Below are 144179 nucleotides of genomic sequence, written 5' to 3'. Positions count from 1 at the left end.
TAAGCCATTGTTTGTGGTCATTTGTTGCAGCAGCAATAGGACACTAATGCAGGTCCATGTCATATCTTCTTGATCTTTACTACACCCTGTAGTGAAACAATCTAGTCTGACTGATGACCACTTAAGTATACACATTTTCAGGCATCATGCTGGTTCTTATCACTGAAGTTTGTGGTCTTCACTGTTTGCCTCTGACACAAAGTTTCTGCACTTTTGTCTCTGTGTCCTGGTCTACTGACCATCCAAAGACTTCTACTTTGTCTTAGTCAAGAATGACATATCTATGCTACATGCAGACTGTGGAGATCTAGGAGTGATGCTTCATACTCACCTACCTAAACACTTCTCTTGGCTGTGCTGGACCATCATCCCACAGACTTGGGCTGTTCCAGCCTACATGGTAGTTTCTCCCCAGAGTTTCCAGTAGAAAGCTAAGCAGACAGTCTTTTGGCTCTAGGTTCCCCATCAATCTGTCCGACATGCTTAGGAAGGTCAAGCATGCAATTCTGTCTGCTTCCCATATCACTGTCTCCTTTCATATTCTTATAATATTCTAAGCTTGAAGAAATGTGCTTCCCTCACCAATCTTTCCTTTTGTCATGATCTGGATTCCCTCCATCTCTAGTTTATAGATAGCAAAATCTATGATATACTGGGCAAGCTTAAATGTCATTGTATTATAGCAGTTAAAACCATTTATATTCTTTTTTTAACATAGCCAGATTTTCAAAATTATTGTTTTGATATGGGCTGAAGGATTTTTACTCCAGATGCCAAAACCACAATTTGACTCCCTCTTTCCCATTGCATACACATTGCACAATTCTGAGCCTTCATGAGGCAAATGCATGCCTCTAGAATATTATTGATGAGGATGGCCAAATACAAGAAAATTAAAAGGGAACAGCCGTTGGACATCATTCCCATTACACCAAAATATGTCAGGGTTTTTGGTATGTGTATGTGATAATTATTTCAAAAGAAAATAGAGATTATATAAATGCAAGAAATAGTGTTGAGGGATGTTACTTAAAATGCTTTCATATACTCAAAATATGTATTAGTTATTATGCTTGTTATTAATTTTTCATTAAATTAAACCACATGCTTCAGTTTTAAATTGGGAAATTCAAGAAAGCTTATTAAATTTGGGTTCTAAATATGGTATTTATTATACCAAACCAGTGATAGACACATTCTTTAGGATTCTTGATTAAATTGGTTTTATGGAGTAATGGGATTAGTACAGACCATAAGAAATCATTTAATACATTTCCTTGAATCCCTGAAATACCATTAATAAACATGCTCAATAAGGTTGCCCTCAGTCCTATAGACATCACCATCATGCCCTCAATGTTAGGAAGGTATTTCTAAGTAAACGAAAGCTTGCTCTCTTCTATCACTTGTATTTCTCCTATTATATAGCTATTGATAATTGAAGATCATTTTATCTCTGCTTCTTCTCCTCTCTAGTTTCTTCTTCTGCAGAAGAAATTTTTTTTTTCTTGAAAGGTGAGTCAAATACATCTAATTTTGCAGAAAGACTATATGATAACAATCATGATCATTCAATCTCAATAATATTAAATGGTCCTTTCACGGACAGTCATTACTAGGTTACCTAAGGTACCAGAAGCAAAATATAGCAGAATTATTGGCCAATTTCAGAATGGTCCTGACTTCTGCTCTACATAGTCTCCATGAATGATACTACAAAAACCTATGACTTTGTTATTAATTTCCATGTCCCCATTTCTAGATGTTTTCTTTCTCTCCACCTCCAGACCCATATTTAAGTGCCTGTGAGATATCTCCACCTATCTTACTTCAAGTTTGATATGTCCCAATCAGCACTAATATTTTCACTCATTTTACCTCTCAAACTTGCTCCTTTCACTCTTGTTTTTGATATCTTAGTTAATGGTTGCTATCCCACTAGCCATTCAAAGTAGAAACCTTAGTGATCTATATGGTGGCATCCCTGGATCTGTGCTAAGGCTCCAGAGACAGGAGAAAGTCCAAGATCAGAAAAATTAACTCATAGCAGCCTGCCCGGTGAATGCAGACACCTGAGTAAAATCCTGGTAAACCAAGCATCCCCCTCTACGCCACCCCCCAGGGACCATGTAGATCTGAGAGCTAAATAACTGCTGTTCTTGAAAACCACTAAGATTTGAGTGTTTGCAATACAGCAGTAGATAACAATACAACTGTTTTGCTCTTCTCTCTTCTTTACTCTCCATATCCAATAGGTTACCAGATCCTCCTTGTTTAACCTCTGCTGGTTATTTGAATCTGTACTCTTTTCTCTACTCCTATTGCCATGGCCTTAATTCAAAATATCGTGTAACAATTATTGATACGTCTACTTGTGGTATTTCCACCTCTGCTAAATCTGCTACAGTAATCTAAGTGGCAACATAATGTGGTGGTTAGTTACATTTTCAAATTCTGGATTTATATGAGCTCTGCTACTTAGTAGCTCAGTAAATTGAGGCAAGTCAGGTTACTCCTCTTGCCTCAGTCCCCAGTTTTTTAATCTGTGAAATTGGTATAAAGATAGTACCTGCCTCATAGAGTAGTCATTAATATTTTCTGAGTTAGAACGATTCTGCCAATAATAATAGGCACTCAGTGAACATTATTATTAAACATTCATTGATCATGTTGTTGAGAATAAGTGTATTTCATGGAATACAGTTTGAATAAATTGTTCCCCCAAAGGATTCCATAACCAAATAAGTTTACAAACCATTGCTAAAATACCACTTCTTGAGGAAAGTTGTAATGCTGAACTGTCTACTTCTGGTTGGTGTTTGAAAAACAGGAAACTGAATTCAAATGCTGCTCCTGGAAAGAATTGATCCTGCTGGAATGAAAAACCAAGCATGACAGGAATAGAAAAAAAGCAGGGAGAAAGCAGAAAGAAAACAGGAAGGAGCAATCCCTTATTTCTTCTCTCCCCTTGCATTTTTCCTCTAGCATTTTTCCTCTAGCACATCCTAACAGGGAGCCAGCTTAGGGAGGAGGAAGATATTTTATAGAGCCTCTATGCTTGTATCTCAAAGCAGAGTATAGAATGGCTGGTTTAGAGTTGAAAGACAACAGATAAATAATTTACATATAGTCTAAAGAATGTATCTCAATTATGATCACCTTTAATCATAAGTATGAAATTGAGAAAATATATAAACATTACTTAAAAGTGCTAAAAGATAAATATTGAGATATTGACATAGAAGCCACAAAAAGTTTTGAAAAAATTTCCTTATCCAGTGATGAATACTGAATATATTCAGTTTCAGAAATTGAATATTCCTGTTAAAGCACTTAAAACTATTTCTAGTAAATCAGTAATCAGAATTTCAGAAAATTAATTATGCAACAAAATATGTTTTAGGAAATTGATTTTTGTGAGTTGACCTAGTTAGTGTTCAATAAATATTCACCATCATCATCATTTTTATTACTATCATCACCATAATTATCTATAGAAGAAGTCCCAGTACATTGAGATACTATAGATACATATAATGTTGATTTTGCCAATCTTCCATATACATTCCTTTTTTCATGCTTTTGGCTCTACTAGAAGGGACTGCTTAACTTTTTTAGCAAACAGTGACTAATCCAAAAATTCTGTTTATGTCACTTTGTTTATAAAGATTTCCCTGAAACACTTTGAAAAAGTTAGTATTTCTTCTTCTGAATTCCCACTCTGTACATGCTTTTATGATTTCACTTACAGCATGGTGCTAGAGCTTTGTGGTTTTGTGTTTCTTTCTTCCTTTTTAAATTGCTGGGTTCTTAATTAAAAACAACAATGTCTTATTTTTCCTTTTGTTTCCAGGCAGAAGCATAATAACTTGGGCATAGTAGAAACTCAATAAATGTTAGTCAAAAAAAGGCTAGGGGCTTCCCTGGTGGTACAGTGGTTAAGAATCCGCCTGCCAATGCAGGGGACATGGGTTCAAGCCCTGGTCCAGGAGGATCCCACATGCCACAGAGCAACTAAGTCAGTGCGCCACAATTACTGAGCCTGCACTCTAGAGCCCGTGAGCCACAACTTCTGAAGCCTGCGTGCCACAACTACTGAAGCCTGTGTGCCTAGAGCCTGTGCTCCACAACAAGAAAAGCCATTGCAATGAGAAGCCCACGCACCGCAATGAAGAGTGGTCCCCTCTCGCTGCAATTAGAGAAAGCCCGTGTGGAGCAATGAAGACCCAACGCAGCCAATAAATAAATAAATAAATAAATAAATAATCTATTTTTTAAAAAAAGGCTAGAGCATTCTTTAAAAGTTATGCAATGGGGAGGAGGAAGGGTAAGCTGGGACGAAGTGAGAGAGTGGCATAGACTTATATATACTGCCAAATGTAAAATAGATAGCTAGTGGGAAGCAGCCGCATAGCACAGGGAGATAGTTTGGTGCTTTGTGACCACCTAGAGGGGTGGGATAGGGAGGGTGAGAGGGAGACGCAAGAGGGAGGAGATATGGGGATATATGTATATGTATAGCTGATTCACTTTGTCATAAAGCAGAAACTAACACACCATTGTAAAGCAATTATACTCCAGTAAAGATGTTAAAAAAAATAAGAAAAAAAAATTATGCAAATAGTTGTCATGCTATAGTGTGCATTTTCAATCTAACACAGGAGTCCACAAGTTATGGCCCTCACGTGAGCTGAATCCAAGTGCCCCAGGCTTTTGTAAATAAAATTTCATTAAAACATAGCCATATTCATTTATGTATTGTCCATGGTGACTTTCAAGCTAAAATGGCTGAATTTAGAAGCAACAGAAGTTTTTATGGCCCACAAAGCCCAAACTATTTATTAATCTGCCTATTGCTGCGTAGGGAAGAAAAACTTGCCACCCCCAAATGTCTCTTTGGCATGGGGATTAACTTAGCCTGATTCTTTTTAAGAAACAGAAGACTCCAGAAGCCTTTCTTTTTGCCTCCCCCTTAGCTGCCTAAAGAATGTAGAGAGAGGGCCTATTGCAGGAAGGGAGCTATCACCATAGATTAATATGAGCCTGGTGTGGTAGACAGGGAGGAACCTAGCAAAATCTGTTTGTTAAAATTACTCTCTGTGTCTCTTGTCTCTGCCTGTCCAGCAGACATTTGTTATCAAACATTTGCTTTTCCATCTTCATGGGAATTGCCTTCCTCCCCTTTGAAGTCCCAAACCACTGCTCATAACAGCCTCTTATATCTTTAGCTGAAAATGGTATTTAAGGTGAGGGTTTCCACCATTTTGGTGAGGTACTTAGTTTTCCTGGGTCTCTCTCATGTATACATGTTATCAAACTTTTGTTTGATTTTTTTCCTGTTAATCTGTCTTAAGTCAGTTTATTTCTTAGATCAGCCAGAAGAACCTAGAAGGGTAGAGGAAAATTTCTTCTTCCCTGACAGCAGGAAAAGTTTGCCTCCACGGATCTTTAATTACAAAGGCTTTATTAATATTAGATTCCACTCCACCCCCCCACCTCACCAGACTGAAACTTTCTGGGAAATAGTAATTATGGGAAATCAAGATTGACTCTTTGAAAGCTGATCATCATTAGATGAATATTAGATGTGAATTCCCACAATTTCACAGACTTTCTCCTTCATTAATTTGCACTACTTCTGCTTATGTTTTCTTTTCACAAATCTCTCTACCCATAATGAAGTGCTTTTATTTTTATTTAATATGCAATTAATATGACCCAATTCTCTAGATCATAGGTTGTTATTATTATTATTCAAATCAAAACTAATTTAGCCCTCCTTTGTCCTTTTCTCCTCCAGTGGGTCAGCACTTCTGTAATAATCTCAGATCTCCAGGATATTTGCCGACATCATTATATCATCACTCGGCCTCATGAATGGAGCTAGAAGATGCTACAACCACTGCCAGAAGTCGGTAGGATCAGCCACCACCCTGGTATGTTCCCCAAGTGATGTAAGCAGCAGTTATCTGGCCAATCCACAGTGATGCTGTACTCACTACTGTCATCATAATTGCCACTGGAGTGTGAAGCCAGTGAAAATAACCTGAGAATTAGCCCTATGTGTACGGTAAGTCATACCTTGCCTTTACCTCCATAATTGTGTCCATCTTCCTAATGGTGAGGATTCCTCATTTGAGCTCTATGACACAGTACTCTTATCTGAAACACTTGTTTGGTCCAAAGTGTCGGCCTTGGTGCCAAGGACTCATTACAGAGAAAACACTAGAGAACCTGCATTTGTCATCAAATGAACATGGTCCAGTTCTGTTTCATGCATTGCTTCAATGATGATGTCATTGCCACCATACTGGGCAGGCCTTATGTTTTAACTATGGGCAGTGAAGGAAGAGAGGGCCTGTCCTTCAGCTCATTCCAGCCAAGGCAGGCCTGGATTCAGAAGCTCATGGCTCTTATTTACAGTCACACACGGTGTCTTCCCTCAGCAAACTCAAAACACTATGATGGCCATGTCAGAAAAGGTGTGCAGATATAGCCATCCTCTTGCCCATTTAGCCATCCATCTGCCCTCATAAAAATTTGGTCTTTGATGGTTGCAAATCTGTGCTCTATACTTCCTCCATGGACTTGTCTTTTGGGTTTTTTTGGTTTCAGTTTGTTCCAGATAACTTTTTCAGGACCAGTCTGAATCCATAAGAAATATTCTAATAACCCTAACTCCCCAAAGCAAGGAATTTTCTTTTCCTTTCTTTTTTTTAAAGATTTCTCTTTATCCCTTTTGCATGTTTGCTTACTATCTTTTCAACAGCTTTAGAGTCTTGCATATCATTTGGTAAAAGATGGATCTCCCACTGTTAAGCGAAAACACTGTTTTATTATAATCTTTTTCTGGAACAAGGATACTACTTTTATATGTTGGAACCAATGGAGTGACTTCTCCTCAGACAAGAGAAACTGCTCTGAACTAACTTGTTCTCTGATCTCTTGGCACGGGAGGAAATAGAAATTTAAAATGGCAACTCTCAGGCATATATACACTACTATGTATAAAATAGATAACTAATGAGAGCCTACTGTATAGCACAGGGAACTCTACTCAATGACCTGTGGTGACCTAAATGGGAGGAAATCTAAAAAAGAGTGGATATATGTATACATAAAACTGATTCACTTTGCTGTACAGCAGAAACTAGCACAACATTGTAAAGCAGCTATACTCCAGTAAATAAATAAATAGATAAATAAATAAAATGGTAACTCTCTGTAACAACAATCACAAAAATACAGATCATCCTCAACTTACATGGGGTTATGTCCCTATAAACCCATTGTAAGTTGAAAATATCCAAAGTCAAAAATGCATTTAATACACCTAACCTACTGAACATTGTAGCTTAGCTTAGCTTACCTTAAACATGCTCAGAATACTTGCATTAGCCTACAATTAGGCAAATCATCTAACACAAAGCCTGTTTTATAATAAAGTGTTGAATAGCTCATGTAATTTATTGAATACTGTACTGAAAGTGAAAAACAGAATGGTTGTATGGCTAAAGAATAGTTGTAAGTGTATTGGTTGTTTACCCTCATGATCACATAGCTGACTGGGAGTTGTGGCTTGCTGACCAGCATCAGGAGAGAATATTGTATTGCATATTGCTAGCCCAGGAAAAGATCAAAATTCAAGCTGTGGTTTCTACTGAATGCATATTTTTTTCACACCATCTTAAAGTTGAAAAATCATAAGTCAAATCATCAGAAGTTGGGGACCATCTATGTATATGCTCTGCCATTTCAGAAACACTGCTATATAAAGAAACTGAAACAAAATTCAGCAAAATATATGTGCCAAAGATTATATGAAATATCCCTCTCTAAACAAACATATTTAGAATTAATTCACTGTATTTGGACAAATGTTTAGTAATTGGTTTTGAGCAACCAGTTGTTCTAATCCAATTCTATGGGCTTTGGCTTCTTTTAGTCACCCAATCTTTGGGATTCGTTTTTGGTTTCTTCCTTTACTCCTATCTGGGATTTGTTGGATTATTTTTACAATTATTTCTACAAGTTCTGGGCTTAGCTTGATATTATAAATACGTGATTTTTAATCTAATTTTTATATTAAAAAGGTACTTGAAAAGTGTCTTAATGAATTTAGAATTTTGAACTGCCTACTTGTCCGCATCATTAATTGGTTTGTTATAGGCTCAAAGAGAATTCCTTGGGAATTGGGAAAAGAAAATCTAAATGACAGTGTGCCTGCTCTGTCTGGTACAATCTGCTGGCAGGAATTGTTTGGAGGAGTAAAGAGCTGTTGCTGCCTAGAAACAGATTAAAACTGCACTATAAAAAGAATTCAGGTTTTGTGTTTTCCAACACATTTTTCTCCCTATACTATGTCTTAAAAATGAAGCACTTTCTATTATCCAAGGAAGTCACCTTTCTTTTTTTTTAATTTTTATTGGAGTAGAGTTGATTTACAATTTTGTGTTAGTTTCAGGTGTACAGCAGAGTGAATCAGTTATACATATACATATATCCACTCTTTTTTAGATTCTTATTTTTAAATTTTTAAATGTTTTTTTATTGAATGACAGCTGATTTTATTACATTGATAGGCCTCTAAAATAATTCCATTAAACAGCGATGCAAAATTGTGGGAACATTAGGATAACATACACTAAAGGAAAATTTAATCTTCGTACTGATAATCTGAACATTAAAATAACATTAACAGAATAATTATTTTGGTATCAATACATATTCACAAATTTTATCAGTTATTTAGCATACTTGATTTTAATATTAGGTCACTGATATTTTTCTGTACAGTGTATTTTTAATATGTTCTTACTTTTTGTAATATTTTCAAAAAAATTAACTGTAATACTACAAAGCTGCATTTTATAGTTAATAAATTTGAAGTTGTTGATGTTCTTAATTGACTGTTCTCTATAACCTTCGATTCTTTTCCCATATAGTCCATTACAGAGTATTGAGTAGAGTTCCCTGTGCTATACAGTAGGTCTTTATTAGTTATCTATTTTATATATAGTAGTATGCATATGTCACCTTTTAAAAATCCATGTAGAAATGCTTTATGATGCATTAGCCTCTTCTCCAGGATCTTGGGCTTTTGCTAGTAGTCTGAGCCATGTGTGTTAGGATTAGTTTTTCTTTGTCCTTTCATTTTTTGATATTCTTTTTATTTAGTCTTAAAGGCATGAGAGATAGGTCATCAATCTATATAATTTGACAAATCACATAATTTTGGATTTCAGTTTTTCTTATCATTTGAATAAAGGAATTTTGTGGCCAATAATTACTTATACCATTGATTGCCCAATAAAGTCCAGTGTACGTCTAAAATTATATGATTCTATGAGAATTAAAAGATATTGGAACTTCTTACTCATCACTCAAGAAACTAAAGTGTTAGGCTACCTAAAACATATGTAGCAGAAATGACAACTCCTAGAGAATTTAACCTTACCACTGCTTTGGAAGAAATTCATAACAGCACAGGTAAAATGCAGATAATCACTGGGCAAGAAAGCAGATCTGAACAGATGCTGTATAAATATCATCAAGCTCCAAGGGAATGAAACAGGGAAAACTTGTGAAGCAAACAAACCTGTAAGGTCTAAAACTTGGAAAAAAATACATTAAATAGTAAAGTTAAGGAAAACTAGTAGACAATATGTACCTGGCACAGGAAGCATCACATAAATATTAGGAGATAACAACAAGTGTGTTGATGAAATACTAGCCCAGGAACATGGTAGACCCATACTCCCTATTAATCACTAATTGTCACCCGACCTCTACTCTGCATCTTATTTTAGCTTTCACATAATAGAAAGGAATGAACTATGCCATGAACTGTGCTTGATGCTTTCATATATAACTTAATTCAATTTTCAGACCAACCATAGAATAAGGCTGAAATTATTTCCATTTTATAGAAAAGAAAATCTGAGGCTCACTAAAAGCTTAAGAAACACAGGGGTGTTATACAACTAACAAGAAACAGGTTAAGAATTTGAATCCAAGTGTGTCTGATGTCTAAATTTATTTTTCCTCAATAATTTTAACACTAATGAAGATATTTAACTGTGTTCAGGTTAAATTGCATTTTCCAAATTAGTGAAATATAATTTTCAATTCTGAGATCCACATTTTTTTTTCACATTTTAACACAAATCATGATCTGTCTTGACAATTAATGGCATGTCATAGTTTAATTAGAAATAACTTTAAATTTCTTAGTGGTACATATGGCAATTTTTTAAAAATTCATAATGCAATTTCAGATGTATTGAGGTACCATAATTTCTTCCTTAGGATTGGTTCAAATGAAATAAACAGCAGCATTATTTTCTTAAATGTGGCAAACTGAAAAGTTAAGGCACATGCTTCTGTGTTCACAGAAAAATAAGGAGTACAGAATCTATGCCCCTGTTCTCCATTGTCTGATATTTATCAGCAACAGCAAATAAACGGGGAGCCTAAACCAAGGAAAACAAGGGCTTCTTAGGTCAAATTATTTAGGTTTAAGTTTCATACTAAATTATGACTCCTCATCAAAATCTTTTGATTTTAAGTAAGGCGAAAATATTAATGAAGTCTTTTAAGCTTTGCCCTGTGAAATTTGAAAATGACTCAAATGACTACTTACATTAAACAAAAATTGAAAGAATATACATAAAATTATAATTTTCTTTAATAAATGTTACTTTTCTACTCACATAAAAATATTGCATTTAAATTCAGGATAATATGGGTTATGGTTAACCTTACAAGTCAACTGAATTGTCTGTCCTACCTAACCCTGCTGGGTCCACTCTAGCACTCAGTAAATATCATGCTGACTCAAAAAAGAAATTTCAAAGACTCAGGTTTTCCCCTAGGTAGGTAGATGGATAGAAGTATACTATATAGAGAGCTTTGTCCTAAACACCACTAACTTTACACTAATGATGAAAAAATAATGAAACCAACACTGTAATGCATTGAGTACTTTCTGTGTGCATTGCACTGTACTAAGATGTTACCCTTGCTAAATCCTCTCAAAAATCCTGAGCAGTCATTGTTATCTCCATTTTACAAAAGAGAGAACTCCGCTTAGAGACTTTAAGATAAATTGCAAAGATTCCTTCAACCCTAATCCACTCAACAATGATTTATTGAGTACACATGAAGAGCCAGGCACTGTGATGAGCACTTCATATCCAATGGTGAAGCAATTGGATGTAAGTCCTCTCCTCATGGAGCATACATGGCATGTGTCTTATAGACAGGAGTATAGCCATGTATATCTCACAGCATTTTCTGTGCCTAAAGAATAACCACTATTTGGGCATGCTGTTCTTACATTGGAAGCAAAGAGAGTGACCAGCAGAATCATGTGATACTATTGCTGGCTCTAACTGGAACCAGCATATGGCCCTTTCTCACATGTCTAAACTCAAAGGCAACAGGGCAAAGTGGCATACTTCAGCCACAGTGAGCCAGAGCAAGGTTGGGGAAGGAAGAAAGAACTGTGAAGAAATAATACAATCTATCACAGGCAATTTAATCACTAAAGGCATTTCACTAATATCTCTTTGATATTGCTTAGAAGCCAATAAAATGTTGTCAATTCAGTTTTCTCCAAAATTACACAATTTACTAAGCCAAGAAATGATACCTTATATTTTATTTTCCATATCAAATTTTACTTGTTTTTAATGGCCCTGTGCCCCCAAAGTGGAATCAATTCAGTAAAATCCATAAATTGCCAAATATATATAATACAGCATTGCAGCATCTGAAAGGTCAATACTACAAATCTGTTTCTTTCATGCCTTATTCTACCACAGATAACTTGTATTTTCAAACAAAATGTCCTTTCCCTCCCTTGTTCCCAATGCGTATGTGAATTTCTAATATTTACGTACAGACACTTGTGGAAGATAAGGTGTTTTAGATTATCAGAGGCTGGAAAGCTAAAATTTTCTGTTTCTCAGGTTCCCTTGTGCCCCAGTTTTGGCCAGTTAAATGTAAGTGATGTCTGCTGGAAGGAGCTTCCATGAAAGATTTTAAAAAAGGAAAACTCAGCTGATATAGCCTCTTTGGCCCATATTCCTGCCTGTGATACGGTGTAATGCCTAAAGCTAAAGGATGATCAAGCAGGATGACAGAAGGGCCTTGTTTGTGATGACATCAGAAAACCATCACACCAATCAATAACTGCTATCTCAAGATTTTATTTTGGATATCTCCTTCCATTCTTTAGTTAAACCTGGAGAGGGAAAACATTATCAGTGCCCAGATAGAGTCAGGTTTCTTCAGAAGTTCCAAGTGAGGAATCTTTCTACTGCATCTTATGTTGCTACTTCAGCACCTCCAGGAACCCTGCCCCACTTTTCTGTAATTCTAAGTGAATATAAGGACTTACAAGAAATCCAAAGTTATAGCTGCACAACAGAGAAATTTGGAATTACAACTAAACCCTCAACCATACATGAACTCTGCAACAGATTCCAAACACCTTAACCCTGTTTTGGGTTTGCCTAGGCAAAAGAAAACCTTTGCTGCTATATTAATTATGACTCTGGTTGCTAATATGTTATTTCCCATTCTCCCCCATCTTGGTGCATGTGGCCAGACTATACTCCCTGGCTTGTGGTTGGCTGGGTCATATTACCAGTTCTGGACAAAGAATTGGGAATGGAAATGATGTGTATCACTTTCTGGCTTGGGTTGAAGGCATTTAATTACTACTGTGAGACCCTCTAAAGCTCTCTCTCTTCCCTCTGGCATGACAACTGGCTATATTATTTACTTGAGCTCCCAAAGAGCTAGAGTTTTCCCTGCCAATCTCTGAGTGTCATATAATATAAGAGAGAAATAAATCTTTTTTTAAAAAAAGTCATTACGATTGGGAGTTGTTTGTTACTAGACTATGATGTAGTCTATTTGGAATGAGTCAAGCCCAATCAAGAGAACTTCAGCACAATAGAATATAGATTAACCCATGGATGCCACAGAGGCTTAAATGGTCAGACCATAGGAAGGGCAGTAATGCATCTAGGCCTCAGGAAGAGTCAGAACCAGGAATTGAATGCTGCAGAACTCTCTCTCTTTTTCCCTTGATTCTACTTTTCTTGGTCTACTTAGTGTTATTTTCTCTCATTGCAAACTTGCCCTCCTCACATGGAGAGAAATATGACCTTTGGCAGGCTCTGAGTTTTACAATTCACAGCTTCAGGGAACAGGGGAAAAATGACTGACATTCTCTGGTCTGAAATTTAAAAATCTTAGGAAATGTATCCAATTTAATTAGCTATGTTCAGGGAAATGGGGTCATAGAGGAACATGACACTGAACTGTGTGAGTGAAGTAGAGGAGAAAATATTCCCAGGAAAAGAGAGGAGTGTCATATGAGTAGCTCATAAATACTAAAGTGTAGAATATATATATGTATATGTATATACATATATACACATATATAGTCGAATAAATTTGTTCAGTAAGAATTTGTAGTATACTTCCATTAGACTATATAAAGTTGTCAGATTTTTTAATGTGGAATATGATATATAAAATAAAGAATGAACAATAGAAATTAAAGATAAATGAATTGTACTAGAGTTTTGTACTAGTAGGTAAGATTGAAAATTTGTATACGACTTGTAAAATACATGAAACACATTAGTTATATATTTACTAATATATGCTTAACTCTATGCTAGAATCTATTATTTATTAATATATATTTAGTTCAGTCTGTGCTAGAGCTTGTCATACTGCACTGTAAATGATTGTTTCTACTTGCTTGTTTCCTTGAGGCTATGTGGTTGTTAAATGTGACAGTTTTTCCTATTTCTTACTATATTTTGATGTATAAATTAAGAACTTGGAAAAAAGTCTTACTATAGGAATATTTTAATCTTCCCTATCAGTCAGGAAATACCCAGTTTCAAAGGTGAAACTATGTTCATATTGTAGATAGGTTTTTTGTCTGAGTTTAAGATTCTTAATGAATCTAAGGTGGCTGCCAAGACCAACATTTTGTCTTTTCCTGAAACTTAGCTGTTAGTGCATACAAAACCACATAAAAACTCTTTTAAATTTAGGCAGAATTATAGGAGCAAAATCAAGTTTTAATTAGTGCTGCTAATGGAAAGCAGGAAGAAACACAGATAATCTTTAAAAATTATAATAACTTGGCTTGGGAATTCATGCATCAACCACACATATTGAATTTTTTAAGATTAAATCTGGTTGCAAGTGACAGAAAAACCCAAATAACAGTGACTTAAGTAAGTTAATTTTTCTCTCATAACACAGTCTGGAGGTAGATGGTCCAAAGACAGATGGTATGTCCCTCCGTGGTATCAGGCCTCCAGGCTCTTTTTTAGTCTATTTTGCCTAGCCTCCATTCCTAAGTTCATTGTATCATCCAAGGTGGCCATACTTAGTCAAGCCATTCATTTGCATTTTACCAAGCAGGAAGAAGGAAAAGAGAAGGATATGGGTGCACTTTCTCCTTTTAAGAACACTGTCTGGAAGTTGCACACACAGTTTTCATTTATGATGTCATTGGTGAGCACTTAGTTTAGCCAAACTCCATGGAAAAGAGTCTAGGAAATGTGTAATTTGTCCCAGATGGTCATTCACCCAACTAAAAATCAAGGGCTCTATCACATAGAAGAGAAAATGAAAAAGGATTTTGAGGCGACTAGCAATCTCTGCACACCTGGTATACCCAAACTGACATGTGGACTTCTGCCTGTCCTCACAATATGCTCACATTTACTCTACCCATATTTCAAGTTTACTCTGGCCTGACCCCATAATGAACTCACACCTAGTATACCTATGGTTACAACTTGACTCCTGCTTGTATCTGTGATGGACTTTGACTCTACACCAGTGATACTACGTCACATTCCTTCAAAGTTGGGGCTGAGGGCAAATGTTCTTTCAGGGGCATTCCCATTTTGGTAAAAACCAAGTTTACTCTGCTCTGGTAAACAGGGTCACTGTGGACAGTTGTACAGGTTGTGCCTGAAGCTTGGAGACAATGAGGGGCTAAAATCCCAGTTGAAGAAGTACATTTGTGTATTTCAAATGCTCAGAAAAGTCAATCTGATTATAATTTTTATTTAAATTCTCCACCCAAATGGAATGTCTTTTCCTAATTTGTACAATTGGACTAAATGTACTGGTTGTAGTTTTAGTTAGGTTAGTTTAGTTTAGTTAGTTATATACATATTATAAACCAGAATGACTTCCCAAAGTCTGGATTTGGGAACATTAATTCCTCAAGAAATATTAAGAGATGGTCAGTTGAGAAAATGTGTTTCTTAGTATATAGGTCAAACAAGGTTAAGACTTTTCTTTGCTACCAGCAAGACTTTATTAAGAACCTTTATTATTGCTAATCCTTGTTTGGAAATCCCCACAAAGGGGACTCTTGTATGCAATGATTGACAAGACAATTATTTTCCTGCAACATATCTTACAGGAGATGTAGTAACATATGGATCTAGTGCAGTGTGAAACTTGTCTAAAGAGAAAATATGCTCCTCACCCCCACTCCCAAATTCACTTAATTCAGATTCTTCAGAATTCTTCTTCTTTAGCATGTGACCCAGACCACTCATCATTAAGCATTTTGGAAACATTGATTTATAGAAACTTTTTTTCACTAGGAGTACACCAAAATCACCTGGGAAACTTCAAATACACATTTACTTGGTCCTTCCCAAATTTATGGATCAGAGGGAAGTGTGTTTCCTCTACAGCCATTTCTTACATTAACTCTCAGTTAAGAACCGTTGTTTTACACTTAACTTTCTTATCCTTCATAAGTTGCTACTCAGTTATACACCAAGGTATGTCCACATAGACGTTTTCTTTCTTGGGCCCATTCCTTACCATTTATCAGGTTCTCCTTGGTATTAACTATTTTTTTCACAGCAAATGAGAAGAGCACTCCAAGCCATGCTTTATTTCAGGGCAGGATTGATAATAGGAAAAGAAAAGGCCTTGGCTATGGTGTATAACCAGCTAGCAGATAAAATATTTGAGAGTAATGAAAAGCTGATTGCTTAAGTATGAGACATTTTTATAGCTCATATGCTTTTAAATGCATACAGTTGGCATGAACAGGGTGGCCAGTTTTTAAAAAGAGCAACTGATTCAAGTAGATTCCCTGGTGTAAAATGCTGTTTGTGTGATCTGTTTTCCAGATGTTTCCATGGCAAATGTTTTCTTAATGTGAAACCTAACCATTAAAAGCACCTGGGTAGTGTGCAGCTCATCCAGACACAAATCATCATCATTTCTTTTCTTTTTTTTAAATTCAGAGACTTATAGGGAGGAAACTTTAGTTATTTTGAACACAAGGAAGGATGAGCATATTTCATATTCATCTGGAAATATAGTGACAAAAATGTTTATTTAAACATCAATCTTAATATATAAAGAGTTTCATTCATGTCTGCAAACAACACAAGGGTATATACTTTCTACAAGGTCTGCAGAACTGCTTGGCAGCTATTTTTGAAGCATTTATTTATTTATTTATTTTAAATTTTATTTATTTATTTATTTTTGGCTGTGTTGGGTCTTCGTTTCTGTGCGAGGGCTTTCTCTAGTTGCGGCGAGCAGGGGCCACTCTTCATCGCGGTGTGCGGGCCTCTCACTATCGTGGCCTCTCTTGTTGCGGAGCACAGGCTCCAGACGCGCAAGCTCAGTAGTTGTGGCTCACGGGCCCAGTTGCTCCGCAGCATGTGGGATCTTCCGAGACAAGGGCTCGAACCCGTGTCTCCTGCATTGGCAGGCGGATTCTCAACCACTGCACCACCAGGGGAGCCCTGAAGCATTTATTTTTAATGTTAATTTTTTCTGTATGCATTCTGACTGAACACAGGGGTTAAGACAATGTAGTGTGACAGTCAACCACTGAGGTTTCTGAGAAGGGCAATCTGGGTTTGAATCCTTCTCTACCACTTACCAGCTATATAAATCTAGGCATTTTATTTCACCTTTATTATAATATAATAATAATTCCTTTATTGTCCTTATGTAAAATAAGGATTATAATAGTACTTACCTTGGAAGATTGTTATGAAGATTCACTGTGTTTACACATATAAATACTTGTGAGGGAGGAAAAATAATTTTCCCTCTACTTTTCTAGGTTCTTAGCTAAGACATCCATGTAACAAAAGACAGACTAACAGGAGAAAAACAAACAAAAGTTTAATAGCATGTATGCCTCCTGTATACATGAGAGATACCCAGGAAAACTGAATGACTTCTCCAAATGGCCCAAGCTGCCATTTTAAATAACATCTCTAGAAAGACAAAGGAAGGTGTTGATTGGGGAGAGACCAGTTATGGAAGGTTACCAGGAAAAGCACTGTAAGCAAGAGTAAGGTTGTGCAGATTTATGTCATTGCCTTCTCCATGAATAAGAGTTTCTAGAGATTTAGTATCATTCTTCTCTTGGTACAAAGAGGGAAGCACCTTTAAAAACGGAGATTTCCCTTATAAATGCAAATGTCTCTTACAAAAGTGTAATTTGTACTTAGTTTTCAGGAGCTTTTTCTATGTTTGATGTTCTTAAAAATAATCAGACTAAAAGAATTCCTGTGCCAAAGAGGCATATTTGGAGGTGACAAATTTCTGCTTCCCTTCACACTTAAGACATTTTTTTGGCCCATAGTAAATGTTCAGTTATGATTAGGGTCAATAAAGTAGATGTCAAAATTGAATATTTTCTTTAAGATTAAAAGGAAGAAATCTCCAGTGTCCTTGAGCTTCACATTTTACTTTGCTAGAGGATAAAAAATACGGTTCACAAAGGTTTCCTTGGACAAAAGTAGTAGCTAGGAAATGGAATGATAAGTCATAAACTTCCATTTTTCTTAAATGTGCTACTTGATTCATTAATGGAAATACTTGTCTCCTTAATTTAGTGTAATATATTAGAGGAAAAATAGCTAATATTTGTTAGTTTAATCGCAAATGTCATCAGAGAGATTGGACACTAGGAATTTCATTGGGCCAAAAAGTGACAGAAATACGAAGAAGAAACACATGGGGAAGATTTGTGGGTAGAGAAATAAAGAGAAAAGGGAAGATGAGTAAAAGAAGTAGGAGAAAAGTTTGCAGAGCTGTTGGCAGAGAAAGAATTATGCTGCCAATTGGGTAATACTCTGAGCCAGCTGTACACAATGCCATAGATATTTTTTTTTAAATATAATAGGAACTTTCTCTCAATTATCAGCTAGTCATTAACATGATATTTCCTTTAAGGAAAAGGTACCATATTTCAAATGCTTTGTTCATTTGCAACTCCAGATGGGCAAATCTTTCTAAAAGACATTTAAATAAGCATTGATAGCTGGTGAAAGCTCTGTGGGTATCTCAAATTTGGAGCTAAAAGTTATTTTTCTTAAAAGAAGACAAGTCTCTCTGTTAGTTGTCATTCCGTCAAATTAAAGGAAAGAGGTTGGAAAGACAAGGTACACATTTAATTTCTCCCACTCACCTTTGCTTTTTCTTCAAATAAACCTTTAGTTCATGGTAGCTATGGATTTCTTTACTGGTTTTTATTTTCACCATGAAATGGACATTCATACTTTCTCTTAAGGCATTTTCTTCAAAAGAGAAATATTCTTTCTGTTCAATGTGTAAAAGAAAAAAAATGCATGTAAAGATTTTTACAAATGATTATTAATGCTTTGAAGTTTAAATATTCAAATCAACCCTTGATGAAGTTTAAATTGCAGGCAGCCTCCTAATAATACTGTGAAAGTGAAAAAGCTAATTTATATTAATATTTAATTGCTATTAAAATCAAGGTTCCCTATAAAGCATACTCCTATCTTAATTTAAATATATTCAAGAAATATTTAAAATAGCAGATCTCACTATAGTATCTTGAAGAGACAAAATCTTAAATATTATTAAAAAAAAATTCAACTGAGTAATTTAAAGATCAAATTGACTTTATTCAATAATTCATGAATCAGGTTACATTCCTAAGAGGGGCTGGAGCTACATTTAAGTTAGGTGCTAAGTCTTGGTTTGGTGATGTGGGCCTAGCACACGTGACTCCATTTTGGGCCTGTTATTTCTTTTTAACAGTTTCCCTTCTTGATCAGACTCTTAGCTTAACTGACATCTGTGATCAAAATTTAAGGCATTAGCGCCACTCTCAGCTACCACTCTGTAGTTCTTGCAGCTTTTACTGATCCTCTGTGAGACATTCACAGGTCATGATGTTTTTTTGCTGAATCTCTGTAATATTCACAGGTCATGACATCAAGTTCACAATCGTTTTAGCAGGTCATTTTCTTTGTTCCTTCTTTGACATTTCAGTCTTAGGGAGATGATTTGCTTGGTGGTTAGCAGCTGTGAACCTGCATTTAAAGCTTTTGAGAGAATACAACGTACCAGGGAGACTACTATGATTATTATAAGTAGGATAATTCCAGATGCTTGGAGTGTACTTCAGAGCCATGGTCCCCAAGACCCAAATCAGTCAAAATCAAATAAGTCAAAGAAAGATCCTGTTGAAAGAGTCACCTTCTTAAGTAAAGTGGCTTGTTCAGCGATCTTATGCAACTGAGTTTCAACTTCCTTAGAAGTGTTAATCCAGGTACAGCAGGTAGCAGTGGCCACAGCACAGCCACCTCTTTGCTCAGATAGAAGATAATCAAGGGCTCTCCTATTATTAAGAACAACTTTGGCCAGAAAGTCTAAGGAATTTTGCTGGACAGCTTTTGCTTTAGCAGCAGGTTCTGAAATATCTTCAAGGGTTAAGGAGAGAATATTGCTGGTAGATTTATTTGCACTTATTCCTAGACAGGGAAGTAGGGTCCTGTCAAAGGAAGCAAATTCTGAATCATGAACCCATCCCCGTAGGTCCTTTTTTAACTCATTGATGTAAATTCAGGGGAATCTACTAATAAGGGGTCTTTGTTTATGAATAATCAGGAGCACAGTTAGATTACCTGAGAGGTATTACCTAGTTATGCACCATCCATTTAGGCATTCATAGGCCCACAGAGAATGAGAACCACTCCAGACAAAAGTAAATCCTGTTGGGGCACAAACCACTCCTGCTAAGGTGGCACTGTTAATAGATTCTAGCATTATGGACAGATCCATTTGTCTGAAAGTTTATCCCCCTTAGCAATGACCTGGGAGATATAGATGATGGCATAGTCTTTCCAGGCCAATGCCAGAGTAAAGAAAAAAAAAAGAGAAGAAGAGAGAGTCTCTTATTTTAAGTATGAAGTCTTGATATAGTGTCTTGGGGGGAAGTAGTCTATATCTCTGTCAGCTACTTCTCCTCCTCATCAATTTGATTCAGAGGTCTCCAACATCAGCACAGGATCAGATGTCAGGTGGAGGCTTTTTCAGCTGTGAGATGTGTATCCAAGGTTCAAGTCCCTGAAGTTTGCCTGCTGCCTAGGTAGTGAGGGAGACCTGATATAGTCTCTTCTAAGGGGATACAGGGGCAGTCTTTGTTCTTAGTGATTACAAATCAAAGAGTGGGAGAAAATTGGAAATGTTAATTTAGAAAGTTATAGCCAGATATTTAAGGAAACTAGAAAGACTCAGGATCTAGTCCAGTGTACATGCGTATAACAAAACCTCAAAAACAATTAGCAAGATTAGAATCTAAAATAGACAAAGGTACAAACATAATTTTTCTCTCCACAGTTACTCCCATTTCTTTTTTCCAAGGGTAATCACAGTAAAACTAATTTGTTTACATTAGACGTGGCTTGTTTACGTAAATGCAGCAAGAATAGTGATTGACCATATAAACTCTTTTTAAGACTGCTTTTGTAGAACCTTGTGAACAAGGTACCAGGTCATTTTTTTCCAAGGGGTTTTATTGGCTCCATAAAGGTAGCTGTAGTTCCTTAAAACTGTCTGGTCATTTCTGAGTCTATGCACATCTGTCTCTCAAATAGGACAATTCAGTGAAAGTCACAATATTTCCAATTGTGTCCTATTACCGACAGAATAGATTCTCATTGAACTTATGCAAATAGCTAACTCTGTTGCCATAAAAAGAATACTAAAGTGTTTCTGAATTCTGGAGGGATCAGGCAGGGAGAAAAAATAAAAGTTTCATCTTTGTTTACAAAGGTATGCTTTACCAAATTACTGTATGTCACAGATAGCTTAAGAGAAAAGGTTTCCTTAAATCTGGAAAAATAAAACATTAAGGAGCCAGCAGTGTTTCAGACAAAACATCATAAAAAATATGATCATCCTCGTCAGTTCATTCAGTCCCATGTAATTAATACTTGTTTTGTTTGAATCCAGTTTTTCCATTTGTTCTGGAAATTCTTACCCAGTTCAGTTTTATGATCTTAAAGTTATCAGAAACCTGTACTTTCCAAAAGTCCTTTCCTTGAATCTTCTTGAAGATAAAGTACTTTTGCAGGAAGACTTTTGCAAAGTATCAGAGTAAAACAATAACTACCTGTAAAAAGACTTAAAAAATGTTCATTATTAGAGATCTGTTGAGAGTTCATTACAATGGAATTGACAAGGGAATTTTGTTATTTTTGTGACACATAGCCCTTTAAGATAATAACTGGGATTATGACTGATAACATTATATCAGGACAAATCAGACTTTAAGAATTTCATATAATTTCTGGAAAACATATACAAATACAACTTAAAAAGACTTAATGTTACTTTTTACTTGACAATGCTTCACATGTAAGTTAACATATCAAATAAGCCTAATTAGTTTAACATCACCCTTTTTATAAAGGCAGAGAACAAATCTTTTGAGATGTTCCATGGGTCCTCTGGAAAATCCCAGAGTTAGCTTGAGGTCAAAAAGACTTCACCTAGAATTAGATTTTGGGAGGTTTGTCAAAATACCAAAAGGTTTTAAAACACTTGGTCAAATAGGATCACAGGTCACTGGAACAATACTTAGTTATCCACTTAACCATGATAACAATTAAAGACTTCACAGGCAAATACAGAAAGTTAAGTAGTTGTAAAGTTTCTTATTAATAGTAGACTAATGATCTAAGAAAACTTGTTCTTTAATGGATGTATATAATACAATCAAGGATTTTTTTCACATAAGTACACTATGGTATTAAATGTTAATTTTATAACCCTTATAGTAAATGCATTTGATTTTAGACAACTTGATTACACAAGGTCAAATTCTCTCTCTCTCTCTCTTTCTCTCTCCCCAACTTTCTATTGAATTTGTGCTTTCTTCTATTTCCCATTCTGAAATAACCAGTTTCACTTCAGGACAAAATTATTTTCTTTTCCCTCAACAAAAAATATATCTCCATGTTTCAGAACTTCTCTTACCGAACACACATATCCTACTTTCCTTGCATACAGAGATATTTCTCTTATTATTTCTAGTAGTTATTTTTAATTTAATTTTTTTTTTTTTGGCTGCACTGTGTGACATGTGGGATCTTAGTTCCCTGACCAGGGATCTAACCCATGCCCCCTGCATTGGAAGCTCGGAATCTTAACCATTGGACTTCCACGGAAGTCCCTCTTGTAGTTTTAATAACATATATTAGACTTTTTAACCCTTAAAACCTTAATTTTTTAGTGAAAATAAAGAAGTAAACAATTGTGAAGTGTCTACACTATCATTCTGTGGCTTCATAAATTTATAAGTACCTTTTATAATTTCCAGAAACATATGCTTTCTCATAGTAAGTTTTTTAGTGTGGCACAAAACATGTTTAATAATAGATCCAAGTATATTTTAGTTTCTCTGTAAAAGGAAGCCCAAAGTGAATAAACCCTGTTCCATAATTAATGTTTCAGTATTTCCTCTTATTTAGAAATTATCTATATATTTAATGACTATCCATCATTTAATTTAACTTAGCAAAATTTAAAAGTTTCAGGTTACTTGTAAGGTAAGTACAGTTGCTCTCAATTCCTCAAAGAATTGGATTGAAGCCTAAATTACATCATAGATTGATTCATCCATAAATCCTTTTACAAGGACCTTAGAAGTCTTTTTTCTTTCCCTCTGGTTCCATAGTTTTATTTTAACTTAGGAGAGAAAGTCTAAAGAATTTCCTATTATGCTCTAAATATCAGCTTCCAACTTCTGGCCAATTTCTGACCACAAAACTACTTAACAATCTTTTTAAATATCTTGTCAGTTTTCAGCCAGGACAAATGGTTAATATTTCTGCAGTATTGAATAACTCCTTGCACTTAGGAGGCATCCTCAAAGAAGATGCAAAAGATATTTTTTCTCTCTTTATCAGATACTACAGACAGAGATCTGGGAGAGCTGACTCTGGTAAGAATTCTCACCCTTAGCCGGCTTTTGTCAGTTTTCTCAGGATCCCATCTGCAGGTTCCCAGTGAGATTTAAAATAGAGAGTGTAACTCCAGTATCTACCAGAATTTGGTAAGGTTTTTCATTAGTTTTAATTTCATTTTTCCTTATCTGTTTAAGGGAATAACATAGCAATTTACCAGAAAATCCCTTGAAGTCTCATCAACTCTGGGAGGGGTTCATATGGGGGACCTACTTCGAAATTAGATATGGGGACATTCGAGTTGATGTTGAAGACTGTGCATAGGGCCTTTGAGGAAAATCTCTTTTCCAGTGTTCCCATTGCTTATAACTGAGACATTGATTTCTTGGCCAGTGTTACGATGATGAACCCTTAAGAGGGTATCATGAGGGAGGCCTAGGTGTTGTTTTAGATATCTTTGATGTCTTTAATTTTTTATTACCCTTTTTCAATCAAACTTTTGATAAAGCTATTTTGGAATCTTGAAGCCTTTTGGAGGCTTCTACATACCAATCAAAATAGGTATCCCCTCTGTTTAGTTTAGGAATCCTTACTTTCGAGTACACTCTTAAATCAACAACCCTGTCTAATTGGAACATTCCCCATAATGACCATTGCAATTCAAGATTGTATTTAGTAAGATTTTTCCATGTTTGTAGATATCTACAGCTTCCAGGACCTCGGTTCTTAAACATCATCAAAGGAGGTGTGCTGGAAGGTGGTGTACTTAACTCTTCAGATTTTACAGATCCGATCTTTATTACTTATTTATTTTTTTAGCTAAGCCTCTGGGCCTCTCAGAGCCAAACTAATACTTAAAAGGAATGTGCTGAAAGCTTGGAGACTGTGTGGTGTTTTGCAGCATAACTTGTTGCCCAGAAATTTACTTGAGGTTGGCGGGTGATGTAGTGTCAATCTGACCTGTCCCATGACCAACCTACCTTAACATGAGATGCTTTGGGTTAGGTGGGGAATGCTCTCACAGCTTGTAAATGCTCAATCTGCCAACCAATTTTTGTGGCTTTTGGCTTTGAGGTTCCCATTTGCAGTAGCCTTTACCTAATGTGCACATTAACATACAAGCAGTAACCAATGAAGTAGGGACTGGGGAAAGGACTGAACCAGCAGACCCCAATCAATGGGGACTGAAGGCTGATTACAAACAAACGGGGAGCTGCAGGTGCCACCAGCAGTTCCCAGTGGGAAATCTGGGGACAGAACCAAGGGCTAGGATTTAGATGTCACAGCAGACTGGCCAACTGAAGGCCTTGTTCATACCTCCAGCAATTCCCAATGTAGAATTGGGGGACTGAGGAAAGGGCTGAACCATCAGACTTCAACAAATAGGGACTGTGGAATGGGGCCCCACATAAATAAGGAACTGCAAACTGTCACTAACAGTTTCTACGAAGACCTTGGGACAGAATCAGGGGCTGGGGTTTCCAATCAATTGGGAATTGTGGAGTAAAAAGCCAACTAGACCAGGAGCTCCACACAGAGAGCAGAGCTCAGAAGAAAGAGGAACTTAACCACCACTCTAAGAAATGGTGAGAAAGACAGTAAACTTAACGGGTTTGCAGGATACAGCCTGTGTTTCTTATCCCCAAATGCCATCAGAAGTGCAATTTGGATCCCACCACAGTCACTAAATCTGTTAAAAAGCAAAATTCAACTGAGTAAATTTAAAGATCAAATTGGCTTTGTTCAATAATTTATGAGTTGGGCAGCATCCCGTCTAGTATACAGAAAGGAGCTTCAAGGAGCTGTACAAAATAGAAGGCTTTTATAGGCAGAAAGGGGGCGAGAAAAGGAAGCGTGTATAATTCAAGAAAGGTCACCTCTCTTTGGGGGATGGAGGGTGTCTATTAGGCAGATTACCTCATTAGTGCTGACCAGGTAATTCCAGATTGACTGATTAGATGGTTACATTACTGGGAGGGGCTGAAACTGCAGTTAGGTTAGGTATGAAGTCTCACTTGGGTGAGGTGGGCTTAGCACAAGTGACTCCATTTTGGACTGTCATTTCTTTATAACGATATCATACAAATGCATTTACTTTTACATGACAGACACTTTGATCCTATAAAGATGCCTCCATTCTGGATGGAGGCATTCCAGCAAAGTTACAGTGGTTTATCATATAAAATGTAGCACAATTTCCACTGATGTCTTCATTGTAAAAGAGAAGGTAGCATCTCATGGGAAAAACCTAGAAATAGTGAGACCTTTGAGAAGAAAGGAATTAAAATGGTAGCCCTACCCTTGTGATGTTGAAGTATTTACTTAGTATAGCTGTACTTTTCACATTTTCCCTCAGTTGTTGATTACTTCAACTTGCCTAAGTAATAAGAATTTAAGCCATGGGGAGATTTTCTTTCTTTGTTCATTTTCTTCTCTTTTTGTTATAAGTATTTGTGATTGTGAAGAGTACTGGATGTTTGTCCATAGTTGACCTCAACTAATACATGATGTACTTCAATGTGAAAATTCTCCTGAGAATTCATGGTTATTAAAATAAATTGGCATTCTGTTTTATTAATTTGGTCAGTTTGGGAATTTGTGTATTGAATTTATGTTAAATGAGTTGGAGAGATATATTTTCTAATCCTAGATTCATCTCGACTCTGCACAGAATATGATCCAAGGCTTTTTTCCTAGGCTTTCTGAGGAGTGGTGAATAACATAGAGTGTCCCCCTTGGAAAACATGAAGTTAGAGTTGTCAAGTCCTTCCATGATGCTGGTGGCAGCTAACATCCCTTCTCTTTGCACAACCTGCCTCCTGTCTGCCTGAATTCAAATCCTGGCTTTGTTTCTCACTTTAGCTATGTGACCTGGGCAATTTAATTGTCTTCTCTGTGTCTCAGTTTCTTTCATTTATAAAATGGAATAATTATTGTGCCTGCCTCATAAATACGAAGGAGTGAATACAATCAGTTAATAGATAAAGATTCTATAAAGCTTGGCAAATAAGTATGGAATAAATGTTAGTTAATATTATTATCATATTTATTATTAAAATTAAAAACTTCATTGAGAAGTCATGCCATATACTTGGCTCCCTTCTGCTTATATCTATGGATTCATGGGTGCCCATTTTTCCATCCAGTTAGCCCTTTTCCTAGGGTCCGGACCTGTTTTTTTAACCTTTTTAAAATTCTATTCGTCATATATTCTACCTTCTGTCACAGCACCCATTGACATTTTTTTTGAGTTTCTCAAGTTTATCCATCAGTTTCCCTTTGAGGCTGACTTAGGATATAGATACTGACCTAGGTCTCACCTGGATTTGCCATACCCTTGCTTGGACTGGACTCTTAGTTTTGTTTTCTTCCAAGCACTTCTATTTTGCCCTAAAGTAATTTTAGGGCAAATTTCTTGTTTTATGAGGTCTTCCCTCTTTTACTTCTATCACTGTATGTGGTGAGGATAAAAAGGCATTATAGAGCAATGGATTCTTTTAACCTATCTTCCTTTGTGTTCAGATATAAACCATATATGCCTCCTCAAACACTCTGAACTTTTCAATATCTCTATCTTTTTGGCACACTACTCACACTGGGCCATCACTCTTCTCTTGGTCTTAGATAAAACACTTCAAAGCATGGTATAAGTTCTGATTTCTTAGCCACAAGCGGGCTGGAAATGCAACCCACTTGTTTAGGAGATATATCTTGACCAATGAGGAGTGAAAGATAAAAGGAAATTGAGCAGATACATTTATTTCTCTCCCTTAGTTTGTTTGGTAGTAGTCTGAGTGGCAGTTCTTCCCTGCATCCCTTCTGTAGAAGACCCACGTGCTGAACAAACAAGCCTGCTGCAAGATCCTCTCTGCCTTTTCCCGGCTTGTCAAGAAGCCATGGTTGGAACAATGACACGTCGCATCTCGTGGTTTTGCATATTCCCATGTTACTCTTTGATTTCTCTTTTCTTGGCTTCACCTCCCTGGGTTGGTACCTCCCAAACATACTGGTATCAACTTAATCTTTATCTCTGCTTTCTTTTTTTTTAGAAATTCACGTTCGTTCGTTCGTTCGTTCGTTTATTTATTTATTTATTTATTTATTTATTTATTTATTTATGACTGTGTTGAGTCTTCGTTTCTGTGCGAGGGCTTTCTCTAGTTGCGGCAAGTGGGGACCACTCTTCATCGCGGTGCACGGGCCTCTCACCATCACGGCCTCTCTTGTTGCGGAGCACAGGCTCCAGACGCGCAGGCTCAGTAATTGTGGCTCACGGGCCCAGTTGCTCCGTGGCATGTGGGGTCTTCCCAGACCAGGGCTCGAACCCGTGTCCCCTGCATTGGCAGGCAGATTCTCAACCACTGCGCCACCAGGGAAGCCCATCTCTGCTTTCTAAAGGAGCCATGTAAGACACTCTAAATGGCTTTCTAGAGAAACTTTTAATTTTATTGCAGATAAACTTAACATTGGAATTCTTTCTTTCCACTTAACTTGAGGGCGGGTGCACAATGCACAGGGCTCAGATTCTATCCATATCAACTGGCAAGAGCATTGTTTTCTTTCCACTTTAATTTTACATGGGCTTCCTTCTATAAGACCCCATTACACCTTCCCTCATCATTTGAACAATGGACCAAGGTTTGATTTTCCTTGGTGTGGTATCGACCCGTGTGGGTAGAGACAGAGTAAGAGCTCCTCATTGCAGATACACAGTCACTTCCCCAGGAGCTCCATCTGTGTCCTCTGCCACACTTAAACCAGACTCTAACAGTTGTTTCTAGTCACTCTGTAGTTCAGCTCCTGAACAGTGGGCCCTAATTAGAACTGTGGATCATCCACCTACTTTTCCTGTGACTCTATTCCTCACTCAATAACTGATTTATGAAGACTGCACACCCAATCTATTACTCTGTCTATAGAAATCTACACACATATTACTCATCTCTGCACAATTATCATATTTCTTTTCCATTAAAAAAAAAAGACAACCATATTGGTTAAGAGTTTAGTTATTCTCAGATTTTGATATAATTCTGGACTCTTCTGTTTGCTTTCTGTGTGATTTGGGGCAAGTGTCTTAACATCTCTAGCCTTAGATGTTGTATTCTGAAGAAGTTTAAAAAATATTTCCTTCTGAGATGCAGGGGGAGACCTTCAAGAAGGCGGAGGAGTAAGATGTGGAGATCAACTTCCTCCCCACAAATACATCAGAAATACATCTACATGTGGAACAACTCCTATAGAACACCTACTGAACACTGGCAGAAGACCTCAGACTTCCCAAAAGGCAAGAAATCCCACACGTACCTGGGTAGGGCAAAAGAAAAAAGAAAAAAGAGACACAAAAGAATAGGAACAGAACCTGCACCGCTGGAAAGGAGCTGTGAAAGAGGAAAAGTTTCCACACACTAGGAAGCCCCTTCACTGGCGGAGACAGAGGGTGCCAGGGGGAAGCTTCGGAGCCATGGAGGAGATCGCAGCCACAGGGGTGCAGAGGGCAAAGCGGAGAGATTACCGCACAGAGGATTGGTGCCGACCAGCACTCACCAGCCCGAGAGGCTTGTCTGCTCACCCGCCGGGATGAGTGGGTGCTGGGAGCTGAGGCTCAGGCTTTAGAGATCATATCCCAGGGAGAGGACTGGGGTTGGCTGCGTGAACACAGCCTGAAGGGAGCTAGTGCACTGCAGCTACCTGGGAGGGAGTCCGAGAAAAAGTCTGGACCTGCCTAAGAGGCAAGAGATCATTGTTTTGGGGTGCCTGAGGAGAGGGGATTCAGACCACCACCTAAACGAGCTCCAGAGATGGGCGCGAGCCTCGGCTCTCAGCGTGGACACCAGAGACGGGCATGAAATGCTAAGGCTGCTGCTACAGACACCAAGAAGCCTCTGTGCAAGCACAGGTCACCATCCACACCTCCTCTCCTGGGAGCCTGTGCAGCCTGCCACTGCCAGGGTCCGGTGATACAGGGACAACTTCCCCAGGAGAACACACGGCACACCTCAGGCTGGTGCAGTGTCATGGCGGCCTCTGCCACTGCAGGCTTGCCCCACATTCTGTACCCCTCCTTCCCCCCGGCCTGAGTGAGCCAGAGCCCCCTAATCAGCTGCTACTTTAATCCCATCCTGTCCGGGCAGGAACAGACGCCCTCAGGTGACCTACACGCACAGGCGGGGCCAAATCCAAAGCTGAACCCCAGGAGCTGTGCGAACAAAGAAGAGAAAGGGAAATCTCTCCCAGCAGCCTTAGGAGCAGTGGATTAAATCTCCACAATCAACTTGATGTACCCTGCATCTGTGGAATACCTGAATAGACAAAGAATCATCCCAAATTGAGGAGGTGGACTTTGGGAGCAACTATAGACTTGGGGTTTGCTGTATGCAACTGACTGGTTTCTGGTTTTATGTTTATCTTAGTTTAGTATTTAGAGTTTTTATCATTGGTAGATTTGTTTATTGATTTGGTTGCTCTCTTCCTTTTTTTTTATACATATACTTTTTTTTCCTTTTTCTCTTTTTGTGAGTGTGTATGTGTATACTTCTTTCGGTGATTTTGTCTCTATAGCTTTGCTTTTACCATTTGGCCTAGGGTTCTGTCTGGTTTTTTTCGTTTTTTTTTTTTAGTATACATTTTAGCGATTGTTATCATTGGTCAATTTGTTTTTTGGTTTTGTTGCTCCCTTCTTTCTTTCTTTCATTTTTCTTTTGTTTTTATTACTTTTTAATTTATTTATTTTTAATAATTTTTAATAACTTTGTTTTTATTTTATTTTTTTCTTTCTTTCTTTCTTTTTTACTCCCTTTTCATCTGAGCCATATGGCTGACACGGTCTTGGTGCACTGGCTGGGTGTCAACCATGTGCCTCTGAAGTGGGAGAGCCGAGTTCAGGACATTAGGCCACCAGAGAATTCCTGGCTCCATGTAATATCAAATGGCAAAAGGGCTCCCAGAGAACTCCATCACAATTCTAACACCCAGCTCCACTCAATGACCAGCAAGCTACAGTGCTGCACACCCTATGCCAAACAAGTAGCAAACCAGGAACACAACCCCACCCATTAGCAGACAGGCTGCCTAAAATCATAATAAGGTCACAGACACTCCAAAACACACCACCGAACGTGGACCTGCCCACCAGAAAGACAAGATCCAGCCTCATCCACCAGAACACAGGCATTAGTCCTTTCCACCAGGAAGCCTATACAACCCACTAAACCAACCGTACGCACTGGAGGCAGACACCCAAAACAACGGAAACTACAAACCTGCAGCCTGTGAAAAGGAAACTCCAAACACAATGAGTTAAGCAAAATGAGAAGACAGAGAAACACACAGCAGATAAAGGAGCAAGGTAAAAACCCACTAGTCCAAACAAATGAAGAGGAAATAAGCAGTCTACCTGAAAAAGAATTCAGAGTAATGATAGTAAAGATGATCCAAAATCTTGGAAATAGAATGGAGAAATACTAGGAACGTTTAACAAGGACCTAGAAGAACTAAAGAGCAAACAAACGATGAACAACACAATAAATGAAATTTAAAATTCTCTAGAAGGAATCAATAGCAGAATAACTGAGGCAGAAGCACAGATAAGTGACCTGGAAGATAAAATAGTGGAAATAACTACTGCAGAGCATAATAAAGAAAAAAGAATGAAAAGAATTGAGAACAGTCTCAGAGACCTCTGGGACACCATTAAACACACCAACATTCAAATTATAGGGGTCCCAGGAGAAGAACAGAAAAAGAAAGGGACTGAGAAAATATATGAAGGAATTATAGTTGAAAACTTCCCTAATATGAGAAAGGAAATAGTTAATCAAGTCCAGGAAGCATAGAGAGTCCCATACAGGATAAATCCAAGGATAAACATGCCAAGACACATATTAATCAAACTATCAAATATTAAATACAAAAAAAATATTAAAAACAGCAAGGGAAAAACAGCAAATAACATACAAGGGAATCCCCATAAAGTTAACAGCTGATCTTTCAGCAGAAACTCTGCAAGCCAGAAGGGAGTGGCAAGACATATTTAAAGTGATAAAAGGGAAAAACCTACAACCAAGATTCCTCTACCAAAAAGGATCTCATTCAGATTCAACGGAGAAATTAGAAACGTTACAGACAAGCAAAAGATAAGAGAATTCAGCACCACCAAACCAGATTTACAACAAATACTAAAGGAATTTCTCTAGCAGGAAATACAAGAGAATGAAAAGACCTACAATAATAAACCCAAAACAATTAAGAAAATGGTGATAGGAACATAAATATCGATAATTACCTTAAATGAAAATGGATTAAATGCTCCAACCAAAAGGCATAGACTGGCTTAATGGATACCGAATTAAGACCCATGTATATGCTGTCTACAAGAAACCCACTTCCGACCTAGGGACACATACAGACTGAAAGTGAGGGGATGGAAAAAGATATTCCATGCTAATGGAAATCAAAAGAAAGCTGGAGTAGCAATACTCATATCAGATAAAATAGACTTTAAAATGAAGACAATTACTAGAGACAAACAAGGACACTACATAATGATCAAAGGATCAATCCAAGAGAAAGATATAACAGTTGTAAATATTTAAGCACCCAACATAGGAACACCTCAATACATAAGGCAAATGCTAACAGCCATAAAAGGGGAAATAGACAGTAACACAATCATAGTACAGGACTTTAACACCCCACTTTCACCAACCGACAGATCATCCAAAATGAAATTAAATAAGGAACACAAGCTTTAAATGATACATTCAACAGATGGACTTAATTGATAGTTATAGGACATTCCATCCAAAACAGCAGAATACACTTTCTTCTCAAGTGCTCATGGAACATTCTCCAGGATAGATCATATCTTGGGTCACAAATCAAGCCTTGCTAAATTTAAGAAAATTGAAGTTGTATCAGATATCTTTTCCAACCACAACGCTATGAGACTACATATCAGTTACAGGAAAAAATCTGTAAAAAACACAAACACATGGAGGCTAAACAATACACTACTTAATAACCAAGAGATCACTGAAGAAGTCAAAGAGGAAAGAAAAATATACGTGGAAACAAATGAAATTGAAAACACGATGACCCCAAACCTATGGGATGCAGCGAAAGCAGTTCTAAGAGGGAAGTTTATAGCAATACAATCCTACCTCAAGAAACAAGAAACATCTCAAATAAACAACCTAACCTAAACCTAAAGCAATTACAGAAAGAAGAACAAAAAAACCCCAAAGTTACTAGAAGGAAAGAAATCATAAAGATCAGATCACAAATAAATGAAAAACAAATGAGGACACGATAACAAAGATCAGTAAAACTAAAAGCTGGTTCTTTGAGAAGATAAATAAAATTGATACACCATTAGCCAGATTCACCAAGGAAAAAAGGGAGAAGACTCAAATCAACAGAATTAGAAATGAAAAACAAGTAACAACTGACACTACAGAAATACAAAGTATCATGACAGATTACTACAAGCAACTCTATACCAATAAAATGGACAGCATGGAGGAAATGGACAATGTCTTAGAAAAACAAAACCTTCCAAGACTGAACCAGGAAGAAACAGAAAATATAAACAAACAGACCAATCACAAGCACTGAAATTGAGACTGCGATTAAAAATCTTCCAACAAACAAAACCCAGGACCAGATGGTTTCACAGCTGAATTCTATCATTTAGAGAAGAGCTAACACCTATCCTTCTCAAACTCTTCCAAAATATAGCAGAGGCAGGAAGACTCCCAAACTCATTCTACGAGGCCGCAACCACCCTGATAGCAAAACCAGACAAAATGTCACAAAGAAAGAAAACTACAGGCCAATATCACTGATGAACAGAGATGCAAAAATCCTCAACAAAATACTAGCAAATAGAATCCAACAGCACATTAAAAGTATCATACACCATGACCAAGTGGCGTTTATCCCAAGAATGCAAGGATTCTTCAATATACGCAAATGAATCAATGTGATAAACCATATAACAAATTGAAGGAGAAAAACCATATGATCATCTCAATAGATGCACAAAAATCTTTCCACAAAGTTCAACATCCATTTATGATAAAAACCCTCCAGAATGCAGGGAACTTACCTCAATATAATAAAAGCCATATATGACAAAGCCACAGCCCATATCGTTCTCAAAGGTGAAAAACTGAAATCATTTCCTCTAAGATCAGGAACAAGACAAGGTTGTCCACTCTTACCACTGTTATTCAACATAGTTTTGGAAGTTTTAGCCACAGCAATCAGAGAAGGAAAAGAAATAAAAGGAATCCAGACTGGAAGAGAAGAAGTAAAGCTGTCACTGTTTGCAGATGACATGATACTATACATAGGGAATCCTAAAGATGACCAGAAAACTACTAGAACTAAACAATGAATTTGTTAAAGTAGCAGGATAAAAAATTAATGCACAGAAATGTCTTGCATTCCTATACACTAATGATGAAAAATCTCAAAGAGAACTTAAGGAAACACTCCCATGTACCATTGCAACAAAAAGAATAAAATACCTAGGAAGAAATATACCTAAGGAGACAAAAGACCTGTATGCAGAAAACTATAAGACACTGATGAAAGAAATTAAAGATGATACAAACAGATGGAGAGATATACCATGTTCTTGGATTGGAAGAATCAACATTCTGAAAATGACTATACTACACAAAGCAATCTACAGATTCAATGCAATCCCTATCAAACTACCAATGGCATTTTTCACTGAACTAGAACAAAAATTTCACAATTTGTATGGAAACACAAAAGACCCCGAATAGCCAAAGAAATCTTGAGAAAGAAAACGGAGCTGGAGGAATCAGGCTCCCAGACTTCATCCTGTATTAAATGCTACAGTAATCAAGACAGTATAGTAATGGCAAAAAACAGAAATTTAGATCAATGGAACAGGATAGAAAGCCCAAAGATAAACCCACACACATATGGTCACCTTATATTTGATAAAGGAGTCAAGAATATACAATGGAGAAAAGACAGCCTCTTCAGTAAGTGGTGCTGGGAAAACTGGACAGCTACATGTAAAACAATGAAATTAGAACACTCTCTAACACTATACACCAAAATAAACTCAAAATGGATTAAAGACCTAAATGTAAGGCCAGACGCTATAAAACACTTATCGGAAAATATAGGCAGAACACTCTGCTAGATAAATCACAGCAAGATCCTTTTTGACCCACCTCCTAGAGAAATGGAAATAAAAACACACATAAACAAATGGGACCTAATGAAACTTAAAAGCTTTTGCACAGCAACGGAAACCATAAACAAGACAAAAAGACAACCCTCAGAATGGGAGAAAATATTTGCAAATGAAGCAACTAACAAAGGAATTTTTTTTTATAGTTTCTTTTTTTTTATATATATATAGGTATATATTTTTAACATCTTTATTGGACTATAATTGCTTTACAATGGTGTGTTATTTTCTGCTTTATAACAAAGCGAATCAGCTATACATATACATATACCCCATATCTCCTCCCTCTTGCGTCTCCCTCCCACCCTCCCTATCCCACCCCTCTAGGTGCTCACAAAGCAACGAGCTGATCTGTCTGTGCTATGTGGCTGCTCCCCGCTAGCTATCTATTTTACATTTGGTAGTGTGTATATGTCCATGACACTCTCTCACTTCGTCCCAACTTACCCTTCCCCGTCCCCATGTCCTCAAGTCCATTCTCTACATCTGCGTCTTTATTCCTGTCCTGTCCCTAGGTTCTTCATGACCATTTTCTTTTAACTTTTAGATTCCATATATATGTGTTAGTATACGGTATGTTTCTCTCTTTCTGACTTACTTCACTCTGTAAGACTGACTCTGTGGCCATCCACCTCAGTATAAATATCTCAATTTTGTTTCTTTTTATAGCTGAGTAATATTCCATTGCATATATGTGCCACATCTTCATTATACATTCTTCTGTCGATGGGCACTTAGGTGGCTTCCATGTCCTGGCTATTGTAAACAGAGCTGCAGTGAACATTATGGTATATGATTCTTTTTGAATTATGGTTTTCTCAGGGTATATGCCCAGTAGTAGGATTGCTGGGTCGTATGGTAGTTCTATTTTTAGTTTTTTAAGGAACCTCCATACTGTTGTCCATAGTGGCTGTATCAATTTACATTCCCACCAACAGTGCAAGAGGGTTCCCTTTTCTCCACACCCTCTCCCGCATGTATTGTCTGCAGATTTTTGATGATGGCCATTCGAACTGGTGTGAGGTGATACCTCATTGTAATTTTGATTTGCATTTCTCTAATGATTACTTATGTTGAGCATCTTTTCATGTCTTTGTTCGCAATCTTTATATCGTCTTGGAGAAATGTCTATTTAGGTCTTCTGCCCATTTTTGGATTGGGTTGTTTGCTTTTTTGATATTGAGCTGCATGAGCTACTTGTAAATTTTGGAGATTACTCCTTTGTCAGTTGCTTCATTTGCAAATATTTTCTCCCATTCTGAGGCTTGTCTTTTTGTCTTGTTTATGGTTTCCTTTACTGTGCAAAAGCTTTTATGTTTCATTACGTCCCATTTGTTTATTTTTGTTTTTATTTCCATTTCTCTAGAAGGTGTGTAAAAAAGGATGTTGCTGTGATTTATGTCATAGAGTGTTCTGCCTATGTTTCTTCTAAGAATTTTATAGTATCTGGCCTTACATTTAGGTCTTTAATCCATTTTGAGTTTATTTTTGTGTATGGTATTAGGGAGTGTTCTAATTTCATTCTTTTACATGTAGCTGTCCAGTTTTCCCCGCACCACTTATTGAAGAGGCTGTCTTTTCTCCATTGTATTTTCTTGCCTCCTTTATCAAATATAAGGTGACCATATGTGCATGGGTTTATCTCTGGGCTTTCTATCCTGTTCCATTGATCTATATTTCTGTTTCTGTGCCAGTACCATACTGTCTTGATTTCTGTACTTTGTAATATAGTCCGAAGTCTGGGAGCCTGATTTTTCCAGCTCTATTTTCTTTCTGAAAATTGCTTTGCCTATTTGGGGTTTTTGTGTTTCCATACAAATGGTGAAATTTTTTGTTCTAGTTCAGTGAAAAATGCCATTGGAAGTTTGATAGGGATTGCATTGAATCTGTAGATTGCTTTGTGTAGTATAATCATTTTCAGAATGTTGATTCTTCCAATCCAAGAACGTGGTATATCTCGCCATCTGTTTGTATCATCTTTAATTTCTCTCATCATTGTCTTACAGTTTTCTGCATACAGATCTTTCGTCTCCTTAGGTATGTTTCTTCCTAGGTATTTTATTCTTTTTGTTGCAGCAGTAAATGCGAGTGTTTCCTTAAGTTCTCTTTGATATATTTCATCATTAGTGTATAGGAATGCAAGAGATTTCTGTGCATTAATTTTGTATCCTGCTCCTATACCAAATTCATTGATTAGCTCTAGTAGTTTTCTGGTAGCATCTGTAGGAGTCTCTATGTATAGTATCATGTCATCTGCAAACAGTGACAGCTTTACTTCTTCTTTTTGATTTGGATTCCTTTTATTTTTTTTTTCCTTCTCTGATTGCTGTGGCTAAAACTTCCAAAACTATGTTGAATAATATTGGTGAGTGTGGGCAACCTTGTCTTGTTCCTGATCTTAGAGGAAATGTTCTCAGTGTTTCACCATTGAGAACGATGTTGGCTGTGGGTGTGTCATATATGGCCTTTATTATGTTGAGGTAAGTTCTCTCTATGCCTGCTTTCTGGAGGGTTTTTGTCATACATCGGTGTTGATATTGGTCAAAAGCTTTTTCTGCATCTATTGAGATGATCATATGGTTTTTCTCCTTCAGTATGTTATATGGTTTATCACATTGATTGATTTGTGAATATTGGAGAATCCTTGCATTCCTGGGATAAACCCCACTTGATCATGGTGTATGATCCTTTTAATGTGCTGTTGGATTCTGTTTGCTAGTATTTTGTTGGGGATTTTTACATCTGTGTTCACCAGTGATATTGGCCTGTAGTTTTCTTTCTTTGTGACATCTTTGTCTGGTTTTGCTATCAGGGTGACGGTGGCTTTGTAGAGTGAGTTTGGGAATGTTCATCCATCTGCTATATTTTGGAAGAGTTTGAGAAGGATAGGTGTTAGTTCTTCTCTAAATGTTTGATAGAATCCACTGTGAAGCCATCTGGTCCTGGGTTTTGTTTGTTGGAAGATTTTAAATCACAGTCTTGATTTCAGTGCTTGTGCTCGGTCTGTTTATACTTTCTATTTCTTCCTGGTTCAGTCTCGGAAGGTTGTGCTTTTCTAAGAATTTGTCCATTTCTTCCAGGTTGTCCATTTTATTGGCGTATAATTACTTGTAGTAATCTGGCATGATACTTTGTATTTCTGCAGTGTCAGCTGTTACTTCTCCTTTTTCATTTCTAATTCTATTGATTTGAGTCTTCTCCCTTTTTTTCTTGATGAGTCTGGCTAATAGTGTATCAATTTTGTTTACCTTCTCAGCACAACAGCTTTTAGTTTTATTGATCTTTGCTATTGTTTGCTTCATTTCTTTTTCATTTATTTGTGATCTGATCTTTATGATTTCCTTTCTTCTTCTAACTTTGGGGTTTTTTGATTCTTCGTTCTCTAATTGCTTTAGGTGTAAGGTTAGGTTGTTTATTTGTGATGTTTCTTGTTTCTTGAGGTAGGATTGTATTGCTCTAAATTTCCCTTAGAACTGCTTTTGCTGCATCCCATAGGTTTTGGGTCATCGTGTTTTCATTGTCATTTGTTTCTAGGTATTTTTGATTTCCTCTCTGATTTCTTCAGTGATCTCTTGGTTATTTAGTGGTGTATTGTTTAGCCTCCATGTGTTTGTATTTTTTACAGATTTTTTTCCTGTATTTGTTATCTAGTCTCATAGCATTGTGGTTGGAAAAGATACTTGATACAACTTCAATTTTCTTAAATTTAGCGAGGCTTGATTTGTGACCCAAGATATGATCTATCCTGGAGAATGATCCATGAGTTCTCGAGAAGAAGGTGTATTCTGTGTTTTTTGGATGGACTGTCCTATAAATAGCAATTAAGTCCATCTTGTTGAATGTATCATTTAAAGCTTGTGTTTCCTTATTTATTTTCATTTTGGATGATCTGTCCATTGGTGAAAGTGGGGTGTTAAAGTCCCCTACTATGATTTTGTTACTGTTGATTTCCCCTTCTATGGCTGTTAGTATTTGCCTTATGTATTGAAGTGCTCCTATGTTGGGTGCATAAATATTTACAATTGTTATATCTTTCTCTTGGATTGATACTTTGATCATTATGTAGTGTCCTTTTTTGTCTCTTATAATAGTCTTTATTTTAAAGTCTATTTTGTCTGATATGAGCCTTGCTACTCCAGCTTTCTTTTGATTTCCATTTGCATGGAATAACTTTTTCCATCCTCTCACTTTCAGTCTGTATGTGCCCCTAGGTCTGAAATGGGTGTCTTGTAGACAGTATATTGTTTTGGTATCCATTCACCCAGTCTATGTCTTTTGGTTGGAGCATTAATCCATTTACATTTGAGGTAATTATCAATGTGTATGTTCCTATTATCATTTTCTTAATTGTTTTGGGTTTGTTATTGTAGGTCTTTTCCTTGTCTTGTATTCCTGCCTAGAGAAGTTCCTTTAGCATTTGTTGTAAAGCTGTTTTGGTGGTGCTGAATTCTCTTAGCTTTTACTTCTCTGTAAAATTTTTAATTTCTCCGTTGAATCTGAATGAGATCCTTGCTGGGTACAGTAATCTTGTTTGCAGGTTTTTCCCTTTCAGCACTTTAGATATGTCTTGCCACTCCCTTCTGGCTTGCAGGGTTTCTGCTGAAAGGTCAGCTGTTAACCTTATGGGGTTTCCCTTGTATGTTATTTGTTGTTTTTCCCTTGCTGCTTTTAATAGTTTTTTGTTTTATTTAATTTTTGGTAGTTTGATTAATATACGTCTTGGTGTGTTTCTCCTTGGGTTTATCCTGTATGGGACTCTCTGCACTTCCTGGACTAGATTGACTATTTCCTTTACCATATTAGGGAAGTTTTCAACTATAATCTCTTCATATATTTTTCTCAGTCCCTTTCTTTTTCTCTTCTTCTTCTGGGACCCCTATAATTTGAATGTTGGTGCATTTAATGATGTCCTTGAGGTCTCTGAATCTGTCCACAGTTCTTTTCATTCTTTTTTCTTTATTCCACTCTGCAGTAGTTATTTCCACTATTTTATCTTCCAGGTTACTTATCCATTCTTCTGCCTCAGTTATTCTGCTATTGATTCCTTCTAGAGAATTTTTAATTTCATTTATTGTGTTTTTCATCATTGTTTGTTTGCTCTTTAGTTCTTCTAGGTCCTTGTTAAACGTTTCTTGTATTTTGTCCATTCTATTATCATAATTTTTTTTTTTTTTTAAATTAATTAATTAATTTATTTATTTGGCTGTGTTGGGTCTTCGCTTCTGTGCGAGGGCTCTCTCCAGCCGCGGCAAGTGGGGGCCACTCTTCATCGCGGTGCGCGGGCCTCTCACCATCGCGGCCCCTCTTGCTGCGGAGCACAGGCTCCAGACGCGCAGGCTCAGCAATTGTGGCTCACAGGCCCAGCCGCTCCGCGGCACGTGGGATCTTCCCAGACCAGGGCTCGAACCCGTGTCCCCTGCACTGGCAGGCAGACTCCCAACCACTGCGCCACCAGGGAAGCCCTATCATAATTTTTGATCATCTTTACTATCATTAGTCTGAATTCTTTTTCAGGTAGACTGCCTATTTCCTCTTCATCTGTTTGGAGTGGTGAGTTTTTACCTTGCTCCTTCATCTGCTGTGTGTTTCTCTGTCTTCTCATTTTGTTTAACTCACTGTGTTTGGGGTCTCCTTTTCACAGGCTGCAGGTTCGTAGTTTCCATTGTTTTGGTGTGTGCCTCTAGTGTGTACGGTTGGTTCAGTGGGTTGTGTAGGCTTCCTGGTAGAGGGGCCTGGTGCCTGTGTTCTGGTGTATGAGGCTGGATCTTGTCTTTCTGTTGGGCAGGACCATGTGTGGTGGTGTGTTTTGGGGTGTCTGTGACCTTATTATGATTTTAGGCACTCTCACTGCTAATGGGTGGGGTTGTGTTCCTGGTTTGCTACTTGTTTGGCATAGGGTGTGCAGCACTGTAGCTTGCTGGTCGTTGAGCGGAGCTGGGTCTTAGCATTGAGATGGGGATCTCTGGGAGTGCTTTCACTGTTTGATATTATGTGGAGTCGGGAGGTCTTTGGTGGAACAATGTCCTGATCTCGTCTCTCCCACCTCAGAGGGTCAGACCTGACAACCTGCTGGAGCACCAAGACCCTGTCAGCCACATGACTCAGAAGAAAAGTGAGAAAGAAAGGAAGGAAGGAAGGAAGGAAGAAATAAAATAAAGTTATTAAAATAAAAAAAATTTTTTAATATAAAAAATAAAACAAATTAAAAAGTAATAAAAAAAAATGAAAGAAGAGAGCAACCAGCACAAACAAACAAACATAAAAAACCAAAAAAAAAGCAGGCAGACAGAACCCTAGGACAAGTGGTAAAATAAAGCTATACTGACAAAATCACACAAAGTCCACTGCCTCAATTTTGGGATCATTCGTTGTCTATTCAGGTATTCCAGAGATGCACGGTGCATCAAGTTGATTGTGGAGATTTAATCCACTGCTCCTGAGGCTGCTGGGAGAGATTTCCCTTTCTCTTCTTTGTTCACATAGCTCCTGGGGTTCAGCTTTGGATTTGGCCCCGCCTCTGCATGTAGGTCGCCCGAGGGCATCTGTTCTTTGCTCACACAGGACGGGGTTAAAGGAGCAGCTAATTCCGGGGCTGTGGCTCACTCAGACTGGGGGTGAGGGAGGGGTAAAGAATGCGGGGTGAGCCTGCGGCAGCAGAGGTTGGCGTGACGTTGCACTAGCCTGAGGCATGCCGTGTTTTCTCCCAGGGAAGTTGTCCCTGGATCACTGGACCCTGGCAGTGGCGGGCTGCACAGGCTCCCAGGAGGGGAGGTGTGGATGGTGACCTGTGCTTGCACACAGGCTTCTTGGTGTCTGTAGCAGCAGCCTTAGCATTTCATGCCTGTCTTTGGTGTCCGCATTTATCCCGCGGCTCGCGCCTGTCTGTACCTCGCTTAGGCGGTGCTCTGAATCCCCTCTCCTTGCGCACCCCAAAACAATGGTCTCTTGCCTCTTAGGCAGGTCCAGACTTTTTCTTGGACTGCCTCTCAGGTAGCTGTGTCACACTAGCCCCCTTCAGGCTATGTTCATGCAGCCAACCCCAGTCTTCTGCCTGGGATCTGAGCTCTGAAAATGGAGCCTCAGCTCCCAGCCCCCACTCATCCTGGTGGACGAGCAGACAAGCCTCTCAGGCTGGTGAGTGCTAGTCGGCACCGATCCTCTGTGCAGGAATCTCCCCACTTTGCCCTCTGCACCCCAGTTGCTGTGGTCTCCTCCATGGCTCCGAAGCTTCCAACCCCCCCCCCCACCCCCGCCATGTCTGCCAGTGAAGGAGCTTCTTAGTGTGTGGAAACTTTTCCTCCTTCACAGCTTCTTCCCAGAAGTGCAGGTCCCATCCCTATTCTTTTGTCTTGATTTTCCTATTTTCTTTTGCCCTACCCAGGTACGTGGGGGGTTTCTTGCCTTTTGGGAAGTCTGAGGTCTTCTGCCAGCGTTCAGTAGGTGTTCTGTAGGAGTTGTTCCACATGTAGATGTATTTCTGATGTATTTGTGAGGAGGAAGGTGATGTCCACGTCTTACTCCTCCTTCCTCTTGAAGGTCTTTTTTTATCGCAACTGATAGAGGATTAATATCCAAAATTTACAAGCAGCTCATGCAGCTCAATATCATAAAAACAAACAACTCAATCCAAAAATGGGCATAAGACCTAAATAGACATTTCTCCAAAGAAGATATACAGTTTGCCAACAAACACATGGGTTCTGAAGAACCTAGGGGCAGCACAGGAATAAAGATGCAAACGTAGAGAATGGACTTGAGGACACGGGGAGGGGGAAGGGTAAGCTGGGACGAAATGAGAGAGTGGCATGGACATATATACACTACCAAATGTAAAATAGATAGCTAGTGGGAAGCAGACGCATAGCACAGGGAGATCAGCTCAGTGCTTTGTGACCACCTAGAGGGGTGGGATAAGGAGGGTGGGAGGGAGACGCAAGAGGGAGGAGATATGGGGATATATGTATATGTATAGCTGAGTCACTTTGTTACAAATCAGAAACTAACACACCGTTGTAAAGCAATTATACTCCAATAAAGATGTTAAAAAAATTTCCCTCTTCATAAGATCATTGAAAGACAAAATTCATTTCTTATAGACACTTAACTAAGCATCTATTATATATCAGTAATTCTTGTAGTTTCTAGAGATAAAATTACAATATCCATAAAAATACTTCTTTTCATTGATTGGCCCAAAGTAAACAATAAATGATAGTGATCCTATTGTTAACATCATCTTCAACTACCCCAAATTATTTTTATTTCTCTCTACTATGTAGTCCATCGTTGGGCACTGCCTTCTATTAGAGTCTTTCTTAGTAGATATAGCTATACCAATGTAAAACCTTGGAGTATCTGATATCCAGAAACCAGTATCTGATATCTTTCTCTTTTGTTGTTCTTTGTGTCCTTTACAATGTACATATGTATCCAATTTCCATGGCAGGGAATTTTCTTCCTCAGATTTCTTCATTTCAGTAAATATAATAAGACATGATTATAAATAATGTTAGTCCACCTTTTTAATTAATCATGTACTTTACTGTGTGCCTATTATGTACTAAGCAAAGTTTTTTGTGCTTGGGATACCTCAGTGAATGACAACAATAAAAGAAATCACAAACTTCATAGAGATTACATTGTAGTAGAGGGACACATATCATAAAAATAAGTATAATAAATAAATGTATGTCATAAATATTTTACTGTATCTCTCTAGGAATAAATTATAAATATACTCCTATGTATATCTACTATTTAAGAATCATTTCCATTTACTACTGTACTAATAGATACTCAAATTTTACACTAAAAAAGAAAAGATAAAGTAAATATTAGATGAGTATCTAATTTTTCCCCTGCATTCAATGGATTATTTTTCACACCATTTCTGGTTTGCACATGTTGCATTAGAGATCAATTTGTAGACTATTGAAGATAAAAACAAATATTTGTTTATTAAAAGGTAAAAGAATCAGTAAGAAAAATTTACAAGCAATTCTAGCATGATATGCATGATACTTATTTGGTTTAGGAACAATTCTATCATGAACAATACCAAACGGAAGTACCACAGAAGTTAGTAATTCAGAGTATTTTAAGTGATGGGCTGTCAGTTTTTGAAACCAGTATCATTTTTAAAAACAAATTGCTAAAATTTTAAACCCAACTTTCACAGTTCTAAAGTTAATATAAATAGATCCATACTCTGAGTTTCATTTTTGCTCCATTAATGGAAAATAAACCTGACTCTGCTTCATATGAATACCTTCCCTGAGAACTAGAATGTGGCTCAATTTGACTATGTCAGAATAACCTATGTTTAAATTACTATGATGAGATTTTTTGCTGATGCACTTATCACCATTTGTGAAAGTGGCAGTTTTAAGTATTAAAACGTCTCTGAAGTGACATGACCATATTAATCTCAAATTTGTTAGACCTGCAGCAAAAGTCCATGTGAATGTTAGAGGCTATTTTATTATATGCTTAACCCAATACCTTGCACTAAATATTTGAAAAAGTGAAGAATTAGTAAATAAAGACTGATATTCATTCTCATAAATTACATTTAATTATCAGAGAGAATTATGTTGGTTCTACCTTAAAATTTATCTCACTACCACCATCACCCAGGTCCAGGCCACCAAAACCTCTTGCCAAAATTGAAAAAAAAGAATTCTAACTGGTATCTCTGCATCTGCCCTAGCCCCTAATCTCAGTTGTGTGGCTCAAATGATCCTTTAGAAACAGAGCAGATCACATTACTCTTGCTCAAAATTCTCTGATGTTTCCTTCTATCTCAGAGTATAAGCCAACGTCTTTGAACTAATGTAGAAGGTCATATGTGATCTGGTCCACATTACTTCTTTGTCCTCAGCACTTAACATTCCTTTCCCTCTCCCCCATCATAACTCACTCAGTTTCTACCTTGGTAATCTTACTGTTACCTGAATTTGTCAAGCACAGTCTTATTTCAGAGTTTTCACATTTGCTGTTTTTTTGTTTGTTTGTGTGTCTGCCTGCCTGGAATACTTGTGCTTTAGATATCCATGTGACCCACTATCTCTCTTCCTCCTGGTCTCCACTCAGAGGCCTCCTCAACCACTTTTTATAAAATAGCACTTTTCCCCAAACCATCAATCTCTAACCTCTACCCAGCTTTATCCTTCTTTATAGAACTCATCAAGACATGACTTATTTTATGTGCGTGTATGTGTGTATACAGTTACTGTCATTTATTTTTTATCTCCATTATGTTAAAGTATAGTGCTCCAAAGTTTATACAATATGACTCTCAGACAAATATTAAAAGAAAACATGTCCAAAATGTTATCCTATTTCTTTAAAAATAATGCAACCAATATAATGTTAAAATCTGTTCAGAAGCTTGGGTGACACTAGGTACTTTAATAAAGAAATGTCAGGATAAGATTGCTGGGTTATGTACAGAACTGATTAATGTCTTACAAAGAAATAAAATGTAACCTTTAGCACTATCTATTTCATTGGACAGAAATTATTTGATCTCTACTGGACAAAATTTACAAATTAACCTCTGCTCCAACAGAGTTGTAAAATAATCTATTTTGATGGTAGGTCAAGCCCAGGACTGCACTGAAAGGACACTTAGTAATCAATTTTGCCTATTTCCAAGTTGCAAATAATTTTTCTGACACTTACAAGGTCAGGTAATTCTTTTTTTTTTTTTTCTGCTACTATATCCCCAGATCTTTCAATAGTAATGGGCAGATAGTATTCTTTTGTCTTAGTTTAGGTTCTCCAAGAAACAGATCTTGAGGCAAGGATTTGAATGCCCATAGTTTGAGAAGTGATCCAGAAAAACTGATAGGAAAGTTAAGAATTGAGATAGGGAACAGAAGAAAGTCAAGAAGAGCATGACATCAGGCAGTTGTCAATCTGAAATATGGGAATTCAGTACCATGGTGTAACATGAGACATAGTGCAGAACATGCCTCAGAGTTATTCCATCCAAACAATGAAGCACTTGGGGGTATTTAGTCATCAACTCTGACTGTCATTTATTGAGGGCTGCTTCCAGGAAAGTTAACTGTGTCTTATATCTAGTTTGCCCTGTGTGCAGGCTGATATGCTTCTGAGGCAAAACCAAAATAAAAATAAAATAAAAAACAAACAGGGGGCTTCCCTGGTGGCGCAGTGGTTGAGAATCTGCCTGCTAATGCAGGGGACACGGGTTCGAGCCCTGGTCTGGGAAGATCCCATATGCCGCGGGGCAACTAGACCCATGAGCCACAACTACTGAGCCTGCGCATCTGGAGCCTGTGCTCCGCAACAAGAGAGGCCACGATAGTGAGAGGCCCGCGCACCGCGATGAAGAGTGGCCCCCGCTTGCCACAACTAGAGAAAGCCCTCTCACAGAAACGAAGGCCCAACACAGCCAAAAGTAAATTAATTAATTAATTAATTTTAAAAAAAAAGCAAACAAACAAAAAAACCATTCTGGTAGAGAGGACAGAAATACCCAGTAGCAGCTTTTAGCAAGTGAGTTTCAAGGGGATATAGGTGGGTCATTGACAATGTCTGCTCTGGTGCTCCATTAAAAAAAAAAAGTATTGATTGAATGAATATACAAATAAAATGTTTTCAAAGATCTTGTGAATTGCATCGTTAGTTTTATAGGCCCCCACAGAATAAAAGAGATAAGGTAAACATCACAGGAAGTGATATGAAGATCTTGGAAACAAATCAGCTTTTTCTGCCCAGGTGATAGAGCAGGAAAACAAAAAGCATAGGATTTGTTATCAGACAGACTAGGTTTATTTATGCCATCTAGCTATATGACCTCCATCAGATGACTTAACTTCTCTAAGTATTAATTTTCTCACCTCTAAAATTGAGATAATTACTCTCAATTCTCCAATTATGAAAACATCACCAAAGTTCGAATACATAGTTACCATAAAAGGATAGAACCTACACTTAAGAAAAGCTATACTCTATTTAAAGAGTTAAAATATCTTAAAAATATGATGAGCTAAATGTTTTGGTCCCTCATAAACACTGAACATTAATGGTTTAGTTGACAGGCCTGTTCCTCAAGTGGGGAAGATTATCTCAAACCATTAAGATGAAGAACATTTTCTAAGATCATCTAACTTATTTCTTTGGTTTGACAGGAGACTCAGTAATTGTATTTCTGATTATAATTGTCTTCCAATGTAAATACTATCCCAATGAAAAACTGTGAGTGTCGCTTTCTATAAGAGTATTTTATTCCTAGTCAGAGTTATATGTTTTATATGTTAATAATTTTAAAAACTGCAGTTTTAGCTTGTTCATTAGTTTCTGTGGGTCTGTGAGACTTACGAACATGCAATGCTGAGGATAAGAGCTGAACTTTGTTAAATGTCACCTTGCGAGGACTTTTAGAAGACATTCAACCATTTTTGCCTTGTGCATTCTTTAAAAACTTCAACAATAAATAGACGTGGTGCCCAAGAAATGAAGCATGTTCCCAATGTAGAAAAGGATTGGTGGAGGGGATATATAAGCATCCCAAGGAAAAGACATAGAAAAACCACGAGCGTTATCTCACCTGAAATAAGACAAGTTGTGCTCAATAATTTGGACTTTCTTATTTTAGAGGAAAGCTGAAGAGAAAAAGAGAAAAATCATAATCACCCAGAAGAATCTCTAGCAGCAAAGGAGGATCCTCTGCGGAAGGAGGAGCAAGAGGAGAAGGGCACCCAAAATCTTAGTTGCAGTTTCTCTTCTCAGAGATGAATGAATCTGGGGGCAAGTTATTATTCAAATATAAATATACTGGATATAAATTCTCAAATATTCAAAACTACATACCCTAAAAAACCCTTGAGCTCTTCCTGACAAAATGAATAAACAAAACAGTAAACTACAGATTGACCATAGCCATGGACTAATGGACTGATGGCGATCACTGGGTCTACTTAAATGGGGCACTAAGTCAAAATATAGGTAAATATGATTACAGAAAATAAACATTATTAACTTAGATGATTTTTAAATAAAAAAAAAATAAAACCAAAACTCAGTATATTAAAGGCTGGAAGAGGGAAGACGATTCAGGACAATAATTTTCTAGTCTGACTTAGCAGAATTTAGCTCTAACCTGAAGTGAAAGTCAGGAAATAGAGGCTAAGTTTGCTATTTAAAATCATCAGCGAAAAAACTGAACGAAAACTCTCTCTCATGGGGGTGATGGGGCTCATATTATCTAAAAAGAAAATAAATTGAGAGTCTTACATATGCTACCCAAAGTTTTAAAGGTAACTACTATAAAATGGAAAAAATAGATTATATAACAATCCAAATTACCCTTGGAAAATCACTCAGCTCCAGCAGAAAAGAAACTTTTGTCAGTTTAGTTCATTCTTAACATTGAAGCTCCTAAACTAGTATCACCTGCAAACAGTAGATGCTTAATAAATAATGATGAATAAACAAGACAAAATGTAAGCAATTCAGTTGGCAAAATATAAAAATTGAGCTATTAAAATAAGGAAATATAACATGCTAAAATGAAAGGTTTAGAAGCATCTTTTTTTTTTAAGTTTTTTTTTTTAACATCTTTATTGGAGTATAATTGCTTTACAATGGTGTGTTAGTTTCTGCTTTATAACAAAGTGAATCAGTTATACATATGCATATGTCCCCATATCTCTTCCCTCTTGCATCTCCCTCCCTCCCACCCTCCCTATCCCACCCCTCTAGGTGCTCACAAAGCACCGAGCTGATCTCCCTGTGCTATGCCGCTTCTTCCCACTACCTATCTATTTTACGTTTTGTAGTGTATGTATGTCCATGCCACTCTCTCACTTTGTCCCATTCCCCCTCCCTGTATCCTCAAGTCCATTCTCTAGTAGGTCTGCATCTTTATTTCCGTCTTACCCCTAGGTTCTTGATGACCTTTTTTTTTTTTTTTTAGATTCCATATATATGTTAGCATACGGTATTTGTTTTTCTCTTTCTGACTTACTTCACTCTGTAGGACAGTCTCTAGGTCCATCCACCTCACTACAAATAACTCAGTTTCATTCCTTTTTATGGCTGAGTAATGTTCCATTCTATATATGTGCCACATATTCTTTATCCATTCATCTGTTGACGGACACTTAGGTTGCTTCCATATCCGGGCTATTGTAAATAGAGCTGCAATGAACATTTTGGTACATGACTCTTTTTGAATTATGGTTTTCTCAGGGTATATGCCCAGTAGTGGGATTGCTGGGTCGTATGGTAGTTCTATTTTTAGTTTTTTAAGGAACGTCCATACTGTTCTCCATAGTGGCTGTATCAATTTACATTCCCACCAACAGCACAGGAGGGTTCCCTTTTCTCCACACCCTCTCCAGCATTTATTGTTTGTAGATTTTTTGATGATGGCCATTCTGACTGATGTGAGATGATATCTCATTGTAGTTTTGATTTGCATTTCTCTAATGATTAATGATGTTGAGCATTCTTTCATTTGTCTGTTGGCAATCTGTATATCTTCTTTGGAGAAATGTCTATTTAGGTCTTCTGCCCATTTTTGGATTGGGTGGTTTATTTATTTATTGCTTGAGCTGCTTGTAAATTTTGGAGATTAATCCTTTCTCAGTTGCTTCATTTGCAGGTATTTTCTCCCATTCTGAGGGTTGTCTTTTCATCTTGTTTATGGTTTCCTTTGCTGTGCAAAAGCTTTTAAGTTTCATTAGGTCCCATTTGTTTATTTTTGTTTTTATTTCCATTTCTCTAGGAGGTGGGTCAAAAAGGATCTTGCTGTGATTTATGTCATAGTGTTCTGCCTATGATTTCCTCTAAGAGTCTGATGGTGTCTGGCCTTCCATTTAGGTCTTTAATCCATTTTGAGTTTATTTTTGTGTATGGTGTTAAGGAGTGTTCTAATTTCATTCTTTTCCATGTAGCTGTCCAGTTTTCCCAGCACCACTTATTGAAGAGGCTGTCTTTTCTCCATTGTATATTCTTGCCTCCTTTATCAAAGATAAGGTGACCATATGTGCGTGGGTTTATCTCTGGGCTTTCTATCCTCTTCCATGGATCTATATTTCTGTTTCTGTGCCAGTACCATACTGTCTTGATTACTGTAGCTTTGTAGTATAGTCTGAAGTCTGGGTGCCTGATTCCTCCAGCTCCATTTCACTTTTTCAAGTTTGCTTTGGCTATTCGGGGTCTTTTTTGTTTCCATACAAAGTGTGAAATTTTTTGTTCTAGTTCTGTGAAAAGTGCCAGTGGTAGTTTGATACGGATTGCATTGAATCTGTAGATTGCTTTGAGTAGTAGACTCATTTTCACATTGTTGATTCTTCCAATCCAAGAACATGGTATATCTCGCCATCTATTTATATCATCTTTAATTTCTTTCATCAGTGTCTTATAATTTTCTGCATACATGTCTTTTGTCTCCTTAAGTAGGTTTCTTCCTAGATATTTTATTCTTTTTGTTGCAATGGTAAATGGGAGTGTTTTCATAATTTCACTTTCAGATTTTTCATCACTAGTGAATAGGAATGCAAGACATTTCTGTGCATTAATTTTGTATCCTGCTACTTTACCAAATTCATTGATTATCTCTAGTAGTTTTCTGTTACCATCTGTAGGAGTCTCTGTGTATAGTATCATGTCATCTGCAAACAGTGACAGCTTTACTTCTTCTTTTCCAATTTGGATTCCTTTTATTTCTTTTTCTTCTCTGATTGCTGTGGCTAAAACTTCCAAAACTATGTTGAATAATATTGATGAGTGTGGGCAACCTTGTCTTGTTCCTGATCTTAGTGGAAATGGTTTCAGTTTTTCACTATTGAGGACGATGTTGGCTGTGGGTTTGTCATATATGGTCTTTATTATGTTGAGGAAAGTTCCCTCTATGCCTACTTTCTGGAGGGTTTTTATCATAAATGGGTCTTGAATTTTGTCGAAAGCTTTCTCTGCATCTATTGAGATGATCATATGGTTTTTCTCCTTCAATTTGTTAATATGGTGTATAACGTTGATTGTTTTGCATATATTGAAGAATCCTTCCATTCCTGGGATAAACCCCACCCACTTGATCATAGTGTACGATCCTTTTAATATGCTGTTGGATTCTGTTTGCTAGTATTTTGTTGAGGATTTTTGCATGTATGTTCATCAGTGATATTGGCCTGTAGTTTTCTTTCTTTGTGACATCTTTCTCTGGTTTTGGTATCAGGGTGATGGTGGCCTCATAGAATGAGTTTGGGAGTGTTCCTCCCTCTGCTATATTTTGGAAGAGTTTGAGAAGGATAGGTGTTAGCTATTCTCTAAATGTTTCGTAGAATTTGCCTGTGAAGCCATCTGGTCCTGGGCTTTTGTTTGTTGGAAGATTTTTAATCACAGTTTCAATTTCAGTGCTTGTGATTTGTCTGTTCATATTTTCTATTTCTTCCTGGTTCAGTCTCAGAAGGTTGTGCATTTCTAAGAATTTGTCCATTTCTTCCAGGTTGTCCATTTTATTGGCATAGAGTTGCTTGTAGTAATCTCTCATGATCCTTTGTATTTCTGCAGTGTCAGTTGTTACTTCTCCTTTTTCATTTCTAATTCTATTGATTTGAGTCTTCTCCCTTTTTTTTCTTGATAAGTCTGGCTAATAGTTTATCAATTTTGTTTATCTTCTGGAAGACCCAGCTTTTAGTTTTATTGATCTTTTCTGTTGTCTCCTTCATTTCTTTTTCATTTATTTCTGATCTGATCTTTATGATTTCTTTCCTTCTGCTAACTTTGGGACTTTTTTGTTCTTCTTTGTCTAATTGCTTTATGTGTACGGTTAGGTTGTTTATTTGAGATGTTTCTTGTTTCTTAAGGTAGGATTGTATTGCTATAAACTTCCCTCTTAGAACTGCTTTTGCTGCATCCCATAGGTTTTGGGTCATCGTGTCTCCATTGTCATTTGTTTCTGGGTATTTTTTTATTTCCTCTTTGATTTCTTCAGTTATCTCTTGGTTATTAAGTAGTGTGTTGTTTAGCCTCCATGTGTTTGTTTTTCTTACACACTTTTTCCTGTAATTGATATCTAGTCTCATAGTGTTGTGGTCGGAAAGGATACTTGATACGATTTCAATTTTCTTAAATTTACCCAGGCTTGATTTGTGACCTAAGATATGATCTATCCTGGAGAATGTTCCATGAGCACTTGAGAAGAAAGTGTATTCTGTTGTTTTTGGATGGAATGTCCTATAAATATCAAGTAAGTCCATCTTGCTTAATGTATCATTTAAAGCTTGTGTTTCCTCATTTATTTTCATTTTGGATGATCTGTCCGTTGGTGAAAGTGGGGTGTTAAAGTCCCCTACTATGATTGTGTTACTGTTGATTTCCCCTTACATGGCTGTTAGTATTTGCCTTATGTGTCGAGGTGCTCCTGTGTTGGGTGCATAAATATTTACAATTGTCTTATCTTCTTCTTGGATTGATCCCTTGATCATTATGTTGTGTCCTTGTCTCTTATAATAGTCTTTGTTTTAAAGTCTATTTTGTCTGATATGAGAATTGCTACTCCAGCTTTCTTTTGATTTCCATTTGCATGGAATATCTTTTTCCATCCCCTCATTTTCAGTCTGTATGTGTGCCTAGGTCTGAAGTGGGTCTCTTGTAGTCAGCATATATATGGATCTTGTTTTTATATGCATTCAGCCAGTCTATGTCTTTTGGTTGGAGCATTTAGTCCATTTACATTTAAGGTAATTGTCAATATGTATGTTCCTATTACCATTTTCTTAATTTTTTGTGTTTGTTATCGTAGGTCTTTTCCTTCTTTTGTGTTTCCTCCATAGAGAAGTTCCTTTAGCATTTGTTGTTAAGCTGGTTTGGTGGTGTTGAATTCTGTTAGCTTTTGCTTCTCTGTAAAGGTTTTAATTTCTCCATCAAATCTGAATGAGATCCTTGATGGGTAGAGTAATCTTGGTTGTAGATTTTTCTCTTTCATCAGTTTAAATATGTCCTGCCACTCCCTTCTGGCTTGCAGAGTTTCTGCTGAAAGATCAGCTGTTAACCTTATGGATATTCCCTTATGTGTTATTTGTTGTTTTTCCCTTGCTGCTTTTAATATTTGTTCTTTGTATTTTATTTTTGATAGTTTGATTAATATGTGCCTTGGCATGTTTCTCCTTGGATTTATCCTGTATGTGACTCTCTGTGCTTCCTGGACTTGATTAACTATTTCCTTTCCCATATTAGGGAAGTTTTCAACTATAATCTCTTCAAATATCTTCTCAGTCCCTTTGTTTTTCTCTTCTTCTTCTGGGACCCCTATAATACGAATGTTGTTGCGTTTAATGTTGTCCCAGAGGTCTCTGAGACTGTCCTCAATTCTTTTCATGTTTTTTCTTTATTCTGCTTTGCAGTAGTAATTTTCACTATTTCATCTTCCAGGTCACTTATCCGTTCTTCTGCCTCGGTTATTCTGCTATTGATCCCTTCTAAAGAATTTTAAATTTCATTTATTGTGTTGTTCCTCACTGTTTGTTTGCTCTTTAGCTCTTCTAGGTCCTTGTTAACCGTTTCTTGTATTTTCTCCATTCTATTTCCAAGATTTTGGATCATCTTTACTATCATTATTCTGACTTCTTTTTCAGATAGACTGCCTATTTCCTCTTCAGTGTTTAGGTCTGGTGGGTTTTTGCCTTGCTTCTTCATCTGCTGTGTGTTTCTCTGTCTTCTCTTTTTGCTTAGCTTACTGTGTTTGGTATCTCCTTTTCGCAGGCTGCAGGTTCATTGTTCCAGTTGTTGTTGATGTCTGCCCCCAGTGGCTAAGGTTGGTTTAGTGTGTTGTGTACACTTCCTGGTGGAGGAGCCTAGTGCCTGTGTTCTGATGGATGAGGCTGGATCTTTTCTTTCTGGTGGGCAGGTCCATGTCTGCTGGTGTGTTCTGGGGTGTCTGTGGCCTTATTATGATTTTAGGCATCCTCTCTGCTAATGGGTGATGTTGTGTTCCTGTCTTGCTAGTTGTTTGACATAGGGTGTGCAGCACTGTAGCTTGCTGGTCGTTGAGTGGAGCTGGGTCTTGGCGTTGAGATGGAGATCTCTGGGAGATTTTCGCCCTTTGATATTATGTGGAGCTGGGGGGTCTCTTGTGGACCAGCGTCCTGAACTTGGCTCTCCCACCTCAGTGGCATAGCCCTGACGCCTGGCTGGAGCACCAAGAGCCTGTCCTCTTCACGGCTCAGAATAAAAGCAAGGAAAAAAAGAAAGAAAGAAAGAAGATGATAAAGTGAAATAAAATAAAATAAAGTAAAGTAAAATAAAGTTATTAAAATAAAAAATAAAAAATAATTATTAAGAAAAAAAAATTTTTAAGTAATTATAAACAAACAAACAAACGAAGAAAACGGACAGACAGAACCCTAGGACAAATGGTAAAAACAAAGCTATACAGACAAAATCACACAGAGAAGCATACACATACACACTCAGAAAAAGAGAAAAAGGGGGAAATATATATATATATCGTTGCTCCCAAATTCCACCTCCTCAATTTGGGATGATTCTTTGTCTATTCAGGTATTCCACAGATGCAGGATACATCAAATTGATTGTGGAAGTTTAATCCACTGCTCCTGAGGCTGCTGGGAGAGATTTCCCTTTCTCTTCTTTGTTCGTACAGCTTCTGGTGTTCAGCTTTGGATTTGGACCCGCCTCTGCGTGTAGGTCGCCTGAGGGCGTCTGTTCTTTTCTCAGACAGGACGAGGTTAAAGGAGCAGCTGATTCGATGGCTCTGGCTCACTCAGGTCGGGGGGAGGGAGGGGTACGGATGCGGGGCGAGCCTGTGGCGGCAGAGGCCGGCGTGATGTTGCACCAGCCTGAGGCACACAGTGTTGTCTCCCGGCGAAGTTTTCCCTGGATCACGGCATCCTGGCCGTGGTGGGCTACCCAGGCTGGAGGGGAGGTGTAGATAGTGACCTGTGCTTGCACACAGGCTTCTTGGTGGCTGCAGCAGCAGCCTTAGCGTCTCATGCCCATCTCTGGGGTCCGTGCTGACAGCGGCGGCTCACGCCGGTTCTCTGGAGCTCGTTTAGGTGGTGTTTTTAATCCCCTCTCCTCTTGCACCAGGAAACAAAGAGGCAAGAAAAGAGGGAAGAAAAAGTCTCTTGCCTCTTCGGCAGCTCCAGACTTTTCCCTGGACTCCCTCCTGGCTAGCTGTGGTGCACTAGCCCCTTCAGGCTGTGTTCACGCCGCCAACCCCAGTCCTCTCCCTGGGATCTGACCTCCAAAGCCCGAGCCTCAGCTCCCAGTCCCCGCCCGCCCCGGCGGGTGAGCAGACAAGCCTCTTGGGCTGGTGAGTGCTGGTCGGCACCGATCCTCTGTGTGGGAATCTGTCCGCTTTGCGCTCTGCACCCCTGTTGCTGCACTCTCCTCCGTGGCTCTGAATCTCCCCCTGTCCACCACCCGCAATGTCCGCCTGCGAAGGGTCTTCCTAGTGTGTGGAAACCTTTCCTCCTTCACAGCTCCCTCCCACTGGTGCAGGTCCCATCCCTATTCTTTTGTCTCTGTTTTTTCTTTTTTCTTTTGCCCTACCCAGGTACGTGGGGAGTTTCTTGCCTTTTGGAAGGTCTGAGGTCTTCTGCCAGTGTTCAGTAGATGTTCTGTAGGAGTTGTTCCACATGTAGATGTATTTCTGATGTATTTGTGGGGAGGAAGGTGATCTCTGCGTCTTATTCTTCCGCCATCTTGAAGCTCCTCCTAGAAGCATCTTTTATAAGAAGATAGCTAAGTGGGATAAACCCACCTCCTAAAATTAGTCTCAGATTGAGTCAAAAAGCAAAACCTAAGTATATTTTCTCATTAAGAAGGTATCTAAAAGTAAGAAACAAACAAACAAACAAATCCTAAAAAAAAAAAAGCGAAAATAAGGTCCTAGCTTGAATATGGGGAGGGAGGTGAGGGGAAGAAAAATTAAAGATGATACCACATGCCATTGTTGTTTTTGATGTTTTTAACTTGGTCAACTGGGAGGATCATAGTATTATATATTTATTTGGGAAGATGACCTACCTTAATGTTCTAGAATTATCGGCATTTTATTTTCCCCTACTGAGTTATCTTTGCTCACATTCCTTTGCCATGTTTCCATGGAAGAATAATTGCTTCTTAAGGGAGGATTTTTTAAAAATTTCATAAAGTCCTTTCATTTGTCTCTACTTCCATGACATATTCTACAAATGTTAATTCCACAGTGTCTTTTTCTGTCCTAAGTAACAAGTGCAGTATTGACAGAAATTACTAAAGAAAGTACATCTGTTCAGTAAATAGGAATTGAATACCTATTAAGAACCAAGCATTCTGCTAGGCACAGGTGATAAAAAACATGAAAAGGGTTCAGTCACTACGGGGCTTGTGGTCTGTTAGGAGACTTAATCACATAAATAAACGTATTTTCTGTTTAATGAGATAAATGCAAGGGGCATTGGGCACACAGTCTTGAGGAATAGGAAGGAGGGTGTTCGTTACAGCACAGGTAGGTTGGCAACCAAGAAACTCTCCTTGGAAATTGTTACTCCTGAGCTGTTGAAAACTGGAGAGAAAAAGAGAAACAGAGGGACTGGAGGGGGAAGGAGAAAAACAAGGGGAGAGAGAGAGAAAGAGAGAGAATATTTAAAGAAGAACTGGGTTACTATAAACCAACTCGGACTAAAGTGACATCATAGGTCATAAAATTTAAAGTAACAAAAGTAGTAATTATTTTTATTACTATGTTTACCACCAGAAAAAGAAGAAACTTAGATTAATTATATCATTCATTTGATAGTTTTCAAAAATTGGGAAAACACATACATAGGAAGCTTCAGAATGAGGCATGAAGACAATGACAATCAGCCTCACCTGTTTTCTCCTCATGATGTCTTCAAAAGCATGTGCACAATATAGAGAAAGAAAGATTGTACACAAGACAGAAGAAAGCTCTTTGGGCTTTTTTGCATATAGGATGTCTTGCTAAGAGTAACATTTTTAATAGTGTGCCCTACTTGAGATGGCTTTAACTTTTTTCAACTATTCATATAGTTTTTATTTGACCTTGATATATTTTGCTCCCCTGTCCTGACATGTTTGCTCTGATAAAATATAACCAGCAATCTCTACACTCCTCCTATGAGTTTCCTGTTTCCTGGGAGTTGTGTTAACTCTTTAGGAACAAAGCAGAACAAAACTATAATAACTTATACTGTTTTCACTCTTCTAGGTCCTTTGCCTTTCGACATGAATTTTAGAATCAGCTTTCCAATATCTACAAAAAAGCCTAGTGGGATTTTTAATTAGAATTGTATTGAATCTATAGATCAGTTTTGGAAGACTTGTTATATTAACCACAAGAGATATATCTCCATTTATTTAGACATTTTTCACTTTCTCTCAGCAATGCTTTGTGGTTTTCAGTATAAAAGTTTTGCATTCCTTTTGTTGAATTTATCCCTAAATATTCGATTCATTTGGCACTGTTGTGAATGTTATTTTTTATTTAATTTCAATTTATGATTGCTCATTTCTAGTAAATAGAAATACAATGATTTTTGTATATTAATCCTGTATGTGCAATCATGTTGAACTCACTTATTAGTTCTAGTAGCTTCTATAGCTTTCGTCAGATTTTATACATAGACTCTCATATTGTATGTGAATAAAGACAGTTTTACTTCGTTTCTAATGTAGATGCCATTTATTTCTTTTCCTTGCTTTATTGCAAAGACTAGGACATCCCATACAATATTGAACAGAAGTGATGGGTGTGAACATCTTTGTCTTATTCCTGATCTTAAGAGGAAAGTATTCAGTTTTTTACAGTGATATATGATATTAGCTGTAGACTATTCATAGATGCCCATTATCAGACAGAGATTGAGAAAGTTCCCTTCTATTCCTAATTTGCTGAGAGCTTTATAATTAGAAATAGGTGTTAGATTTTGTTAAATGTTTTTCTGTCTATTCAGATGATAACATTTTTCCTATTTATTAATGTGATAAATTATGTTGATTTATTTTTGAATGTTAAAGCAATCTTGCATTTCTGGGATGAACACCACTTAGTCACAGTATAATGTCAATTGTATGCATTTTTGGATTTGATTAGCAAAAACTTGGTGTAGAAGTTTTGCATATATGTTGATGAGGAGTATTGGTTATTGTTATGTTGTGTTTTTATTTTCATTCAATTCAAATACTTTTTAGTTTCCCTTTTCTTTTTTTCTCCTTTGACCCCTTGATTCCCTAGAATTGTGTTATTTAGATAACACATATTTAGAACATTTTAATTTTTTATTGATTTCTAATTTAATTCCACTTTGGTCTTATGACCTAGAATTAAGCTTGCCAGATAAAATGCAGGCTATCCAGTCAATTTTAATTTTAGGTAAACATCAAATATTTTTTAGTATAAGTATGTTTCAAGTATAACATGGGGCATACTTTTTCTAAAAATATTATTTGATGAAGAGAATGAAGAGACGAGCCACAGACTGGGAGAAAATATTTGCCAAAGACACATCTGATAAAGGACTGCCATCCAAAATACCCAAAAAAACTCTTAAATCTCAGCAGTGAGAAAACAACCTGATTAAAAAAAAAAAAAAACTGGCTAAAGACCTTAAACAGACACCTCACTGAAAAAAAAAATATACAGATAGCAAATAAGCATATAAAAAGATATTCCATATCATATATCATCAGGGAAGTATAAATTAAAACAACAGTGAGATACCATTACATATCTATTAGAATGACCAAAATCCAGAACATTCACAACACCAAATGCTGGTGAGGATGTGGAACAGCAGAAACTCATTCATTGCTGGTGGGAATGAAAAATGGTCCAGACATTTTGGAAGACATTTTGGCGGTTTCTTACAAAACTAAACATATTATTAACATCCAATCCAGTAATCACAGTCCTTGGTATTTACTTAAAGGAGGTGAAAATTTATATCCACACAAAAACCTGCACAAGGATGTTTATAGAAGATTTATACATCATTGCCAAAACTTGGAAGCAGCCCAGATGTCCTTCAGTGGGTGATAAAACTGTGGTACATCCAAGCAGTAGAAATATTATTCAACACTAAGAAGAAATGAACTATCAAGCCATGAAAAGATATGGAGGAACTTAAATGCATAGTACTAAGTGAAGGAAGCCAATCTGAAAAGGACACATGCTGTATGATTCTAACTATGTGACATTCTGATAAAGGCAAAACTATAGAGATAGTAAAAAGATCAGTGGTTTCCAGGCATTAGTGGGGAGGAAGGGGTGAATAGGTAGAGCACAGAAGATTTGTCGGGCAGTGAAAATACTCTGAATTATGCTATAATGGTGGATACAAGTCATTATACATTTATCCGAATCCATAGAATGTATAACCCAAGAGTGAACAGTAATGTAAATTGTGAACTTGGGGTGATAATGATATATCAATGTAGGCTCATCAGTTGAAGCAAATGGACAACTCTGGTGGGGGATGTTGATAATGGGGAAGGCTGTGCATGTGTGGGGGCAGGGGGTAGAGAGGATTTCCCTGTATTTTCCTCTCAATTTTGCTGTGAAACTAAACCTGCTTTAAAAAAGTGAAGTCTGTAATAAAAAATAAATATCATTTGATGTTTATCTAATATTTAAATACAGCCATGTGTCCTGTTTTTTGCTTTCATTTCACTCTCAACCTAAATATGGTTTATCTTGGTAAATGTTCTGTGTATATTTGAAAAAAATGTTTAATATTCTGTTATTGTCTACTGGAGTTCCTGTAAAAATTAATGAACTTAAGTTTGGTTGATAGTGTTTTTCAGTCTATTATATTCTTACTGATTTTCTGCCTACTTGTCCTATTAATAATTGAAAGAGAGGTATTGAAATCTCTCATTATATTTGTGGATTTGTGTATTTCTTCTTGAAGTTCTATCACTTCTTGCTTTGAGTATTTGAAGCTCTGTTATAAGCGCATAAGTGTTTAGAATTGTTGGTTCCTCTTGATGAATTGACCCCTTTATCATTACAGCATGAAATTTTTTGCCCAGAGTAATATTTTTTCTCTGAAATCTACTTTGTTGTTGTTAATATAGTCTCTCCAGCTTTCTTTTGATGAGTTTGAATATGGCATTTTTTGTATTCTTTTATTTTTATTCTTTTACTTTTATCCTATTTGTATTTAAACTGAGTTTCCTCTAGTGTATAACGTGATCTTGTTTGTTTATATCCATTATGCCTATTTCTTCCTTATAATGGAGGTGTTCAGACTATTTATACTTGATATGATTATTAATATGATTAAGTATAAGTCTATTATCTTGCTACTTGTTTCTGTTTATCTCAGCTGTTCTTTATTGTTTTTTTCCCATTGATACATTTTATCTTCTGTGTTCTGTGTTCCATGTCTTTAACTTATCATAGTCTACCTGTAAGTGATATTATACCATATCACGGAACGTATAGGAATCTTAAAATAGTATACTTTCAGATTTTCCCTCTTCTTTTACTGCTATATATGTCATAAACCCCAAACTACATTGTCATTATTTTTGTTTACCCTAAACTATAAACCCTCTGAAGACAGGTGTTATGTCTTCTGGGCTTACTAGTGAATGACCACTGCCTAGCATACAGCTTTATATGAAATAAGTACCCAATAAATATTTTGGGTATAAAGAAATACAGAATAAATAAAAAGACAACATTTTAATTTTAATTAATTTTTTGGTACTCTTCCTCATACTCTGAAGGGTTTCATGGACACATTTTTGAAGATATAAAATTCAGTGACAAGAACTATTTTAATATCATTGTTAAATTCTTTCATCTATGTCAATTCTGGGTCAGTTTCGATTCACTAATTTTTCTGTTCATTATGATTCATATTTTCCTGCTTCTTTGCATGTCTGAAAAACTTGGTTGTATGCCAGGCATTGTGGACTTTACTTTGTTTGCCACTCCATAGTTTTGTGTATCTATATCTATATCTATATCTATCTATATCTCCTTGAGCTTTATACCGGGACACAGTTGGGTTACATGTTAACAGTTTGATCCTTTAGGTCTTTTAATATTTGTTTGGTGGGACCAGAGCAGCATTTAATCTAGGGCTAATTATTCCCCATTTTTTAAGCAAACCCCTTCTAAGTATTCTAACCAATGACCATGAGTTGTGAAGTTTTCCCCTATGGCTTTTTGGAATGTACACTGTTCCCAGACTTATATAAGCACTGGATACTCCTCCCTCTAACTCTTTTGGATGGTACTTTCCTCTACTTAAGGTAGTATTCTCAAATGCATGCACTGGTTGGTATTCTGCTAATCACTTGAGAGAACCCTCTGTTGATCTCCAGAATTCTCTTTCTGTTAAGCTCTTTCTTTTTCATTACTCTGTCCTATGAACTATAGCTTCCTGGGCTTCCCTGGACCCTTAGTTCTGTCTCTTTCAACTCAGCCAAATCTGCCTGGTGCTGAGTTCCCTCTCAGAGCCCTTGTTTAGGAATTCTCAAGGCAGTAATCTGGGGCAACCATAGGGCTCACTTTGTCTTGTTCATGTTCTGATATAATGGTGTCATCCATCCAGTGTATGTCATTCAGTAATTTGCTTTCTTTACTGAATAATATAACTCCCAGTTTTTCCTACATTGATATATGTGGAACTAACATAGTATTTTAGTCACTGCATCATAGTCTATAAACTGACATAATATAGTCATTTTGCCATTATTTTTGATGAACAGTTTGGTTTTTGCTATTGTAAGCTAGATATGATACATACCTGTATATATGCTTTCTTATACAATTATGTGGGTATTTCTCTAGGGTAGATAATCATAAGTGTCACTCAAATTTTATAGATTCAAATTATCTGTCATGGTGGCTATATTAATTACACTCCCCCAGAAGAATATAGAAGTACCATTTATTCACAGCTTCATCTACAATCAATATAATAATTAATAATTAAGTTTTAAAACTTAGTTAAAATTATGCATAAAATATCATGTATATTTCCTCTCCAGTTAAGTATACATTCACCTATTTGCCCATTTCAATAGGGATGTTTTATTATTATTTTCAAAGGATATATCCTTTCTATTTCTATATTTCTAAATATTCATGTGTGAAAATTGTTATATATTGCAAATATTTTCATGCAGGATTTCACTTTTTGTGTCTGATTTAAGAAGGTTTTACTTGCTTAAAGTTCATAAACATATTTAATTATTTTCTTTTAATATGTTTTGGGTTAAGATATATACATTTAAGTTTTGAATACACCTATGATTTACTTTTCTGAAAAGTATGAGCTAGGGCTCTAAATTCCTTTTTTCCCTTTAAATGTATAGGTAATTGTCTAAATGAAATTAATTGAATAAGGCATCCTTTCTTCACTGATGTGAAATGTCCCCTTTATTTATGCAAAATCCTCAGAGACCCGGCCACAGATTTTGAAGGTTTTCATTTACATTCTCTCTGTTTATCCTAGCTGTGGTACTGTGAGGTGAGCTCAGTAGACAGTATTGGTGCCTCCCTTTTCTGTGTGAAGAAACTGAGGCTCAGAATTGTTTGCTTAAGGTCAAGCAGCTCTCACCAAATTGAGGAAGCATTTAAATTACAATCTTTGAACTCCAAAGCTCATGCTCTATTCCCCACTCTAAGGTCACGTCCAGTTTATTTCTCTGATCTCTTGGCTCAGTGATTTTTATATAGTTTCAAGCTCTGGACAGAGTTGTTCTGTTTCCCCTTCTGAAAGTACCTAATCTCAGATAACTTTTGGTAGCATGTCAAAAAGTCTACATTTCTCTTTAGATTCCACCAATTTCAGGGCATGAAGGCTCAGACACAAATCAGTATGCTAGGTTCCGAGTCCTATACATACAAATTAAATAATAATTACTCAGGGGTTCCTTATTTATGCACATTGTGGCTTCTTTCCTTTTCTGTGAAGGTTTATAGAGCTTGAAAGATATAGCTAAAAGAAGTTGGAAGAAAGAATGAAACTGTTTAACTGCCTCTTAAAACCATAGTCTCAGAAGCTTTTTATCTTTAATGAAAGTGCACCTGTAAATGATTACGCATCACCATCCATTTTCACCCATATGTGGCTGATGAGTAAGTGAAATGGAGGTTCATTAAAAATAAAAGCAAAGCAGTTAGAAGGACTGCAACACAAAGATCAACACCCATTATCAGACAGAGGAAATGGTGTGCTGAAAGAGGTATTTGCTTTTCAACTAGTTTCAATCTACTGCAGGCTATGAAATGATAATCTCTGCTTATTTTTTTGCCAGTAAATGTCAGCTATGTCATTTCTGTTTACAGATGAGTGTGTTTCAATCTTGAAATGTTTATTCTCCGCCTCTATTATAGAAAGAAAAAGATTTTTCTAGCTTGCCTCTGGGAAAACAATTCTGTCTGCATTTGTATTGTGAACTAGACTAAAGGAAGAAGCATTGAAACAGGGAATTACTCTATGTGTCTGGTTGGATTGCAGCTTTGGGAGCTGCAAAGCAGATTTCATGCTAATAAAAAAAAAGAGCAAGCAATCAAGAGAGATTATATACTTCTCTCTGGGAGAAAGGTAACATCCAAGATGTAAAATGCACGGATAAATTGTTTTCTGCACTGATTTGTGGCATTCTATCTCAACCGCCATCCTACTACATTAAGCTGAATATCCAACCCTTGGATCCAGATATGGAAATATTTATTATTTTGCATTTTTGGACCTAGATTTTTAAAGTCTATCTATTAAATATCCAGTACTATATAGCTGAATTTGTAGAAAAAGAAAATTAACTACAATTATACTACTGAAATGAATTTTTGTATTGAAAAGATAGTTTTCTCCTGCTAAATGGTAGCATAAGACACAAGCAAATAATAGCAACCATATTGACAGTCATTTTGATATTGATAAATAATTAAAATTCTGGCAAGTAAATGGAGATACACCTAATCTGAAGTTATTTTAGTTTGCAAAACCCAACCTATGGTTGAATAGTTTCAGGTTTGTCAGGGTGTAGACAGATTACTTGCTTAAGTGTCTTTTATGGATAGACTTTGGATAATAGTATGATGTATACATTTGCAGATGGAAAAAATTGTTAGTAGTTTATTTTTTCCATTAATAAGTAATCCGTTTCACTTTAAAATGTGTTTAAACTACAGAAGAAAAAAAAATAAATGTATTTGTGATACTATCTTTCAGAAATGAACGCTGTATTGTGGTAAAACTGCTTTAAGTCTGTATTATATATTTATCACTTAGAGTTTCTTAGAAAACTATTTACAATGATAATACTTGCTTATTTTAGCTTGTTTTATAATATAAATATTTTCATGTCAATAAAACTTTTTGTAAACCACAAAATATTTCATTTGTAAACACATAAATATTTTAATGGCATTATGGTTTCTACCAGGAGGCTATACTGTAATTTATTTGGTCCTTATTTTTGGACATTTAGTTTTTTTAAATAAGCCTTTAAATTATAAACGATGCTACAATAAACTTCCCTAATTATAAAAACTTGACAATTTTTTTTTGAATTTTCTTTTTTTTTTTTATACAGCAGGCTCTTATTAGTCATCAGTTTTATACACATCAGTGTATACATGTCAATCCCAATCGCCCAATTCATCACACCACTACCACCAACCACCCGCCGCTTTCCCCCCTTGGTGTCCATACATTGGTTCTCTACATCTGTGTCTCAATTTCTGCCCTGCAAACCTGTTCATCTATACCATTTTTCTAGGTTCCACTTATATGCGTTAATATACGATATTTGTTTTTCTGACTTACTTCACTCTGTATGACAGTTCCTAGATACATCCATGTCTCAACAAATGACCCAGTTTCGTTCCTTTTTATGGCTGAGTAATATTCCATTGTATATAAGTACCATATCTTCTTTATCCATTCGTCTGTCGATGGACATTTAGGTTGCTTCCATGACCTAGCTGTTGTAAATAGTGCTGCAATGAACATTGGGGTGCATGTGTCTTTTTGAATTATGGTTTTCTCTGGGTATATGCCCAATAGTGGGATTGCTGTATCATATGGTAATTCTATTTTTAATTGTTTAAGGAACCTCCATACTGTTCTCCATAGTGGCTGTATCAATTTACATTCCCACCAACAGTGCAAGAGGGTTCCCTTTTCTCCACACCCTCTCCAGCATTTGTTGTTTGTAGATTTTCTGATGATGCCCATTCTAACTGGTGTGAGATGATACCTCTTTGTAGTTTTGATTTGCATTTCTCTAATAATTACTGATGTTGAGCAGCTTTTCATGGGCTTCTTGGCCATCTGTATGTCTTCTTTGGAGAAATGTCTATTTTGGTCTACTGCCCATTTTTGGATTGGGTTGTTTGCTTTTTTAATATTGAGCTGCATGAGCTGTTTACATATTTTGGGGATTAATCCTTTGTCCGTTGATTCATTTGCAAATATTTTCTCCAATTCTGAGGGTTGTCTTTTCATCTTGTTTATGGTTTCCTTTGCTGTGCAAAAGCTTTGAAGTTTCATTGGGTCCCATTTGTTTATTTTTGTTTTTATTTCCATTACTCTAGGAGGTGGATCAGAAAGCATCTTGCTGTGATTTATGTCAAAGAGTGTTCTTCCTATGTTTTCCTCTAAGAGTTTTATAGGGTCCAGTCTTACATTTAGGTCTCTAATCCATTTTGAGTTTATTTTCGTATATGGTGTTAGGGAGTGTTCTAAGTTCATTCTTTAAATGTAGCTGTCCAGTTTTCCCAGCACCACTTATTGAAGAGTCTGTCTTTTCTCCATTGTATATCCTTACCTCCTTTGTCATAGATTAACCATAGGTGCGTGGGTTTACCTCTGGGCTTTCTATCATGTTCCATTGATCTATGTTTCTGTTTTTGTGCCAGTACCATACTGTCTTGATTACTATAGCTTTGTAGTAGAGTCTGAATTCAGGGAGTCTGATTCCTCCAGCTCCATTTTTTTCCCTCAAGACGGCTTTGTCTATTCGGGGTCTTTTGTGTCTCCATACAAATTTTAAGATTTTTTTTCTAGTTCCGTAAAAAATGCCATTGGTAATTTGATAGGGATTGCATTGAATCTGCAGATTGCTTTGGGTAGTATAGTCATTTACACAATATTGATTCTTCCAATTCAAGAACATGGTATATCTCTCCATCTGTTGGTATCATCTTTAATTTCTTTCATGAGTGTCTTATAGTTTTCTTCATACAGGTCTTTTGTCTCCCTAGGTAGGTTTATTCCTAGGTATTTTATTCTTTTTGTTGCAATGGTAAATGGGAGTGTTTCCATAATTTCTCTTTCAGATTTTTCATCATTAGTGTATAGGAATGCAAGAGATTTCTGTGCATTAATTTTGTATCCTGCAACTTTACCAAATTCATTGATTAGCGCTAGTAGTTTTCTGGTGGCATCTTTAGGCTTTTCTATGTATAGTATCATGTCATCTGCAAACAGTGACAGTTTTACTTCTTTTCCAATTTGTATTATTTTATTTCTTTTTCTTCTCTGATTGCTATGGGTAGCACTTCCAAAACTATGTTGAATAATAGTGGTAAGAGTGGAAATCCTTGTCTTGTTCCTGATCTTAGAGGAAATGCTTTCAGTTTTTCACCATTGAGAATGATGTTTGCTGTGGGTTTGTCGTATATGGCCTTTATTATGTTGAGGTAGTTTCCCTCTGTGCCCACTTTCTGGAGAGTTTTTTTCATAAATGGGTGTTGAATTTTGTCAGAAGCTTTTTTTACATCTATTGAGACGATCATATGGTTTTACTTCTTCAATTTGTTAATATGGTGTATCACACTGATTGATCTGTGTATATTGAAGAATACTTGCATTCCTGGGATAAACCCCCACTTGATCATGGTGTATGATCCTTTTAATGTGCTGTTGGATTCTGTTTGCTAGTAGTTTGTTGAGGATTTTTGCATCTATATTCATCAGTGATATTGGTCCTTAATTTTCTTTTTTTGTAGTATCTTTGTCTGGTTTTGGTATCAGGATGATGGTGGCCTCATTGAATGAGTTTGGGAGTGTTCCTTACTCTGCATTTTTTTGGAAGAGTTTGGGAAGGATGGGTGTTAACTCTTCTCTAAATGCTTGATAGATTTCACCTGTGAAGCCATCTGGTCCTCGACTTTTGTTTGTTAGAAGATGTTTAATCCCAGTTTCAATTTCATTACTTGTGATTGGTCTGTTCATATTTTCTATTTCTTCCTGGTTCAGTCTTGGAAAGTTATACCTTTCTAAGAATTTGTCCACTTCTTCCAGGTTGTCCATTTTATTGGCATAGGGTTCCTTGTAGTAGTCTCTTAGGATGCTTTGTATTTCTGTGGTGTCTGTTGTAACTTCTCCTTTTTCATTTCTAATTTTATTTATTTGAGTCCTCTCCATTTTTTTCTTGATGAGTCTGGCTAATGGTTTATCAATTTTGTTTATCTTCTCAAAGAACCAGCTTTTAGTTTTATTGATCTTTGCTATTGTTTTCTTTGTTTCTATTTCATTTATTTCTGCTCTGATCTTTATGATTTCTTTCCTTCTGCTAACTTTGGGTTTTGTTTGTTCTTCTTTCTCTAGTTCCTTTAGGTGTAAGGTTAGATTGTTTATTTGAGATTTTTCTTGTTTCTTGAGGTAGGCTTGTATAGCTATAAACTTCCCTCTTAAAACTGCTTTTGCTGCATCCCATAGGTTTTGGATCGTCGTGTTTTCATTGTCATTTTTTTGTACGTATTTTTTGATTTCCTCTTTGATTTCTTCAGTGATCTCTAGGTTATTTAGTTACGTATTGTTTAGCCTCCATGTGTCTGTGTTTTTTACGTTTTTTTCCCTGTAATTCATTTCTAATCTCATAGCTTTGTGGTCAGAAAAGATGCTTGATATGATTTCAGTTTTCTTAAATTTACTGAGGCTTGATTTGTGACCCAGGATGTGATCTATCCTGGAGAATGTTCTGTGTGCAGTTGAGAAGAAAGTGTAATCTGCTCTTTTTGGATCGAATGTCCTATAAATATCAATTAAATCTATCTGGTCTATTGTGTCATTTAAAGCTTGTGTTTCCTTATTTATTTCATTTTGGGTGGTCTATCCATTGGTGTAAGTGAGGTGTTAAAGTCCCCCACTATTATTGTGTTACTGTCAATTTCCTCTTTTATAGCTGTTAGCAGTTGCGTTATGTATTGAGGTGCTCCTATGTTGGGTGCATATATATTTATAATTGTTATATCTTCTTCTTGGATTGATCCCTTGATCATTATGTAGTGTCCTTCCTTGTCTCTTGTAACATTCTTTATTTCGAAGTCTATTTTATCTGAAATGAGTATTGCTACTCCAGCTTTCTTTTGATTTCCTTTTGCATGGAATATCTTTTTCCATCCCCTCACTTTCAGTCTGTATGTGTCCCTAGGTCTGAAGTTGGTCTGTTTTAGACAGCATTTATACGGGTCTTGTTTTTGTATCCTTTCAGCAAGCCTGTGTCTTTTGGTTGGAGCATTTAATCCATTCACATTTAAGGTAATTATCCATATGTATATTCCTATGACCATTTTCTTAATTGTTTTGGTTTTGTTTTTGTAGGTCCTTTTCTTCTCTTGTGTTTCCATTTAGAGAAGTTCCTTTAGCATTTGTTGTAGAGCTGGTTTGGTGGTGCTGAATTCTCTTAGCTTTTGCTTGTCTGTAAAGCTTTTGATTCTCCATCGAATCTGAATGAGATCCTTACTGGGTAGAGTAATCTTGGTTGTAGGTCCTTCCCTTTTATCACTTTAAGTATATCATGCCACTCCCTTCTGGCTTGTAGAGTTTCTGCTGAGAAATCAGCTGTTAACCTTATGGGAGTTCCCTTGTATGTTTTTTGTCATTTTTCCCTTGTTGCTTTCGATAATTTTCCTTTGTCTTTAATTTTTTTCTGTTTGGTTACTATGTGTCTCGGCATGTTTCTCCTTGGTTTTTCCTGCCTGGGACTCTCTGCACTTCCTGGACTTGGGTGGCTATTTCCTTTCCCATGTTAGGGAAGTTTTTGACTCTAATCTCTCAAATATTTTTTTGGGTCCTCTCTCTCTCTCTCTTCTCCTTCTGGGACCCCTATAATGCGAATGTCGTTGCGTTTAATGTTGTCCCAGAGGTCTCTTAGGCTGTCTTCATTTCTTCTCATTCTTTTTTCTTTATTCTCTTCCACAGCTGTGAATTCCACCATTTTGTCTTCCAGGTCACTTATCTGTTCTTCTGCCTCAGTTATTATGCTATTGATTCCTTCTAGTGTAGTTTTCATTTCAGTTATTGTATTGTTCATCTCTGTTTGTTTGTTCTTTAATTCTTCTAGGTCTTTGTTAAACATTTCTTGCGTCGTCTCGATGTTTGCCTCCATTCTTTTCCCAAGGTCCTGGATCATCTTCACTATCATTATTCTGAATTCTTTTTCTGGAAGGTTGCCTATCTCCTCTTCATTTAGTTGTTTTTCTGGGGTTTTATCTTGTTCCTTCATCTGATACGTAGCCCTCTGCCTTTTCATCTTGTCTATCTTTCTGTGAATGTGGTTTTTGTTCCACAGGCTGCAGGATTGTAGTTCTTGCTTCTGCTGTCTGCCCTCTGGTGGATGACGCTATCTAAGAGGCTTGTGCAAGTTTCCTGATGGGAGGGACTAGTGGTCGGTAGAGCTGGGTGTTGCTCTGGTAGGCAGAGCTCAGTAAAATTTTAATCTGCTTGAGTGCTGATGGCTGGGGCTGGGTTCCCTCCCTGTTGGGTGTTTGGCCTGAGGCAACCCTACACTGGAGACTATCTGGGCTCTTTGGTGGAGCTAATGGCGGACTCTGGGAGGGCTCACACCAAGGAGTACTTCCCAGAACTTCTGCTGCTAGTGTCCCTGTCACCATGATGAGCCACAGCCACCCCCTGCCTCTGCAGGAGTCCCTCCAACACTAGGAGGTAGGTCTGGTTCAGTCTCCCCTGGGGTCACTGTTCCTTACCCTGGGTCCCGATGTGCACACTACTTTGTGCCCTCCGAGAGTGGAGTCTCTGTTTCCCCCGGTCATGTCGAAGTCCTGCAGTCACATCCCACTAGCCTTCAAAATCTGATTCTCTAGGAATTCCTCCTCCTGTTGCTCTACCCCCAGGTTGGGAAGCCTGACGTGGGGCTCAGAACCTTCACTCCAGTGGGTGGACTTCTGTAGTATGAGTGTTCTCCAGTCTGTGAGTCACCCACCCAGCAGTTATGGGATTTGATTTTACTGTGATTGCACCCCTCCTACCATCTCATTGTGGCTTCTCCTTTGTCTTTGCATGTGGGGTATTTTTTTTGGTGAATTCCAGTGTCTTCCTTTCAATGAGTGTCCAGCAGTTAATTGTGATTCTGGTGTTCTCACAAGAGGGAGTGAGAGCACGTCCTTCTACTCCGCCATCTTGGTTCAGGGCCCCCCAGACAAATTTTGAGAAATAAAATTACTGGGCATGAGGACATCGGAATTTTTAAGGTCCTTGATACACAGTTACAATCGAAATCTACTATAGTTGCCACAAGTGGTGTCCACTGTGGCCTTGATCGTGAGACAGCATGAAACTGAGGTTATCGCTGAGGTTTCCTCCCACACACACTCAGAAGCCTCCATTGCTGGAGAAACAGACTGATAGGAGAGTGGATTCTTTGACTTTTCAAAATAACTTTTCAAAAAATAGCAATGATTATAGTATTGAAAGCCAAAACCTTTCATTTTCAAGAGTCATGTTTTTTCAGAGAAGGAAATAATTCAAAACAGAACAAAAACTCAGACTCTGGAAAAATAACCTGTAGTTTCCACATATAATACACAAACTACCGAGTCATATATGCGAGCAGGGCCTAGGATGCATATCATCTTACACACACCTCCCTAAATTCTATGTCCTTTTCTAATTATTTCTCTTTGCATTATATAGGTTTTAATCCAGTTTTAATTTTATATTTAACACAATTTTACCTCTAAGGAAGAGTAGAAGAGGCTCATAAGAATATTGTCCTTCGGCCATTCTCTTTCTCAGGGAGACATTTCCAGGGTAGAAAACCTGTAATATGAAATGCCTTGCTCAGGACATCAAGGCATTTGCTCAGATAATAATTTACCAGCACATACTATGAAATAGCATTTTTTTACAAAAGCAACTGGTATCAAGGCAGTGTGTATATGAACCCAAAAATTGAAGAAAGGGGATTTAATTTAATAAAGTAGTCCATGAACATTTCCACCTTAAGTTGCTAGAGACAGGGGCAAAATTTCTATTTGTGCTTTATGGTTCTGCTACATTGTAAGTGCTCAACCAGCAGAAAATTGTATCTATCAGGATGGAAAACCTCTTTATGACAATGATGTGACATAAGTATGAATTTGTTGTTTAAAAAAAGGTTCGTATCAGTTAAAACTCTCATGTGTCTAAATATATCTCCCTTTATTTTTTTCAAAATGAAATCTCTACACAATCTCTCTTTTTTGAACCACATGAATCAGCTTAAACAATAAATGATGTTCATTTCATATATCCAAATATAAAAAACTAAGCTTCGATACTACCATTCATTGGATAATTGGAAATGTCTTATTGGAGATTGTTTTTGTTAAACTGTTGTTAGCATAGTGACTACTAACTTCAAATTTTTCTATAGAAAAAATATATTTTCATTTGAAAATGAAATAAAATCTAAAGTTTGAAAGACTAGTATGCTGAAACATGACTTAACATTATTGTTGAACTATGGTAATTAAACCAGGGTGGCAGAACCTATGTTGAAATGGATAGAAGTTGGAAACGTTGGTTCCTACTTAGAAAATGTTCCAGAGAGCTGTATCTGTCTTTATGGTGAATTGACTCTTAGTGAAAACCTTTTGAAGTTTGTTTACTGTGTGAATGGCTTGAGAATGAGCAGATTTGACAGTATGTCCCAAACTGAAACTTTTTGTCCACCTTATCCACAAAACCTGTTTTTCTTCCATTGTTTCCCAACTCAGTTAGCTTTAGCACTCTACCTTTAATAGCTCCTGCCTGCAATTTGACAGGCATTCTGCGCACCTCCATTTCTCTTCCTTCCCACAGCCAAATACCAGTCTTACATTTCCACCAGGGATTCACATCCATCCACTTCTTTATATCCTTGAAATCCCTCTGCTTGACCAGGTCATCTGAATTACTGCACGCCTCCTGCCTCTAATTGATTTTCCTCTCTCCCATTTGTGAAATATGACCAGAGCTATTCTGTAACATGCAAACATGATCATATCTTCCTGCTTAAAACTATTTGGCAACAAACTATTGCTCTGAAAATATGCAAACTTCATGTCATGGCTTGTAAAAGAGTTGATAGCTACTTTCTACCCTGAATTAAGCCCCATCCCTGGTGTTTCATGCAGCCAACAAACCCCACTTCCGCCACACCTAACTTTTCCAGCTTTTCTGAACTTCTTTCAGCTTCTAGAATTACACAAACTTTCATGCCTCTGAGTATTTGCACATGCTTTTCTCTGCCAGCAAAACTCCTGGTCCGCCAGGAAAATTCTTAATCCTCATTTTTTATTACCTAATTTCCATTCATCCTTTTGGCTAATGGATTTCAAACACATTTTTGGTCATGACCCATCTTAAAAAATATATTTTACATCCAACCCAGATCCCTCTCACACATAGACACAAACTCAACTGAAAAATATTTCATGAAACAATATTCATACATTTTATTGCAATTCTATTCTCTTCTACTCTAATTGATTTACTAAATTGATTTTACAACCTCAAGTTGAAAAAACACAGTGTAATTTCTCTTTCAGATTTTTCATCATTAGTGTATAGGAATGCAAGAGATTTCTGTGCATTAATTTTGTATCCTGCTACTTTACCAAATTCATTGATTAGCTCTAGTAGTTTTCTGGTAGTGTCTTTAGGATTCTCTATGTATACTGTCATGTCATCTGAAAACAGTGACAGCTTTACTTTTTCTTTTCTGATTTGGATTCCTTTTATTTCTTTTTCTTCTCTGATTGCTGTGGCTAAAATTTCCAAAACTATGTTGAATAATAGTGGTGAGAGTGGGCAACCTTGTCTTGTTCCTGATCTTAGTGGAAATGGTTTCAGTTTTTCACCATGGAGAATGATGTTCGCTGTGGATTTGTCATACATGACCTTTATTAGGTTGACGTAAGTTCCCTCTTTGCCTGTTTTCTGGAGGGATATTATCATAAATTGGTGTTGAATTTTGTCGAAAGCTTTTCCTGCATCTACTGAGATGATCATATGGTTTTTCTCCTTCAATTTATTATTATGGTGTATCACATTGATTGATTTGTGTATATTGAAGAATCCTTGCATTCCAGGGATAAACCCAAGGAAACACTCCCATGTACCATTGCAACAAAAAGAATAAAATACCTAGGAATAAACCTACCTGAGGAGACAAAAGACCTGTATGCAGAAAACTATAAGACACTAATGAAAGAAATTAAGATGATACAAACAGATGGAGAGATATACCATGTTCTTGGATTAGAAGAATCAACATTGTGAAAATGACTATACTACCCAAAGCAATCTACAGATTCAGTGCAATCCCTGTCAAACTACCTATGGAATTTTTCACAGAACTAGAACAAAAAATTTCACAATTTGTATGGAGATACAAAAGACCCCAAATAGCCAAAGCAATCTTGAGAAAAAAAACAGAGCTGAAGGAATCAGGCTCCCAGACTTCAGACTATACTACAAAGCTACAGTAATCAAGACAATATGGTACTGGCACAAAAACAGAAACATAGATCAATGGAACATGATAGAAAGCCCAGAGATAAACCCACGCACATATGGTCACCTTATTTTTGATAAAGGAGGTGAGACTATACAATGGAGAAAAGACAGCCTCTTCAATAAGTGGTGCTGGGAAAACTGGACAGCTACATGTAAAAGAATGAAATTAGAACACTCCCTAACACCATACATAAAAATAAACTCAAAATGGATTAAAGACCTAAATGTAAGGCCAGACACTATCAAACTCATAGAGGAAACATAGGCAGAACACTCTGTGACATAAATCACAGCAAGATCCTTTTTGACCCACCTCCTAGAGAAATGGAAGTAAAAACAAAAATAAACAAATGGAACCCAATGAAACTTCAAAGCTTTTGCACAGCAAAGGAAACCATGAAGAAGACGAAAAGACAACTCTCAGAATGGGAGAAAATATTTGCAAATGCAGCAACTGACAAAGGATTAATCTCCAAAATTTATAAGCTGCTCATGCAGCTCAATATCAAAAAAACAAACAATCCAAAAATGGGCAGAAGACATAAATAGGAATTTCTCCAAAGAAGATATACAGATAGCCAATAAACATATGAAAGAATGCTCAACATCACTAATCATTAGAGAAATGCAAATCAAAACTACAATGAGGTATCACCTCACACCAGTCAGAATGGCCATCATTAAAAAATCTGCAAACAGTAAATGCTGGAGAGGGTGTGGTGAAAAAGGAACCCTCTTGCACTGTTGGTGGGAATGTAAACTGATACAGCCACTATGGAGAACAGTATGGAGAGTCCTTAAAAAACTAAAAATAGAACTACCATACGACCCAGCAATCCCACTACTGGGCATATACCCTGAGAAAACCATAATTCAAAAAGAGTCATGTACCACAATGTTCATTGCAGCTCTATTTACAGTAGCCAGGACATGGAAGCAACCTAAGTGTCCATCAACTGATGAATGGATAAAGAAGATGTGGCACATATATACAATGGAATATTACTTAGCCATAAAAAGAAACGAATGAGTTATTTGTAGTGAGGTGGATGGACCTAGAGTCTGTCATACAGAGTGAAGTAAGTCAGAAAGAGAAAAACAAATACCGTATGCTAACACATATATATGGAATCTAAAAAAAAAAAAAAAGGTTCTGAAGAACCTAGGGGCAGGACAGGAATAAAGACGCAGATGTAGAAAATGGACTTGAGGACACAGGGAGGGGGAAGGGTAAGCTGGGACGAAGTGAGAGAATGGCATGGACTTATATATACTACCAAATGTAAAATAGATAGCTAGTGGGAAGCAGCCAGATAGCACAGGGAGATCAGCTCAGTGCTTTGTGACCACCTAGAGGGGTGGGATAGGGAGGGTGGGAGGGAGACCCAAGAGGGAGGAGATACAGGGATATATGCATATGTATAGCTGATTCACTTTGTTATAAAGCAGAAACTAACACACCATTGTAAAGCAATGATACTCCAATAAAGATGTTAAAAAAAAAAAACAGCTTAAATACCATTTCCTCTAAGAAGTCTTCCTTTTTTTTAACTTTTTATTTTTTATTGGAGTATAGTTGATTAACAATATTGTGTTATTTTCAGGAGTAGAACAAAGTGATTCAATTATGCGTATACATGAATCTATTCTTTTTCAAATTCTTTTCCCAACTAAGTTGTTACAGAATATTGACCAGAGTTCCCTGTGCTATACAGAAGGTCCTTGTTGGTTATCCATTTTAAATATGTCAGTGTGTATATGTCAATCCCAAACTCCCTAACTATCCCTCCCCCCGCACCCTTCCCCCCCTGGTAACCATAAGTTCATTCTTTAAGGCTGTGAGTCTTTTTCTGCTTCGTAAACAAGTTCATTTATATCATTTTTTTAGATTCTGCATATAAGCAATATCATATGATATTTCTCTTTTTCTGTCTGACTTACTTCACTCAGTATGACAATCTCTAAGTCCATCCATGTTGCTGCAAATGGCGTTATTTCATTCCTTTTAATGGCTGAGTAATATTCCATTGTATGTATGTACCACATCTTCTTTATCCATTCTTCTGTCTGTGGACATTTAGGTCGTTTCCATGTCTTGGCTATTGTAAACAGCACAGCAATGAATATTGGGGTGCATGTATTCTTTTGGGCCATGTTTTTCTCCAGATATATGTCCAGGAGTGGGATTGCAGGATCATATGGTGGTTCTATTTTTAGTTTCTTAAGAAACCTCCATACTGTTCTCCATAGTGGCTGCACCAATTTACATTCCCACCAACAGTGTAGGAGGGTTCCCTTCTCTCCACACCTTCTCCAGCATTTATTGTTTGTGGATTTTTTGATGATAGCCATTCTGACTGGTGTGAGGTGATAGCTCATTGTAGTTTTGATTTACATTTCTCTAATAATTAACAATGTTGAATATCTTTTCTTGTGCCTCTTGGCCATCTGTATGTCTTCTTTGGAGAAATGTCTATGTAGGTCTTCTGCCCATATTTTGATTGAGTTGTTTGTTTTGATAATATTAAGCCACATGAGCTGTTTGTAAATTTTGGAGGCTTATCCCTTATCAGTCACATCATTTGCAAATATTTTCTCCCACTCTGTGTGTTATCTTTTTGTTTTGTTTATGGCTTCCCTTTCTGTGCAAAAGCTTTTGAGTTTAATTAGGTCCCATTTGTTTATTTGTGTTTTTATTTCCATTACTCTGGGAGACAGATCAAAAAAGATGTTGCTGTGATTTATGTCAGAGAGTGTTCTGCCTATGTTTTCCTCTAAGAGCTTTATACTTCTCAGTTTCATATTTAAGTTTTTAATTTTGAGTTTAGTTTTGGAAGTCTTAGCTATGGCAATCAAAAAAGAAAAATAAATAAAAGGAATCCCAATTTGAAAAGAAGAAGTTAAACTGTTCACTCTTTACAGATGACATGATACTATACATAGAAAATCCTAAAGATGCTACCAGAAAACTACTAGAGCTCATCAGTGAATTTGGTAAAGTTGCAGGTTACAAAATTAATACACAGAAATCTGTTGCATTTCTATACACTAACAATGAAAGATCAGACAGAGAAATTCAAGAAACAATCCCATTTACCATCTCATCAAAAAGAATAAAATACCTAGGAATAAACCTACCTAAGGAGGCAAAAGACCTGTACTCTGAAAACTATAAGACACTGAGGAAAGAAATCAAAGACAACACAAACAGGTGGAAAGATATACTATGTTTTTGGATTGGAAGAATCAGTATTCTCAAAATGACTATACTACCTAAGGCAATCTACAGATTCAATGCCATCTCTGTCAAATTATCAGTGGCATTTTTTACAGATCTAGAACCAAAAATCTTAAAATTTGTGTGGAGACACAGATGACCCCAAATAGCCAAAGCAATCTTGAGAAAGAAGAACGGAGCTGGAGGAATCAGGCTTCCTGGCTTCAGAGTATACTACAAAGCTATAGTAATCAAAACAGTATGGTACTGGCACAAAAACAGAAACATAGATCAATGGAACATGATAGAAGTCCAGAAGTAAACCCACAAACCTATGGTCAATTAATCTATGACAAAGGAGGCAAGACTATACAATGGAGGAAAGACAGTCTCTTCAATAAATCGTGCTGGGAAAACTGGACAGCTACAGGTAAAAAAAAAAAAAATGAAATTAGAACATTCTTTAACACCATACACAAAAATAAGAAGTCTTCCTTGAACCTTTAAGATAACTTGATGCTCCTGCTCTATGATCCTGTTGGAACTTGTACTTCCCATATTACAGCCCTAGACATAGTTTTCTGTCTTTCTCAATGACAGAATGTATAGTGAGGGCAGGCATAGTGTCTATCTTGCTCCACATCATGCAATCTGCATGCTACAGTACCTGTCATATGTTAAGTGCTTACAGAATTCAAGTTGAATGATTCAATAAATTAATAATTGAAATTCTGATCTATTTGGATTAACCACACTAATAAATCAAGTTATTTTTTTTAATTCTAAGTAAGAAACCTAGAGGTGAGTGATTTCCAACATGTCTTTAAGAAAAGAAAGAAGCACAAGAAAGTTTTAATGAAACATTTTAAAATTATAGGCATGAAAAGAGAAAACATGTCTTTTTGGCAATTCTAAAGATGGCTATATTTCATCCTGTTTATAATGTCATGTATGGGCTATGAACTGCAAAATGCCAGCCTACACTTTGAGGCTATCCTGAGAGCAATATATTATCTCTACCTATTGTTCTGCTGGAATGTGTCCCAAGAGAAATAAGGCATGTACTTTAACATTTAAAAGTTAAAACAATTAGTCTTTCTTTTTGTACAAACATCTCAAAACAGCTACATTCCAAATTTATGAGTCAGAGGGTGATCATAAATTTGCTTACTTTTATTTCTGAGTATGAGGAGAAGTATGGCTCTTTACCCAGGCTCACTCTATATTTTGATGTGACCTGCCAAGATTTTTCATACACATTTGTGACCTTGATTTTAGCTATTTATAGCTCTGTCTTAAATTTCTTAAATTTAATAGTGAATTGACTGAGATTAGAAAACAGTTGGGGATATCTTCAGTGACATTTTTGGATATCTCTTTTTTGATTAAAACAATATTTTCTAATCACTTTTATTAGTTTAAACACTAATTTATGGTAAATTTAATCCATATGTTTTTACTACATATCTCACCAAAATATTGTTGAAAAAGAACTTTACAAACAGCTGTCTCTTCTCCAAATAATACAGTCAGGTTTGAAGAACCTATTTTTTGAGTTAAAATTTTTTGCCACTCACCAGGTGCATGGTCAGATAAATCAATACAGTGAAGTGGACACAGTCCTATGCTATATATTTCTTGAAATCACCGTGTACAACAATACATGTTATTAATACAAATTTATTTCTTCATATAAAGAAATAATTTGCTTGAGGTCAATTCATATGGAAAATGTATATATATTAAGTAAAATTCTTTAACTTTCAGCTAAATAATAATTTTCCAATCTGTATCACTTGGAACAATGTCTTCTTAAAGAAATGAAAACTTTGCTGAAACTTGCTTAAACAACAGGGAAATGTGTTTATCTCACATAACAGAAATTCAGAGATAGGTTGTTTAAAGAAGAAATTCAATGATGATGTAAAATCATTTCTTTCCTCTCTCACATCTGCTATCTTCCTTCTTTAGACTGGTAGCAAGATGGCTACAGCAGTTCATTCTATGATAATGCCCAGAAAAAGAAGACTCTATCACTGGTTGTACATCTCTCTTAGTAGTGAAGAAAATTTTTCTTAACATCCCCTCTGCCTCAGCAAATTTTTCCTCAGATCTCATTGGTGGAAATTGGGTACCATGTTCTTTTGTGAATCAAGAGCTGGCAAGGAGAATGAGATTGCCTTTAGACTGATAAGACATACTTTGGTTGTAGATGAAGTAGGCTTTCTCCAAGGTTCACGGCCAACACAAGAAGAGTAGATATCTGAATAAAGCTGGAGATTTGGGGGAAGGAATATTGGGAATAAATGCTGGGTAGGCAAAAGAAGCACACATACACACAAATAGGATGCCTGCAGTATTGTTCCTTATATACATATCTAAGGGCGGATGAATGTCATTAAGGCTTCAGGTAATATTAACTACACACAGACTATTTTTTGTAAAATGCCATGAGTTTTATTAAGTTAAGGAAATTATTATCTCCATGTGTGTTTCTTTCTGCACCCTCAAGCCAGTTTTTCTGGGCTGTGAGCAATCAGTTACAAGTGAGAAAGGAGAATAATTAGGTAAGTTGAGAAAAAAAACTGGTGAAGGCACTCAAAGCCCATGGTTAGAAGTTCAGAGTTTATTGCAGAACCATTATGAAAGGGGATTTGGAGTGAGTATAGACCCATGAAATAGGGAATTTTATGAACTAAACATACGACTAAGGTGATTCTTGCCACGCTTCCTCAGTAGAGAGACTCATCTTGTCTAATCCACCCATCTGAATCAATTTTTGGCTTCAATTGTTGATTTTCATCTTCTAATAAGAAAAAAGTGAGAACTTTTGGATGACTTTCTGAATCCACTTTCCTCTCTCCCACTCACCTGGCTAAAAGGATAATTGAAAGTGTAAAATGAGAGGGTATTTGCAAGTGTACTGGAATGTTCTTCCTTGTCCTATTAGATTTTTTAGACTATTTTGAATGTCATAGCAATAATAAAATAAAAGGTAAATATAAAATGTTTCTTTAAAATAAAAGGTAAATATAAATTTCTTCGACACCATTCACTAGTCCACTGATAGAGACTAAAGCCTATGAAAGAATGGGGGAAAAAAAAAACAACTTTAAAAATAGAATGGTCACATCTGTAAATGTGGAGATTTGATCAAATGATCTCTGCTCTCTTTCAGGTGTAAAATTTGATGATTCCACCTGAGTAGGTCTGTTTTAAAGAAAGAAGGAATATTATGTATTTTCTCTTCTATCACTTTTATTCTATCTAGAAAAGTTTTTCAAGCCAATTTTGAAATTTACTAGATGATTCACGCTTTACATTAAAAAAAAAAGGATTTTAGCCCAGTTAGTTTTAGTGAATTAAAACTTTACCTAAGAAATGGGAAAAAAATACCTGCTATTTTCAAATTCATAAGATTGTCCCAGTTTCCAAAAGAACTCAGTATAAATAATAGAGTTATATCTGATTAATCATACTTACAATTACATATAGGAAAATACATATTTAACATCTTATTAACATCTATCATAATTTAAAATAAAAAATGCAAAGTGTACTAAGTAAAAATTACTATTCATATTTATAGCCTCGTTGTTCTGGAATTGTTTCTGTGTGTGTGTGTCTGTGTGTGTGTTTTTACATGTACATGTGTGTATTTTAAACAGGGCTTTAAAAAGTAATTATAAATTATTTAGTTGTTTTTTTTCTTTTATTCTTTATTGTTTATTAATAGTAAAGTCAAGTCGAAATGACCAAGACATTTGCAGGGATATGCCAAATTATCTAAGCATAGAGGGTGCTAGTCACCAATAGGATTCTCAGTTCACCATTGCAATAGTGTTATGCAACTATTGGAAGTAAGAGAAGAAATGCATTTTGCCTGTAGTGCTCTTTACTTCTTATTTCACCCAGGTAAATCCTTACCATCTTCAGGTTTCTCATCATGAGTCTAATCCTGAAGGTTTATGCTTATTTGGGAGCTTAACTGCCCCTAACAAAATATCTACGGAGCCATTTACTTTTTCTTAACAATTCTTTCTTTGCTTATTTAATTGTTTGGGTGGAATCTGTTTCACCCGCTAAGCTCTAAGACAAGCACTACGTCTACTGTGCTTACTATTGTACATACATTGGCTAGCATACAGCTTAATATGAAATAAATGCCCCCCCCAATTTTTGTAGGTAAGGTAAATGAATGAAAGAGTATTTTCACTTTTTAAATTAATAATGTCTTTGTGATATTCTTCACAAAAATAATCTGAAGGCAGCTAATGCACTGTTTACCCCATAAGGCTATAATAGACGTTTTCTAACATTTAAAATCTTAATGTTCCAGCACCCTTAATGCCAAACACAGATATGCTAGTATAAAATAATCTATCAATTTAATATTTTATAAATAAACAAAGCTAGTTACCAACTTCATACCTTCCTTTTCACCTTTTATGTATCTCCTCCCTGCACTTACCCACTGGGATGATTCAATCTTTATTATTTCTTTATTTCATCCATCCCCTGCCTTCCCTATTCTGGCTTGCTTCGCTTCTAATCTGGACTCAAAACAAGAACAAATTATCTGATCTCTGCATCTCATTTATTTCTCCTTAATGATCTTGAAATTATTTTACTAACACATATATCTGTTCAGTATTATTTTCCCTTGTCTTGCCCAGAATTCAGCATGTTACTCATAACTGGAATGATTTAAAGACTAATCAGAATTTAAATATCTTTTCACCCTCCTCATTCTCCTGCAAATTTCACATTCTACATTTTAGCTCAAACATTTCTTTTATTCCCAGATGCTCTTCATTCTTCCATAACTGTTCTTTCTCCCCTTAACTTTGTTCCTAATACAAACTCCTTATTCCTTAATGCTTTGTTTAATGGTATTTCCTCATTGAAGAGTTCTTTAGAGCAACAAATGACAGGAATAGTGAAGCAAAAATCATATGACATTTCAAACTCTATACCTATGTGATTGAATCTTAGAAGATTTTTTCTGCAATATGAAACCCAGTTTCCTCACATGTAAAATGGATACTTAAATACAAAAACAGTTATGCAAAATAAATGGTAATTTCACTTTTCTTCTCTGATGTGCTCCAAAGAGAAAGAATCAATCCCTCCTGTCTCTAAGGTATTTTATTCAATATCTCTCCTAAAGTTTTTGTTATATGTGTATTTTAAAGCCAGTTATTTGTCTGACTTCATGAGATACATTGTGAAGAAAATCTATATCTCACACTTGTTTAACTTTTCATTATATGAGACACATAGCAGATATTTAATAAATTATTGCTCAATTTAAAAATGAGCAATATCACTAATAATTTGTCCAATCAAAATATTAATACATATTGATACATGCCAAGATGAAAGTAGTCAAACATTTTATTGATTCTAAATTCATTTATATTATAATCACTTTACCATTTATTATTTAATGAATTACAAACACCTTTATGAGTTGCAAAGATTTAGGATACTAAATATGCCTTCAACATTACGTTTATTTGTTCTGTTAATGTCAACTCTACAATCTTCTAAAATTTTTGAAAAATATATTGTTAAATTCATCTGCATATTTTCTGAAAAACATTGTCCCCAGAATGATATTCTATAAAAATTTATTTGATTTCATGAAATGTATATTGCTTGACTTCATAATTAATGCAGTTTAAAATAGTCTCTAACATAATGCAATATACTTTTCAAATTACAAAGAATAGTGCCCAGAGGATTCTCTGTGCTCCAACATAAGTGGAATTATAAGAGTAGCAATAAATATGATTGTTCTGTAAATTAGGAAGAGCAAAAATATCACAAACCTCAAGAAATGGCATTGAAGATAGACTTTTAAAAAATTTAGGCCTTCGGGGACAAACCAAATGCAAGATTTAGACTAATTTTACAATGGCTCTAATCTACTATTTTAGCTACTGGAAAAAAAATTAAAACCATGATTGAATTTGACTGAATATCTACAGTCATGTTGGGTATAATAATAACAATAAGAAATGTTTCTCTCTGAAATGAAGCTGTACTAATTATTAAACAGTGCTCTAAATTGCAACACTGAGAATCTCCTGTATTGCTATTTCTATAACATAAATCATTTTTTCTGACTTTTGTTTGGATGTCAAGGCCAATATAATTTCATGGTCAGTTTAATATATATTATTCTAATACGTGCATTGCCAACTTACACTGGAGAATTCCTAAACTGACCTGTGCCAACACCCCTAGTTCCTTAGTGTGGGCTGGAGTTATAAATAGAAGCCAGGAAGTGTGCAGGGAAAATAAAAGAAGAAACACAGAATTTCTGACAAATAACCAGTGTCTGGTTTCAGTTTTTCTTAGTTCTAGTTATATGCCTGTCCTTGGCCTACATTAGCCACTTCTGTATCCTTACAATAACTCCTCTAGTTTTCTTAACCTAGATCAAGTTGCTTTCTATTACTTGCAGCCAGTCATAACTAACATATTCTCTGTGTCAGTTTTTAAAAGGATTAGAGATAATCTATTTAAAATGTTTTTCACATAGTAGATATTGTTTCTTACTATGGTAGTTATTCATATTTTAGAATGTCTATTTTGTGGAAAAGATTAAAGCTAGACTAGAGTTCTGTCTGGATGTCTATCCTAAAATTACCAGCGGTAAAATAAATTGTTGCTTGCTAGACATTCCATGATCCATTAAAATTGGCATTAAAATACTTGTAGAGAAGCAAATGGCAATAGCTCTACCTAGTTTTCCTCAATAACCCTTCTCCTCTTGGATCGCTTGTCTTTCTCTCAGTTTTATTCTGCTACTAAGGGATTTTATGAGAAAAGAAGACAATAATTTGATTTTGTATATTTCCCTTTGCAGTATACAAACCTGAAGTACTTTTAGAATCCCAGGGTTCCAGCAATAAGACAGTAAAGGTTAGTGTGGTGACTCTGTGTGGGGCTTCATGCCTCTGAAACCTAAAAGAATTATAGATGCTCAAAGAGTCTAGTACAAAAGCAAGTGAGTATACAACATAAAACAGATAACATCTAAAATTATTAAAATTTGATTTAGTTAAAGATTTGTTAGGAACTTACTATGTGGCAGATGTTTGCTTAGAAAATATGTACAGCTTTAAATATGAATATTAAGAATATTTAAGGACTTCATGGTCTAAATGAGAAGACAGCTGATAAAAATGATTAGAATGCAATGCAACAATTCTATAATAGAGCTCTGGTCAATAGGTAGTGAAAACAGATACAAAGGAATCAATTTCCGGTAGTCAACAGTAAGTTGATGTTTAAGTAAAAGAATTACACTTTCCTTACCTATTACTATTTAATTGTATGCTTATGGTCTGCCCTCTAGGATGTCTGTCTGTGGGAATACAGTGCTTTCTACATAGGACTGTTGCCTTCAACTGATATATAAGTAAATATCAAAAGTATAAGCCAGAACACTTGAAGTTGTCACAGGGGAGCAATAATTGGGTTTGAGTGTACAGGGGTTACTATTTTTTTATATAAATGTCTTGTAAAAGTATTTGTCTAATTAAACTATATGCATAAATAACTGATAAAATTACAAATAAAAATTTTTAAAGGAGAGAGAGCCAGTGAAATGAGAATTGACGGGTGAAGTAGGAAATCAGAACAAGAGGTGACAAGTGAAAACTAAGAAAAAGTAAGAACTATTCTTTGCCATCCTCAAAATGTTGATGATGATACTGACTTCCCATATGGAATGAGAAATCAACTCATTTTATTTATCAAAAGAAAGGCAATTTCAAAAAGCTATAGGACTCAGGTTGGACTTTCTTATAGTAGTACTTTTCTATAATCAACATATGTCAGGATTTCAATGAATATAAGTCATCCAGGTTAGATGATTTTAAAAAAATCGATTCAAGTGATTCATGAAAAGTTCAAAGTCTAATTATATGTTTCATTATTAATTTTTTAAAAATTAAAGCCAAAATATCTAGCAACCAGAAACATGGTGAAAAGCAGATGCTGTATGGTGAATTAAAAACAAATTTAAGTCATGCAATTAGACTGATTCAACCAGATTCTGTGATTTTTTTTCTTGTGTTTTTGACTCCATTTAAAATTAGAGGGAGAATTATTTTTTGACACTGGAATCTGGTATATTCAGATGAACATAACTTACCAAACTATCTAAGATTCACCTATAGGAAAGAATCTACACAGAATTATGTATTAATTCTGCTCAAGAAAGAAATACAAAATGTCAAAGTTATTAGAATAGTTTGTGTACAAAAATTAAGGAGAGATGAAAAGCATTAATGTGGTGTGTTATAAAATAATTTTGGTAAGATTGACATACTTTCATTTAATAAAAATAATTTAGATAACCATCAAAGTTGATAGTTTTTTATGGTATAAATAATACGTTACTAGTTTCTTCTTATACGTTAATTCTGTTCGTATCCTACCCCATAAAAGATACTGGAAAATCTAGTAAAATAAAACTTTTCTAATAGATTAAAAGTAAAACTTGTATTAAAATTAGTAAAAGAGCTTTACCCTATCTGTTGAGTTTTTGAAGCTTCCTTATATCTGTTTTTTAAGAATCATTGCTTATTTCCTATTTATGGAGGTAATGCACTGAGAGATGTACTTTAAGGATTAAGAAATTATTTCTGTGCAACTCATGAATAATCATTTTTTTAAAGTGCTATAAAGATAATTTGTCTAGTAAAAGAATGCTGACCATGTGAAATAATTTTAATGTTGCTCTTTAATCTCATTGTCTCAGTTGTGGTAAGGAAGATAAGAATGGAGCTATCAGTTCATGCCTGTGGTGGACATACCCTAGGGTGGTCTCCATGATTTTTGAAACCTAGTATCCACCCTTGAGTTTTGGCAGAAACTGTGATCTGCTTCTAACCAACAGAGTATGACAAGGGTGACTGGCTATCACTCCTGTAATTGTGACAAGTTATAATGCCAAGGTAAAGGGATTTTTTTTAGATATAAAAGTTGATTTTGAGGTAATCAAAGAGATTATTCTAAATGGGGCTCACCTAATCAGGTGAGTCTTAAAAAGAGGACCTAGGCTTTTCCTGAAGGCAGAGATGCCAAGTGAGAGATATCTTCTCTTTTTATGGTTTTGAAGAAGTAAGCAGCCAGGAATTTCATAGTCTCAAGGAAATGAATTCTGGCCCAAACTGAGAGAGCTTGGAAACTGATCTGTTCCTAGTCCAGACTCCTAATAAGAACATACTCCAGCTGACACTTTAAGAGACCCTGACAGGGAACCCTGCTAAGCTGTGCCCAGACTTCTGACCTACAGACACTGTGAGATAATAAAATGAGTGTTGTTTTAAGTTCCTAAGTTTTTAGTAATTTGTTACATAGCATAAAAAACTAATACAAAGCCTCTTTAAAAAAAACTAAAAAAAACCCAGATGGCCTTACATTTCCAAAGCAGCCCTAAGCTTCTAAAATGAACTATTTTAATGTTTCATCAATCCTCACTATAATGTCAAAACAGTATATTTTTGCTGCTAGGCAACCACTTTCCTCAGTAATTTATGCTTAAAAATGTTTAATGCTTTTCAGCTCTTTCTCATTATTTAATGCATATTGGCAAAAAAAAAAAAAGTCCAGAAAAATTTAAAAAAGAGGAAGCTATGGGCAGAACCTCATGGTTTTTATTTCTATTCTTTTCCCCTTGCCTAGATAAATTCATTTCTGGATATTTCTCTTGTTATTCACCTCAGATTCACAGCACATCCCACAGGCCATTTCATCTTGATTTTCACTCAGTTTCTGCCAAGTCATTTAGACTCTAATGGAGAGATCTAGGTAATATTATTTTTCTGCTTGTCAATATAAACGAATTTCCATCCATCAATCAATCCTGGGAAGGCCTGTATGCTGGTTAATCAGACTGACATGATTTTGAGTACTCTGCTGGTTTCTAGCCATGTGACCTTGGAGAAATTGTTTAAATTTTTCAAATCTGCATTGGGATAATAACGCCAATATCATACTGGTGTTGTGATTAAAATTCACAAAATATTTACCAGTGCCTGACACATATTGAGCTCAATATAGAATAACCATTGCTGAATACTATTTATCAGTCACTAGGCTTGGCTCCCCTCTCCCTCTCCCTCTCCTACTCTCTCAGTAAAGATGCACTTTTAATTATCACAGTAATTATCATATTAAGGATGCCAGGTGAACCTTATATAGATGAGGAAATTTAATCTAAGAAAATTAAGGGCCCTCCCAAGTTGACATGAATAGTGAAGGTCACAACTAAGAAATGAACCTTTTTCATTCCATTTTCATTACAACTGGCTCATGCATGTCCTCTCAACATTTTGAGTCTATACCTCTGAAACAACCTATTTCCAAACAATATTCAATTCTTTTTTTAAAAAAGTACATATCCTAATAAATATTAACTTCCCCAGGTAACTTTTAAACCTAAAATAAATTTATTTGGAACCATATATGTAACCACTTATTATTGGGTTCTGTTAATTGAGAAACAAGTTAAATATATTGAAGAGACTAATTCAGATCATGAAATCATCTAATGTTTATTTGCTATTAATACATCAGCAGAATTTTATATGGCATATATATTTAAAAAAAAATAACCCAAATTACAGTCCTGAGGAAAAGAAACAGAGATAAATTAAGAGAAATTTTTAATATACTTTAATTTTTAGAGTAGTTTTAGGTTCACAGCAAAATAAAGTGGAAAATATATGAGTTCCCATATATCCCATGTCCCCAAAACCTACTCCACTATCAACATACTCCACCAGAGTGGTACATGTGTTAACAATTGATGAACCTATGTTGACACATCATTACCCAGTCCACAGTTTACATTAGGGTTCACTTCTTGATGTTGTACATTCTATAAGTATTAGCACATGTATAATGACATGTATCCATTTTTGTTGAATCATATAGAATAGTTTCACTCCCCTAAATGTCCTCTATAGTCTGTCTATTTCTTCAACTTTTTCTTAAACCCCTAGAAACTACTGATGTTTTTACTCTCTCATAGTTTAGCATTTTTGAGATGTAATATAGTAGGATCACACAGTATGTTGCCTTTTTAGTTTCTTTCACTCAGTAGTATGCTTCTTTCACTTAGTAATATGCATTTAAGTTTCCTCATGTCTTTTCATTGCTTGATAGCTCATTTCTTTTTAGTGCTGAATAATATTCTATTGTCTGGATGTACCACAGTTTATTTATCCATTCACCTAGAGAGGGACATCTGGGTTGCTTCCAAGTTTTGGCAATTATGAATAAAGCTGCTGAAAACATCCATATGTGCGTTTTTGTGTGACATAAGTTTTCTACTCCTTTGGGTAAATATCAAGGAGTGTAATTGCTGGATCATATGGTAACAGCATATTTACTTTTTTAAGAAACCACCAAACTGTCTTCCAAAGTGGCTGTACCATTTGTACTCCCGCTAGCAATGAATGAGAGTTCCTATTGCTGCATATCTTCACCAGCATCTGTTCTGGATTTTGGCCATTCTAACAGGTGTGTAGTGGTATCTCACTGTTGTTTCAATTTGCAATTTCCTAATGACATATGATATTAAACATCTTTTCATCTGCATGTCTTATTTGCCATTTGCATATCTTCTTTGGTGAGATGTCTGCTTAGGTATTTTGTACCCTTTTTAAATTAAGTTGTTCATTTTCTTATTATTGAGTTTCGAGAAATCTTTATCTTGGATAACAGTCTTTCATCAGATGTGTCTTTTGCAAATATTTTATGCCAGTATTTGGCTTCTCAGTCTCTTCATAATGTCTGTCACAGGGAAGATGTTTCAAATTTCAATAAAGTCCAGCTTATCAATTATTTCTTTCATGGATCTTGCCTTTGGTGTTGTATCAATTCCTCATTTGCTCGTAGTTTGCATTATGAATGGCTGTTGGATTTTGTCAACTACTTTTTCCACATCTTTTAAAATGATCGTGATTTTTCTTTAGCCTGTTGATGTGATAGAGTACGTCAATTGATTTTCAAATGTTGAACAAGCTTCTATATCTGGGACACATCTCACTTGGTCATCCTGTATAATTCTTTTTATACATTGTTGGATTCAGTTTACTAATTTTGTTTGAGGATTTTTGCGTCTATGTCATGAGAGATATTGATCTGTAGTTTTCTTTTCTTGTGATATCTTTTTCTAGTTTTGGTGTTAGAGTAATGTGGGCCTCATAGGATAAACCAACAAGTATTCCCTCTGCTTCTATCTTCTAGAAGAGATTGTAGAGAATTGGTACAATTTCTTTTTTAAATGTTTGGTAGAATTCACCAACGAACACATCTGGGTCTAGTGCTTTCTGTTTTGGAAGGTTATTAATTATTGCCTCAGTTTGTTTAGTAGTTATAGGCCTGTTCATATTGTCTATGTCTTTCATATGAGTTTTGTAATGTACATTTACAATTAACCCAAGGCCACCTTCAAATAACATTCTACCATGTCACTGGTAGTGCAAATACCTTATAACAACAATATACTCCTAATTTTTCCGTTATCCCTTTTATCATTGTTGTCATTCAGTTGCATGTCATGTCATATATGTATATATACCACACATAAGGGTACATAATTACATTGTTGCTGTTATTTTTTTGAGTGAACTGTTATGTATTTCATTAATGAAGAATAAGGAAAATAAAAGTTTTTATTTTACTTTCACTTATTTTTTCTCTGATGTTCTTCCATTCTTTATGTAGATCCAAGTTTCTGACCTATATCATTTTTCTTCTCCCTGAAGAACTTTTAACATTGTTTGCAAAGCAAGTTTACTGGCAACACATTTCTTCAGTTTTTCTTTAAGAAAGTCTTTATTTCTCCTTCACTTTTGAAAGATAATTTCATAGAGTGCAGAATTCTACATTGGTGCTTTTCTTCTCTCAAGCATTTAAATGTTTCACTCCATTCTCCTTACTTTCATGTTTCTGAGAAGAAATCAAATGGAATTCTTATCTTTATAGGGGGTGTGTTTTTTTCTCCTCTGGCTTCCTTCAAGATTTTTTCTTTATTTTTGATTTTTCTGAAGATAGAATATGATATGCCTAGATTTGTTTGTTTGTTTGTTTGTTTGTTTTTTTGGTATTTATCCCTCTTTGTGTTCTTGGAGCTTCTTTGACCAGTGGTTTAGTATCTGACATTAATTTGAGGGAAATTCTTCATTGTTATTGCTTCAAATATTGCTTATGTTCCTTTCTTCTCCTTCTGATATTCTCATTATGTGTATGTTACATCTTTTGTAGTTGTCATACAGTCTTGGATATTCTGCTCTTTTTTAAAATCTTTTTCCTTTTTGCTTTTCAGTTTTGCAAGTTTTACATATTCTTAAGGTCAGAGAGTCTTTCTTCAGTCATGTCTATTCTACTAATAAGTCCATCAAAGACATTCTCATTTCTATTGCAATGTTTATGATTTCTAGCATTTTTTATTCTTTCTTGGAATTTCCATGTCTCTGCTTACATTATCCATCTATTCTTGCATGTTGTCTACTTTTTCCATTAGAGCCCTCAGCATGTTAATTATAGGTGTCTTAAAATTCGTGGTCTGGAAATTCCATCATTCCTGCCTTATCTGGGTCTGGCTCTGATGCTTTCTCTGTCTCTTAAAATTGTGGGGTTTTTTGCCTTTTAGTATGCCTTGTAATTTTTTGCTGAAAGGTGAACTTGCTATATTGTGTAAAGGGAACTGTGGTAAATAGAACTTTTGTGATGTAGTGGTAAGGTGTGGGGAAAGGGAGTGTTCTATGATTAGGTGTGTAATCTTTTGATGAGCCTGTGACCCTGTTCTGTGAACTTCACTAGTGCTTCTCAGCATGTCCCTCCTCCCATTAGGTGGGAAAGGATGGCTAGAGGGGGCTTGAGTTGGGTATTTCTCTTTTCCCAAGTGGAAGGCTAGATAGAGCTGGGTGTTTCCCTTCCCTCAGGTCACGTAGGTTCTGATAAAACTCCAGCAGGTTATTTCCTCTTGAGGGCAGGCATTGTAAAGAAACACAGAATGCTCTGGTGTATTTCAAAATGGTTATATTTCCTCTCCTCCTCCCAGAAGCATGAGGAGATTTTCCCTCTATCTTCACTGTGAGAACAGGTAGAGTTCCTGGAGATAAAACTCACAACAGTGTAAGTCACTTCTCACCCCTGTGACTGGGATCTCCCTGGAGCTTTAAATTCTCAGAATTGTGCACACTGAGCCTCTGGCAATTTGTCAGTTACAGTTCAGGCTTTCTTACCCTGGAACTGGTTGTTGTGGAGGTTTCTGCTTGTGGGTTTCTGCTACAGTAAGTTGTGGTTCTCTGTGTTTGCTTATTTATCTCTCCAGTTTTGGGGGTAGTGATTTGATTTGTGGCTTCACTTCTCTGACAGATCTAAGAAGTGTTGTTCATTTTTCAGTTTTTTTAGCTTTTCGCTTATTGTTAGAATATAGTGGCAGCTTCTGAGTTCCTTAAATGCCAGATCAGAAACTGGAAGTCAACATTTACTAATCTTTAATAAATCAATACTTTTAAAATAATTTCTACCATCAAAATGAGTAACAGTGATAATTTATATATATATATATATATATATATATATATATATATATAATCTCACATGCAGAATGGGTTCCTCACTAACCTTAGGAATTTAGAGTCACCCAATTTCAGTCTTTCACATTTCATTGTTTCCCAGGATATTTACAATTTTTAACAAAGAAATATCCACTTAGCTCAAGGGATTGAAAAAGTAGTAGACAAACAGAAAAGATGCTAAGGTATCCAGTGTTCCCATTTGTAATCTCCCACCCGTTATTCTGAAGTGGAAGAATCTCAAGATCTGAGCCCTTCTATCTGGGATAAATAAGATTAACAATGGACTCAATGTTGATAATTCTGTTGGACCTATTCTTGGCTGCATATGGACCCCCCATTTTCAGTTGCTGGCTCATAACAGTGCCAGTAACATCATTTAAATTCCCTAGAAATAACTTAGCATCCCTTATGGTTAGGAACATTAGCCTCCCCCATAAGCTGTCACTGCCACATTCTTCCTACCCATCTCCATCAGAGTAAGGCTACTCTTAGGGGAATAAGAGTGGAAGATATTTATCTTTGCAGTCTCACTTCAGGACGTTAGATTTGACATTACTAAAAACCAAATATTTCTCTAGACAGCTCATGAAAACTAATACAGAATGGTCTGCTCTTCATTGTGCCCTTGAAGACACAACATACTCTTTGAATCCAGCACATTAATATCATTATGACTCCCATTTTCAAGACTTGGGCAGGGACATGAAGGGGGAGAATGAATTTAATAAGATTATTTAAAGGAAAAAACCCAGGGCATAAACATAATATTTCCTTCACTTCATCCCAACCAGAACTAAGTAGCAAGAAACAGACTGTAGGTAATTTTATCTATAAATTATTATCAATATCTTAGTATGATAACTTGAGTAGATGTTACTACTTTTTTAAAAACAATATAACGAATAAGTGACATAAATTACTTTACAGCTTTCTTAAGGTCATACAATAGGTGATGAAGTTGGTACTCAAATCCAGATATTATGAATCTAAATTCTGTGTACTTTCTACTATTCTACTGACTTCCTAACACCATTAGTATCTTCTCTTCAAAGCATAATGGTCAAAATGCACGTTAGTAGATGGCTGTAAATATAGGTGAAAAGGTAGGTTCATTTAAATATAACATTTACACAGTATACTCTGGTCCATGTCATCACAGTACTCTATGCATACATCTCTTATTGTACTTCTTATGTTTAATTATATCTTTTTTTTTTTTTTTTTTTTTTTTTTTTAATTAATTTATTTATTTATTTTTGGCTGTGTTGGGTCTTCGTTTCTGTGCGAGGGCTTTCTCTAGTTGTGGCAAGCGGCGGCCACTCTTCATCGCGGTGCGCGGGCCTCTCACTATCGCGGCCTCTCTTGTTGCGGAGCACAGGCTCCAGACGCGCAGGCTCAGTAGTTGTGGCTCACGGGCCCAGCTGCTCCGCGGCATGTGGGATCTTCCCAGACCAGGGCTCGAACCCGTATCCCCTGCATCGGCAGGCAGATTCTCAACCACTGCGCCACCAGGGAAGCCCTAATTATATCTTTATGAGATAGTTTTTCTCACATACTGTCAGCTTCTCCATGCAGTAATTGCATCTTATTCTGGCACTTTTTGTAGCGGCTTGCACAGAGCAAATGTTCAATAAATATTTGTTAGACCACTTAAATTGTAATTGTCATGACTTATATGACCACACATCCAAAGTCTAGTTAATGGAAGCAAAAGACTTACAGAATAATCTTGACTTTCCTTTTGAGTCGAATAATACTGCCTTCTTTCTCATAAGATGAACAATGTTCATGAGTTGAGTTAGACATTTGTACATTTTCAGGTTAAGAAATTAAGACACATAGACTTTGATTTAAATGCATTTATGTATGGAGTTCAAACACTTTTTGGCACCTCAGTCTTTGTTCTGGGTCAGAAAAACTTGGCATATTAAACTCACAAAAGTCATTAAACTATAAAAGCTAAGGAATTAAAATACCTCTCTACAGATTTTCAGAAATGACCAAAAACATATGGTAATATTCAATTTGACAAATATATTTGAACAGTTATTTTATATGTAACATAATATGGTTGCTGAAAGAAGCCTTTGTCTTTATGGAGTCTATAAATTCATTGAGAAATGTGGACTCAGAAAATACACTCATTACAAAACAGTATATAATATAGTGCCCAAAGGTACTAGTCTATATAATAATAATAATAATAATCTAGTACCCAAAACTGCAAATATAAATTCTATAGAAGATCAAAGACATAAGAGATTAGCATGGGATGGAGAAATCAAGGAGAAATTTTGTAGGTTAGAAGGAGAATTAATTGTGTAAGGATACATATTGATGGGGAAAGAAGACATATTTTAAGTAAAAATCCAGCAGTAGTAAGAGGTACAGACAAAACGTGGAAATAGAAATGAATGAGATATTTACAAAAGAAAATAAAGACTTTGAACTTGTTAGGCTGGAAGATTATGTAGGAAGCTTAGCTGGAAGTATATTTATAGAGAAATCATGAGGGCAGTTTGTAGAGATCCTCAGAATCTGGCTAAGGCTTTCAGTTTAAATCTTTGAGATGTTTGTCTTTTTGCAGTCTGATTACAAGCTCAGTTCATGGGCTTGCTCTGAGGGACAGAGAGGAAAGGAAAAGATGAGGCAGTGATCATAATCGTCAGGCCTCTTAGTGGGAGGGAAGGTGCCTGGATTGTCCCCAAAGGAAATTAGGCTTCACTGAGGAACAGGGAATTGATGGCAGATGCTAATAATTAACAACCATCCACTAAAATGACAATCTGCCTGTATACCTTTCAAGTGTTAGCTTTTAAAGATTGTATTTTTAATTGAGAATATGGATTAATTAATAAAAGACAGTAATTTGAACTATTTGCCTACAACCTGATGAAAATGTTCGAGGTAATGAGGGATATTTGTAATAACCCCAAATCATTTGTGGTTATTAAAGGTATGACATTGTCTACAATGCGAACAGCACCACAACCGGCCAATTAGAAGTAAGCTGCTGCCATCAGTCTGTGAAAGCACAGGCAGCTCTGAGATCACTCCTTAAAATATGTTTGGGCCCAAACATTGTTTTTTCTTTTTTGATAATTGAATGACATGATCAAAAATCAGTTATAGAAATATTTAAGAAAAACAGCCAGAGTGTTTTCACCTTAAAACTGCATAACACTCTGGGCAAGGAACCCATAAAAAATATATGTATAAAAAAGTAATAAGTGTTGCCAGAAACATCCTCCAAATTCTCTTTAAGGATTACCTTAGAAAATGACACTCATATAATTAGAAGAGATGGGCATAAAGGATCAATTATATGTAAGGTTAAAAAGATGAAGCCAAATGTAAACATTTCTTCTATCAATTGATGTGGAAATAATGGGCTCTATTTAAGATATAAATAATGTCTTTTACAATACGTTAGTAGTTACAATTTGGTCTATGCCTTTTGTTGGAGGAGATCATTGAGAGGACTTGACCGCCGGTTGACCTGAGAGCTGGGCTCAGGCAGTGGGAGGCTCCTCACCTCCCTCCCCTGCTCTGCCCATCATTCCCACCCTTGAGAGAGCAATGTGATGTTGAGACCATCTGGACAGTTTACGTGACTGAACCTAGTCAAGGCCTCTACATGGATTTTAAAGATTCTGGCAGGCAGGTGTCGAGATCTGCTTGTTTTGTAGCCACCCAAGACAAGCCGTGTATATAAATCCTCTTGCTTATTAAACCTGCCACCTGTCAGTCTGGAGTCATCTGCTTCTGTCTTCAGTCTCTCCTTGCCCTCTGTGTACAAGGGCCAATTTCAGATTTCACCAGGGAAACTCCCAAGGTTTTGAACAACTTCTTTGTAAGAGTTAGAAGAAGAAAATAGGGCTTTTGCAGCATTCTTGTTCATCAATTGCAGTATTTTTAAAGATATTTTCTATGAAGATAAACCTATTATTCAATCCCTTGATGGCCAAATGAGTAATGTGTCAGAGGGAATCTCTGCAATTAGATTTGTGGCTTAAAATCCCAGCTATGCACTTATTAGCAGAGAAGAGTTGGGAATGTTACTTAACCACTTTGTGGTAAATAGAAAAATTTCTGATGTCCAATGTTAGATTTTAAGGTGTTTATTATTATTATTATTTGTTTTTATGTCTTGGTGTATGTAGGGGGAGAATATAAATGAAATAAAGCAGGTGAAATGTTAGGTACAATGCCTCACAAATAAAAAATGTTAAAATTGTAGCTCTCATTACCATTGAAATGTATTTTCAACAGCCTTTGAATTTATCAATGTGCCTGGTATAAAGTAGAAAAAAAATTGTGTATAAATGGTTATATGGGGCTAAATATATGAAAATCACAGTGGAGAAAATGCTAGTGTGTCCAGCCTCTCACCTAGCCAGTGTTAGAGGCACTGCAAGTTACTTCATCATTCCCTGAGCTATCTCTTCTCCAAAGGTCTGCCTCTTGATTTTCTCAGGGTATCCATGAGATGACAAAATAATAAATTTCATAAAAGAAATTGAATGAATGTATATATATCTCTTCTAAGCAAATTTGTAAAGAAATGGAGCAGGAATTTAAAAACTTGGCTTACTTCACAACACACAAATATATGCTTACTTTGTTGGAAAAGGTACTGGTCATAGCTTTCAAATTCAGAGTTACATTGTCAATTTTCTTAAATGAAGAAAAAAATTCTTCAAAACAAATGGTAAACAACTGGTTATGTGAATTAACTCACTGTTTATCTTAATGACGTGAGCAATTAATTTAGTAAATTTTCTTTCATTTTTGATCATCCTCTATCAACAACTACAAGGCATAATGTGAATTTTTTTTGTACTTGACAAAATTATGATAATGAAATAAAGTTGGATAGTTGGATATACTGCTATGGTCTTCAAGCCTATGAGTTACCTAAAACTCTTTATGTGTGATGATAATTAAAGCACCCATGATAGAGTAAAAATCATCAATCCACCTTCATCACTAAAATTGTCCCTAAGAGAGAAAATCAAACTGATCAGTGGATCAGAGACATTTTTAGCTTATTATACTATATAAGCAGTATTGTGTCAAACCACTGTATTAGCATCTTTCTGGACATCTCTCCTTGGTAGGTGCTCTGACAAACTTGAAAAATTATAATGTTTCACTTAATGCAGTATTTATAAGGCTCTGGTTTCACAAAATATTGTAAAATTAAAGCAAAGATAAGAAATTCCTGGATAATGGACTTGGTAGGCCATGTCAGCATTCTTCAGTTAAGTCTTTTTCTTTCTCCAGAATGAATGCACTGGAAACTACGGCATCACATCTAATGCTGAAGAAGAAAAGTAGAATATGTTTACTTTTTGCGAGTAAGTAAAACATTTAAATTAATATAAACACTTGTAACCCAATTGTTCCCTGGGCTCACTACTTTTATGGCCACACATGCTTATCAGGGCCTGATAATGAAACAGTCTGTTGTACAGAAGACTAAAGAGGGAATGATCTTTGTAGTAACTTCAATAATGAGAAAAGTTTTCAAACAGCAACAGGTACTTAAGGTAAACTTTATCACATCAAAAGATTTAAGGGAAAGTGCATTTAATATAGAAAAGAATATGTGTTGCTGTGGGGCCATAGACTCTCCACTCTAGTCAGGGGGGAGGGTCTGTTCAGGATACATGGGAAATAGAGACAGAAAGGTGTGTGATGGTGGACAGGAAAGAGTCACATGATGCCCTATTGGGTAATCTGGACCAGAGACTAGGACAATTTGTCAAGGCTGATGGTTAATGTAAGTCTGAACAGGTAAGTATATCCTCCCTCGAGCTTTCTGGTATACAGTTCATTTTATTTCCTTCTGAGTGTTACTATAATATTATTTTTAACCTATAAATATACTACTACTAGAATATGTCTTGGGTGTGGAATCCAGTGAAGATATAAAATGATTATTTCTCTCCTCAAATAATTTGCATTGCATCTTTCACCATAAATAAATTATTATACATTAATAAATATTTCTTTAGAAGAAAACAGAGCAAAGCAAATATAGGCAATAAGAAAACTTTTTTTTTTTTTTTTTGCCAGAAGAAATCTGTCCCAGAACATTAGGGAAAAACAATGACAACAACAAAAACGAAAAGGAAAAGATTCTAGGTCTAGAAACTAAAAGGCTTAACTTGTTTCTAGGACAAATGAATAAAAGGAGTATCTATCTTGAAACTCATCTGAAATTTTTAAATGTCAAAAGTAAGGAAAGAATTCTGAACGCATCCAAGCAAGAAAAATAAATTACCCACCAAGAACTAAAATCAGGTTAGAAAAGACTTCAGTAAAACAAATTTCATAAGACAGAGAAACAATGTCTATAGAACTTTAAGGGGGAAAATATTTTAACCCAATAATTCTCTAGCTACAAAGTTATCTTTTCTGAAAAATTAAAAGTTTCTATTAGGCAAGTTGTGGAAGAAAAGGACTGGTAGTGAATGTGGAAATCTATTAAACTTGAAAAGATCATGTGTCAAAAGCATATACTACACATAAGAAACTGCTGATATTGATAAACTCAAATGTGAAAATTTATTTGCTCATTCAATAGAAATTTAATGAATGCTTACTATATGTACTATATGCTGGATTATTTTATTATTATATATATATCTTGGTGTTGCATGGTTGAGCCAGGGATGTTTGATTTATGAATACATAATTAGTAAATTATTATATATTTATTCTATGACATTAATTTTCTTGCCTCCATTATAACAAAATCAATCATATTTTTATTATCAAGATTTTCACATAATCTGTGTTCTATTGATAATAATGTCAAATTAATCTTCCTTGACTTTGTAATTCTTTGATAATTTTTAAAACTGAATTTAAATTTAGAGAAACTTTGAGACTTCCCTGGCAGTCTAGTGGTTAAGACTCCGTGCTTCTGCTGCAAGGGGCATGGGTTCAATCCCTGGCTGGGGAACTAAAATCCCACATGCTGTGCGGCACGACCAAAAAAAAAAAAATTTCGAGAAGCTTTGGACCACTAGAGATGAATAAAATTCTTAAATAAAACTTGGAAATGAACCAGGATTTTTACATACTGTTTTTAAACATTAAAATGAGGTTGCATAAATTATTTTTATCAGAGCATATGTTGCAAAATGTTAATCTGATCACATAAACTATTACCATTTATATAACAATTTTTACTGCCTTGTAAAGCAACACCGAGATCTAAAAACCAGTGTAAAGTATAGGTATCATGTTTCATGCATATTGCCTCTGGAACAACACATATTCTATTTTAAGAGAAATATGAATTGTTTAATATTATAAAATATTCCTCAGGCACCATGTGCAACTATTGAAAGTATCACATTAATTCTTGAGTACTCCTAGAATTGTAAATTAGAAGAGAAAGAAAAATAGTCAACACTACTGTAAAATGATACTTCATTTTATGCAAAATGTATTGCATTCATGTAATCTGAGAGGAAGAATTTTGAGTTAATTAATCTGATTAATTATGAGTTAATTAATCAATCTCTACCCAAAGATTTTCATCACTCAAATTTTCCCCGCATTCCAAAGCAATGTCTATTACTGATGAAGGAAGAAACCCAATCCACACATTGTCACAGTCCTGGGATGCAGTTGCCTTTTTCTCAAGGACATAGAGCAAGAGATATGGAGAAGCATTTTTCTGGGTTCTAAACTATACTAGTCATGACAGTGTAAATTGAGTGCTAGTCTCTACCACTAGAATAAAAGCTCTGTTCAGTAAGACTTATTTTGTTCACTGCTGTCAGCATCATCCATTGATCCAGACAAGAGAGGCCTCTGCTTTGTGCCCTGTACATCAATGTATGTCTATTGCTTAAACAAGTGTGACATGTAGTTGTTACTCTTTGAATATTTATTAAGTGAGTAAACAAATAGAGAACCAAAGGTAAAAAAAAAACTTTGATTCTCTCTGAGAAATACAAGCAGTTACAATAGAATGTCACAGGAGGTAGATGGACCAAGGGGGAGTCCTTTAAGTGCAATTAATTGTGATATAAATAATTCTTTAATCATTGAAGACACATCCCTTTTCCTCTCTTGAAATGCATATTGTTGGTTACAATGGGCCCTAAGAAGAATGTGGCTGGATCAATGACCACCAGTCATAAAGGAAAGCAAGAGAAAGTACCTTCCACTGAAAGTGAGACTCTAGATTAGGAAAAGCCAGCAGATAGATTTGTAATGTAATCTGTATGATTTACAATTCACCATAATCTGAGCTCTGTTCGCAATTTTACAATCATTCATCTGTAAGTCTGTTGCTTGCTCTATACCTCTCAAAAATCTTTTCTCTTGGAATTTAAACAATCTAAGTCTCGCCACAAAGCCATTTTCTGCACATCTTCCCTTAACTCCCCCTGAGACAAAAGAGAGTGCTCCTTTTTCAGTTGTTTTATAGCCAGTACAACACATAGCAACATGAATGACACTTGATCTATGTAATACTTTATCTCCCAATATTGGTCTGAAATGTTGTTTTCATATTTCTACCATTGCAATCCTTTTTCAGTGTATAAATACTTGAAAAATATTTATCAAATTGGATTAGAAGACAATTGTTGTGTAATTCCAATATTCTCCAGAGGTTTCTGGTTAAAAGTAAGTTGGAACAAGTGTCAGGATTCCAATAACATGACTATCCAAGAGCTATGTAATTTTTGTAATGTAGGGAAATGAAAATCTCTAGAGAGAATGTATATTTTGGTTGTAATAATGAACCATAAAACCTAGGGGGAAAGGGTCATTGAGGATTTTAATACCCTCTTTCTATAGATATGGAAACTGAGGTCATAAAAGTAGGGAATAGGCTAAGACTCCAGGGATCCTGACCCTGTGATCAGTGGTCTTCTCGTCCTACTTGGTCAAGTTATGTGTGTAAATTACTGGCAAGGCCCCCAGTTTTAAATTAGCTATTTAATAGTTTGGTCTACTTTGAATTTTTTTCATATTCTGATTATATTCTCTAACTTTAATTGATTAAAGTCATTGTCTTCAGATGCCTTATATAGATTTTGCAACCACAGAACTTTGTCACTTCTGTATGATCATGACATTCTAAATTTGCTGGGAGAGTTATGGCATTGGACAATAAGATATCTTAAAAATCCATCAAAATTCAACAGCTTTTATTTTTATTCATGTTTTTAAACTGTTCTATTATGTCTAGTTATGAGGAGATTAAAAAACAAAAGGCATATTGCAAAATAACTTTAAAGAGTCAAAATAACCTACTGTTAATTATGTTAAAAATACCAAGCATTTGTTAGCATCTCATTAACATCTTATGGAAAGGAGAACAGCTCTATTTGCTTTAATACAAAAGACTTTTAAAAATCAGGTATGTGTTTTTGGCACCTTTAGAATAACAAATATTGGTATTAATTAAAATCTTGCTACTACATTCTCTAAATATTAGCTATTCTTAAGTGAAGTAATGCTCTCTGCCAGTAAACTCTTCTGCTTATGTCTTAGAAAAGATCGATTTCACAATAGGGCCTTAAATTAATATACCTCAGAGTACTAGATCTGTTGGACAACCATGATATGGGGTCAATTTATTTAATGTCACATATAAATTTCTCTTAATACTCATTCATTTTTTAGACTTGTTTCAGTCTCTGTTCAGAGGTAGAACTTACAGAGCTGGAAGTAATGTGTAGGAAAAAATAAATGTGTTAAAAACAATTTCTCTATGGAAATTTTCAGTAAGTAGTGGTATTCAAAGTGATGAAACAAAGGAAGGGAAATAAGAAGAAAATTTGCTTTTTCTATCTGAGGATGACAATGGCCCAACATAATTGCAACTAAAAAGAGGGCATGGCCACTAAACAAATATTTGTTTCTCTAGCAAAAAGATCACAATTTTCTACCTTATTCAAATATATAGAACTTATGGCATTTTTTCTCTCTTTTGAAAGAGTGACTTACAAATATTTCCTCATTTTTTAGTCATAGAGAAATCCTGAATTTATAACCTAAGCTGCAGTTGGTAAAGTAGAACAGAAATTTCACACAAGACAACATATTACATACTTAAAATTTAATATTTTAATTTAATCATTCATTCATTCATTCACTCATTCTCCACAGAGTTCTGTAAAGTATTTAAGACTGCTGATTTTTCTCTGTTTTTTGTTATCTTTACTCATGATCTGATACCTGTGATACTTTCTCTTCAAACTCAAAAAAGATTTCAACCTAAAAGAAATTTTAGTAATCACTCAACAACTTTGTCAGTTCATATTCTGCTAACATATTTAGGTGAATATACAGAAAGTAAAAACCAGAATTTAATTAATATAGTTTTTGCTTATTTATTTACTCAGTGTTAATATTAACACAACTGTTATCCCTTTTTATGAGCTGTTTTCTCCTCTGAAAACCCATGAGCCAAAATATGTACTGTGTCCCAAGGAAAATTTATCAATCAAGTGGCATTATAACATTTAAATACTATAAAAAGTTAACTTTTTGTGGTCATCCAAGCATAATTGTTTTATCTTCAAGTCTTCTAGTATTCTAGAGCTATCCTTCCTTTTATTATTTGGATAAAATAACTTGTGAAGTCTCCCATTTAAAATTGTGGGAAGTCCACCATCCTTCCCAATATTTCCATGGATACTAGGGAGAATTTGCTCTTACAGGTTACCTATTATATGTTGCTTCTTCGTCCTTATTTATTTCAGACTGCCTTGTAATTGGAACCAGGTTGTTCCAGATATCTTGGTTCTCTTTCATCTTTTTTTTTTTTTAATAGCTCTTTTGTGATGTGATTCATATACCATACGATTCTCCCATTTCTTAGTTCTCTTTTGATAACAAAAACATGAGAACAATCTTCTCTTTCCCTGGGGCAGCAATTTCTTGAGGTATAATAGACAGTGATAGAAATTACTGAATAATTTAAAGTACAGTGTAAGATGCCACTTTTCTTAAATATCTGTGGGTATTCCTGCTCTAGAAGAATCCAGTTTGGGCCTCGTCTTTTCTGGAAGTTCTAGCTTCCAATCCTGTTAATATATGTGCCTTCAGAGAGCCTTAGTTCAAAGAGTCTGTGAGTCTGTTTTGTTGTTTTTGTTATATTCACTAGTTTGTTGTATTTTTTAGATTCCACATATAAGTGATATCATACAGTGTTTGTCTTTCTCTGTTTGACTTATTTCACTTAGCATAATACCTTTCAAGTCTATCCACGTTGCTGCAAATGGCAAAACTTCATTCTTTTTTTAAGGCTCAGAAGTATTCCTGTGTGTGTTTGTGTGTGTGTACACACATCTTCTTTATCCATTCATCTGTTGCTGGACAGTTAGGTTGCTTCCATATCTTGGCAATTGTAAATAATGCTTTTATGAATATTGGGTGCATGTATCTTTTCAAATTACTGTTTTCAGTTTTTTTTCAAATATATACCCAGGAGTGAAATTGCTGGCTCATATGGTAAGTCTATTTTTAGTTTGTTGAGAAACCTCTGTACTGTTTTCCACAGTGGCTGCACCAATTTACATTCCCACCAACAGTGTAGGGGGGTTCCCTTTTCTCCATATCCTTGCCAACATTTGTTAACGTGTTCTTTTTGATGATAGTGATTCTGACAGGTGTGAAGTGATAACTCATTGTGGTTTTGATTTGCATTTCCCTGATGATTAGCTATGTTGAGCATCTTTCCATGTGCCTGTTGGCCATCTGCATGTCCTTTTTGGAAAAATGTCTATTCAGTTCTTCTGCCCATTTTTTAAACCAGGTTGTTTGTTTTTTGATGTTGAGTTGTATGAGCTGTCTATATATTTTGGATATTAACCCCTTATTGATCATATAATTTGTGAATATTTTCTTCCATTCAGTAGGTTGTCTTTTCATTTTATCAGTGGTTTCCTTAGTTGTGCAAAATCTTTTAAGTGTAATTAGGTCCTGTTTGTTTATTTTTACTTTTATTTCCTTTGCTTCCAAAAAAAAATATTGCTACGAGTTATGTCAAAGAGTTCTCTGCCTATGCTTTCTCATAGGAGTTTTATTGTTTCTGGTCTTACATTTAGGTCTTTAATCAATTTAATCCTATTTTTTTAAATGTATGACTCAGCAATTAATCAATTAATTCTCATAGCTATGTATTTCATTGTGTAATTATTACTTGGTATTTTGAGCTACATTTATTCACTTATCTTAATTTTTGAAAGAATATATATAGAAAGCTATACATGTAAATATAAACTTACATGTATGAATTTCCAAAAAGGATGAAAAATTATGAAAAGTAAATTTCCTTACCACTCTTGATACCATGGTAGTGTATGTTTTATTTTAACTCTCTAAATCTAATTTCTCTGAGTTGTCTCCCTATATATGAGTGTTGACTAATAAATGAAAATGACAGGAATTAGGAATATTTTTTATATGACTTATTAACCTGTTACTCCTATATCTGTAATTAAGAATTGATATTTATGGTTCTTTTTTTTTTAACGTCTTTATTGGAGTATAATTGCTTTACAATGGTGTGTTAGTTTCTGCTTTATAACAAAGTGAATCAGCTATACGTATACATATATCCCCATATCTCCTTCCTCTTGCGTCTCCCTCCCACTATCCCTATCCCACCCCTCTAGGTGAACACAAAGCACCGAGCTGATCTCCCTGTGCTATCTGGCTGCTTCCCACTAGCTATCTGTTTTACATTTGGTTGTATATATAACTCCATGCCACTCTCTCACTTCGTCCCAGCTTACCCTTCCCCCTCCCCGTGTGTTCAAGTCGGTATTTATGGTTCTTGATGTGTATGTTTAACTCATTATATTTTACCCAATGTGCTAACACATTGCAGTTAACCACAGTACATTTTAAGGATTTCATTTTAATCTATTGGCTTTTTACATACATCTCTTTGCATTATTTACTATAGTGCTTGCTCTAAAGGTTAGAGTATGCATCTTAAACTTTTCACAATCAGAGTTAATTTTGGACCACTTCATAGAAATGTGAGCATTTTGTATCTATTTAAGTCTATTCACCGTTTATCTTGTACTTTATCATAAGTATTTTCTTTTTATATTTTAATTGAACCACACAGTTAGCTTGGTTTTCTCTGTATTTTTCCTGTTTGCAATTTGGTGTGTTACTTGAAAAGGTAAATTTATTTTTTTCACCAAATTTGAGAAATTTTTGAGCATGAATTTTTCTAGTATTTGTTCTCTTTTTTTGGTCCAATCCATCTTTGACTCCATTGTACTTATATTAGACCTTTTGATATTGTGTTTCAAGTTTCTGAAATACTGTGTATGTTCTAATGTTTTTCTCTGTTATTCAAATTGGACAGTTTCTATTGATTTTTAAAATTTCATTGATTTTTTTCTGTCATTTCCATTCTGCTTTCAAGTCCATCTGATGAATCTCTTATTTTTCTGCTCAAATTTACTGTTTTTGCATTCATTTCAAACTTATTTTCCTTTCCTTAGTTATAAAAGCTCTTTTAAAGTCCTTGTCTGATAAGGACTTTATCCAACATGTGGGTCACCTTGGTGTCTCCTTCTGTTGATTATATTTGATATTTAGAATAAGTCACATTGTCCTTCTTCATATTTGAAGAAACTTTTGATTATGAAGGTAACATTGTGAGAACTTTGTATTCCACTCTATTTTTCTGAAGGTTGCTTATATTTTTGTTTTAGTAGGTAATTAATTTGGATAAATACAAAATGCAAAACTAGTCTTTAGAGAATCTGCTCCAAATTTGGTTTAGGTCTTTTATCTTTAGCAGAATCCTTTTGATTATGCTCTGAGTATGTCTAGTTCAGGATTTAACTAGAGAGTTGGCTGACTTTATGCTGAAGCTCCTATTCTGGCTGTTTTATACCTAGGATTGACTCTCACTTTCTGGTAACTGTGGCTACCCTGTTCTTTGTCCTATGGTTTCGCAGGCCAGAAAGACAGCAGAATTTCTTTGGAATTTCAGTCACCTTGACAACCATAACTTGTCCTCAGGCCAAAGCTTACAAAACATGGTACTTACCAGATGTCAGTTCCTTCTTTCAAGTATCAGCTGCCCTTCAAGATATTCTTTCATTCATTTTTGGTGAAATTATCCACTTTAAAGGCCTTTATTATTAGACAATTTGGTAGTATAAAACAAAATGTATACTATATATATTGTAGCATTCCAAGTTCTAATTAAACTTAGGAGTTAGTATTTAGAAAGATAAAAGATTTCATCATTATAGCATTTTTAATATTAATTGGAAACAAACCAAATTCAGTACAGGATTGATAAACTATTATCATCCACACTTAAAATTGAAAACTATGCAGCCATTAAAGTTTAGATAACAGACCTATATTTATTGATGTTTTAAAAATCCCTGACATATTGCTGAGCAAAAAGAAAAATTAATAAATACTAGGTATCATGTAATTCAAATTATGTAAAAGAGCGTATATAATTACACATATATTGATGCTCTGAGAGATGAAGAATTTTAAGTGTTAACAGTGGATATATTTGGTTGGTGGGATATCGTGTTATTTTTTATCTCCTTTCAAACTTCTCTAAACTATATTTGTTATATCCTTTTACAAACACTATACAGCTCATAAAAACTTTTCTCTTCTTACCTCTACCTTTTAAATGCAATTCCCAATTCTAAGAGTACCCTGTTTCTATGTCAACCTATTTGAATCTCACCCTTTGAAGGCCAGCTCAAGTAACACTTCCTCTAGGAAGTTTGCCTTATTTAGGACCACTATAAAAAAGTATTCTTATGCCTTGCTTCTTAGCTTTGACCATCTCTTCTTCTAAGTCTTTTGAGTACCTAGGCTAAGTACTACTTACCTTTTCTTTCCTTATAGATCTAAGTACCATTTATATGATAGACAAATTCCTAATGAAGTAGATTAAAAGTATCATCATGATTTTACTTTGATAAAATAAGCACAGAGAAAAATACTTTTCTCAATGTCAAAAATCCAATTGAAAGACCACTAGCAATGGTCTTATATCACAATAAGCCACAAATAAAGGACAACAAAAATAAACTTTATAAGATTCAAAACACACGAGACTCTTAATTTGTAAAACATACTTAGATAAAGGTTGTGTGTGTACATATATATATATATATATATATATCAGGTTAATTTAATAAAGACACTGGTGAAATTAATTAAGAGGTATACAGTTTAATCATTAGTACAGTTAAAATGGTTTGGGAAACTCCACATATAATAGTTGCAGTTAGTAACTTAGGAGATATGGGGAGGAATGAAGCTTATCTTTATTATTATATCAAATATAATCATTTCCCTACCCACGTTGTGTCATTTAAACATATTAAAACACAGATTGAAACCATCCTAGAGATGATTTTATGATTTTTAAAAGGAAATAAGATATTTAGTTGCCAGAGAATAACTATTTCCAGTTGAAGATGGTTCATTTGTTTTGTCAGTTTGAGGTTGCACTTGATAGTCATAGAATCTAATTTTAGTGCCCTGTAATTCTTTACCAGTTGGGGGTTCCTGGTTGCAAAAACAGAAACTAAAGCTGATTAGATTCAATATAAAAATATTTATAACTGGGCTCACAGATTTAACAAAAATAGCCATATAACAGAGCTAAGAAAGTGGCCTTGGAAGAAAATGACCCCAGATAGCCAAGAACATAGACTTATTACCCCAGGAGGGTGTCAGTGCTAGTTAGACTGTTTCTCTGGTTTCAATCCCATTGGACACTTTTATCCTTGTGTCTAGACTCCCAGTTCCACTACCTACCATCACTGCTTGACCAAATATACTGGATTTCTCCACTGGAATAAACCTTAAACTTTCCTTGTTTTTAGGACTTCTGCTTTAGAACTGAAGTTTGGGGTGGAGCATTCAACTGACAAAACCTATGTAATATGTTTATATCCTTCATGCCAGGGGTTGCGGAGCGCAAACAATTTTCTAATCAAGACTCAAAGGAATGCAGATTCATTTTTCAATCAAGAGGAATTTAATCTTTGGTAGAAAAAAATATGTCACAATAATCTTTCATTTTCAAGGTGACATTGTGCTTAAATATTTCAATACGCAAATGTCTTCATTTTTCAATATGCAAACTTATTTTAAGGCCCCCTAAAATAAATTTATTTTGAAAATTTAAAGGTAAGATTTTTTTTCTGTTTAAATTTATATGTAAACCATTTCTGATAAAATGTTACATGAATGACTAAGATTGCAAAATTTTAAAACATATGTAAAAATAACACATTAAAATATTATTTGCAACAATTATTAGGTGGTTGTCTTTGAGCCATCGACTAGGCATTATATATTCTTCTGCCCATTTTAATTTTCCAAATTATATACATAAGCCATATACCTACATTGTTTTAATTAAATATAAATCAAATTTTATTTCATTTTAAAAGTATTGAGGAAAAAAGTGAGATAAATCTGGTAAAAATACTTCCTCAACGTTTCTAAGAAAAATAACTTCATAAGACATTACGAAAAAAAGTTATTTTAAAAAATCACTTCTAAATTAACAGAGCATGTAACTAAATGAGATAAAATAGAAGGAGGCAGGAGGACTGTGCTTTAAAGGAAGCATGAGATTATGCTATTCTATGAGAAGTAAAATTGTTTTGTAATACCAAATGTATGGATTGGGTTGTTTGTTTTTGTGATATTGAGGTGCATGAGCTACTTGTGTATTTTGGAGGTCAATCCTTTGTTATTTGATTCGTTTGTAAATATTTTCTCCCATTCTGAGGGTTGTCTTTTCATCTTGTTTATGGTTTCCTTTGCTATGCAAAAGCTTTTAAGTTTCATTAGGTCCCATTTATTTATTTTTATTTTTATTTTCATTACTCTAGGAGGTGGATCAAAAAAGATCTTGCTGTGATTTATGTCAAAGAGTATTCTGCCTATGTTTTCCTCTAGGAGTTTTATAGTGTCCACCCTTACATTTTGGTCTTAAATCCATTTTGAGTTTATTTTTGCATATGGTTTTAGGGAGTGTTCTAATTTCATTCTTTTACATGTAGCTGTCCAGTTTTCCTAGCACCACTTATTGAAGAGACTGTCTTTTCTCCATTTTATATTCTTGCCTCCTTTGTCATAGACTAGGTGACCATAGGTGTGTGGATTTATCTCTGGGCTTTCTATCCTGTTCCATTGATCTGTATTTCTGTTTTTGTGCCAGTAACATACTGTCGTGATTACTGTAGCTTTGTAGTATAGTCTGAAGTCAGGGAGCCTCATTCCTCCAGCTCCATTTTTCTTTCTCAAGATTGCTTTGGCTATTCAGGGTCTTCTGTATTTCCATACAAATTGTAAACTTTTTTGTTCTAATTCTGTGAAAAATACCATTGATAATTTGATGGGGATTGCATTGAATCTGTAGATTGCTTCGAGTAGTATAGTCATTTTCACAATATTGATTCTTCCAATCCAAGAACATGGTATGTCTTTCCATCTGTTTGTTGTCATCTTGATTTCCTTTATCAGTATCAGAGTGTTCTGAGTACAGCTCTTTTACCTCTTTAGGTAGGTTTATTCCTAGGTATTTTATTATTTTGGTTGCAGTGGTAAATGAGATTGTTTCCTTAACTTCTTTTTCTGATCTTTCATTGTTAGTGTATAGGAATGCAAGACATTTTTGTGTATTAATTTTGTATCCTGCAACTTTACTGAATTCATTGATGAGCTCTAGTAATTTTCTGGTGGCATCTTTAGGATTTTCTATATGTAGTATCATGTCATCTGCAAACAGTGATAGTTTTACTTCTTTTCCAATTTATATTCCCTTTATTTCTTTTTCTTCTCTGATTGCCATGACTAGGACTTCCAAAGCTATGTCGAGCAATAGTGGTGAGAGTGGACATCCTTGTCTTCTTCCTTATCTTAGAGGAAATGCTTGCAGTTTTTCATCATTGAGAATAATGTTTGCTGTGGGTTTGTCGTATGTGACCTTTATTATGTAGAGGTAGGTTCCCTCTCTGCCCACTTTTTGGAGAGCTTTTTATAATAAATGAGTGTTGAATTTTGTCAAAAGCTTTTTCTGAATCTATTGAGATGATCATATGGTTTTTATTCTTCAATTTGTTAATGTGGTGTATCACATTGATTGATTTGCATATATTGAAGAATGCTTGCATCCCTGGGATAAATCCCACTTGATCATGGTGCACAATCCTTTTAATGTGCTGTTGGATTCTGTTTGCCAGCATTTTGTTGAGGATTTTTGTGTGTATGTTCATCAGTGATATTGGTCTGTAATTTTCTTTCTTTGGGATATCTTTGTCTGGTTTCAGTATCAGGGTGATGGTGGCCTTATAGAATGAGCTTGGGAGTGTTCCTCCCTCTGCAATTTTTTGGAAAGGCTTGTGAAGGATGGGTGTTAGCTCTTCTCCAAATGTTTGATAGATTTCGCCTCTGAAGCCCTCTGGTCCTGGACTTTTGTTTGTTGGACGATTTTTAATCACGGTTTCAATTTCATTACTTCTGATTGGTCTTTTCATATTTTCTATTTATTCCAGGTTCAGTGTTGGAAAGTTGTACCTTCCTAAGAATTTGTTCATTTCTTCCAGTTTGTCCATTTTATTGGCATACAGTTGCTTAGTCTCTTATGATCCTTTGTATTTCTGCAGTGTCAGTTGTAACTTCTCCTCTTTGATTTCTAATTTTATTGATTTGAGTTCTCTCCCTTTTTTTCTTGGTGAGTCTGGCTAAAGACTTATTGATTTTGTTTATCTTCTCAAAGAAACAGCTTTGAGTTTCATTGATCTTAGCTATTGTTTTCTTCATTTCTATTTCATTTATTTCAGCTCTGATTTTTATGATTTCTGTCCTTGTACTAGCTTTGGGTTTTGTTTGTTCTTCTTTCTCTAGTTGCTTTTCATGTAAGGTTAGGTGTTTACTTGAGATTTTTCTTGTTTCTGAAATAGGATTGTATTGCTGTAAACTTGCCTCTTAGAACTTCGTTTGCTGCATCCTATAGGTTTTGGGTCATCTTGTTTTCGTTGTCATTTGTTTCTAGGTATTTTTTGATTTCCTCTTTGATTTCTTCAGTGATCTCATGGTTATTTAGTAGTGTATTGTTTAGTCTCCATGTGTTTGTATTTTTTACAGTTTTTTTTCCCTGTAATTGATTTCTAATCTCAGAGCATTGTCATCAGAAATGATGCTCGATATGATTTCAATTTTCTTTAATTTACCAAGGCTTGACTTGCGACCTAAAATGTGATCTATCCTGGAGAATGTTCCATGTGAACTTGAGAGGAAATTTTATTCTGCTCCTTTGGGATGTAATGTCCTATAAATATCGATTAAGTCTATCTGGTCTAATGTGTCATTTAAAGCTTGTGTTTCTTTATTACGTTTCTGTCTGGATGATCTGTCCATTGCTGTAAGTTGGGTGTTAAAGTCTCCCACTATTATTGTGTTACTGTTGATTTCCCCTTTTATGGCTGTTAACATTTGCCTTATGTATTGAGGTGCTTCTATTTTAGGTGCGTAAGTATTTACAATTCTTACATCTTCTTGGATTGATCCCTTGAGCACTATGTAGTGTCCTTCCTTGTCTCTTGTAACATTCTTTATTTTAAAGTCTATTTTGCCTGATATGAGTATTGCTACTCCAGCTTTCTTTTGATTTCCATTTGCATGGAATATCTTTTTCCATCCCCTCACTTTCAGTCTGTATGTGTCCCTAGGTCTGAAGTGGGTCTCTTGTAGACAGCATATATACAGGTCTTGTTTTTGTATCCATTCAGCCAGTCTTTGTCTTTTGGTTGGAGCATTTAATCCACTTACATTTAAGATAATTATCGAATGTTCCTATTACCATTCTCTTAATTGTTTTGGGTTTGTTTTTGTAAGTCTTTTTCTTCTCTTGTGTTTCCCACGTAGAGAAGTTCCTTTAGCATTTGTTATAAAGCTGATTTGGTGGTGCTGAATTCTCTTAGCTTTTGCTTGTCTGTAAAGCCTTTAATTTCTCCACTGAATCTGAATGAGATCCTTGCTGTGGAGAGTAATCTTGGTTGTAGATTTTTCCCTTCCATCACTTTAAATGTATCCTGCTGCTCCCTTTTGGCCTGCAGTGTTTCTGCTGAAAACTCAGCTGATAACCTCATGGGAATTCCCTTGTATGTTATTTGTTGGTCTTCCCTTGCTGCTTTTAATATTTTTTCTTTGAATTTAATTTTTGTTAGTTGGATAATATGAGTCTTGGCATGTTTCTCCTTGGGTTTACCCTGTATGGGACTCTCTGTGCTTCCTGGACTTGGGTGGCTATTTCTTTTTCCCTGTTAGGGAAGTTTTCGCCTATAATCTCTTCAAATATTTTCTCAGGTTCTTTCTCTCTCTCTTCTCCTTCTGGGACCCCCATAATGCAAATGTTGTTGTGGTTAATGTTGTCCCAGAAGGCTCTTAGGCTGTCTTCATTTCCTTTCATTCTTTTTTCTTCATTCTGTTCTGTGGCAGTGATTTCCACCATTCTGTCTTCCAGGTCACTTATTCATTCTTCTGCCTCAGTTATTCTCCTATTGATTCCCTCTAGTGTATTTTTCATTTCAGTTATAGTGTTGTTTATAACTGTTTGTTTGTTTTTTAGTTCTTCTAAGTCCTTATTAAGCATTTTTTGTATTTTCTCAATCCAAGCCTCTATTCTGTTTCCAAGATTTTGGATCATCTTTACCATCATTACTCTGAATTATTTTTCAGATTGCCTATTTCCTCCTCATTTATTAGGTCTTGTAGGTTTTTACCTTGCTCTTTCATCTGTAACATATTTCTCTGTCTTCTCATCTTTCTTGATGGGTGGGGCTGTGTTCCTGTCTTGCTGGTTGCTTGGCCTGAGGCATCCAGTACTGGAGCTAGCAGGCAGTTGGATGCTGGGGTTTGGTGCCGAGATGATGACCTCCATGAGATCTCACACTGATTAGTATTCCCTGGGGCATGAAGTTCTCTGGTCCTCCAGTGGCTCGCACTTGGTGCTCCCACCACAGGGACTCAGGCCAAATGGCCCGCATGGCAAAAAAAAAAGCAAAAAACAAAAACAGACAAACAAAGCCGAAGGCAAATAATAAAAACAAAACCGAACAGACAAAAAAAAAAAGAAATGAAAATAAACAGACAAAGATAACCCAAAAAAACCCAAGACAAATAACAAAAACAAATCCAAGCAAACCAACAAGCAAACAACAACAACAACAAAAACCAACAAGGAAAGCAAAAATCAAAAAGACACCCAAACAAACAAGAGAGCCTAAAAACCAAAACCAATAATAAAAGCAAAACGAACTTAAACAGAAAACAAAACAAAATTTAAAAAAAACTAAAAGTAAAGCTAAGTGAACAAAAGCCCAACACATAAAAATGACAAAAAGAAAAACAAAAACAAAAATTAAAAATTAAAAAAATAAAAAGATTAAAACAAAACAAAATAAAGACAAAATGACACAAAACAAAGCAAAAATGTTGAAAGAACAAACCAAAATCAGACAACAAACTAAAAAGAACAGGACAATAACAAGAAATAAAAATAAAATAAAAGTAGAAAAAGAAAAAATATATTAGCAAAAATAAAAATGAAATAACAAAACCGAGCAGCAAAAATAAATTAATAAAAATAAATTAAAAATAAAATAAAGAAAAATAAAAAATTCCCTAGTACCTCCACTATCAATGTCCTTGCCCCCACGGTAAGCTACAGCCAACCCCCACCTCCCCAGGAGGCCCTCCAAGACCCCTGGGTAGCTCTCTGGACCCACTGTGTCAGCCCCACCTCTTCATGTGTTCCTCTCACCATCATCTGCTCCTGAAGCTGGCCCAGAGCACACATGCCCACGCAGGCCAGCTGGGGCTCAGGCTTCCTTAGGTGTGGCCACAGGGGCTGGGGCAGCCAGAGGAGGCTTTGCTGGAAGCAGAGCATAGGCCCAGGACCCCTGCAGGCTTGCCAGGGCCTGAGTGGGTTGGGGAGAACCTGGCTTGAGGTGTGGGCAAGGCTTCCCAAGGAGGCTGGGCCTGCAGGTGGGGTAGGGCATTGCAGTGGTGGCTCTGCTCTTTTCATGCCACTCAACAGTGGGGCCTCAGCTCCATGGTGGCCCGGGCTTCCTCCACAAATCTTCCTGGCTGTGGAGCCCTTCCCTCCTGCTGCCTCAGGCTGTCTCCTCACCGCCAACAGCTGCCCCCTTCCTGGGTCCACTCTCCAAACCCTACTCTCCAGCACCCAGCCCTCCTCTGCACCAGGAGACACACAATTCAGGCTGGGGTGCACAGGGCTGCAACACGGGCTCTGCATATAGGTCTTATTCTGTCCTGCCTTCTACAGACCAGTTGCTGCTTTCCCCTCTGATCCCCTGATCTCCTGAAGGTCCTTCTCTGTCTCCACTGATCCCCCCCGCCATGAGTGGGCTTTTCTGAGTGTGGGAAACTCTGCTCTCCTTTAGCTCCTCCTCAGGGGTGCTGGTCCCATCCCGTTTCCACTTTTCTTCCCCCGTTCCTTCTTTCTTTCATCCTACCCGGTTGCATGGGGATTTTTCATGTCCCATGAGGTGTCTGAGGACCTCCACTAGTGTTCAGTAGGTGCTCTGTGGGAATTGCTCCGATACATTCTCAATGTACTTGTGAGGAGATGTGAACTCCATGTCCTCCTATTGCACCATCTTGACTCTGCCCCCAGATCTAACCATTTCTAACCCTCAAAGGCTTACCATTTAGTTGAGGAGATAGATCATACCAAAACTTCATTTCCTAAGTTGAAAGTTTGGTGTTACTTTTAAAATTCACACAAAAGAGTGGTTAGTCTGCATTGGGGTAGTCAAGGAAAATTTCTCCTGGAAAACATTAATTTGATCCAAAACTGGAAAAAACAGGGACAAAGATATTCTGTGAGGAAGGAAGATAACATTCATTGAAGGAAAGAATCATAAGCAAGGGTGCAGAAGATAAATAGGTTATCTAAAAGAAGAGTATGCAATTTTTTCTGTAACATAAAAAAAGTACACTAGAGGGACTGGTTTAAGATGGTGGAGTACAAGGAGGTGTGCTCACTCCCTCTTGTGAGAGCACCAGAATCACAACTAACTGCTGAACAGTCATTGACAGGAAGAGACTGGAACTCATCAAAAAAGATACCCCACATCCAAAGACAAAGGAGAAGCCGCAATGAGATGGTAGGAGGGGCGCAATCACAATAAAATAAAATCCCATAACTGCTGGGTGGATGACTCACAAACGAGGACAATTATACCACAGAAGTTCACCCACTGGAGTGAAGGTTCTGAGCCCCACGTCAGGCTTCCCAAGCTGGGGGTCCGGCAATGGGAGGAGGAATTCCCAGAGAGCAGTGACCCTATAGGAGACTGAACTAGACTTACCTGCTAGTGTTGGAGGGTCTCCTGCAGAGGCAGGAGGTGGCTGTGGCTCACTGTGGGGACAAGGACACTGGCAGCAGAAGTTCTGGGAAGTACTCCTCAGCATGAGCCCTCCCAGAGTCTGCCATTAGCCCCACGAAAGAGCCTGTAGCCACCAGTGCTAGGTCGCCTCAAGCCAAAAAACCAACAGGGAGGGAACTCAGCCCCACCCATCAGCAAACAAGCAGATTAAAGTTTTACTGAGCTCTGCCCACCAGAGCAACACCCAGCTCTACTGACCACCAGTCCCTCCCATCAGGCAGCTTGCATAAGCCTCTTAGGAAGCCTCATCCACCAGAGGGCAGACAGCAGAGGCAAGAAGAACTACTGTCCTGCAGCCTGTGGAGTGAAAACCACATTCACAGAAAGGTAGACAAAATGAAAAAGCAGAGTACTATGTACCAGATGAAGGAAAAAGATGAAACCCCAGAAAAACAACTAAATGAAGTGAAGGTAGGCAACCTTCCAGAAGAAGAACTCAGAATAATGATAGTGAAGATGATCCAGGACCTCAGAAAAAGAATGGAGGCAAAGATGGAGAAGATGTAAGAAATGTTTAACAAAGACCTAGAAGAATTAAAGAAAAAACACCCAGAAGAATTCAGGAACAAACAGACAGAGATGAACAATGCAATAAATGAAATGAAAAATACACTAGTAGGAATCAATAGCAGAAAACTGAGGCAGAAGAACGGATAAGTGACCTGGAAGACAGAATGGTGAAAATCACTACTGCAGAACAGAATGAAGAAAAAAGAATGAAAAGAAATGAAGACAGCCTAAGAGACCTCTGGGACAACATTAAACGCAACAACATTCGCATTATAGGGGTCACAGAAGGAGAAGAGAGAGAGAAAGAACCCGAGAAAATATTTGAAGAGATTATAGATGAAAACGTCCCTAACATGGGAAAGGAAATAGCCATCCAAGTCCAGAAAGCACAGAGAGTCCCAGGCAGGATAAACCCAAGGAGAGACACACCAAGACACATAGTAATCAAACTGATGAAAATTAAAGACACAGAAAACTTGTTCAAAGCAAAAGGAGAAAATGACAACATACAAGGGAACTTGCATAAGGTAAACAGCTGATTTCTCAGCAGAACTCTACAAGCCAGAAGGGAGTGGCACAATATATTTAAAGTGATGAAAGGGAAGAACCTACACCTAAGATGACTCTACCCAGCAAGGATCTCATTCAGATTCAATGGAGAAATCAAAAGTTTTACAGACAAGCAAAAGCTAAGAGAATTCAGCACTAAAAAACCAGCTCTACAACAAATGCTAAAGGAACTTCTCTAAGTGGGAAACTCAGAGAAGAAAAGGGTCTACAAAAACAAACCCAAAACAATTGAGAAAATGGTAATAGGAACATACATATCGATAATTACCTTAAATGTGAATGGATTAAATGCTCCAACCGAAAGACACAGGCTCTCTGAATGGATACAAAAACAAGACCCATAAATATGCTGTCTACAAGAGACCCACTTCAGACCTAGGGACACACAGACTGAAAGTGAGGGGATGGAAAAAGATATTCCATACCAATGGAAATCAAAAGGAAGCAGACAGCAGAGTAGCAATACTCATATCAGATAAAATAGACTTTAAAATAAAGAATGTTACAAGAGACAAGGAAGGACACTACATAATGATCAAGGGATCAATCCAAGAAGAAGATATAACAATTACAAATATATATGCCCCCAACATAGGAGCACCTCAATACATAAGGCAAATGCTAATAGCTATAAAAGAGGAAATCAACAGTAACATAGTAATAGTGGGGGACTTTAACACCTCACCTACAACAATGGACAGATCATCCAGACAGAAAATTAATAAGTAAACAAAAGCTTAAATGACAGAATATACCAGAGAGATTTAATTGATATTTATAGGACATTCCATCTGAAAACAGCAGAATACACTTTCTTCTCAAGTGCTCATGGAACATTCTCCAGAATAGATCACATCTTGGGTCACAGATAAAGCCTCGGTAAATTTAAGAAAATTGAAATCATATCAAGCACCTTTTCTGACCAAAATTCTGTGAGATTAGAAATCAATTACAGGGGAAAAAACATAAAAAAACACAAACGCATGGAGGCTAAACAATACATTACTAAATAACCAAGAGATTACTGTAGAAATCAAAGAGGAAATCAGAAAATGCCTAGAGACAAAACACAATGAAAACATGATGACCCAAAACCTATGAGATGTGGCAAAAGCAGTTCTAAGAGGGAAGGTTATAGCAATACAATCCTACCTCAAGAAACAAGCAAAATCTCAAATAAACAACCTAAATTTACATGTAAAGCCACTAGAGAAGGAAGAACAAACAAAACCCAAAGCTAGTACAAGGAAAGAAATCATAAAGATCAGAGCAGAAATAAATGAAATAGAAACAAAGAAAACAATAGCAAAGATCAGTAAAACTAAAAGCTGGTTCTTTGGGAAGATAAAATTGATAAACCGTAGCCAGAGTCATCAAGAAAAAGAGAGGACTCAAATCAATAAAATTAGAAATGAAAAAGGAGAAGTTACAACAGACACTGCAGAAATACAAAGGATCAAATGAGACTACTCTAAGCAACTGTATGCCAATAAAATGGACAACCTGGAAGAAATGGACAAATTCTTAGAAAGGTGTAACCTTACAAGACTGAACCAGGAAGAAATAGAAAATATGGACAGACCAACATAAGTAATGGAATTGAAACTGTGATTAAAAATCTGCCAACAAACAAAAATCCAGGACCATATGGCTTCACAGGTGAATTCTATCAAACATTTAGAGAAGAGCTAACACCCATCCTTCTCAAACTCTTCCAAATAATTACAGAGGAAGGAACACTCCCAAACTCATTCTACAAGGCCACCATCACCCTGATATCAAAACCAGACAAAGATACTACAGATCAATATCACTGATGAATATAGATGCAAAAATCCACAACAAAATTCTAGCAAACAGAATCCAACAACACATTAATAGTATCGTACACCATGATCAAGTGGGATTTATCCCAGGATGCAAGGATTCTTCAATATATGCAAATCAATCAATGTGATACACCATATTAACAAATCTAAGAATAAAAACCATATGATCCTCTCAATAGATGCAGCATAATCTTTTGACAAAATTCAACACCCATTTATGATAAAAACTGTCCAGAAAGTGGTCATAGAAGGAACCTACCTCAACATAATAAAGGGCATATACGACAAACCCACAGCAAACATCATTCTCAATGGTGAAAAGCTGAAAGCATTTCCTCTTTGATCAGGAACAAGACAAGGATGTCCGCTCTCACCACTATTATTCAACATAGTTTTGGAAGTCCTAGCCATGTCAATCAGAGAAGAAAAAGAAATAAAAGGAATACAAGTTGGAAATGAAGAAGTAAAACTGTCACTGTTTGCAGATGACATGATGCTATACATAGAAAATCCTAAACGTGCCACCAGAAAACTACTAGAGCTAATCAATGAATTTGGTAAAACTGTAGGATACAAAATTAATGCAAAGAAATCTCTTGCATTCCTGTACACTAACAATGAAAATCAGAAAGAGAAATTCAGGAAACAATCCCATTCACCATTGCAACCAAAAGAATAAAATACCTAGGAATAAACCTACCTAATGAGGTAAAAACCTGTTCTCAGAAAACTATAAGACACTGATGAAAGAAATCAAAGATGACACAAACAGATCGAGAGATATACCATGTTCTTGGATTGGAAGAATCAACATTGTGAAAATGACTATACTACCCAAAGCAATCTACAGATTCAATGCAATCCCTATCAAATTACCAATGGCATTTTTTACAGAACTGGAACAAAAATCTTAAAATTTGTATGGAGACACAAAAAACCTGACTAGCCAAAGCAATCTTGAGGGAAAAAAATGGAGCTGGAGGAATCAGACTCCCTGACTTCAGACTATACTACAAAGCTACAGTAATCAAGAGAATATGGTACTGGCTCAAAAACAGAAATATAGATCAATGGAACAGGATAGAAAGCTCAGAGATAAACCCATGCACCTATGTTCAACTCATCTATGATAAAGGAGGCAAGGATATACAATGGAGAAAAGACAGTCTCTTCAATAAGTGGTGCTGGTACAACTGGACAGCTAAATGTAAAAGAATGAAATTAGAACACTCCCTAATACCATACACAAAAATAAACTCAAAATGGATTTAAGACCAAAATGTAAGGCCGGACACCATAAAACTCTTAGAGGAAAACATAGGCGGAACACTCTTTGACATAAATCACAGAAAGATCTTTTTTGACCCACCTCCGAGAATAATGGAAAGAAAAACAAAAATAAACAAATGAGACATAATTAAACTTAAAAGCTTTTGCACAGCAAAGGAAACTATAAACAAGATGAAAAGACAACCCTGAGAGTGGGAGAAAATACTTTCAAACGAATCAATGGACAATGGATTAATCTCCAAAATATATAAACAGCTCATGCAGCTCACTATTGAAAAAACAACGCAATCAAAAAATGGGCAGAAGAAGACCTAAATAGACATTTCTCCAAAGAAGACATACAGATGACCAAGAGGCACATGAAAAGATGCTCAACATCACTAATTATTAGAGAAATGCAAGTCAAAACTACAATGAGGTATCACCTCACACCAGTTAGAATGGGCATCATCAGAAAATCTACAAACAACAAATGCTGGAGAGGGTGTGGAGAAAAGGGAACCCTCTTGGAGGGGATATGGGGGTATATGTATACGTATAGCTGATTCACTTTGTTATACAGCAGAAACTAACACAACAATGTAAAGCAATTATAGTCCAATAAAGACATTTTAAAAAAAAAGAAAAGAAAAGGGACCCCTCTTGCACTGTTGGTGGGAATGTAAATTGACACAGCCACTATGGAGAACAGTATGGAGGTTCCTTAAAAAACTAAAAGTAGAGCTACCATACGACCCAGCAATCCCACTACTGGGCATATACCCAGAGAAAACCATAATTCAAAAAGACACGTGCACCCTAATGTTCATTGCAGCACTATTTACAATAACCAGGCCATGAATGCAACCTAAATGCCCATCAACAGATGAATGGATAAAGAAGATGTACATATATACAATGGAATATTACTCAGCCATAAAAAGGAATGAAATTGGATCATTTGTAGAGATGTGATGGACCTAGAGACTGTCATACAGAGTGAAGTAAGTCAGAAGGAGAAAAACAAATATTGTATATTAATGCATGTATGTGGAATCTTGAAAAATGGTACAGGTGAACCAGTTTGCAAGGCAGAAATAGAGACACAGATGTAGAGAACAAACGTATGGACACCAGGGGGCTAAAGTGCAGGCAGTGGTGGGATGAACTGGGAGATTGGGATTGATATATATATACACTAATATATATAAAATAGATAACTAATAAAACCTGTATAAAAATAAATAAAATAAAATTCAAAATAAATAAATAAATAAATAAAAAGTACACTAGTGGTAAAAAAATAAAATTAAAGTGAAAAAATTATTTTTCTGATTTATTTATGGTTGCGCAGATTTGTATGAGCTTCCGCTGATAACAGATGAATTCACTGTTAAGTCCTACTTTTCTATGATTATTCATTAATTATACAGTCATAGGTTTTATGCTTTCAATTTAAGCATCTGATATATTTTGAAGTATAGAATATCAGGGATAAATATTGAAAACAAATCAATAATGAGAAACAAATTCCAATTTTTAATGATGTATTTAATTACCTGTTATTTTACTGTACACTGTTAATAATCTACCTATGTATCACCTAAAGAGAATACCTTATAACTATGCTCCTTGTTCACACTAACCCTTCTGATACTTACCATTCTGAACCCCCTCACCTCTTCTCACCTTGCATCTTGCTCACACATACCTATGTTCTTCTAGCTCTTGACTTCTATCTTGGATTCTTATTTTTAACCTCTCAGATTTTGTATATGTTAAAATATCATGCTACTGATCCTTAATTATCTTCCAGTGTCATATTTTTAATCTTACTCTCATGCCATTTTCATGATACACCTCACTCTGATCCAGCCTTATAATCTGGGCCACTATTTTTCTCTGTCCTTTGCAGAAGAAGTATCAGAAAATTATAAAATTGAGGTTTCCCTGGCAGTCCAGTGGTTAACACTCCACACTTCCACTGCAGGGGGCACTGGTTTGATCCCTGGTCAGGGAACTGAGATCCAGACTGCCATGCAGCATGACCAAAAATAAATAAATTAAAAAAAATAAAATGCCCCCCCCAAAGAGTAAAAGAAAACTATAAAATTCACACTATGCTTCCCTGACCATGTAGTTCTTAAATTCCATGCATGGGAATATAAAGAAGTGCCTTGGGCTTGAATTCTGGAGTCAGCCTGAGTTTGATAGCAACTTTGCTACCTGTGAACTGTGCATCCTTGGACAAGCTACTTAATGTCTCTTTGTCGCTCTCCTTCAGTAAAATGGATTTAGTAATATTACCGATCTCATAGGGCTATTGTGGTATTAATTGAAAAATTCAACATAAATTTATTAGAGGAGTCTGACACTTTCACATATCAGCCATTCACTAGGATCAAGATTACCAGTCTTGACCAAGTTCTTTTAAAGAAAAGACAAGCTCATTTGTAGTTTTGAAAGAATTCGTCACAGAAAAAAAATTTATGGGATCCACTTAGAGCAATACATCTTTGTCTTTGATCCATGCTGATATTTTAAAATCTCAGTACATTAGAACTTGACAGAGGATCTAGTTTCTGTGCCTTGGTAATTAGAACTTTATAGATCCAAGGGATTTTTCAAAACTATTGTTCTTTTAAAGGGATTGTACATTGTGAAAATTCAAAACTCCCTGCAGAAGAAGGTTTAAGAACAAACAGTTCTGGAAAGTTTCTTGTCCAGCTGATTAGCTTTGCCCTTTAATAATTTTCCTCTTACATGCATATTCACACACTCGTTATGAATCGTCCCTCACTGATCGCTTTTTATGCACTAATTTTCTAAATTACTAAAATAACAGCCAGCATTAACACAATTACATGTGTTCATGGTGCTTCAGATGATTACAATAATCATTTTTTCATCTAAAATATTAATAATCCAATGATTATAATCATCATTAATTACTACTAACTTCATAGTCTACCACATAAGCCCAGATAATGCAACACAGAAAGATGACAAAGAGAAGACTGCTCTGGATTCTTTTCTTCTCCAGAAGCTTATTTTAGTGGTTTAGAAGGAAAACATATGCATGCTAACTGCACTGAAGCTAACTGTTCAAGTTCTCCTAGGGAGGTAATTCTTTCATGCAACAATATGTCTATTATTAGTCCTTAAACATTAGCCCTTAGTAAATAGTATTTATTCTGTCTGCATATCTTGACTATGACTTCTCCCTACATTTGCAGCCACCCACTGAGACAATCATTGCCACCATTCAGACACACAACAAACTAAGGTTTTATTACTTTAATTTTCCAAACAAATTGCACCATGCTAAATTACAACACATGGGAATAATTTTTAAAAGACAAAGAGAACAGCAGACTTTGCATTTTTATTAACTGAGCTATCTGTAATTTCAAATAATGGCATATATTAAGTATTGTCCAAATGTGCACACACATATGTGTGTGCTGAGTGAGTGTTTTAAGAAGCCTCAAAATTTCCTGAACCCTTTTGAAATTAAATGGAGAGAACTGTATAAATTATTCTTATTCTGGTATTTTTATAGCTCAATAAATTTGAACTTAAGTAATAGCTGGTAATCTCAAGGTGTGTGCATTCTCCAATAGTATATGTGTGTTTGGCAATTTAGAATCCATATATGCATACATATATGCATTACATTACATACACACACACACACATATTAGTAAAATCCCTAACTTCAAACTATAGGATGCACTTTTTATTTTCTACTGCTAGAGCTGTAAAATAGTCTCACAAAGACTAACAGAATTGGTCCTGAAGGATTATTTGATATTTGAATTTTTACAGAACAATGTTAGATCAAGAGTTCAGATGTGCTCTGAAGATTAACAGTGGGAGATTACACTAATATCAAAGAGCTCAAAACAGAAAATGTCCTTTAACAAAGTTTCTGCATTTCTCTGGGATTTTTAAGAGAACGGCCCAAATCTAGGGTAAGATGGCTAAGTATAGCATATACTTTTAGGTTGGAGAAATAAGGAAAATGTTGTCTAACCATTATCATTCCAGTCACACTAATTTTCACGGTGTTTTAAGAACGAGACTCAGCTTTGGAAACAAAACAGTGGGAGCTTTTTAGGATACTAATTCAAATGCCGCCCAGCTGAGTAATGACCTGGTTGTTGTTACCAAACTTATTATTTCAGGGCTGCTCAGTGAATAATGTCACTTGAAATCACTATATCCTTCAGTTCACTCCCATATGGACAAATGCCACCATTCAAACATCATCATCATGTTACCAGTTTGTCCTGAGAAGCTATTGAATACTTCAGTGTTCTCTTCATGTTTAATGAAAGATTGAAAGAAAGAGGGTTTCTTTTTTTTTTTTTTAACATCTTTATTGGAGTATAATTGCTTTACAATGGTGTGTTGGTTTCTGCTTTATAACAAAGTGAATCAGTTATACATATACATATGTTCACATATCTCTTCCCTCTTGCATCTCCCTCCCTCCCACCCTCCCTATCCCACCCCTCTAGGTGGTCACAAAGCACATAACTGATCTCCCTGTGCTATGCGGTTGCTTCCCACTAGCTATCTATTTTACGTTTGGTAGTGTATATATGTCCATGCCACTCTCACTTTGTCACATCTTACCCTTCCCTCTCCCCATATCCTCAAGTCCATTCTCTAGTAGGTCTGTGTCTTTATTCCCGTCTTGCCACTAGGTTCTTCATGACCTTTTTTTTTTTCCCCTTAGATTCCATATATATGTGTTAGCATACTGTATTTGTTTTTCTCTTTCTGACTTACTTCACTCTGTGTGACAGACTCTAACTCCATCCACCTCACTACAAATAACTCCATTTCATTTCTTTTTATGGCTGAGTAATATTCCATTGTATATATGTGCCACATCTTCTTATCCATTCATCTGATGATGGACATTTAGGTTGCTTCCATGTCCTGGCTATTGTAAATAGAGCTGCAATGAACATTTTGGTACATGACTCTTTTTGAATTATGGTTTTCTCAGGATATATGCCCAGTAGTGGGATTGCTGGGTCATATGGTAGTTCTATTTTTAGTTTTTTAAGGAACCTCCATACTGTTCTCCATAGTGGCTGTATCAATTTACATTCCCACCAACAGTGCAAGAGTGTTCCCTTTTCTCCACACCCTCTCCAGCATTTATTGTTTCTAGATTTTTTGATGATGGCCATTCTGACCAGTGTGAGACGATATCTCATTGTAGTTTTGATTTGCATTTCTTTAATGATTAATGATGTTGAGCATTCTTTCATGTGTTTGTTGGCAATCTGTATATCTTCTTTGGAGAAATGTCTATTTAGGTGTTCTGCCCATTTTTGGATTGGGTTGTTTGTTTTTTTGATATTGAGCTGCATGAGCTGCTTGTAAATCTTGGAGATTAATCTTTTGTCAATTGCTTCGTTTACAAATATTTTCTCCCATTCTGAGAGTTGTCTCCTTGTCTTGTTTATGGGTTCCTTTGCTGTGCAAAAGCTTTTAAGTTTCATTAGGTCCATTTTTGTTTATTTTTGTTTTAATTTCCATTTCTCTAGGAGCTGGGTCAAAAAGGAACTTGCTGTGATTTATGTCATAGAGTGTTCTGCCTATGTTTTTTTCTAAGAGTTTGATAGTGTCTGGCCTTACACTTAGGTCTTTAATCCATTTTTAGTTTAGTTTTGTGTATGGTGTCAGGGAGTGTTCTCATTTCATACTTTTACATGTACCTGTCCAGTTTTCCCAGCACCACTTATTGAAGAGGCTGTCTTTTCTCCACTGTATATGCTTGCCTCCTTTATCAAAGATAAGGTGACCATATGTGCGTGGGTTTATCTCTGGGCTTTCTATCCTGTTCCATTGATCTATATTTCTGTTTTTGTGCCAGTACCATACTGTCTTGATTACTGTAGCTTTGTAGTATAGTCTGAAGTCAGGCAGCCTGATTCCTCCAGCTCCGTTTTTCTTTCTCAAGATTGCTTTGGATATTCGGGGCCTTTTGTGTTTCCATACAAATTGTGAAATTTTTTGTTCCAGTTCTGTGAAAAATGCCAGTAGTATTTTGATAGGGATTGCATTGAATCTGTAGATTGCTTTGGGTAGTAGAGTCATTTTCACAATGTTGATTCTTCCAATCCAAGAACATGGTATATCTCTCCATCTGTTTGTATCATCTTTAATTTCTTTCATCAGTGTCTTATAATTTTCTTCCTCCAGGTCTTTTGTCTCCTTAGGTAGGTTTATTCCTAGATATTTTATTCTTTTTGTTGCAGTGGTAAATGGGAGTGTTTTCTTAATTTCACTTTCAGATTTTTCATCATTAGTGTATAGGAATGCAAGAGATTTCTGTGCATTAATTTTGTATCCTGCTGCTTTACCAAATTCATTGATTAGCTCTAGTAGTTTTCTGGTAGCATCTTTAGGATTCTCTGTGTATAGTATCATGACATCTGCAAACAGTGACAGCTTTACTTCTTCTTTTCCGATTTGGATTCCTTTTATTTCTTTTTCTTCTCTGATTGCTGTGGCTAACACTTCCAAAACTATGTTGAATAATAGTGGTGAGCGTGGGCAACCTTGTCTTGTTCCTGATCTTAATGGAAATGGTTTCAGTTTTTCACCATTGAGAATGATGTTGATTTGAGTCTTCTCCCTTTTTTTCTTGATAAGTCTGGCTAATGGTTTATCAATTTTGTTTATCTTCTCAAAGAACCAGCTTTTAGTTTTATTGATCTTTGCTATTGTTTCCTTCATTTCTTTTTCATTTATTTCTGATCTGATCTTTATGATTTCTTTCCTTCTGCTAACTTTGGGGTTTTTTTGTTCTTCTTTCTCTAATTGCTTTAGGTGCAAGGTTAGGTTGTTTATTCGAGATGTTTCCTGTTTCTTGAGGTAGGCTTGTATTGCTATAAACTTCCCTCTTAGAACTGCTTTTGCTGCATCCCATAGGTTTTGGGTCATCGTGTCTCCATTGTCATTTGTTTCTAGGTATTTTTTGATTTCCCCTTTGATTTCTTTAGTGATCACTTCGTTATTAAGTAGTGTATTGTGTAGCCTCCATGTGTTTGTATTTTTTACAGATCTTTTCCTGTAATTGATATCTAGTCTCATAGCATTGTGGTCGGAAAAGATACTTGATACGATTTCAATTTTCTTAAATTTACCAAGGCTTGATTTGTGACCCAAAATATGATCTATCCTGGAGAATGTTCCATGAGCACTTGAGAAAAATGTGTATTCTGTTGTTTTTGGGTGGAATGTCCTATAAATATCAATTAAGTCCATCTTGTTTAATGTATCATTTAAAGCTTGTGTTTCCTTATTTATTTTCATTTTGGATGATCTGTCCATTGGTGAAAGTGGGGTGTTAAAGTCCCCTACTATGATTGTGTTGCTGTCGATTTTCCCTTTTATGGCTGTTAGTATTTGCCTTATGTATTGAGGTGCTCCTATGTTGGGTGCATAAATTATTTACAATTGTTATGTCTTCTTCTTGGATTGATCCCTTGATCATTATATAGTGTCCTTCTTTGTCTCTTGTAATAGTCTTTATTTTAAAGTCTATTTTGTCTGATATGAGAATTGCTACTCCAGCTTTCTTTTGATTCCATTTGCATGGAATATCTTTTTCCATCCCCTCACTTTCACTCTGTATGTGTCCCTAGGTCTCAAATGGGTCTCTTGTAGACAGCATATATATGGGTCTTGTTTTTGTATCCATTCAGCCAGTCTGTGTCTTTTGGTGGGAGCATTTAATCCATTTACATTTAAAGTAATTATCGATATGTATGTTCCTATTCCCATCTTCTTAAATGTTTTGGGTTTGTTTTTGTAGGTGTTTTCCTTCTCTTGTGTTTCCTGCCTAGAGAAGTTACTTTAGCATTTGTTGTAAAGCTGGTTTGGTGGTGCTGAACTCTGTCAGCTTTTGCTTGTCTGTAAAGGTTTTAATTTCTCCATCAAATCTGAATGAGATCTTTGCTGGGTAGCGTAATCTTGGTTGTAGGTTTTTCTCCTTCATCACTTTAAATATGTTCTGCCACTCCCTTCTGGCTTGCAGAGTTTCTGCTGAAAGATCAGCTGTTAACCTTATGGGGATTCCCTTGTGTGGTATTTGTTGTTTTTCCCTTGCTGCTTTTAATATGTTTTCTTTATATTTAATTTTTGATAGTTTGATTAATATGTGTCTTGGCGTGTTTCTCCTTGGATTTATCCTGTATGTGACTCTCTGCACTTCCTGGACTTGATTAACTATTTCCTTTCCCACATTAGGGAAGTTTTCCACTATACTCTCTTCAAATATTTTCTCAGTCCCTTTCTTTTTCTCTTCTTCTTCTGGGACCCCTATAATTCAAATGTTGGTGCGTTTAATGTTGTCCCAGAGGTCTCTGAGACTGTCCTCAGTTCTTTTCATTCTTTTTTCTTTATTCTGCTCTGCAGTAGTTATTTCCACTATTTTATCTTCCAGGTCACCTATCCGTTCTTCTGCCTCAGTTATTCTGCTATTGATCCCTTCTAGAGTATTTTTAATTTCATTTATTGTGTTTTTCATCATTGCTTGGTTCCTCTTTAGTTTTTCTAGGTCCTTGTTAAATGTTTCTTGCCTTTTGTCTATTCTATTTCCAAGATTTTGGATTATCTTTACTATCATTATTCTGAATTCTTTTTCAGATAGACTGCCTATTTCCTCTTCATTTGTTAGGTCTGGTGTGTTTTTACCTTGCTCCTTCATCTGCTGTATGTTTTTCTGTCTTCTCATTTTGCTTGTCTTACTGTGTTTGGGGTCTCCTTTTTGCAGGCTGCAGGTTCGTAGTTCCTGTTGTTTTTGGTATCTGTCCCCAGTGGCTAAGTTTGGTTCAGTGGCTTGTGTAGGCTTCCTGGTGGAGGGGACTAGTGCCTGTGTTCTGGTGGATGAGGCTGGATCTTGTCTTTCTGGTGGGCAGGTCCACATCTGGTGGTGTGTTATGGGGTGTCTGTGGCCTTACTATGATTTTAGGCAGCCTCTCTGCTAATGGATGGGGCTGTGTTCCTGTCTTGCTAGTTGTTTGGCATAGGGTGTCCAGCACTATAGCTTGCTGGTCATTGAGTGGACCTGGGTCTTGGTGTTGAGATGGAGGTCTCTGTGAGATTTTCGTCGTTTGGTATTACGTGGAGCTGGGAGGTCTCTTGTGGACCAGTGTCCTGAAGTTGGCTCTCCCACCTCAGAGGCACAGCCCTAATGCCTGGCTGTAGCACCAAGAGCCTGTCATCCACATGGCTCAGAATAAAAGGGAGAAAAAATAGAAAGAAAAAAAAGAAAGAGGATAAAATAAAATAAAGTAAGATAAAATAAAATAAAGTTATTAAGATAAAAAAATAAAAAATAATTATTAAGAAAAAAATTTTTTAAGTAAAAAAAAAACAAAAAAACGGACGGACAGAACCCTAGAAAAAATGGTGAAAGCAAAGCTCTACAGACAAAATTTCACACAGAAGCATACACATACACACTCACAAGAAGAGGAAAAGGGGAAACAATAATATATCTTGCTCCCAAAGTCCACCTCCTCAATTTGGGATGATTCCTTGTCTATTCAGGTATTCCACAGATGCAGGTACATCAAGTTGTTTGTGGAGCTTTAATCCGCTACTTTGAGGTTGCTGGGAGAAATTTCCCTTTCTCTTCTTTGTTCGCACAGCTCCTGGATTTCAGCTTTGGATTTGGACCCGCCTCTGCTCAGACAGGATGGGGTTAAAGGAGCAGCTGATTCGGTGGCTCTGGCTCACTCAGGCCGGGGGGAGGGAGGGGTACGGATGCGGGGCGAGCCTGCGGCGGCAGAGGCCGGCGTGACGTTGCAGCAGCCTGAGGCGCACCGTGTTGTCTCCCAGGGAAGTTGTCCCTGGATCACGGCATCCTGGCCGTGGTGGGCTGCACCGGCTCCTGGGAGGGGCGGTGTGGAGAGTGACCTGTGCTCGCACACAGGCTTCTTGGTGGCGGCAGCAAGAGCCTTAGCGTCTCATGCCCGTCTCTGGGGTCCACGTTGATAGCCGCGGCTCGCGCCCACCTCTGGGGTCCACGCTGATAGCCGCGGCTTGCGCCCGTCTCTGGAGCTCGTTTAGGCGGCGCTCTGAATCCCCTCTCCTCACGCCCCAGGAAACAAAGAGGCAAGAAAAAGTCTCTTGCCTGTTCAGCTGCTCCAGACCTTTTCCCAGACTCCCTCCCGGCTAGCTGTGGTGCGCTAACCCCTTCAGGCTGTGTTCACGCCGCCAACCCCAGTCCTCTCCCTGTGATCCGGATCCGACCGAAGCCCGAGCCTCAGCTCCCATCCCCCGCCCGCCCCGGTGGGTGAGCAGACAAGCCTCTCAGGCTGGTTAGTGCTGGTTGGCACCATCCTCTGTGCGGGAGTCTCTCCGCGTTGCCCTCCGCACTCCTGTGGCTGCGCTGTCCTCCGTGGCTCCGAAGCTTCCCCCCTCTGCCACTCGCAGTCTCCGCCCGCGAAGGGGCTTCCTAGTGTGTGGAAACCTTTCCTCCTTCACAGCTCCCTCCCACTGGTGCAGGTTCTGTCCCTATTCTTTTGTCTCTGTTGTTTCTTTTTTCTTTTGCCCTACCCAGGTACATGCAGAGTTTCTTGCCTTTTGGGAGGTCTCACGTCTTCTGCCAGTGTTCAGTGGGTGTTCTATAGGAGCAGTTCCACGTGTAGATGTATTTCTGATGTATCTGTGGGCAGGAAGGTGATCTCCGCGTCTTACTCTTCTGCCATCTTACCTAGCTCCAAAAGAAATTTTTAAAACTTGATTTAACCCAGTGTTCCCCAAAGCTATTTTAATGTATCTATTCAGATCACTTATTAGAGAATGACACTACTACTGCTGGAGTTGAGTGACTCTTGTTCTCACACAGTAGATAAAGCTTTGGGCAGGGATGTCTCAGAAAGAGGGTTTCTGATGTTATTATTTATGCCCCATGAGAGCAACTGATTATTGCTAATTTTCATGCCCCTGTAGTGTCCATTCAGTGGTTGATATCAGGAAAACTTAGAGAAGCTGGTCCCAATTCTGGCCTGTATCTGGAACCACCTAGGGGGATTTTAAAAATATATTTTACTGGGCCTTAACCCAAAGCTACTGAATAAGAATCTCCAGGGGTTATTCCCATCAAGTTATATTTAAACATGCTCTCTAAATAATTTTATTGAAGCTGTCCATGGGCTGACCTTTGGGATCCATTGACTGAATTTTGAAATCAGCCTTAAATTTTAGTTCTGATGTTTTTAGCTGAATGATCCTGATCAAATCCAAATAATCTTGAACTTCTACATCTATAAAATGGAGATTATGTCCATTTTAAGTTGTAAGGACTACATAAGAAACACACAGATTCTGTCTAGCACAGTTCATAGCACACAATAGGCCTACAGTAGGCTGTAGAAGAGAGCAAAATCCATTGCCTCTTATTTCTGGACATGCAACTAGCTTGCATTTCTCAGCACATCTTGTGGTTAGTTGTGTTCATGTGACTAAGTTCAAGCAAAAGGAATGCAGCAAAAGAAACGTGAACCACTTCCAGATTTAGACCATAAAGACCTCCACAGTGAACCTGTAGTGATTGTTTCCCCTCTGGCAAGCTAAATAAGATGACCTACAAAGTGACATTGGAATCTGAATGTTGATCATGAGAATTCCACAAAATGGACAAACCAGGGTTCCTGAATGCTCATGTAGAAGGCTATCCACCAATAAACTTCATTTTGGCATCTGTGATTTGGGGTTTACCTATATTATAGCAGTTAGTACCCTATGTTTGCTGTTCAATTATTTTAGTTTTCTTTTTAAAATAACAGTAACATTTCAAAGATTTTTTTTCTCTCTTATCTGTCTATTGTGATATTGTCCTAATTTATCAATTGTGGAAACTGCCAGGAATTTCAATGTTCGTGAGCTACAACGAGCACTTTTCAGATTCCCGCAGCAACAATAAGAACCCTCTGTGTCAAGGGATTGTCCTGTCCTTTAAAGATGATCACGTGCCACCAGGCACCATGCTGCATGATCCCAGTGCAAATCTCCTTCAACTTTTAGAAAGAGCAAGAAAAATACACATAGTAGATTATATTTAGAAAATTTATTAAAATTAATAAAGGTTACTATACTTGTTTGCGTTCCAAGCCACTACAAGCACTCATCATCATCTATGTATCATTTATCTATGAACGACTATTCATGAAAAGTTGATCCTAAGACCACAGTGATTACATTTCTCTCTTCACCATTGCTCTTTGGTATTTCTTTCCCTTCTCCTCTACTTACTACTTCTAAGTAGCCCCTACATTTATAGCAACTCTAATATCCTAATATTACACAGGGATGGTCAAGAAGGATGTTACTTTGGGAAGAACAGGAATGACTTGGAAGAGAGTGTATAGGGGAGAATAAAAATAAACTTAAAAAATATATTCTCAATGCCTCTCCTCCCCACGTCCAAGTTCTCAGGGTAGCATCTTCAATTCCCTATACTATTTTTCTCAGTTCACTCATACTCCCTCAACATTTTTCTACATCCTGCATTCCCTCATATTTGGCTTGTTTGATGCCTTAGGAAGACAGAGCCTCTGTTTTGCTTCTTCTTCTTAGAGGTAATTAAATCTTCAGTCCTTTGTATACTTGAAACTCATTTTCATGAATTTCTTGATTTGATTTTTCCCATAGGATCTATGTTGGAGGTCGCAAGTATAGTTCACCTCACTTGCTACCTGATAAATCATTAGTGACTCCTTGGAATGCTATGTTTAGAAAGACTTGAGACCAGTGCACAAGAAAGAGCATCCTCTTCAATTAGGGATGTCTTTCCCAGTTGCAGGAGGAGAAGCAATGGCATTCATGCAGGAGTTTGTCTTTCAAAAAAATAAAATGAGGAGGATCAACATTATTACTACAAAAAGAAAGTTCAAGGGACCAATTCTTTTTGTTTTTAGGAGTGGTGGGGTATGGGCATGCCTTCTCAGAGTTAAGAAAGAAACAGTCCTCAGGCATACTTTTGAGATCCAAGTATATTAAAAACCAAGGAAGTACAAGACAATATTAAAAATATGCTGATATTTTAAATGCTTAAATTTAACAAATAAAGCTCTCTGAGTGCCATCTTTCAATCCTTTCAATGTGTTCTCATGACTGTATGCATAAACTTACTTGGTGATAAAAGTAGAAGTCAAAATTTGAGGTCTTTCATTCATGGAGACTTGGCCAAATGGCCCTTGAATTTGACTCTGAAAATGGGCTATATAATCAGATTGATTTCTTTCCTCCATTGAAAGAGAGAATGAGAAACATTTGTCAGAAGGAAGAGTGAAAGAATGAAATAGGGAACACAGGCCAATGCCTAAAGCAAGTGAAATAAGAGAAAGGAGGTGACTGCTAAACTATTTCAAGATGTAGACACATGGTATCAGGGGTCCCTGAGACTCATAATTCCTTAGGCCTTTTCTCCAATAGCCTTCTTCTTTGATGTTTTCCTTAGGTCCTCTTTCATCAAAGGGTTGACTGACTACTCAAGCTGCTAATTCTTAAGTTACTTGCTGGATTCTTAACCCCAAGTGTTGTCAGTCACTACCAGAATCTGTATCTGGAGATATCTTACTCCTGGTGCTTGATAGAGACAGAGGCTGTGGACAGAAGTTCTTGACCCATTGCTGCAGGCGTGTTTAAGTGTGCCCCGAAACTAAAATTGACGTCATATGGCATTGATTTTCTGGTAGCACTTTCATAATTTGAACAGAGGTCTAAACTTTAGACCCATGGTATGAACTTAATAGACTTTCCTATGCTGAATGGGTAATAGCCATTGCATATAACATTGTGTCTATGGGAACACATCTGTCAAATTCCAAATAACTGACTTCCAAAGAACATTTGCATTGCACCAATTTGTAATTGGTAAGCTCATTTCCCTGCTTTCCTTTTTTCAGTTATATAATGAAATTGAATGAAACAGATGTCAGATCCACATCTCCCCAAACACTCATTTTTACCAGTTCAGAGAATAAATAAAGAAATGAATTTAATGATGCAAAGTCGCTGACTTAGTTACATGTATCCTATCGGATCCTAATAATTTCTCACACTAATGCATTTCTTTATCACCTTCATATTGCTTAAGAGGAGACAGAGCCAAGGAGTGAGTAATTGCTTACTAGATCGTGAAAGCTACAAGTTTGGCTACAGGTAACTAACACAAATTGTGAATGTTTATATTAACCTTTCTTGTTTCATGTTCTCAAATATCTTTTTGATGAAAAGGTGACAAAAACGGAGCTTTTCTCTAAATGTACTCTATGAATAGGCCTAGCTAACCTTGTCATATGACTTTATTGTGATTTTACTTATGATTTTGGAGAACTGAGGAAGTGCAGTGCTGTGTATGATATAAAGTTACTAATTTAAAGCACATACAACACAACGTGATTATGAATGGTATAGATATATGTGGTAACAGTATAAAAAAAAAATCCACAGAAAAGGTACATGCTGATATCAGACTATAGTTCCCTCTGACGAGGCAAAAGAATGGAGTGCTGGGAGAGGCTTTTGTTGTTAGCTGTATTTAGTTTTTAAAGATGAGATGCAAGTATGAAATATATTAACATTTTGTCTGTTATATTTTTTGTATATTTAAATATTTTAAGTAAGATTTTAAAAATATATTTTAAAAATGAATTACAAGATTGCAAATATTAACAAGTTCTATTAACTTCTTAAAAACTTTCAGGCAGTAACTATTATATGTGAACTGAATCACTCAGTTACTTAATTTAGGTTTAAAAAATCCTACTCACTTTTTGGAGCTAATTGTAAGTTGAGTAATCTAACTTTGACACTGTCTTACTATTTTGACTCCACTTCATCTCCCTTAATAGGGTTACATTTGTTACTTCATGTAAATTTATAAATTTTAAATATGAATTTTAATACTAATTGTCTTAGTGTTTTTAAATTTAGAAATAAATTATTTCACTGTGAAATATACATATTAGGGCTCTTTTTCATGTTAAGTTATATCAACTAAGATGATACTGAGGGTGATAAAAGTGGATTGTCACAATTATATCACTGCATCATTGTAGAATAGCTCTTATTTCAGTTAGATTCCATAAAGGCATTATGGTTATTTAGGAAAAAACTTGAAAAATACATGAAATGTTTTTCAATTTCTTTCCTTTAGAATAGACTTTAGGTAGTTTAGAAAATTCTCTTAAAGTATGAAGAACACATTAAAAATTGGTACCTGACCTTTTGAGGACAAAAATTTTAATAGAAAATAAAATTAATACAAATGTTAGCTTTTTCATTCATATAAATGATGATCTTTAATAGAAAGCCTCCAAACTTCCAATTAGCCAAAAACATTCAAGGACTAAAAAAATGTTTCAGAATTAAAATGAATCACACTCTATCTTGAGATCTAATAAAATGGTGTTTTCTTTTAATTTTAGTCTAAGTGTAACAAAGATTGTTCAAATGCAGATTTGGAACTTACCAGTGTTCATATAACTTAAATGAAAGTTATAATCAGAATTCCACTGATTTAGTACATTGCTATAAGCAACTGATTAACATCCACACTGATTTAATAAGAGCTTTAATTGCATATGTGGCTGCATGAAATAAAACAGAAAGAAAACCAATTAGAGCAATTACCAGCATCTTCATCATTATGCTCATCTTTATCATAATGATGAGTAACATTTTTTTAACTCTTCACAGATTGCAAAGTGCTTTCATCGCCAGTACCTCTCAAATCTTGTAGACGCCTTGAGAGTGAGTAGAACATGTGTGATTTATTCTCCCTAGAGTTGGAAAACCTGAAAAAATACAGAAAAATGAAAACCAATAATAAGACATTTATGTTGTTTCTATGTCAGGTAGCATTTTTAAGAGATGAATGCAGAAGGGTCCATTATGGGGGAAGAAAGTCAGGAAGGTGTGTTGTGAGCTCAACAATTGAATTATGCTTAACTTAAGATAATTCCCCAGACATCTCTAATGTTTGGTTAGAAATAGCCCAGATGACATTAAAATACACAGAAAACTATATATTTTAACTCATTATTATGAAAACATTTGAGTTGTTATAAAAGAGAATGTTATAATAAATTCACATATATCCATCACCAATCTTCTTTCCTCTACATCCCCACACTCTCCCCACATAACCCATTTTATATTATTTTGAAGCAAATCTAAGACATCATATCATTTCATTTAGGAAAACACAAATATACTTCATAAAAGAAAACTGAGTCCATTTGAAGTGAATATGACTTTAAACGGAAGAAATTATTATTTGATTGACTCAAAATTGTTGTTTTTCTTTGGAGATTTATTTATTTTCAAACTCCTGGATGAATTTAACCCTTCTTCTGTGTGAATAACACATTCTGCCTGAAATTTCATAGTCTTGTAAACTCTCCCTGAGACCAACCAAAAATCTTGTACATTTTTATTTATCTGACATAACCTCGAGTAAAAGGGGTTCAGATAAATGTCCACTGGATGACTGATTACATGGATAAATTGATTTAAACATGGCTAATTTTTGGTAGATAACAACAGTAAACAGATCTTACAGTTTCAATGGAAAGGATTCCTATTAGCAAAGACACCCAGTTTTTAACACTGCCTGACACAATGAGCTTTGTGATCTCGAGCAGGTCAGATAGCTTTTATGGATCCTTTGCTCTCACTAATAAAATAAAGGGGTTGTATGTTAGATTACCTCTAAAATATATAGATAACATGGTATTCAACTGTCAATTGTGTTATTCTATCTCTGAAGTACTTCATTTCTTACTTCCATTATACACATTCATCATTTTGAGACCAGGAATCTATGTTCAACAGTGACTCTTACCTTATTTAAACCCTATGCAAGACAGGGCTGCCAAATCTAGAAAAGGAACAATGATGAACAGAAAGTCGGCAGTAATTATAGTGGCAAATCAATCTTCAAGGACAAAACTTGAACACTGAAAGCAAAACCATTATATTGATCCAGTCTGTGGAGTTACATAATTTGAGCTTTCTTGAAATGTTGGGTAAAAATTGACCCTTATTAATTTATTTGGTAATAACTCATTGTAAACATCTGTATCATTTTATTAATATTAAACTATAAATTTTTGAGGTTGATAAGTGAGCTTTTTATCTTTTTTTTTTTGAGTAGACATTTTGCAATTATTCTCACTGCTGAAATCCAATGTGAAATATAAACATTAAAAATATGGAGAGATTGGATTTTAGAATCATTTTTAGAGATTGTTTTTAGAACATATTGTTTTTGAAGAATCTATTCAGTTTTTGAAGAATCTATTCAGAAGGAGAAGCCACCTATTGCCTGAAAGTTACTTTTAGGAGAGGCTCAGCAATACTGAGTTACATCATTGCCTTTGGTAATGAAAGCCATAATGCTTCCTGAAGGACTTTGAGCATCCATTTATTAAATATTTATTTAACATATATTAAAACATTTAAAAGAAACATGAAAATACTTTCAGTGCCCTAAATAACATTAGCTTTCATCCATGTTAGTTTTACCTGACCTAGTAATCAGTTACTGCAAAAATCATTACACTTTGCCATATTTTCCTGTATGGCTAAGAGTTCTAACACCAAACCTCATTTCCCAAGAGTTGAGAATAGAGGATGTAAAAATTAGTGAAGCCAGAATTCCTGAAAATACTTTATACACCTACAACCAAAAATCCCAGAAAGGAAATGTTTCCCCTTTGGAAACAACAAAACAGAGATGCATACGTGTACTCAAATACACACATGGAAACGCACACACACACAGAGACACATGTATTTCTAACTGCAATTCAGCTGGACGTGCTTTTGTCTATAAAGAGAGAGAAAAGATATAATTTGATAAAAATATTCTTGGTCTCTGACTTCAGCATGTCTCTACCATGCAGACATGATACATTGTGCTAAAAAGTATCACTAGGTAACTTTGGAGGCATTTGAGGGTGTACTAAAACAATTATTGTGGGCAAATATAATATTTTGAGCTCCTTTAATGTAATTTAAATTATAGAGATGTAAGACATGGCCTTAACATTTTAGCATTCAAGGTGTAATCTTAGGCCTCTTGAACTTCTGTAGTAAAGACTTAAAAGACCTAAGATGTCTTAAACTTGAATGTAAAGACTTGAAGAAAAAGACTTTTGCATCAGGTATGTTTTATCAGTCAGCTGTCTTAATGAGTTGCATCTTTGATGTTATTTCTTGTATAATTTATAAAATTATTTTAGCCTTGTGTAGAAAATTACTCTTATCCAAAAAAATAGCTTTAGACTGAATAGCCTATATGTAGCAAAAGTGAGGAATTACTTTTAAGAAAATTATGAAACCATCTTTTTTAAAAGAAAGAGTGATGTGGGCTTATATTTAGGAGATAAACTTTTAAAGAAACATTTTATCCCAGTTATTTCCTTTTCAATTATTTAAGGTTAGGCTGTATTTTATAACTCAAGTTTGAAACTTCTCCCTGAACTTTAACCCAGATTTTCAGGTAATAGTGCATTAAGGCTCTCTGAGTACTACAAGAATACTTAATCACTTTATCATTGAAATAACTTGAGGGAAACATCAAAAAGGCTTTTTGAGAATGACATAATAAATTGTGGTAAACAAATGACATCTTTTATGATATATGTGAAAATCCTAAAATGTTTATTTTATGAGAATAGTGAGAGAATTAGTAGATGACAGTGTTGAGGTATCTGCCTCCGTACCTGAACTCACAACACTTGTCTAAGAAGTCTGAGTTACTAAAGATACATCTTCATTGAAAATCCATTGTGTACAGAGCTTTGTAAGAAAAAAACCTATGATATTAAGTGCTTGCTGAAGTCATAGCAATGCATTTATGGTGGCTATATGAGTAAGGGCTAAATGACAAAGCTAAAATCTGCTCAAACCCTCTGTGTCTATCAAACATCTAGAAATGAAAAACTGGTTGTTGTCAGCTAATGGCAAATTGCTTTGAGTAAATAAATTAATGCCACATCTTGGTGACTGCATTTCTCTCTCATGGGGCTTACAAGACCCTGTGTCTATTAAGTTTTTCTTCAAGCTTAATCCTATTTACACCATTTTCCCTCTACCCCCAATATTTTCTTACCTCCGAAACCTGGTTAAAATAAATGTGAATAGCCAACTTCAATCCGATAACCAAAAGGCAGTAAGTAGCCTGAGGGAAGTGTTTTCTGGGTAAAACAACCTCATTCCCTTGGACTTGATTACCGTCATAAACCATGCATCCTAGTAGAACTATCTAGTACTACTAACAGTAGAGCTAACTACTGGCTTCGTTTATTTCATTAATTCCTTGAGTTAATTCAATTGCCTGGCCCTGGAAATGGCTTCAGTTGACCATGGACTGGTGGACAGACATAACATGCTTTCGGCAAAATGTTCACTTAAAGAAGACTACCTATATAGCTTCAAAAGAAAAAAGTTAAAATAATGAGAAAAAACTTTAACTTGTAGCCACATTATGAAATAATTGAAAAAGGATAAGGGAGGTATAAATCCTCTTTACTAGAGCTTCTCCCCTCCTTCCACTGACACAGTTACTTAAACCTGTCCAACTCTTGTGTGCGTATGGACACTCCTTAGAAAGGAATAAGGAAAAGACACCCACATACACCTAGATAATACAGTCTTTCTCAGCAGTGATATTCCTTTCTCAGAAAAGGGGAATAAGAGCCAAGATAATGAAACTACAAAAGGGTAAATGGCATTGTAATGTCATTTATAAGTAATATCTATTTGGTCTTCATCCACAGTTCATTTTTCATAGCTCCCAAAAACCTTTGAATATCCTAAGTGTCAAAAGTGATAAAGATGTCTTTGTCACGTTTGTCTGCAGCACTTTATGTTAGCCAGGTGACTTTTGAAAAGCACCTATGGATGGGGGCTGGTTGCCAGGAGAACCAACTTTCAGTCCCAGCCCCAGATAGCCGGGGAAGGGAGAGGGCCTGGAGGTTGAATCAATTGCCAATAGGCAGTGGTTTAATCAGTCATGACTATGTAATGAAGCCTCTGTAAAAACCCAAGAGGACAGAGTTTGGGGAACTTCTGGGTTGGTGAACATTTAGAGGTGCTGAGACAGTGGCTCCTGGAGAGGGCATGGAATCTCCGTGTCTTTTTCCAGTGCCTTGCCCTGTGCCTCTCTTCTATCTGATTGTTCCTGAGTAATATCTTTCTTTATAAACTGGTGATCTAGTAAGTACAATGTCTCTTTGAGTTGTGAGCCACTCTAGCAAATTAGTCAAACCCGAGGAAGGGGGCTTGGGAACCTCTGATTTATAGCCAGTGGTCAGAAGTACAGGTAACAACGTGGACTTGCAACTGGCATCTGAAGTGGGGGGGGGGGGCAGTCTTGTAGAACTGAACACTTAACCTGTAGAACCAGATGCTAACTCTGAGAGATAGTGTCAGATTTGATTTGAGTTGTAGGATATGCAGCTTGTGTTTGAGAATTGCATGTTGGTATGGGGAAACCTCCACACATGCACACGCACACACATTGGAGTTGGGTCCAGGAACCTAATTTAGTTATGCTAGATCAGGGCAGTGATTTTCACCTAGCCCTCATATTTTTTAAATGTGGGATGCGTATTCTTGGTTGTATCTGAAATTGACAACAAAAGGCATGGCATTAAATAATGTTGACTCACATAGTGAGGAATATTCAATTTTCTATTCTCTTAATCCTTTGGTTGACCTTAATCCTTTGGTAGACCGTGTATTTTTTATATTTGGGGAATATATAGTTAATACCTCTTTATTTAATATTTTCTAATTGTCCTTTATAATAATGAGAGACCTCAGCTCAGAATCTCCTTCAGGCAACAGCATCCAGTTAGAATTTAATGCTTCAAAAAATAATTATTTTAGTTACAGTTTTCTATTTATTTTACTGACTATACAAAATCTTCTTCAAAATAAATAAGTTGGATACAGAAGAACTGGATAATAAGTCAAAACTATATTGACTCTTCCAAAATGCTGACTTTTAAGGATATGAAATATGAATAGTATCCTGACTTTACTGGAAAGATAATAAAAAATAGAAGCAACCTTAACCAATACTAATTATTTCTTAGCTAGAAATCCTATCTTATATTATTTTTTCAGGCTAGAAATGAATATTTTTTAAAGTCTTGTTCTAGTTAAAAACTTCAAGATTTGTAACTTGTATATCCAAGGTCCTAAATTTATACCTATCTGGTACTGAATACTTAAAAGTCATCCCTCATTTGCTTTCTTCATCTTCTGTAGCACTTCCCAGTGTGTCAACTAACTGAAATGTCTATGGGAAGAACCAGAAAGCTGGGACTATTGGAGGTCAGGAATAATCCCATTCATTTATTCAGTAATTTTTTTTTCAATCAGTCAGTATTTATAAAGCCCTCTATGTGCCAGTTCTATGTTATAAAATTAACTCAAAGTAAAATATGATATGTGATCCCAAGACTGTAGTTGTTGTAAAACAAACTCATTTGACTTACAAATATATTTTGTTTGTCAAGGAAAGCTATAAGAAAAACCGAGTATCAGAGTTTTCCCTGAAGGATGTGCCATGTCTAAGTCCATAGCTCTCCACCATTTCCTGTTTACTACACCTGAACTTCTACTAGTTGTATCCCCTTCTTGTCCCCCTAAAGGCATTGAACTGATTATTCCCAGTTTAGAATAGACTGGAGAGTCTTTATTTTTGGACTCTTTGTTTAATTAAACAAATTGAATAAATTGGTCTGCACAGAGCACTGGGTACTGTGGGAACATGCAGAAGGGCATCCTAGCGATCTTGGTGTAAATTAAGACTGAGAAAGTTTTGAGAAGCAAGTAACTGTTATCCCAGTGAAAAAGAAAATAAAGAGAAAAATGTTCCCCAGGCAAAGGGAAGAACACATGAAAAGATGTAGCAGCTAGAGGCAGATAATGTTGCAGCAGAGCACATAATAAAGTTTTATGAGAAAGAGAGGCAAAAAATGGGATGAAGTCTGAAGGAGAGAGTCTGAGGCCAGATTAAGAAAGGCCTTTTATACCATAATAAGAAGTTTGGAACCTATCTTTAAAATAGAGGGTTGATACAAATGGTAACTCATGTCTTCCCAGGTAACAGCTAGCTTGAAGATAATCAAGGGTTTGATGATGACAATGTCTACTGCTCTGGGTCCAATCCTATTTGGTTTACAGGATCAAGTTCCCCTAGTCCTTCATTTACTTGTAGATCCTGAGTTAATTTCATACTCCCCCTGGGCATATGCTCTCTTGGGCTTCTTTCTCTGGCATCCTTGAAGTGGTTCATCCTTAAAGTGGCATCCATCCCACGGGAGGGGAGCACTCCAAATAACTGAATCAGATATCTTGGCCTCTAAGTTGCTTTTTCACACCAAAGCCCTGGAGGCACATTGAAAATTAGATTAATTAAGGTTCAAGGTGACTGTGATTCCCACTCATTTATTCCTTCTCTTTCTCTATTTTTCTTCATATTTTCTATTCTACCTACTATGCATGGAGGACTAGAAGGGTTTTTACTCTATTTTTGTAATCAGCTGAGTGCTCTTCCAAGGTACAGCATTTCAAAAATTGAATTGGAAAAAAAAAAAGAGCATGCTGCCAAAACCAAAAGAGATGATATGCTCCATTATAAAATAAAATATTCAGAGTATCATTTATATGTTTAAATTATTCATTACAATGACAGAAAATTATTATGATTATTTTCTTCCTGTGGTGCATGTCATGTTTCTCATGACATGTCAACATGTCATGTTTCTCATGACATGTCAACATGTCATGTTTCTCACAACAGGTGGAAAATAAGACAGTCAGTCCTTTCTGTGTCAGGCCTGAATTGTTTCTTCTTTTAATGGGTTTAGTGAAATTTTATAAGTAGTTGCACTGATTTTAAGCACCCTGAATAAAAGTTTAATAAGAATTAGGAAAACCGTCACTTATGAGTGTACCGTCACAGCTCCAGAAAGTCTTCAAGAAACTCACAAAATGTATGGGCTTCTTTGTCATTTTAGAATAATATTTCATTTGTGTTAATCTCAAATTTCCACCCCCTGGCTTGAAATCTGTCATTGGTTCCTCATAAACTTCAAGACAGACATACACTCTAACCAAGGCATATAAAGTTATAATGACTCATTCATTCATTGATTTAGCCATCACTCAACAAGTATTCATTGAGCAACTATTATATGTCATACTCTTTATTAGTTGTATTGCCCATCTGGTTTCTAGTTAGCTTTTAGGCTTTTCTCCTACTGCATTCCCTCTTACACTGTTCATGACGGCCACCCTGACCTGCTTGCAATTCCCAGAACGGGCTCAGCCCAGACACACTTGCATATCTTCCCTATCCTATTTCCATGCCAAGAATGCCCTTTACCTCTTGTCTTTCTAGTTCAGTGTTTCAACAGAACAGCTCGTCTTCAAAATCACATGGGAGATTTTTAAAAATACATTACAGGTACCCAACCTCAAAGATTTGGATTCAGTAGATCTCTAGTGGGACCTGAAAATCTCATATTTACAACAGAATCACAGGGGATTGAGATAATCAGGGTGATTTTGAAACACTTGACCAATTAATATCACCTTACTGTTTATGGTTTGACTTAGGTGCCATCTCCATTAACAACACTAGTTGACCTCATCTGTTTACTTATGTGATCCTATCATGTATTCACTAAACAGCATTTGTATTCCTCAAACTGTACTCATGTTATTCATATTTTAGGGTTGTTTTTCCTAGACTGTCAGCAATTAGAGTATCTTTCTCATTCTTTATTCTCAGTCATAAGCAGTGTCAGGCCTGCAGAAGCCTGGATCAATGTTTGTTCAATAAGTGAATGAGTTTAAAATCAATTAGTTTTATTTACATTAAGAATGCCTTGAAAATAGGGAAGACTTTTCAGTACCTAGACAAATATTACTGACTTTTGTGGCTTAGAAGTACAATTCCCATTGAGCCATACCAATTAATACACTATAAAATTATATATATATATAATTACTTTATATATAACAGAATATATAAAGAATTACAAATCAACAAGAAAAAGGCAATTGTCTTAACACCAATGGTAATAAGGGAAATTACACATTAAAAAATCACAATGAGATATCAGTTCACACATTTAAATTAGAAGTCAAAATATCCAGCAATGTCAATTGTTGGGAGATAATGTGGACCCCATGGGACAGCTGTACTCTTTGGATGAGTGGAAAGTAACTTGTCACAATGATTTTGGGGAACAATTTGGCAATGTCTAGAATACTTGAATATGTTCCTATCTTATAACTGCATTTCCACGGCTAGACAAAATTTTTCATGAGTACGTAAGGCGATATAAAAAAATATTTATAACAGAGTTGCTTATAACAGCAAATTTTGAAACAATATGAATAAAAGAATGCATAAACCATTTAAAATATATTATACAAGATGGGACGCTTTAAAATAGTTACACAAATTAATGTCACCCATTGTGACATCAATTTGTACAAACTTCACAAACATAATACTGAATAAACAAAACCAAATTGCAAAAAAGTTTACATTAAGAAAAAAATACGTAAAAATGATAATGACTTTACATGCAGAGGAGAAGATGAAAATACTTTCCAGCAGTATATGTAACAGAATGTCAGATGGACCTTAAATCTCCTCATACATTTAATTACATGTACATAAGCCAAATAATTTTTTGTGACACCTCCAACTCATCCATACTATGTTTTTGGCAGCACTAATGGGAGCTGTTTTATGAAGAATCCCATCAAAGCTATATTTTTTTTTTGGTTCTCTCTCAGGTTTGTTGTGAAAAGCAGAAGTCTCCAAGCCAGGAAACTTTTTATTACAATTTTCATCTTTGGAATGCCTAAATTGTTCAAGAAAATTAAAACCAAAATATTGTCAAGTAATTCACAGGAAAAATAAAGAAAAACATTATTAATGTGGAGAAACTGTTTTCCTTTTTTCAGAAGTTAACTACCCATTTTTATTTCTGCAAAAGCTCAATATAAAAATTATGATTATCTCTTCTCTTTTAGTATTTACATTTTAAAAATTAAACTTAGTGAGAATACTATGCTTCCAGACACTTTCATGATTTTATTCATCTTTATGATAGATTAAATAAGACCACAAATTCTTTGTAGCAACTAGCATCAAGAGATGAAGTCTAGTTCCTCATGCCTTGAATATTGGCTGGCCTTGTGACACCCTTTAACCCTTTAATAAAATATGCTGGAAATTATGTTGTGTGAGTTCAGTAGCTATGACCTCAAGAGGATTTGCAGTATTTGCCTTTGCTCTATTAAATTACTGCTCTAAGACCATTGTATAAGGA

The sequence above is a fragment of the Balaenoptera physalus genome (genome assembly GCF_965194825.1).
Source record: "Balaenoptera physalus genome assembly, chromosome: 13".
Classification (NCBI taxonomy): domain Eukaryota; kingdom Metazoa; phylum Chordata; class Mammalia; order Artiodactyla; family Balaenopteridae; genus Balaenoptera; species Balaenoptera physalus.
The sequence above is the reverse complement of the archived record's forward strand: the minus strand, read 5'-3'. Positions refer to the sequence as shown.